This window comes from Akebia trifoliata, chromosome 5, assembly GCF_017979445.1.
Source record: "Akebia trifoliata isolate Shusen 1 chromosome 5, ASM1797944v1, whole genome shotgun sequence".
NCBI lineage: Eukaryota > Viridiplantae > Streptophyta > Magnoliopsida > Ranunculales > Lardizabalaceae > Akebia > Akebia trifoliata.
Genome location: NC_141379.1, coordinates 35,645,529 through 35,761,536, shown reverse-complemented (window position 1 = coordinate 35,761,536; position 116,008 = coordinate 35,645,529). Strand labels below are relative to the sequence as shown.

General features: G+C 35.5%; 9 protein-coding genes and 1 pseudogene across 23 annotated transcripts; 3 read left to right on the top strand and 7 right to left on the bottom strand.

The window, feature by feature from the left end:
• Positions 1-2,522: 2,522 nt before the first annotated feature.
• Positions 2,523-3,292, top strand: LOC147402644 (Heavy metal transport/detoxification superfamily protein). Its single transcript, XM_086444504.1, has 3 exons — positions 2,523-2,528; positions 2,628-2,703; positions 2,788-3,292. Exons 1-3 carry the CDS (start codon positions 2,523-2,525, stop codon positions 3,036-3,038), a joined length of 333 nt encoding a protein of 110 aa, XP_086300630.1. The 3' UTR covers positions 3,039-3,292.
• Positions 3,293-4,783: 1,491 nt separating this feature from the next.
• POL (Protein phosphatase 2C family protein) lies at positions 4,784-12,878 on the bottom strand. 3 transcript variants are annotated; one of them, XM_086444374.1, is made up of 4 exons: positions 9,698-12,877; positions 7,023-7,136; positions 5,808-6,072; positions 4,784-5,027 (listed from the first exon to the last, which is right to left on the bottom strand). In XM_086444374.1, the coding sequence occupies exons 1-4, from the start codon at positions 11,978-11,980 to the stop codon at positions 4,912-4,914; spliced, it is 2,778 nt and encodes a 925-aa protein (XP_086300500.1). In that variant the 5' UTR covers positions 11,981-12,877; the 3' UTR covers positions 4,784-4,911. The 3 variants fall into 3 exon arrangements, with proteins under 3 accessions (XP_086300500.1, XP_086300502.1, XP_086300501.1); XM_086444375.1 differs by lacking the exon at positions 4,784-5,027 and adding an exon at positions 5,062-5,311; XM_086444376.1 differs by lacking the exon at positions 5,808-6,072 and having other exon boundaries at positions 9,698-12,878.
• A 4,485-nt stretch (positions 12,879-17,363) lies between these two features.
• LOC147402642 (Haloacid dehalogenase-like hydrolase (HAD) superfamily protein) lies at positions 17,364-21,562 on the bottom strand. The gene is made up of 8 exons (XM_086444373.1): positions 21,545-21,562; positions 20,250-20,330; positions 19,960-20,025; positions 19,652-19,749; positions 19,429-19,554; positions 18,982-19,305; positions 18,826-18,891; positions 17,364-17,806 (listed from the first exon to the last, which is right to left on the bottom strand). The coding sequence occupies exons 2-8, from the start codon at positions 20,305-20,307 to the stop codon at positions 17,654-17,656; spliced, it is 891 nt and encodes a 296-aa protein (XP_086300499.1). The 5' UTR covers positions 20,308-20,330; positions 21,545-21,562; the 3' UTR covers positions 17,364-17,653.
• Positions 21,563-24,602: 3,040 nt separating this feature from the next.
• LOC147402641 (5'-3' exonuclease family protein) lies at positions 24,603-35,480 on the bottom strand. Of its 5 annotated transcripts, none has more exons than XM_086444370.1 (19): positions 35,320-35,480; positions 35,122-35,238; positions 34,922-34,980; positions 34,705-34,764; positions 34,554-34,607; positions 34,420-34,468; positions 34,259-34,306; positions 32,872-32,937; positions 32,691-32,741; positions 32,482-32,601; positions 32,313-32,397; positions 31,027-31,108; positions 30,038-30,152; positions 29,883-29,939; positions 29,729-29,775; positions 29,593-29,647; positions 25,664-25,788; positions 24,932-24,969; positions 24,603-24,808 (listed from the first exon to the last, which is right to left on the bottom strand). In XM_086444370.1, exons 1-17 carry the CDS (start codon positions 35,329-35,331, stop codon positions 25,717-25,719), a joined length of 1,149 nt encoding a protein of 382 aa, XP_086300496.1. In that variant the 5' UTR covers positions 35,332-35,480; the 3' UTR covers positions 24,603-24,808; positions 24,932-24,969; positions 25,664-25,716. The 5 variants fall into 5 exon arrangements, with proteins under 5 accessions (XP_086300496.1, XP_086300498.1, XP_086300495.1 ...); XM_086444369.1 differs by lacking the exons at positions 24,603-24,808; positions 24,932-24,969 and adding exons at positions 27,020-27,155; positions 28,490-28,677 and having other exon boundaries at positions 25,447-25,788; XM_086444372.1 differs by lacking the exons at positions 24,603-24,808; positions 24,932-24,969 and adding an exon at positions 25,012-25,440.
• Positions 35,481-37,316: 1,836 nt separating this feature from the next.
• On the top strand, positions 37,317-48,892 carry ABC1 (ABC transporter 1). Its single transcript, XM_086444365.1, has 8 exons — positions 37,317-38,059; positions 39,235-39,460; positions 40,877-41,029; positions 42,440-42,598; positions 43,893-44,052; positions 46,025-46,134; positions 47,919-48,035; positions 48,292-48,892. Exons 1-8 carry the CDS (start codon positions 37,476-37,478, stop codon positions 48,685-48,687), a joined length of 1,905 nt encoding a protein of 634 aa, XP_086300491.1. The 5' UTR covers positions 37,317-37,475; the 3' UTR covers positions 48,688-48,892.
• A 596-nt stretch (positions 48,893-49,488) lies between these two features.
• On the bottom strand, positions 49,489-51,054 carry LOC147402639 (uncharacterized). The gene is made up of 2 exons (XM_086444367.1): positions 50,201-51,054; positions 49,489-49,895 (listed from the first exon to the last, which is right to left on the bottom strand). The coding sequence occupies exons 1-2, from the start codon at positions 51,030-51,032 to the stop codon at positions 49,807-49,809; spliced, it is 921 nt and encodes a 306-aa protein (XP_086300493.1). The 5' UTR covers positions 51,033-51,054; the 3' UTR covers positions 49,489-49,806.
• Positions 51,055-66,709: 15,655 nt separating this feature from the next.
• LOC147402638 (transcription factor MYB61-like) lies at positions 66,710-69,521 on the bottom strand (annotated as a pseudogene). Its single transcript, XR_015178945.1, has 3 exons — positions 68,973-69,521; positions 68,710-68,839; positions 66,710-68,576 (listed from the first exon to the last, which is right to left on the bottom strand). The product of XR_015178945.1 is annotated as a transcription factor MYB61-like (transcript).
• An 11,807-nt stretch (positions 69,522-81,328) lies between these two features.
• On the top strand, positions 81,329-90,148 carry LOC147402637 (uncharacterized). Of its 4 annotated transcripts, none has more exons than XR_015178943.1 (8): positions 81,329-81,516; positions 84,158-84,268; positions 84,457-85,074; positions 85,155-85,220; positions 85,478-86,984; positions 88,750-89,379; positions 89,463-89,528; positions 89,773-90,148. XR_015178943.1 is itself a non-coding variant. In XM_086444364.1 (8 exons), exons 5-7 carry the CDS (start codon positions 85,530-85,532, stop codon positions 89,525-89,527), a joined length of 741 nt encoding a protein of 246 aa, XP_086300490.1. In that variant the 5' UTR covers positions 81,329-81,516; positions 84,158-84,268; positions 84,457-85,074; positions 85,155-85,220; positions 85,478-85,529; the 3' UTR covers position 89,528; positions 89,773-90,148. The 4 variants fall into 4 exon arrangements, 2 of the variants coding, with proteins under 2 accessions (XP_086300490.1, XP_086300489.1); XM_086444364.1 differs by having other exon boundaries at positions 85,478-85,575; XR_015178944.1 differs by lacking the exon at positions 81,329-81,516 and adding an exon at positions 81,569-82,585.
• Positions 90,149-95,534: 5,386 nt separating this feature from the next.
• LOC147402636 (transcription factor PIF3-like) lies at positions 95,535-100,801 on the bottom strand. Of its 2 annotated transcripts, none has more exons than XM_086444361.1 (8): positions 99,825-100,801; positions 98,463-99,738; positions 98,271-98,375; positions 98,085-98,150; positions 97,908-97,973; positions 97,331-97,822; positions 96,749-96,870; positions 95,535-96,656 (listed from the first exon to the last, which is right to left on the bottom strand). In XM_086444361.1, the coding sequence occupies exons 1-7, from the start codon at positions 99,899-99,901 to the stop codon at positions 96,760-96,762; spliced, it is 2,193 nt and encodes a 730-aa protein (XP_086300487.1). In that variant the 5' UTR covers positions 99,902-100,801; the 3' UTR covers positions 95,535-96,656; positions 96,749-96,759. The 2 variants fall into 2 exon arrangements, with proteins under 2 accessions (XP_086300487.1, XP_086300488.1); XM_086444362.1 differs by having other exon boundaries at positions 98,475-99,738; positions 99,825-100,797.
• A 2,890-nt stretch (positions 100,802-103,691) lies between these two features.
• On the bottom strand, positions 103,692-115,079 carry ASY3 (asynaptic protein). Of its 4 annotated transcripts, none has more exons than XM_086444356.1 (11): positions 114,837-115,079; positions 114,250-114,335; positions 112,328-113,908; positions 112,059-112,206; positions 108,096-108,236; positions 107,925-107,988; positions 107,650-107,799; positions 107,511-107,569; positions 107,007-107,141; positions 105,280-105,371; positions 103,692-104,516 (listed from the first exon to the last, which is right to left on the bottom strand). In XM_086444356.1, the coding sequence occupies exons 2-11, from the start codon at positions 114,280-114,282 to the stop codon at positions 104,445-104,447; spliced, it is 2,475 nt and encodes an 824-aa protein (XP_086300482.1). In that variant the 5' UTR covers positions 114,283-114,335; positions 114,837-115,079; the 3' UTR covers positions 103,692-104,444. The 4 variants fall into 4 exon arrangements, with proteins under 4 accessions (XP_086300482.1, XP_086300484.1, XP_086300483.1 ...); XM_086444358.1 differs by having other exon boundaries at positions 112,328-113,902; XM_086444357.1 differs by having other exon boundaries at positions 114,910-115,079.
• Positions 115,080-116,008: the final 929 nt, after the last annotated feature.

The window sequence follows — 116,008 nt, the reverse complement described above, 5'->3', positions numbered from 1 at the left end:
ATTATAAAACCATCTGGCCCCGGCGTTTTGTTCCCACCCATGGATGCAACCACTAATCTCACTTCCTCCTCCCCAATCTGCCTTTCCAACCACACTTTCTTCATGAGTTACCGTATTGAAATCGAGATTGTCGGGACGAGGTCTCCTATCCTCTCTTTCCCTATAGAGCTCTTTGTAATAACTCACTACACTCTCCCTAATTCCCTTTTCCCCTTCCACCATAATCCCATTGATCGTCAAACTAGCCATATGATTATTTTTTCTATGATAATTGGCTACCTTATGGAAAAACTTAGTGACGTCTCTCAAGATGAGGATAGTCTGAGGGAGTTAAGTATAGATGTCCTTCAGCGTTTTCGTCTGTGGTTCCCTCGACTCAAATTCCGGATGAGGTAACGGCCCTGAATCAGACAGAAGGGTATTTTGATGGATATTGGCCTGACAGAGGTTTAGAAGATCCAAACTCGGTTCAGATGGAGGAATTGTTAGTTCAAACAGATATGGAAACGTTTAGGTATGGTCAATCGAATGAGGTAGTGGTGGTGGCTCCTATGAAATCAATGAAGAGGTTCTCTAGGCCAAATCTGGCCAAAAAGGTGGATTAATTGTAGAGGTGTTTTGTAGTTTACGTCTGGGTTCTTGTTTAGGTTTTTATGTCGATGAAGATATTGTCTTGGAATGTGAAAGGGTTGGGGGATAGAATGAAGAGGGCGGCAGTAAAAGCGTTTATAAAGTCTAAAAGGCCTTTTTTAGTCACGCTTTAAGAGTCGAAACTGTCGGTTTGTGAGGACAAGGTGATTAAGGATCTTTGGAGAGGAAATATAGGTTGGGTTGTTCTTCTAGCTCTTGGGAGTGCAGGCGAAATGATTTTGATGTGGAATAAGGACTTTATTCAAGTGATCGACAACTTAGTTGAGGCTTTTTCCATTTCTATTCTCTGTAAGTGCGTGAATGAGGATTTTCAATGGGTTTTCTCAAGGGTTTATGGCCCCACAGCTAGTAAGGAGAGACAACAATTTTGGGAAGAGTTGGAGAATCTCGCGGGGTATTGGAACAAGCCTTGGGTCCTGGGGGGGGACTTCAATGTCATTAGATTATCTAATGAGAAGAATGGTAGGCAGAGAATCACAAAGAGGATGAGGGATTTCAATGCTTTTGTAAATAACTTTGCCTTAATGGATTTATCGTTGCTCGGTAGAATGTTTACTTGGTCTAATAATCAAGCAGATCCTAGGATGTCCAGACTAGATAGATTTTTAGTGAGTGAGAATTGGGAGGAGAAGTTTCGTAATGTGGTGCACTCGGCAGCCCCTAGTTTAGTTTCGGATCACACTTCTATCGTTATTGAGGCGGGGCATTGTCAAACTAGTCCGATCCCCTTCCGATTTGAGAATATGTAGCTTATTCACCCAAATTTTGGAGATCTAGTCAAAGATTGGTGGAGTGAATGTCCAATGGTGGGATATCCAGGAGTTGTTTTCAAGAACAAGCTCAAATACTTAAAAGAGAAATTGAAATGGTGGAATAAGGAAGAAGTGGGGAAGGTAGAATTGAGAAAGGGAGCTAGGACCATTATTTATTATTAGGAGTATTCTCTGATCTCAGCCCGTTAGTTTGATGGAGAGGAACTATACTATGGTAAATATCATTAGTTGTTAGTTAGGGAGGGAAGGTTTAAAGTATCTAAGTCAACAACTCCTCAATTGTTTTCAAATAATAGTGGGATTAAATTACATAGATTTTCCATTGCTGAATTCTTCAAACCAATGAAGTTTGTTCCTTCTCATTATTTCTTTCATCTTTTTTTATTTGTTTTTTTTATTTCATCTTACATCTAATAAAATGGTAGTCCTGTCCACCTAATATCAATGAACTATTCAACTGATTCATAATAACAGACGGGTGCACCTATACAGAAAATATCATTGCCCTTCGATTTGAGTTTTTCTTCATGGGCCTGAAACACATCCTCTGGCCTCATTCCTGAAGCCCATAATGAAATCTAGTGGCCGGCCAATGAATAATACAACATTGCATCATGAACTTGGAATCATTTTTAAAAATTAAACCAAACCAGGTTCGATTGGATTTTATAATAAAATTTGTTCTGTTAATGAACCAAGAATATAAATAAAGGTATTTTAGGGGGGGGGAGATGTATACATATTTTAATGAATGTACATGGGTCCAAACGAATTGAACCAGGAAAGATCATGGTCCGACCAATTTAACAAATGTTTGGTGTTCATCAGTCCAGTTTTTTAAATATAATGTGGATTGAGGATGTCAACGTGAACCCTTTCTGGCTCCTCCCATCATCATAAGATTTGTGTTACGAGACACACTAGATCCTTGCCAGTTTAAATAATTTGAGACAGTTGTTCTAAGTTTTCATAAATTAAAAAACTCAAAAAGTCAAATTTGTTGTTCTTATAAAACAAGAAGGTTACACTGGATTCCTTCATTGAATTTGAAGGAAAATCTGCATTGTCTTCATCTTCGTCTTCATCTCTTGCACCACCATGAAGGTAATTAAGCCAATCTTAATTAGCTAACTTGGGCGAAGCTACGCTAGCTATATATTTTGTCCATTAATTCTCTATATATGCTCATGTCTTGTGATGTAGAAAATAGTGCTTAAAGTTAACATCAACTGCAACAAGTGCAAGACATGTGTGATGAGAGCTGTTACAAAACTCACGGGTAAGGACCCCTCCTCAATAAAATCCATTTCTGTGAAATCTCTTTTAAGTACTAATTATATATAGCTGATGAGATGTTTGATAGGAATTGATCAGGTGAGTGTGGATGGTGAGAAAGGTACATTAACTGTGGTCGGGGATGTCGATCCTGTACTAGTCGTAAAGCAGATAAGGAAGATTGGAAAGGTAGCCAATATTATTAGTGTTGGACCCCCCAAGCCTGCTTCTCCCAAACCAAAACCTAACCCACACTTCCCACTTTGTTGCAAAGAATGCGATCTTGTTGCAGTGAGCTTTTCTTCCTATGATAGTGCACGTTTCTGCTCCATCCTCTAATTATTAAGGGACATCCTCCTCCATTCACGTTACTTTATCCTGCGTGGTGTGGCATTCTTCTGAAGTTCTTTTCTCATTAATTAAATTGAATGTCAGCGTTTGTAGTTGTATATGCATGCCATGCCTTGCATGGCTTTGGCTTTGGCTTTGCTTGTGAAAGAAACGACCTGCATTCCAAAATCCATCTACACCTTCTCCAAACTACTAATCCACTCGCCTACCAAGAAGAAAATATATATATATATAGGGTCAGGTTCAAGGGACATATGAGAAAACGTATGTAAAAACAATGTAACATTAATAAATTTTCAAAACATGGGTTAGAAGTTTTGGATTTAGCTGATTTTTTGTGAGGATGATCTCTATGATGGGAAGATCATCCGAAAAAAAAATCAGTCCAATTTGAAACTTCTAACCCCATTAAAAGTGATTTAGAATGTGGACCGTTGATTTTTTGTTAATTTTTGTCAATAATTTGTAAATCACTTTTGATGGATTTAGAAGTTTCAAATTGAACTGATTTTTTGTGTTGATGATCTTCTCATCATAGTGACCATCCTCGCAAAAAATCAGCTCAATCCAAAACCTCTAACCCATATTTAAAACCATATGTTTCCATATGTTTTTACATATGTCCCTTGAACCTCCCCCATATATATATATGTATATATATACATATATATATATGGGAAATGTTCAACACCCTACACTTTACCATACGCTTTACCAAACGTGTTTTGTCCTACATGGATTAGAAGTTTTGGAATGGGCTGATTTTTGGTGAGGATGATCTCTATGGTGAGGAGATCATCCTCACCAAAACCAAAAATCAGTCCATTCCAAAATTTCTAGTCCCATGTTTACAAGTTGAAAAATCGTGGACCGACCATTTTTTATAAACCATTTTTTATGGGGTTAGAAGTTTTGGAATAGACTGATTTTTAGTGAGGATGATCTCCACTAAAAATCAACCTATTCCAAAACTTCTAACCCATGTTGGACAAAACACGTTTGGTAAAGCATAGGGTGGTGAATGGGACCCTATATATAAATATAGGGAAATGTTTGGCACCAAACATTTTGCCCAACTATTTTTGTCCTCCGTGGGTTAGAAGTTTTGAATTTGACTGATTTTTTGTGAGGATGATTTCTACGGTGAGAAAATCATCATCACCAAAAATCAGCCCATTCCAAAACTTCTAACCCCATCAAAAATGATTTACAAAAAATGGACAGTCCACGATTTTTCAACTTGTAAACATGGGGCTAAAAGTTTTGGAATGGGCTGCTTTTTGGTGATGATGATCTCTTCACCGTAGAGATCATCCTCACCAAAAATCAGCCCATTTCAAAACTTCTAACTCATGTAAGACAAAAATGGTTGGGCAAAATATTTGCCAAAATATTTGGTACTGAAAGGGACCCACATATATATATATATATATATATATATATATATATATATCAACGGGCAAAGTCATTTAATCTAGTGTAAGTCAACCTTAGTTAACACAATTAAAAGAAATAGCTTCACCAATTAGAAACCTTGGACTTTTGAATAATTCCAACTTTTTTATGCCAATGATCTTAAGTACTCTCTCTCTCTCTCTCTGTGGTCCCGTTCAGCACCCAACATTTTGCCTAACATGTTGTGTCCTACATGGGTCAATGCCAAGAGACGTGGTGTTAGGTAACTAACACTATGCGCAAACCTTCAAATTCTTTTATATAAAAAAAATGAAGGCTAGATGCAGAAAAACATGGATGCTTTACTCTTGCTGGAATAAAAAAGGTTACATTTTTGTTTTTTTTTTTTTTTTTATCAAGTTAAAAAAGTTACATGTGAGGCAACATTGATAAAAATTGGAAAAAATCAGCCAGATGATCTCCAAATCCTTCCCTCAAGGGAAACCACCATAACTGAAACATCATCATGGTATTTCCGGCGATCACCATGAGGAATTTCAAGCAACTCATGAAAATCCATTCCTGCAGCAAGAAATGATGAGGCAACATTGAGAAAATGAACAACTAATTCAAGCCTTCAGTACTTCAACTGAATGGCACAGATATATACATTTACTTACACGATTAATTAAAAAAGAAAAAAACATGAACATCAGTCTGGACTAAAAATGTGAAAGGGAAAATGTCTGAAATGTGCATGAATCTTCACTAGTTCAGTCACATGAAGAAGAAAGTTGGCGTGTTGATCACAAATGTGTGTGTAAGCACCATCTCTTTCATGGTCTCACTGTTGAGTTGTTAAAAAGCTGTGGAATGAAAAAAAAAATACCAAAAACTCCACAATACATAAAAAGGTTGGAGATTCATATTCACTAGGGAAAATCTGACGTGTGGTTGTTATCGTTTATAGGAAAAGGATATCCAAGGAAGGATGGTGATGAAACCGTGCTTACTACCTGTGTGCATACTTAAGTGAGTATGAGAAAGAGAGAAAAAATCAGTGTGATCCATCATGGTCAAACTGCCTTTCAAGGCCATGCCTACTTATCATAACCACCTAAAAGAATTAACCGCATTGAACGCTTAGGATCATCTGATAAAGTCAAAGTTTGGCCTAGGAATCGCCAAGGTGGGAATGGGATGATCTAAAGATGGTCTCTGTCCCTTAGCATGAGTGACACGTCTCTCATATTGAAAAGGAGTGAGGGCTCCTCTCACCTTCTTGCCCTGACTACTGTTCGTGTTAAAGAAATCTAGTAGAAACATTCAAGAAACTTAAGAATCTAATATGGGTCAACTGACCATTTTTTTTTGCAGCCCGAAAGAGAAGCTCCGCAATCAGGTACTGCGCAGGATCACCTTCAGGGACATTTTCCATGAACCATGCTACATGGGAAACCACTTCTTCATTGCTGAAGTATTGGTAAAGCCCATCAGAAGAAAGGACCACAAAGCGGTCACTCGAGCAAAGACGGTGGTGAAGAAGGGAAGGGGCACAGCTGATATAAGCAGCAGTCCCCACGTAATCAACCTGAAACATCTCCAGCAAAGCTTCATTGCATCTCGGCTGGACCAAACAGGCAAAAACAAAAAGCCATAGTTTGATCAGTTCTGTAGGAAGGGCACAATCCAGCGAGGCATCAGCTCTAACTTGTCACATACACATGGTTTATTATAAAATAAATACTACCAAATGACACTCTATTTGTCAGAATGACCTTAAAAGAAGAAAAAATAAAAAAGGGAAAGTGATAAGACAGAAAAACCTGCATTGGGGAAACACCGGACACTTCAGAACAGAAGTAAACTTAATTTTTCTTGTTTTCAATTATGTATAACCATTTGTTAAGCCACCAATATAAATGACTACCATACAAAATTCATAATTTTGGACAATCCTAACACCCAGAGTTTCATTTGGACAATCCAGTGAAGTTTCTCATGCAGTAAACCTGTGTAGCACACAAGGCAACCTCACTGTCAATTTGAACCAACCAAGGTTATCGCTACTTAGATTGGTGCAACAAAGATTCACATTATTTAGTGAGATGCCTACTGTTGGAAAGGCTTTTTGGTCTTCCACTGTTCTATTTATATTTTTTTAATAGTGCTTCCAAAAAGTTTCATTTTTATTCAGCTCTAATGGCCAATGTGTTTTAGTCTACTACTAAGAACATAGTAGCATAACAAGAACCCCAGCTTTACATGTGTTGGTAGGAGTGTCTTCCATCTAGTTGGGGTGATCATTAATCTCAAGGAGATGGTCATGTGCTTGTTGCATTACATCCCCCACTCTAGTATATCCTAGCATTTGTATAACAGTTTATTGAACAACTAAACACACATGCAAGATGAAACAAAAGCAAATGATGGATGGACTTGTGTTCACAAATTCATGGAAGAAAACACGGTTAGGTCGGATACCTAACCACAAGCAAAAGAAAGCCAGCAAACACAACAACTTGTGTGCCATAAAAATAATTGGCTAAAATGGTGAGCACTGTACACAGGACTGACCTTCTTGAGAAATCCAGCACCAAATGCTCTTGTAACCTTCAACTGGCCCTTCACTCTATCGTTCAAGATAGCTTGGTTATCATCAGAATGTTCTGCTTTGATCCTCAAAACTTCCTATAGCATTTAACAGGGCCATTTCCAGAAGATCATTCAGCATTTAACAAAGAATGCAAGGTCAATCCAGAAGAGAATTCAATCTCTCTTTTGAGTAAAAATTATTATATCAAAATAAACTTAGAAGCAATCATTCCCGATGTGCAAAGAATGCCCGTTTACACCTATAGTCCAACCTATGTATCGGCTTGATCGAAGACAACATGCAAGGGTTAGCCTACATAAAACATCCCATTCTACAATTAAATCCTCATTTTGGTCAGCATTAGCTAAAACCACTGGCCACCCAAATGATTAGCAGCATACTCAACCATAAAAAAGGTATTTTTGTAACAAAGGTTAAGTTCTGCACTAAAAGTATGCCTGACTAAAAAATAAGCAATACTTTAATTTATTATATTTTACTTCTTCAGATGTTTATCAGGGATATAAATAGGCTAATGGTTTTAGATCTTTACCACTAAAGATGAAAGAATTAGGGGTGAAAATAAGAGATATCAAATAAAGAGGTGGATTCTAAAAGGAGAAAAAACAATGGCTTTTTGCAAATAAACTGAAGTGTGGAACTTAGAGGTAGAGACCACAGGGCACGGGCGACCCAAATGATTAGTAACATACTCAACCACAAAAAAGGGTGCATTCAAAGATTGTGTTCCTTGCCAAAAGTATATCTGAAAAAGTGAGAAACAATTCTATATTTTAATTTTTCAGATGTTTACAAGGGATAAAATAGGCTAGTGGTTTTAGATCTTTACATTAAAAGATGGAAGAAATGAGGTGAAAGTAAGAGGTGTTGAAAAATGAAGGGGTGGAATCTAAAAGGAGAAATATTGTTGGCTTTAATAAATAAATTGATAAAGAAAGAAATGTGGAACGAAGTAGCTAAATGGATAAAAGATTAGCAAAAGAATTCCTTGGGAAGTCTATGGAAAAAATCACACATAAGAAAAAATGGTGATGGAATGATGATGCCTACAAGGTCATTAGAGGAAAAAGATCCACAAAAAATTGTGACAAATAACTAGAACCAAAAAAATTAGAAAAATATAAAAATGCTAAAAAAAGACGCAAAAAAAGGTGGAGAATGAGCTCAGAATAAGGCCTATGATGATCTATATGATAGAGTAGATGCTAGAGAAGGAGTGAAAGATGTATACAAGCCGGAACGAATTAGAGAAAGAAAAATTAATGACTTAGATAATGTTACGTGCATTAAAGGCAAAGAAGAAAGTCTTGGTAAGAAAATTAACAAAATTAGAAAAGATGACATAGCATCATCAGAAATTATTAAATGGACTACATAAGAGACTTGTGACTAATTAAAGATAAAATAGGAGATCCAAGAGAATGCATACTTCAGTCAAATTAGAGTTTCATAGGTGAAAACAACATCAACAAAGAGGAAAGCATGAAGGCTTTAGACTTGGATGGCATTCCAATAAAGTATGGAATGCATGAGAAGTTTTGGATTGTCTTAACTAAGCTGTTTAATAATATTTTAAATACTAAAAAAGATGACGGATGAATGAAGAGAAAATAAAGGAGTACTTGTTTGCTATAGTTTCAAATGAAGTAATTGGTCAGATTCAAGAAAGTGTACCTTGGTGTATGTTATATGCAGATGATGTAGTATTAGTTGATGAGCCTAGAGAGGGAGCCAACACAAAACTAGAATAATGGAGAGAGACGTTGGACTCCAAGGGCATTAAAATAAGCAAACCAAGACTGAGTATCTGGAGGATAAATTTACCAGACACCCGTAAAGAGGAATGTCCAGTAAAAATTGGTGGTCTGGGAATACCTTGAAGTGACAACTTTGATATCTTGGGCCTCTAGAATCAGAGATGGATTTTGGATTTTGGTTTATTTGTTAGTAATGGTATACTTGTAATTTCTTTTAAAATTCAATATATTACATAGTTGTGACAGACAAAGCTGTGGGAATCAATGTGCACTCATCCCCCCTTCATTCTCTCACAACCACCTCTATCTTTTCTCTCCTCTTCTTTTTTTTATTATTATTTTTTTTATAAGTAAAAATTTATTTAGAAATCAAAGGAAAAAAAAAAGAATCACACGAGGAAGCAAGAATATGCTTGAAATAACACGACACAAAAACATGCCAAACGCTGTTTGTAAGCTCTAAATTCCACCATCACATGGCAGTACATGGCCTGCAATTGTGATGGGACACCAGACCAAATCAATAAGTGCTCCCTCACCTCCTGTCTGCTCAAATCAACTGAATCCGTAAGGACAACACATTGCAATACAGAGATCAAGATTAAGTATTCAGAGCCTATAAATCAAATTGCACTTCTACATACTATGTAACCTAAAAATGGAGACATGACTTTTTGGTATAAAAGATATAAGGAAAAAAGCTGACCAAAATTCCAAAACAGAGAACATGATTTAGCCTTTTATGATATATGTTTCACATTCAAATAATTGCAGAATGGTAAATGATGAAAATGAACGCAGATCCTAGATGATTGAGGAATTATGAAACAGTAACTAGATTGAACCTCTCAGAAAAAGGAAATAAAAAACTTGGATACCTCCTCAACATTTGTGCTGTGATCAGTGGAAAGCTGAACAGCCTTCATCTTTAATCTGCAAATATAGATTTCTCGGTTCTTGTTGATCGTGTTAACCCGGCTGTTCTGATTTTGCATTGGAGACTCCTCCGATATCCTGTCCAGCTCCACACGTACAAGTGACTCCCTAGACCTGTTCCTATGCCTCGCATCATCCTTAACAAGATTTGGATTGAGGTGGCAATCTTTCGGCCTCTCTTGTGCCAAGATGACACGGCTATCACCGAGGTTCATGACATAAACATCTTGATCCTTCATCAACATCACTAGAACACATGAACCCATTAAAGAAAGCTCTGGGTTTTTATCAAGGGCCTTCTCCACCATTTCCATGTAAGCGTCCTCCGTGGTTTCAAGTGCTCTAGCCATCGCTCTCAAGACTGCATCATGATCAACCACTCTTGACTTGCATCTCCTCATGGGTCCCAATGGCTCCACTATCCTCTCATCTACACGAGCCTCTTCTCTGTGCCAATCGTAACTCCAAGGGAACAGCTTTTTACGCAATGACTTCTGCTTCTTGTACATTTTGCTAATCTTCAACCCGATCAGAGACCTTTGTGTACTCTGCCTTTGCCCCGAAACAGATAAATAAGCCACTGCACCTCGTTTAGATTCCATCCCAACAGCACCTCCAACTTCTTGCACAGTTCTGGCATCATCCACCTGACAGCTAGAACTGATTCCCTTGGGGTTTGTCAAGTATGACATAAGCTGTGGTTCGGGTACAGCTTCTCTGGAATGGAAGTCATCGGAACTTGACTGCAAATCCCATGATCCCTTTCTTCGGTTTTCCACTTCTGACAATGGGGAAGAACCATGTATATCCCAGTGTTCCATCTGCAGTAGTTCATAAAGCCGCTTGCTCTTCCTTCCTTGGCCAGCCAAGTTTCCAGTTGAAGTAGAACAAGCTTCTGTGCCTGAAATGCAGGGCTTTGTGCCCAGACTTTCACTTTGTTGGTTCATTCGCAATTGAGCCTTCTCCCTCACTTCACCTTTTTCCTTGGTAATCTCATGATGAGATGCTGGAGCTGTCAGAGTTACTAGATCAAGTGGTTTTTCTAAACCACACTGAAAAACTCCTTCACTCGGTTGAGAATCTTGAAGCTCCTCTTCTCCGCATCCCAAAGATGCTCCAACATTGTTATTCTCAAGCTCGGATTTTGGCGGATCATTTACAGATTTATCCTCATAATCCCAAAGCAATCCTTCCAATTCTTTATCAATAGCCCTATAAAGATGGCTCATAAGAAAATCAGGTGCATCAGGGCCGCTGAAGCCATCATATATGCCAACAAACAACCATCCTTGTTCTTCAGACAACACGACATGAACTCTGTCTTCACCGGCCTTTCCGTGAGCCCATTGCAAGTTGTTAGTATTCCAACATTCCCCTTCGGATGGACCCACTTCAAGAAAGTTTCGGGGGGCTTCCGATTGTAACTTTGGACCTTTAGGACGCCAGACATAGTGAGTCATTGGGTGCAAGAAAAACCGCTGCATCCAACCGGGCCCCACTGAATGTTTTGAAAAGGTCCGGGTAAGAGCACTTTTCATGGGACCACTCATGCTCCTCATCAGACGCCCAAGAGTTGGTCTTCTGTGACTATAAGCAAGCGGAGCCGAGAAGTTGGTCTTATCTGTAGCATCCAGAGGACCCGACAAGAAGGAACCCTTTTCAATCGGACCAGACATAAACCCACCTCCACCCCTTTCCAAAGGACCAGAAGCAAATCCTCTCTCCAGAGGACCAGACATGAACCCATTATTTAAAGGCCCTGACCCACGAGGAAATGGCTGCAGAGGGATTGCAGCAAATGAGGAAGTACTCTCAAATGAGGCAGCAGGCTCTTGAGTGTCACTTGCAAAAAATGCACTCTGGTTTCCAGTCCGAACTGCAGAAGCATTGGCACTGACTGAAGCCCCCGAGATGGTTTTGAAGGTGGTTTCAGGAAAACTTTTGTTGGGTCTAGATAAACCCACTGACGTAAATTCAACTATCTCATGTCGAAATGAGCCGCTCATTGTTTCAGAATCAAGAGTGCTTGATTCAATGGTGAATCTTTCAGAGTTTGATGGAGTAATGGTGGGAGAGTCAAGATTCATGGGCCTAATGTAACAGAAGGAATGACCCAATCCTTCATCGAGTGGCTCTAAGAAATCCAAATCAACTCCACCACCTTTTCCATTACCATTACCGAGTGGCACAAAGCACTCAACGACACGTGAAGTGCTGTTCCCCATTACTAAATAAAATAAAAAATACACTCAGAAGATACAAGAACTCTGGAATGGAGGGTTTCTATGACTCTGTACCATGAGTAGGTACAGAAGGAAAGAATTCAATGGAAACCCAACAAATCCCTCACCCTTGCTTGTTTTCTGGTAGCTATGCATCATCAACATCTACTCTAGAAGACTATAATTATAAATAAATAAAAACATATATATAGATAGAGAGAAATTATTATCTAATCCAAGTACCCAAAACTAAAAAATAAAAGCATCCTCGTCTCAATCTCAGTGTTTATCTGTTTGTGCCAACTTTACTAGTCTATCATCTCTTAATTAACTATGATAAAACATACATACATACATACAACATAATAAATAGTAAAAGCCCTCACCTGACCTTTGGAATGATCCACAAACTTGTATGGATCTCTGAATCAGGAAAGCCAGCACAAATATCTACTCTAAGGATAATAAATGGAACATCTCAAACAAAGAAACCAAAGTAGAATTTTTGGAATCTGGAAAATACCCATATGAAGAAAAAAGAACAAGCAGAGAGTAAAGGTGGGGCATTGAAACAGGAAGAATAAACAACCCTAGATCCTAGATGAGTAAATAATGCTGCAGAGGTAGAACTACCCAACTCTACCAGCACAAAGATCTAAAGAAAAGAGAGACCCAGATGAGATCTTCTTAAGTACTGAAAAATTGAAGAGACATAGAGAGGTGAGATAAGACTTGAGAGAGAGAGAGGAGGGAAGCCAGCCCATATGAGATGATGATGAAGAAGAGAAAAGTTGGAGGTCAGGAGGAGGATTCCTTTATTGGGGTTTTCAAATGGTTTGGGAGGGTAAAAAGAAGAAACCAATTTAAGTTGAAAAGTTGAAACAGTTACATTACATGGCTTGTGTTTGCTGTCCTTTTTTTTTTTTTTTTTTTTTGAATGATTGGTGTTTCTTTTTCTTTTCTTTTCTTTTTCAAAAGAACTATTTATAGGCAGACTTTCTTTTTTTATTTTATTTTTTTTCTGATAAGGTATCGATAATACCGTCAGCGGTAGAACAGGTTTTTTCTTCTTTGTTTTCCCACTACTCTTTAACTGTAAGCAGCTAAGTTAACGTTCATGCCAAATTATCATTCTTTTTTCTTTTTTACAGAGAGCATGATATGCATGGTGTTGGTGCAGTCGGAGTTAACAAAGGAACATATCAACTGTGACGACTGACTACTTGTCAATTCAAATATATAATTACTATTTCTAAATCATAATTTTAATTTAATTGAATAATAGTAATCTAAGTAATCATAAAAGAATCAAATAAGCTAAAATGTTACAACATACATCTAACTACTTTAAATTTGTGAGGTCTATCATGACATTACTCTTTTGAGGTAAGCCTCACTCAAATGACTTTACTAATCTAATCCCCTAAATGAAATGGTAATTAAGAAATATATACATGGTTTGGAATCTTAAGATTTCTAGAAATGAATTCATCTGTTTGCACACAATCTTGATCATGTAAATGTGAAATCGGATGATTGGATTGTTTTTTCTTTTTAGAAAGTTTTATGATTTATTCTTGAGATGCGTATTTTATCCTAATAATTGGATATCACATTTAAACCATCGAAATTGTATGTGAACATGTGAATTCTTTTTGCGTGTAGGTGGAATTATCATACCAAATTGATCTTACTTATAAGAAAATTTTACTTAATAGACCTTTTTATGATACTTTTATTATCAAAACTCCAAGGAAAGGAAATTTCATTTTATTAAGTTTGTTACTCAATAAATTTTGGAGAGAGACTCGTATCATTTTTAAAAAAAAATTAAATACTCATAATACTCATGATTCTTTAAATCAAATATCTATTATATCTTCTCTCCTTTGAATATTGATTATCTTTCATTAAACCATAATCTCATTGGCAAGTCAATGTCATAACCCTCTAAAATTCTTGGTAAAACTCAAATTAAAAAAATAATAATAATAATTTGGGGATAGATCCGTGGTTTTGAGATAAAGAATTGATGTTTAAAAGAGAAAGGATATAATATGTATTTGAAATTTTTTTTTTTTTTTTCTAATTTGATAGTATTTAATCTGATGAAAATCCAAGGGATAAATCTTTTGAATAGGCCTTAGATTGGATGTGGAATTTCACATCATGCCAACGGTCAACCAACAGTCTTCATCTTTATTAAATTTGTATATTCTTAAATGTAAAGTTACATAATTATATAATCAATAGTGATACTTGCAGTTCAATTTCATTTAGATTGGTAGAAAATCATTTTGCGCATCTTTCTCATATGATATCGATAATAAACATATCATCATGACTGGAGTAATGGTTAAAATTGTATATCCCTCCCATATATGAAGCATATATGCACCCTGATGACTCCCCAACGTGCATGGCCTACTCCACAAGCACCCACCTATCGTATTTATTTTTTGATTAACAACGATGCTACCCGATCCACTAGAGAATGATGACCCAAGCAAGAGTGCCCGTATTATCTTTACAACAACACTTGTATATTTCGGAAGGGTTTTGGACATAAACAACTCCAAAAGCATTAAAAAAAAAAAAAAAATTAGTCTGATTATTACTACATTTAAAAAGTGGTTGAAGTGGGCATCTCCTTCCAAAGTCCAAGTCCACCAATTATTTTTGTTTATTTATTTAAATTTTGGACGGGCATCCAAGAGATAATAGGTTACACCCTATCCCCAAATGAAACAAAACCCAAAGTCTGGAATGGCAATAAAATAGAGAAAAACTAAAGTCCAATTAGATTCCCACATGCCCTTTAGACCAGTCACCATTTAAATAACATTTCATTATTACTATTGTATAGTAAAATCAACTCTCTTTATGGAGATCAACTTGTGGAGTGATTTTGACTTATTTTTTGTTTATAAAATCAAGGTTGTAATGGATACACATAATTTTTCATTATCTGAGACTTATCCCAGTAACAACACCCACGCAGAGGAAAGATTAGTTAAAATGATGATTAATAAATACCCAGAGTGATTAGTACTATTAGTTAAAGTGGAGGTTTTATTCTAGTATTATATATGATTAACATCTACCTAATCAAATCAAAAAAGAAAATTTGATGATATAATGGATGTTGAGATAGATGAATGCAAAATAAAGAAGAATAAAATAGAAAATGAACGCATACTAAAAAAATACATTTATACTTGTATAAGTAAAAAAAACAAAAACAAAAAAACAAAGGGAAAGTATATTGAAATTATTTGATCGTGTGCAGCAAAGACCAATTACATCTTATTACAATTATAATTTGCTCCTATGAGCGATGAATTTGAGGCGACCAATGGCAAATGATATCACTCTACATGTCAAAGGTTTAAATTTTGTTTAGCTATGTTTAAGAATGACCGGGAACTAGTGTCATCATTGCCTATGATACTGAATGCAATGGGATGATATTAAGAAGGAAAAGTTGAGGTTAAATTGTTCCCATTTTATGTGGGTGGTGAAATATCCAGTTTCCCTCTCTCTTAAATAATTTATCTCTTGAATAGCTCTTCAGGATTTTGAGAGAGAAAGACCTTCGGTTGAGTTTTAAAAAAATATATATTTTGAAATAAAGAAGTGGTTGGTTAAAGGGAGTGGATCCTCTGTAGCCCATTTTCCTGTAGCTCTGTGTAGCTCTTATTCTACAGTCAACATAATAGCAATTAAAAAAAAAAAAAAATTACAAAAAGTTGCGGTTCACTACTCGTAGGTGACATTTAGTTCATCTATATCAAGAAAAAGAGAAAAAAGATTAACCCATGAGGGTATGCCATTAATTTGAAAACATGTAGATATATCTTTTATGGCATGAGCATTCTCTCTCGGGTTAAAAGGATAAAAGAGAGAATATAGTAAAGTTGAATGGATGTTTTTGAAAGGGGGAAGAGAGGAAAATATATCGTTGAAGGAAGTGAAGAGAAAAAATAATAAAGTAGAGTATTATGGACCCCACTCCAAAATTGTAGTTGGAGTGGGATTGTTTATACCATGCAATTGTAATTGGAGTTGGAGTTGGATTCACTACTGTGTTTTATTATATATAGATTAATAAATATTTAATTCTATTCAATTAGTACTGTTTATCTATTTTCTAATTTCAATCCTCATAGGAGTCTCCTTCCTAAAATTTGAATTTTGATGAGAAGATAACGTATTGACCATGTAATTGCTTGCTTGGTTAAAATAATCAGTTGTGTGGCCACTAGCTAGGGACACATATATGAGTGATGAAACATCAAACTGGTACCTTACCCCCCAACATCAGGGAATTGTGATTTTGAGAGAGTTCAGTCACCGTGGATTGCGGAATATATGTATATATATATATATAGGTCTACAAGTGGAGTATGACCCCACTTTAATAAATATGGTCACTACTCATTTGGTGTATTATTGTGTTTCTTCTACTTTTATCAAATTCTTGAAGACTCTGCACTTCCCTTTTTCCCCTTAGATTATTGGACTTTGACCTCACCTCACAATCCATCACCCATCTTTTCAAACTTATCATACTCGTTTTTTACTTAATCCAAGACACCCCTTGCTTACACACTTGCTTTGTTTGTTTCTCTCTTTTAATGTTATCTTTTAATTCAATTCCAAACCCAATACCTTCCTCCCAACCCCAGCCCCAATCCAAGTCCCATGTATTGTTGCCGTTGGCACAAATCGTATCTCTATTTTATTATTCCAATTACTTTACTCCAAACCCCACACTCCACATCCATGTTTTACTTTTACCAAACTACTATTATTTCTCACAATCACATCCCACTATTACTATTATTATTATTTAAGTTTTTATAATGGGTCCCACCCACCATAAAGAAATTGATTGGATGACTATTGCCACTTGATCTGTGTTGGATTCTTTCTTTCCTGCTCTGTAACTAAGAATTAACATACATAAAGATTATCCACACAAGTTAAGGATTTCTATATCATTGAAGACTTTTCTTCGATTCCTCGAGAGCTTGCAAATATTCTTGTAACAAATAACTATAGTCATGAGTAATTTTAATAAAAGGGTAAGGTTCCTCCAACCCCAGCTTACCAATATTAAAAAAAAAAAAAAAAAAATCATAAAATAAATGTAACATTCCAAATGATCTTCAAGGGCAAAGACTTTATTGGTGTAGTGTAGTCATGTTCTGGCCTACGTGCATTCGCAGCAACACCCCCCCATACATAATAAATGTAAGCATTTTAATTAGAAACTGACTCAAACAAAGATCTGGTGGATACATTTGAGTATTTAACAAAGTATGTAACTAACATTGGTCCTTCATTGACTATACTTCCCCACATTCACGTAGTGTGACGCATGTTTTCCTCTCTTCATAATTATTCTATTAAATTAAAGTGTGGGTTACAGTAATTAAGCCATGGAATCATCACAGAAAGCACTGAAAAGAACAAGTAAAAGACACATTGGAATACATGACACAATTGTTATAAATGTGGAGCTCAAGTGAGTAAAGATCTCCACTTGACTTGGTTCACCATTAAGAAGAGGCACCTCCCATCTTCTACATTCATATAGCAAAACCAGAAATTTTGCATGATCGAGGAGGAGGAGTTCATATTTAGGATGATAAATATGGCATGGAAGTACTTCTAAGCAAGGACTACAGCTTCAACAGCCGTGGATTGAACAACTTGCTGCTCCAACTGATGATCACCTTCCCATATCTCAGGTAGAGCTTCTTTTATATTATGTATGCTTTCCAGAGCAAAATCTGCTCCTTCCACTACCACTGAACTCCCAACCTGCAGCCATCAATTCGACATATACCTATAATATCTATTCCAACTTCTTATGTGAATAAATAAGATGAGTACAGAAAACACGTATTTATCGATCAAAAAAGAAAACAGGTATTTTCTCTAGCACGTTCATAGTGATGTCGATGTTTGTTCTTATCTTCTTTTCTTTTAAATTCAAAGGGAATTTTTTTTATAAGCAGCTGATAAGATAAGAGTACTGATTATGTTTTATGGAGTTGAATATTGTGGAATTATGAAACAATATCTTCTACATAGATTGGGTATAGCAGATAATGATGATGTTGAGATATGGATCAGTGAAAAAATATAAAAAATGAACACATTTATAGAATAGAAATGTAAAAGTAGCCCCAATAAATGATAAACCAAGGGAATGTTGATTGAAATAATGGTTTTATTGCGGGCAACAAAGATTGATAATATTCTAGTTAAAAAGAACATGAAAGTTGAAGGTCCTAAAAAAGTGAGTGGAAGACCAAAAAAGATGTGGATTGAGGTATTGAGAGAATATATAAAGGCACTTAATTAGCACAAAGCACGGCTTCAGTCAGAATTGAATGAAGGAAGAGCATTCGTTGTCAACCCCAAAAGTTTGAAATAAGGCTTTTTATGAGGATAAAAATGATGAATTGCTATTACAACATAAAGAATCATCTCAAGACGAGCTCAATCTGCAGGTATTGAATCTTGATGAGTATGTTACCCTGAAACTTCAAATAATAAAATGGCCTCTGCAACTCAATGAGCCATGACTGCCATAGATTATGATAATCATTGAAGCATGGCAATCGTTTAGAGGCATCTCATTATATGCTAATTTAGGAATAAATTTCTCTTCCTTGGTTTTCAAAAAAAAAATATTTCTGGTAGTTTTTGTTCAAATCATGATAAAAGACTCAATCTGCACTTCTTTTTTTATTTTTTTTTATGGATAATCTGGACTTGACCTGCGACCTCAAAGTTGTATTAATTGCAGTATGAGCCAAGCATTACTAACTTACGATAACTGTATGAAGACCTGCTTCCTTCCCACTAGCAATGTTTCGAGCACTGTCATCAAAGAAAATCTGAGAGAGAAAAATCTCGAATTATCAGTTCCGTAGTGATGAAAAGATAAACACAATATTTCCCTATTGGTAAGCTAGCCCTGTTCTTACCGTTTTCGTTGGGTCAATGTTTGCGATCCTAATAGCAGCTTGAATGGCTTCCAGAGAGGGTTTACAAAGTATCTGTGATTTGGGAACTGAGACATTACCATTAGTATAATCAACAGCTTCGGTATCAGATTCACATTCTGTGAGGAATGCATCTTCATCTGGCTCAACAATGTAATTATCAGTCGATGGCATATTTTTATCATAAATTTCGGGTTCAAATGGTGGATTAAGAGTTTCAAAGCATATGATGCCTTCGAAACAATCTTCCAAACCCAACTTATTAAGCACTTGAGACACATGAGCTTTGTCAGCATTAGTGAAGATCTGCAAAATTCAATACACACCAATACCCACAGTTAGAATCACCAATTCATAGACCATGATATATTCTTGTTGTGATGATTAAGCCATTTTTTTTCAGTCAAACAAAAGTTATGATTGACATACGATTTTACGCTGTGGCATGGAAAGTAAAAGGCTTCTCAACCCTGGATCAGGCTTCAATCTGTCATATGGTAATCTTCCATGAACATAAGCATGGAATTCGTCATTGTCAAATTCATACCCTAGTGCCTTCAAAAGGAGAACACAATTCTCAGCAAATAACAATAAAAATAAAACTTAAATTGGAGAAGAGAACAGAGGAGACGTCAACATTAGCCTATTCTACCTTGAGACCAGCCATTGTAGTCCCATACTCCTTGTACAATTCCAAGCACATCCTTGGCACCTCATTTTCTTCAATTTTTAGGTGTTGCAACATGTACTCTGCAGTTAAATCAGCAATAACAACATCACATTAATTAGAGACATGAAGGTAAATTTATAGGTGCCTTGTACCAAATTATCATGATCATGCTTCTCACTTCGTAGCTGAGGTTCACATGCTTTATCATCAAAACAACAGTCATCATTGTTAAGACCTAAACTATGGTGCCATTTGTTATTCTCAATATGTCTTAATTGTAAAAATCATACCTTCGATATTCTTGCGACAAGCAAAGTTGAGACCTGAGCTCATGGGATATAATGTATCATCCATATCTGTAATATACATGTAAAAACAACCAACAACCAACAACCAACAATCAACAACTCCATACACCATATCTTTAAAATTCGGTTAGGACAACTGTTGGTTTTCTTAATTTGCATTGTTATTTTTGAAATTATGTTGAGTGCAGATTTGTTATATATTAGAAGTTAATTTGTCAGGCAAGGCAATGCAAGCTACTGGGAACAATGACAAATACAAGATTGAAACATACCAAAAAGCAGGCACTCATACTTGGCTCCATTCAATCCCCTCCCAAGCTCATTATCCATTTTCAAAAATCCTGCAAAAAATCCTGCAAAAAATCCTGTAAAATATTTATTTATTTATTTTTTGTTTAATGGATAAATTATATGAAAAGTGTTCATATGTGACAACTAAGGTGTTGACAACAAATGGAGCCATCTATTAGACCATTTCACACACTCTCCATGTCATAGGGAGAAGTTACCATGCCATGAGTGTGATATACGGGGAACAGGTTCTATATATATATATCCACATGGCCAACCTGATCGATGAATGTTCTCAAATGAACCATGTGGATTTCCCATGTCGGATTCCATGTGGAAAGAAAGCCCCATTAATATAGAGTTTGAAGTCTGTAGTGTCAGGTCTGGCTACCTTTCACAACGAAGAGTTAAGAGGATAAATACAACTTATCTCATAATTTTATCAACGAGAGAAAGCTTAGTTATTTATTTTATTAATTTTTTCTCTGAATCGATCATAAAATACTTCATTTGAAGAAAAAAAAAATGGTTGCATAAGTAGGCTTTACGTACATGTTAGACTAAAAGGAAAATATTGTTGGAAAATCACAAGCCTTTCTTAGTAGAATATAAAATGCTGAATTAAAGAAATTGTAACCAAAAAAACACCAAAATCTTTACGAGGAAAAATCATGGGACCTAATATAGTGAAAGGCTTCTACTATACAAGAATAATGGGAGGGAAAAATTACAAGATACAACATCAAAAGAAGAGCAACTTTTGGATTACTAATTATCTTCATCAAACAAGAACAAATATTCACTTACCGGAAAGTTGCTAGGATAGCAAATACTTGTAAAAGACTAATTTTTGGGATGCCAATGAATGTCTTGAACTTGTGAAATAAGTTTTCACAAGCCCAGTAACACACTTTCAAATGGGTAAGAAACGATCTTAAAAAATCCTTCAAAAGATTACTGGTTTGTGTACTTGTTCTCTCTTGTGCGTGTTGTGTGAAGAATGGAATGAGAAAACTATTTCATGCTCAAAATGTTGAGGAGTAAGAGAGGGACGGAAGGAGCAATTAATTTGATTAGGTGGGATATGGACACCTATCCACATGTGAAATCCAACTCATAATGAGGAGGGTAACTGAATAAATATTAGCAAGAAGTTCCTTAGAGCTTCAAATTTATAGAGAGCTCTACTTCTTTCGCTCGCCCAAACACAACCAATAGACTACAATTAATTATGATAGAAACAAGGGAATCCCATGGCTGAGTTGAGAAACCACACCACATAGAAAATGCTGAACTGACTTCGTTCGACACTGCACTGATGTGGCAGTTTGAACACAGTGTCAAAAGAACTCAATGAAAACAAATAATCCAAAACTTGAATGAGTCAACAAAACGCATTACCTTACCTTCCCAAAACGTAGAAAAAAAACACACAAAACTCGGATGCACGATCCAATAGTCCGCCGGGGGGATGGGGCTATTTATATGAACTCTTGAAGGAATATGAGGTGAGGTGATGAGCATATTTTGTGGGGGTGGGGGTGGGGGTGGAATTTCGAATAATTTATATCTTGTTATCGGTTACTGGTCATTTTCTGGTTTAAGAATGTGATACGGCCACAAGCATATTACCCACGCATATGCCTCTCTTTCTTTCTTCAGCTGTATATAACATGTATGATAAAGAATCCATTTGAATTTTAAAGTGGATCATATATAGATATGGTGGAGCTGTTTGGTACACAAAGGTTTATTCTTTTCTAAAGATATATGGAATATGAAGGCAAATCACGTAAGGAATACTCCAAATTAAATTGAAAATGACAATTTGGTGAGTTCCATGACTACCTGTCCGTGTGGCATGCATGATCATATTTTTTTTTTTTTTCCTTTGATAGGTCAGATGTACCATTTCACCCAACACTTATATAATTTTTGTGGAAGGACATATAAAGATTTGAAGTTATGACTTGAAAATTAAACCCAATCAATCTTATCATATCATATTCATAAAATGCTACTTAGAGAGGTAAAGTACAAAACTTGAAGATCTGCCCTTCGCTTCCCCCTTTTAAAGAAAAAATAAAAAAAAAAGAGAATTTTTTATGGTCAAATTTGAATTATAAATATGAGAAATCACTGGTTGTCCATTTCTAAAGTCTTTGATCTTAAAAAAAAAAAATTATATATATACTTCTTTGAAATCTAATTTTAGGCTATTAACTTTCAAAGGCTTATTTGTCATTTGGCGAAAGTGACATAATTTATGTGCATCTAAAAAGTCTTAGTCACGCTAGGAGCATGATTAAGTTAGTCACGCTAGCCTAACTCCTAAATTAAAGTATGGTATAAGAAAAATAATGGCAAAATGCAACAAACCGTCAAGTTGCTGATACGACGAGCCAATGGATTGGATGGACCTATTTCAAAAGAATCAAAATGTTCCCACCAATTATCTAATTTTATTTCTTTTGCTCTTTTATTCGTACATTCCTTCTAACTAACTGAAGTAATTTTGCCAGTTGTATCAATTCTCTTCATCATCGAATAGAGTCCTATATTTTCAATAAAAGAATTTGTTTTTAATTCTTATTATTATTATTATTATCTACATCTATTTTCACTAAATCTAAGAATTTGATCATTCAACATTTAGTTCGATGAAATATAATCAATTTTGTTATTATTACTATTATTTTTAATTTCATATAGCACTCAAGTAGTAATAAAGGCATCAAACCCTGATTCCATAGACAACGTACCCCTCCACCATCTATCAACCCTTACGAGTAATTTTGAACTAAACAGAAATGGAGATAATTGCTTTGAAATATTTTCTAGTTTATCAAATATTAGCAGTCTTTCCTATCTAGATTGACGAGGAAACACACTTAATAACTACAAAGTAGGACTGGAATATAATAAATTAGGGTTTGAGTTGATAATTTAAGTAATACGTGATTGAGTTGATAATTTAAAGTAAATAAAAAGGAGAGGCAATCTAGCTCGACACCCTGTACTATTATTATGCCGATAGAAAAGCATAAGATTCTTATCGTTGCTTTTTTTTTAAACCCTTTGTGAGGCACACGTATTAGATCTCACTTTTTCTTGTTCGACCTATCAAGAAATTCTTCCTTTTTGGAACTTGAAAACGTGTTAAAAGTTATACGTTTAACCCCAAAAGAGAAAAAGAGAAAAATAAATTTTATATGATGTCGCAGTTCATTCAAAATAAATTTACAAAGTGGAATCTTGAGGATGAACTTGTGTGTTACAGAAACAGAACTTGTGATGGTAAAAAGTTAAAAATAAATAAATGTTCTTAATTATTTGCATTCTCCTCTGATCACGATTACCAAAGCATTTGAATCTTTAAGATTGCATCCAATATACATTTTCCTTAATCCTCTTGTTTTTTTTTTTTTTTTTTGTTTAAAACCCAAGTGTTAATGGTATGTTTGGCAATTAAAAACATGCTATTATTAGGAATAGTTGGCACTCATTTCAGCTAAATAAAAGAATGAAAATAGCCTTAATAATAATGGCCGTTAAGCATCTTGTAAGTTGCAACAGGACACAGACAACCTCATTTAAATAACACTTCAATGACCTGAGAGCATAGAGTGGGTGCGGGTGGGCATGTTATATACACATTCAAAAGTCAATTTGATCAGATCATGTACTTGCGTCATCACATACTCTCACAAAAAGATAAAAATTGTGACGGATTGGAATGTATAATTTTTAAACATATTTTTTATTTAATAAATTGGGATTTAGACAAATACAATCATAATCCCACTGTGAGTATAGCTTATTTATATTTTATTCCGATACATACATTTTTCAGCACGACAAGTATGATTTATGTGTACTTGTACCATCCACCTTCAGCTAGTTACAACAACATAGTTTTTTATCATTACAATTATTTAGTAATTAAATATACAATATATGTTTTATCAATGCTGCTTCTACTTGGCAGTTTTATATTTTGTAATTGCAGCAAATTTTTTTAAATTTTCCATTATTATCTCATTAGTGTATTCTAATCATAATGTTCAACAATATTTCAATGCAAGATTTGTTTTCAAGGATATCAATTATCGATATATATCTGTTTATGGAAAAAAAAAATTGACTTTATATGATGGATGGACTGAAATTCTTCATGAAGAGTGGATTCCCATATTTTGGGAGCAGGATTGGAGGAGCAAAAGTGACACCAAAGCTCCATCTAGAAACTTCGTGATTAAAATCACAATGTGAAGAGATGATCATAACCATCCAATCCATTGCGCTCCTTCTAACAGTCCAGCAAAATTGGCATATGGTCCAGAAACATGCTTATATATCAGGTGCCGTCATGAACACAACTGCTAAGCTAAGAGAAAAAGAAAAGATAAGAAAATAGTACTTTACTGTCCAATGTTTGGATCCACCAATCAGTTACACGTAAAAGAGATGTAGATCAAAAACAAAGTCACGGAAGATGTACTTCACAAGAGTAAAACTGTCCCCACCTCAATCAAATTTCCTGGATTAACCAAGTGTTACAGGGTTAACCGCCCATGTTGGAGCACTCTAAAATGTGTTAGATGGCATAAAGAACCCATTACTGCAGCTTAAAACCATGGCAAGATTGCTTAAGGAGACTTACCAGGGATTCAAAGTTGTCAAAAGAAGGCAACTGCCAACCTGTTCAAGAGTACACAATTTCAAAAGACATGGCATTAGAAGTTAGAAGGGACAACCAATCATCTTTTTATTTATCAATTGGTTTGAAAGGTTACAGATTCCAATATATCTTTCACCCTTTTAGAGTAATGAGGAACCATTAAATGACTTTTGACAAGTATAACAGAAAGGCTACCATGAAAGGATAAACTACCTAAAGATAAAAGCAAAAGACAAAATCATAGAGGAAAGTCAAGATCCCTTCTCATGTTCAAAAGTAAGACAACCACAAAGTTTAACATATGGCAGTCCCGATTATATGGCTGGGTTCACCCACCTTAATACCAGCTACAGGCAAGCAAGCAAGCTGCATTTAGACCATTTAATCTCATGACCAAGAACCTTCTAAAAGTTTAGCACAAATAGCCACCCTAACATGTCTTCTTCGACTACACAATACTTTTGCTGAAAGCTTGGACAAACGTAGCCTCCCTACCAGAACTTAATAGTTTAGGTGACAGCTATTACAATGCAGCAATTTCTGGTGAAAATGGTAATATCATGATGGCAAAACATTAAACAGTTCGTGGAAGTATGCATAAATTGGATACTGCTATGGAGAACTAGCATGGCTGCAGAAATTGATGAGGACTTGGCTCTTAGGCTGTAAATCAATAACCAATAAACTAGGAGTCAATTAAAAAAACTCTCTAACCTGACCATAACATGACTCCATTAGCCTATTGCAAGGTTTGAACTCCATAAGAACTACTTCTTCCTCCCACCACTGGCCTTCGATTTCTTGTTGGTGGTTTCCTTTGTGGCCTTCTGCGGTGTGTCCTGCAATGAGAATATGGTAAAACTGAACAATAAAATGATGTAAACAGGAATACTGAATAAAAATTTGCAGCAATAAGGAAAATGCACCTAGAGTTTTACAGATCTGCATATTTGTTAAAAAATATTTAGAAAGGAACAAAGGAACTTGTGAAGAATTAAAAGAGAGAGGGTGGGGGGGACAGCAGCAATGGAAAGGAAACCAAAAGATGGGCAGGCAAAAGAAATGTTTAGTTAACAAAGGATGACATGATTTGATTACACTCAAATCCAACAGTGGATACATTAGATACAATCCTAGTCTGGTTCCAAATGAACAGAACCATATCAGAGCATAGACCAGTTCAAACTGGAAGATGAATTCCTTAGTTTTAATCTTACATGTTTTATGCTCCACGTACTGAAAATATCGTTAAAAGGAAGAGAATGAGATACCTAATTTAATCATATGAGGATATAAAATATATAAAAAATAATCTAATATAAGGAAGCTGTGGTTTTATTAACTCTTTTCCAGATCAATTGCAGTGTAAGGCACTCCATAAACATCACTAGATGCATGGGTATTGTGATAATCACCTGTAGGGACCTCTAGATATTATTGGAACTTGGGAGAATTTCTAAAATTGTCATAGCCTTTTTTTTTTTTTTGAAAAGTATAATATATTGATCAGAAAGGGGAAATAAGAAACAAAGAGGCCGAGAAAGCCTCAAATAAGAACAAAAAAGAAAAGAAAAACAACATTAGTAATTACAAAATGAGTGCCATCTAAACTCAAAATCATCAAATGTAGTCCCCGCAAACTCTATATGCTGCTTTGACCAAAGGTATAACAAACCCAAGATCTCCAAAAAACCTGCATGAGAACTGCTACTCTGATTATTGAACACTCTGTTATTTCTTTCGTTCCAGATCCCCCAAGCGATAGCTGAGGGGAGCAAAGCCCAAAGAATCCTTTTTCTGGAGTGGAAAACGTTACTAGTCCATTCTACTAACAACGAGGAGAACTTACGAGGAGGAACCCAATTCAAACCGAAGAGACCAAGGAATTTCGACCAAATATTATAAGAAAATGAGCAATGGATCAATATATGATCGACAGATTCCCCATCATTCATACAAAGAGGGCAACAATTGGGAATGATCCAACCCCGCACAATCAAATTATCCAACGTAAGGATCCTACCCAGATTGGCCAACCAAACAAAAAAAGATACTTTAGAGGGAACTAACCTGGACCAACTAATAGATCCCGCTAGGGAACTCTCTGCGTAGGAGGTAAGCCAAACATAGAAAGATCTGACAGAGAACCTTGAATCCTTAGCCCTTACCCATTCCCATTTGTCCTGTTCGCTGTCGTTGAGTTGAACTGTATGCATAAGATCAAGGAAAGATGTCACCTCAGTTAGCTCCCAATCATTAAAATTTCTTCTGAACCCCAAATTCCAAGTAGGACCAGATTCACTGCCAATCAAACATCCATTCATCATTCACATCTATAGGCAAATCAAGAGGTAACTTCCCACCTTAAGGAACGTTTTTGGAGACCAACGTGCTAATTGGGAGTTAAGACATCCTATGTTACAACTACTGTAATTTGTTTTACTTCTTACCACTCATATTTCTATTTTAAATCAAATTGATCAAAGGAAAAAAAAAATTAAAAAGGAACCTCCTTTGAGCTCCAAAATCCTCGAGAAGTAACTTATGTTTTGTTGGGTAAGCTGGAGTTGAACCAACGACCACGTAGCCTCAAAAACCAACTTTGTAAGCTTCTTTTTTTGTTTTTTTTTTAATAAGTATAAAATATATTGATAAAAGGAGGAACAAAATAGAAGGAGAGAAAGCTGAGTTAGCCTCTCAAAGAAAAGCAAAACGAACGAAAATAAATCTAAAACATCAATGATTACAGAAGGAATTCCATCTAAAAACGAAGTCATCGAAAGTAGTCTCCACAAACTCTATGTTCAATTTTGACCAAATGTATAAAAGGCCCAAGATCTCCAAGAAAACACCATGAGAGCTTCTCACCTTACCTTTGAACACCATGTTATTTCTCTCGTTCCACAACCCCTAAACAATAGCCGAGGGAAGCATAGCCCAAAGGTATCTTTTTCTTGAGGAGAAAGCATTATTGGCTCACTCTTCTAACAACAAGAAGAACTTCTAAGGTAAAACCCGGTTAATACAGAATAGTGCAAGGAAAAGGGACCAAATATCATGAGAAAAAGAGTAATGAATTAAAATATGGTCAACAGATTCCCCATCCCTCAAACAAAAGGGGCAGCAGTTGGAAGTGATTCAAACCCAGGCAATTAAATTGTCCGTCGTAAAAATCCCCCCTAAGGAAGCCAACCAAACAAAAAAGGAGATTTTAGAAGAAACTAACTTGGACCAAATGATGGACTCCGAGAAGGAGCGCTCAACAAAAGGGATAAACCACTTATGGAAAGAATGGACAGAGAATCTCAGATCCTTCCCCCTCGTCCATTCCCACCTATCATGTTCTCTTTGGATTACATTGGTTGTTTTTTTTATGCAAACATTTAGGTACATCTCAAAAGACACCTGAAAAATTATGAACTAATAAAAGTGACCAATTTTTTGTTTGTCCATGAAGGTTATTCAAATCTATAAAGCAGATCTAATTTCTAATAACGCAAATTCAGCAAAGTAGAACATCGGCTTGGGATGAAAATTCACCAGGGTTTTCAGATTCATGCGCTGAAGTAGAAACCACTGGAGAATGACCCAGAATGGTTGGAACCCAGAGCCAGAGTTGACAGGTTTGAGTTGCCAATGACCTCGGGCCTTGAGTGGATACAAACTTGTACAGAAAACATCTTAGACTTGGGGGCTGGACAGGGAACTCCAAGCATGCATTTGTTTTCCTGTCACCCAATGTACCAAATATATCATGGTAGCCAATTAAGTGTTCCCAAGAAATCTGAACAAGCTTCTACCGTAGAGCTTTCTCCTTCATCATTTTTTCAGTTGATATAACTAGAAACAGTTTATGCACCAAAAGAAACAAACAAACAAAAATGCTTCACACTTATGAAGCAGTTGTAAAGAGCTTTTTAAATTTTGACAGAACATTTATCCATAACATACTTACATAAGAAGCTTAATTAATTTTCAGTTAGAAAATATTTAAGGTCCTTCTGTATACAGTCAAGCACAAGAAAGCTTGTTACCACTTCAAGATTGCAAACACAATTAGCAGCAGAGAAACATGAGACTGTCAGCTTCACAAGAGAGAGACCTAATACTCCAAGTTACATTTAGACTGACCGTAACCAAAACACTTTTAAGGAGATTCACATAACATTTTTAACTTCAGAGGAAGTAGCAGCACTACAAGTTTCTAGAAGGACAAATAAACATTGATGAGATGCGTGGATATCCATCTAACATTCTTGAGTCCATAGGAAGTAACGTAATAACCAAATTAAAGAACTTCATTTTCTGCATCAGATAGAGAATAAACCACAGATGAAGCTTTAATTTGGTTTTAGATGAGGACTCTCAAATTTTAAGAAATTTGTTTTGCATGTTCAAGCACCAAACCAAAGACCCTTTTGTATAAGGTTCACGCAAAGCTCCAATACTAATTTGACACTTGTGGACCTCCAACTGATCCATAAGAATGTCCAAAATAAAAGCAACTTAGTTTGACTTTTCAGTGGTATAGAACTTCCTTTCTCTCACTCTACAGGATAAGAACACCATTGAAAGAACAAAATTGATTTTAATAAAAGGAAAATCTACAATAGATGCTCGGAATACTTCATGGAAATACAAACCTTCCGTTTAAGGGGAACAGATGTGCTCATCACTGGCTTAAAGAAGGACTCCAATCTGTACAAAATCAACATGGCGTCATAAACCTGTAAAAGAAGTTTGTTTGACACTCATTTTTATTTATTTAAGAACACTTACCGGCCTTGAGATGATTTGTTCTTGGCTACTTTGATCTTTTCTATAGCCTATTGACAGCACAGATGTCAATGTAAGACGGCTTTCTTTTATAGAGGTGTAAAACATAATGCAGAGCATGCTTAAGAAATTCATTAAATTTGAACGGAGGACATGCCTTCATGACTCGATCATTGTTGAATCCGTTTTCGTTTACCAGAAAGGTTATTAGCCCCTTATGGATGAACAAAAGAAGGGTAAAAATCAAATTACCAACTCAAAGATGCAAAAAAGTTAAAATTTTCAAAATAAAAACTAAAGACAACCATTCACCTCTTCATCAGGTGTAGTCCACTTCATCTCGGGTTGCATGTCATCAGAAGAGACTAAAGGTTCTTTAAAAAGACGTCTAGCTTCTTGATATGGCCAATCCTCAGGTATTTGATACCTGCAAAGGATACAACCAGTTGTTAAAAAGCAGAACAGAAATACTTCTCAAGTCCTTGGTCACTGCCATCAAAAGTATCAAGCGATTAAATCATTCTGAACTACCTGTCAATAGCCTCCATGAACTATATATAGTATGCCATAATTAAAGCTATTGTCCATTGGGACAGACAATGACAGATGACTGACAGTTAATAAGGATGGAATTAATAGTTCATTAATTTAAAAAACTTCCAAGAACAATGTGTCAGAAACTGGTGGGATTTCAAAAAGGTTATAATGAAATAGGAGTTGGAAATCTTCTACTGATATGCATGCCACTTTGGTGTGGGTTATGGCATGAAAAGGAACTAATACACTTTGGATGGTTTTTGAGAGAAATGTTGCATTGACTCAAACATCTACTCATCTCTGAGAATGGACTAGCTAATCTTCAGTAGAAAAAAGAAAAGAAAATTTAGAAGTCTTAAACTAAAATGTTTTGAAATAAATTTAGTTTATTTGAATTCAACAGGCAAAGTCTCTGAGAATAACTGTGTATGACATCCATCAGAATAATTCTAGAAGTACAGCTATCATCCAAGATAACCTTTTGGCCAAGCTTGCCAACAATTATATCAGAAACTGAAGACCAATGCTATGATCAAGTGCATGTGACATTGACAAACTAATTTGAGATGTGAACAACTCTCCAGCAACATCTTCACTTACAACCTTACCTAAAGATCCACCAACCTATCATAGCTACTATTTTCTGAAGTAACCGGGATTTTTACATAAGAGATCAATGAAAGTAGAATCATTTCAATATCTCGAAAGAAAGTAAGGAAATGCATGCACAAACATTTCAAACAATAAGTTCCAGACTCAAGAACCTCTCTTTGTTTATGTTCTCCAATATATCCTCTATATGACCATGTTGACGAATAAGCTTCAAAGCAGTCTGTCCTCCAATACCTGAAGTACACATCACAGTAAAAGATTAGCAAAAGTAATGAACTCAAATCCCGTTCGAAATCAAAGTAAACAGAGACTTCAATCAAGCAAGTTTCTACAATTGAAGGAAAAGAAAGAAGTAGCTCTATGTGAATAAAAATTATTATATAAAAAAATTGAACACAAAAATATTACACTTTCTTAATTCCAATTTTCTAAAGTATTTTACACATGATCCTCAGTCATGTAGTTATCTGCATTGGCAAACAAATTATTTTGTACGAGCCATAAGACCAGTCATAGTAAGCATTTTTAGCTTGTGGATAGTACAACAAAATAATTTAACTACTAATAAACCTCAAACCATGGGGAATTGGACTTTTAAACAGAGGATGATTTATTTATTTTGATAGGTAAAGAGAATTCATTGACGAGAAAAACAGCATATAATGGAGATTTGAGGGTAAATATTACAAATACATTTCATGGATAAAAGAGGTGAGCGGAATTGCAGAGCTCCTCTGTTTGGGTCACCTGTCTATAAACATATTCTTGGGCTAATAGGTTAGGCTCTAAAAGTTTTCATGGACCACCACCACCAATGCTTAAGGTTTCTTGTTTGTTGGTTTCATGATAAACTAAAGTAGGTAAGTAAACCTCAATCCACCCAGCTCTCATTGACTCTTCTAACAATGTTGAGGAAATCGTTTGAGTTACGTCCGGACTATGTATGCAGATACGAACGTTGATGGAGAAAGTGAAAGCAGATATGAACTCACTTTGAATAACAAAAGACATGGCTCCGGACAGTGGAATGGAGGACATGATTCGTTTGGCTGAACCCAAGTCTTTGGTATAAGGCTTTATTACGGTTGATGGCATACACTTACATAGCAGCATCTCATTCTGTTCATAAATGAGGTTGATCATACTATAGATCTTAACGCTCAGCAAACAAAAAAAAGTATAGATCTTGACAATTACAAATAACCTAGGAAGCACCAACAAACTTGTGCCTGTCTATGATTCTCCCAAAAGAATAATAAAAAAGTAAAAAATAGCAACATGATGCACTGTGAAAATACATCACAAGCTTCTGTTTTCTTCTTCTATATTTCTTTTGCTTACTCTTTAAAATAGAAAAAAACACAGTTTCTCAAAAAAGTCTTACAAGTACCAATTAAGCATACTCCAGAGAAGACAAGCATAAAGAGTCAATACTAACCTCGAATACTGTCGCAATAGTCACACCCAGAAAGAATGCACAAGTCGATGAATTGATCCATCGTGAGGTTTAGCTCCTCTAAAATCTGAAACAAAAGAAAAAGGCAATCTTGGAAAAGAGAACTAAAAAATAAGCAACCACAATTATTAGTTTCTACAGTTCTATGCACCTTTGCAATTTCAAATTCCATCACTGGGACTTTTCTTGAACTTGGATCCATTAAATGGCGAAGAAATTTAGGAGCACCAAATGTTAGCGAATCCATGTCTTCGGAAGCGACAGCATAAACCTAATGTACAAGATCCAAATTATTATATTAAAATATCATTCACTAAAAGATTAACTAAAAATAACTTGTGAAATACTCGAGCTGCATGCCTTTCCACTCTTGCAAAGTGCAGCACACTCTGCCTCTGCTTCAGAAAGAGCCTAGAAAATCAAGGAAGTCATATGAAGAAAATAAATATTTTATTGTGGTAATATACCCAAATTCGAAAGAAAACAAAACAAGAGAGCAAAAGTCAATAGACAGTAAAGTAATTGAAGCAATTTAATCTACCTCAACTACAGGCACTCCCATGAGTCTTAAAAGTTTTTTGCAATCTTCATTGTGTTGCTTCGTTACCTGCAGAAAACAAACAGGGAATACCCATGCATATCACACACAAACACACTCCTTGAACCGCCAAACCTTTCGTATTCAAGGTAAATAAAGAAGCACTAATAGAAACAAACAGAACAATACAAGCTTCCCAGGAACTACTACACCCATAAAGATATCTAAATATAACTTTAAATTAGTGATAATATCTGGATCTACCACGCAGAATTTGGGAATGGCCTCACTCAAGTGAGGGAGATACTCCTAGTTGTTGGGCATGTGCTTTTGACCAATAAAAGGTTGAGTATGATATTCACTTAGGCTATAATGTAATATATGACAAGAAAATGAGAAAAACACAAATTTAATTACGACGTGCCTCACCAAGTTAAATGCATTTGTGCATGTGGATAAAATCAGTTGTCTAATATACCATTCCTAACACAATCAGGATCAACCATTCATAATTTGGAAGTGGTCTCACTCAATCGAGGAAGACACTCGAGCTGTTGAGCATGTACTATCAACCAGCAAAAGGTTGAGTGCAGTAGTCAGTTGGGCTAGGATATTATTTCCCTCCATAATGTAATTTATAACAAGTGAGAAAAACACCCATTTGATTATAATGTGCCTTGCAAAGTTAAACCCATATGCGCATGCATATAAGATCAGTTGTCCAATATATCATTACTCTATGCAATATTACGGATTTTATTCTGTTGGATCAATCAGGGTTGTTCAGCCAGTGTTGTCATCAAATTGGATGTATTACAAAGAGACCCCAAGCTCCTTTATGTAGAGGATCCACTAAGTACAAAAGTTGCTTGTAGGCAATGTGGGACTTTTTTTTTCTTTTTTTTTTTTTGCTGAGCAAGCAAGGGATTTTATTAGGGAAAAAAAAAAGGCATACCCCTCTATATCCATGAGTCTAATCTCCTGCCCACTATTTCAATGAAGTCATCCAGTCATCCTCAAGTTCATACCTCCTTGGAAAGGGGTTAGTTATGTATCCATCTGTTTCTTTTCTTTGTTTATTACTCTTCAAAATAAGTGGTGAGGACAATGGAGGGTGCAAATATATCAGATTGAATCTCTATTTTGATTTAATGGTATCTGTTCTTGGAAGAGGTCTTGCTGAACCCCAGCTTTCCTAAAGAAAAAAAAAAGGAAAAATATACTAATTATCAGAGTATGGTAAGACAATGTATGTTGCAAATTCCAGATGTCTTTGTCTCTTTGAAACTTCAAAAAAAGAGTGGAATAACAACTAATTGTGTTATACACTGTACTGAAAATTAAGAAAAAAGTATGGGAAGAAGAAACAGTTGAAGGAAAAAAAAAACACCTTCACCGTCCGCTTACTGAATTTCTCAATGTCTTCCTTATCTCCAGTCTGAAATGTCAACAAAAATCAATCTAAACAAAAAGATATTTGCAAGAAAAGAAATGCATTATTAAAACAAAAGTTCTAATTCGCTGCTTGACAAAAATCAAAGATGTGTTTACTTCAATGGCTTCTGCCAGATCTTCCGTGGCATCTGCCCTTTTTGAGAACCTGAAGATTGAGAAGAATAAAATAATAGATAAACTAGAAAAACATTTATATTTTAAGAAACAAGGCATTGCAGTAGAGAACATGCCGTTTTGCGAGCTCCTGCTTCTTCAGATCCGGAGGCTTCCCATCAAATACATATCTAAAATAAATAAGTTAAAAAAAAAAATGGGGTGTTATTGGAAACTTATGTATGAGCTGTGGAAGAACTAAAGAAAGAGGATGAAAGGCAATCTTACACAGGTTTCAATCCAGCTTCCAGCAGCCTAATAGTGCGGGAAAACATACCTTGCAAGTGGCTATAACCAAACGATACAACACTTAATAAATCAATTTTTGAGCAAACAAAGTTATCAAATTGAAGCTAAGATACAAAGTGTAAACCAATTCTTTTCTAGTATTTATGTTAAGGAAATTCAAATAAGTAGTTAGTTACGACTCCCCCTAGGTCCTAACCTCGTTACTTCTCCAGCTTCGTTTGTGAGCATTTCAGTCCCACTTCTTCCCACCACAATCTGCAAGATATAATTTCCACAGAAGGAAAATAAAAATCATTAAAACAATTTCCGAACTCTGAAAAAGAGCAAGCGAGCTGTGAATGAGAAACCCTCAAAAAAAAAAAAAAAAAATTTAAATGAAGAGGTACAGGTACGGACGAGGAATTGATAGATGCTCATGCTGGCGTCAATGGCAATCTTACGGCCGAAATAGCTCTCAAATTTCTGCTCTTTCATGCATTTTGGTGCATTGTCCGCCAGTAGCTTCGTTAAACCCTAGCCAACCAACCACATTTTTCAGAGAGATTCATTGAATATACATAATAATCTCTTATGAAAAAAAAATAAAAAACTAACCTTGATTCCCATCGAAGAAAATGTGTTATTAGTAGTAACGGAGACGAAGATTGAACAGAGACGCTCTTTTCTTCTTAGGCCCGCTCTATAGCTTGTGTGGGACGGTACTGGTGCCCTCTCTTTTTTCCAACAAAAGATTTTCCTTTCCTGCCTTCTTTGGGAGTAAGTTATTATGGTGGATAACCTTTAAATCAAAACGGTCCACGTTCCTAGATCTCACCAATCAGGTAATTTAGGGCATCATAATAAAGTGGACGGCTATTAACTCTAAGAAAGCACCCTTTTTAATCCTAATCTGACGGCTATTACCTATCTATCTATGATGGGTATAAAATTAGAAATAACTGAAAAATCGAAGGATACGGTGAATTTTAATTTCTTGGTAGGGCTCTCAATAGATCGGATTGGAGATGGTTTGGTACCAATCCAAGAAGGATCGAATCTAGGACTGGTTCCAAAAAGTATCGGATCAAGATTTTATTGGAATTTAATATTAAGATCTAGATCCAATCTGTATGAGATTTTTCAGATCTTCCACTCTCCTTGAGATCTAAATTGATGATGATGTTTTGATCTTCAAATTACATGTTGTCTTCCCACTTTTTTCAATCTTTTTCTCGTATTGGATTTTATCTTTTCGATCGTCTCTTCCATTGGTCTTAATGTTGATAATGCACAAAAAAAGAGTAAAATACCTTGATAAATATATAATTACACTAAATATATATAAATATAATAAATTTATATTAAAAATTTATAAAAATAGTTAGTTTCAATTTAATAAATTTATAAATTTTATAATTATATTAAAATTTCGATAACATCTCCTCTTAAAAATGAACATATGATAAAAAAAATATCTGCATAATACACAATCCAACATCCACATAAAGATAAAGGATGTTTTGGTAATAAAGTAGCGATGATGAATTATTTTTGGTCTTGGCAGTAAAGAGAAAGGGTATTTTGATAAAGATGAATGGTATTTTGATAAATTTCTTTTATTTTTTAAAGTTAAGTTTGATTGAAAATTTGATTAAAGATGAAGGGTATTTTGATAATTTCGTTTTATTTTTAAGATTAAATTTAGTTGAAATTTTGATTAAAGATGAAAGGTATTTTGGTAATTGGTAAAGATGAATGATATTTTGATAAAAATGAAGGGTATTTTGATAATTAGTAAAGATGAAGGGTAATTTGATAATTCTCTTTTATTTTTTAAGGTTAAATTTGATTAAAGATAAATGGTATTTAAGTAAAAGATGAAGGATATTTTCGTAAAGATGAAGGATATTTTAGTAATCTCATTTCATTTTTTAAAGTTAAGTTGGATTGGAAATTTGATTAAAGATGAATGGTATTTTGGTCACTATACTTTAACCATTTTAAATTTTTCGCTTCCCACAAAAGCTATTTGAAGAAGTCCCTCTTGAATGACTTATTTTAGGAGCTACTTTTGAACTTCAATTGAAATCTATTGGACTCAAAAAAATCTAAAAGAATATCATTTATTTGATTTTTTTGATTTAAAAGCAAAAAAATTGGTTCTTGAAGTTAAAAAAAAAGAGTCTTCATTTCGATGTAAAGAATTGGAGAAGGGTTTTGTAAGTATTTTTAAGATGTACGTAAAGTAATTAGATTTTATTTTATGTAAATCAATCAATAATAACTATTTTGATTTGAAAATCATTTAGACAAATTACCATATCTAATTTTTAGTTGATCTTTTTATGTATTTTAATAGGAAAAAAAAAAAGAAAAAAAAAAAGAAAAAAAGAAAAATGGGTAGATTTTTCCTCGAGTTCACCAATTTTTAAGACCGAGTTCGACAATTTTATTTATTTATAGAAATTGTCGTATTGAATAAAAATGTCGAACTCCCAAAAATAAAAAGTGATCAGATCAGCTCGACAAACATTAATGAGGGACCATTAAGTAATTTTCCCTTTACTTTATGCGGTAGGAACGACAAACACGTAACTTGCAGTCTACTACCCGCCATCGCTCCAAATTTCATTCGCGATTCGCGAGCAGAGCAGTATTGTGGACTCTGGACATTCGCGGGTCATCTGATTCAATCCCGATGAGCAACGAGCGCATTTTAGCGCTCATCACTATTTCCATCTAACGCGTCTCTTTCCTTCAATTCCATTTCCATGGCGTCGTTGCAGGACCTGCGCAGGCTTGTCAATGGGGTATCTCTCATAGCCAAGGAATTTGCGAAGCGTTCTCAAGTTGTCGAGAACGCCAAAACCGGAGATTTTGAAACCCTAATTTCTTCATCGGTGAAGAAAGTCGTCCTCTCAGCTACAGATTTAGTCGGATTCACTAAGGGAAAAATTCACCAAGTTGATCACACTAGATCCAAGGAAACTGTCGTCCACTTCACAGATTCATCTAATATCTCAGACTCAAAACCAGTTCGGGAACAAAAAATCACTTCTTTGGATCAAATAGCTGAAAGTTCATCGAATTTACCATCCCTGGATATCTCAGCAGAGAAAATCGAAGGGATAGTATTTGAATCTGAGATTTCAACGGTTGCTAATACCCCAAATGTCAGCGACTCGGAAATTTCAAGAGAGGACGTTTCGGTGAAAGAATGCAATTCTGAAAATTTATCGTTGAAGCAGGATATATGCGAAGGAGGTGCAGTGGCGGTGGAAATTCCACAAGTAGTGAAGAGGAGGAAGCCTCGCGAGAGGAGAGTTCCTTCAACACCTTTCAGTAGAGCTCTTGGGTGAGTATTATTATTAGTCTCTCTCTCTCTCTCTCTCTCTCTCTATATATATATATATATATATATATCATCATCATCATCATCATAATATAATATGTAGTTGAATACTCCTGCATTTATAATGTCTTATCTTTTGTCTGGGTTTCCTTTGTTTGTTCCTACATTTAGTCTCTTTCACTCATCAAATTTTAAGTGCCAAAAAGGTTCTTTTAGTAGAACAAAGAGGGAATTCAATATCAGACAACTCTACTAACTACAAAGAACTTGGAATTTTATGACTAAAAGGTTTTCTAAGACAAGTCCACGTAGTTAATTCAATTTAGTTTTTAAGTTTAAAAGCTTTTTTGTTTTTTTTGTTGCTATATCCATGTTTTGCCCAGTGTTGATATTTAGGTGAATCTTGCTATTCCTGCTTTTTCACCGAATCTACTGAGTAAATCTTAATGAACTGGGATGGGAGATTTACAATTTACTGGTAGCCGTTATTCAATATACTGTCCTTTCTAGAGAATCTCAAACTTCTGATGCTGTACCGTGTAGTTGATGTAGTTCAAACTGGCTATTAATATGCCCAGTTTAGAAAATGTAAATTGTCCATCATTTAAAGAGGATGGTCTCCAAATTATGAATAATTCACATTTTAGTTGGGGTCTTAGGAAGGAAAGGAATGTGAGGGTTTTTTACAGTAAGGAAAAGTTTTTTCATGAAGTGATAATCAATATTGTATACTGATTAAAAAAATAAAAAAATAAAATCAATATTGCAGGTCTCTTTTTATTTATGTTTTTTTTTTAATAGTGTAAGACCTCCAAAGAATTGGGTTTGTTATTTTATTTGAGGACATCATTTATAGGTGAGATATGTTATTGAGGAGCGAAATTAGTTTAGTTGCATCTTTTTTACTTTCATACGTTCTTTCTTTGCAGCTTTTCTAGCTCTCCGGATAGTATCCTCAACCTCCTTTTTTATATGTTTCTCTTTTGTTCATATAATCTTCACTTGTTGAAAAAGAGAATAGGTTGAAGCAACACACCCTTGTTATTAAAACTACAGCATAGTAAACAGTTTGTTTTCTGGTTGGGACTAGGGGAACTGCTATTTTTGAATTTCTCTTATTTTCTTTCACGAGAAATGCTGCCACATCATCTGTAACTTATTTGGTGTACATTATGAAGGTTTGCTGGTTTGGGAGCTGGGCTTGCATGGGGAACAATCCAAGAATCTGCCAAAAGACTTGTCTATGGAACACCCAAGTCAGATGACAAACAATCCGCTCTTTCACCTTTCTTATCTGAACAAAATGCAGAGCGTTTAGCTCTTGCACTGTGTAGAATGCGTGGAGCTGCACTCAAATTGGGGCAGATGCTTAGTATACAGGACGAATCCCTTGTACCTGCTCCGGTATTGGGGTGCTCCTTTTTACGTGTCATGCTTTATCAATATCTACGAGTAGTTTGATCATTCAATATTCAACCCACCACGATTGAAAATATCATGTTAATAACTGGATAGACTCTATGGATAGATAGTCAAGATGGTTGTCTGTTAACTCTTTATTTACAGGAGTTACAGATACCACCAATTGACTTCTTTAACGTGAATAGCTGTTTTTGGTAACTTTTTTTTTTAAAAGTCTACACTCTGTTTGCTCTCTTAATCATTGATAACAGCATGATATCAAAAGAAGCTCTAACAAATAAAAATCCATTGTAAAAAAGGAAAAATAAAAAAAATGGCGCTGTCAAAGAAAACAGATTCAAGAGTCAGAAACTTTAAGCTTGATCCATCTTTCATTTTCACCAATAAAGAAGGATTTACTGGCTCAGTAGCTATGAAATTCTTTGTACATGGCATTTCTTCAGAAAGTTATTAAGCTTAATTAAAGAAAAATAGTATTTTTAACACAAGGTAATTCTTGTGCTTGTTTGGCAAGATTGGCGTACACCGGGTGTTGTGTTGGTAACTTTTATATAAGTCATCTACCCACCTAACTATCCAACATTTGAATACTACTGGTAGTGCTACTGAATGCCCATTTTCTTGAAAGAGTTCTGAACACAGTGGTAGATGAGCCTGGGAGTAAATTCTACTTGCATAAGAAAATGGACCTTGATTCCTGTAAACAATGTAAACTGCAGTATACTAAATATTAATAAAGTGAAATGTCTTCTAATATTGTTTTTTTTATAAGTGTAAAATTTTATAAATGAAGGAAAAAAGAGAGGCTGATTTCGAATGACTTCTAATATTGTTAGGGCCTTGATAATGTTTATGGGACATTTTGGCAAATTTATGATAGAACACATGTTAAATAAACATTTTACATAAACAGATAAGGCACTACCTCATGGAAATTATAACAACTTTGAGACTGCTAAAATATAATGTTGAAATGAAAAAAATGCTCTATTACATGGTAAAAACACGTGGAAGGTGCACCTCTGTGAGGTAGTAAAGTCTGTCTGGTAATACAACAGATCTATGATCAAAACCTGCCTTCTCATTTACGCTTAAATGTAAATATAAAAAGAAAAATAAAAATAAAATACGTGGTCGCAGGTGAAAAAAGGACCATGTGACAGACCTATTATTTTTTATGTCATTATTGGACAGACCTGTATCCTTTTTACAATTAGATACTGTGTTAGTGGCAGTTCTGTCACCATGGAAAGGGGGTCTGTAGGCAGCATCGATACTTGTCTAGGGATTCCGCTTCTTTGCCCTATATAATTGTGTTTTAGTTCGTTTACAAAAGGCAGAAAGTATGTGATTGCTCTATAATGCTAATGTATTTATGATACTTTTATCCGCCTGTAGATTTTGGCTGCTTTGGATATTGTCCGTCAAGGTGCAGACATTATGCCCAGGAACCAGCTCAATCAAGTTTTGGATGCTGAATTAGGTCCCAACTGGACATCAAAGCTGCAGAGTTTTGATTATGAGCCAATGGCTGCTGCAAGTATAGGCCAGGTAATGTGGCATGCTCAGTTATGCTACTCATTGCCTTATCGTGACTTCTGTGCAATGGACCACCTTATAATTTTATTAGTTTCTACTTCAACATTTAATTTCATCAATACTATGCGGGTACAGAGAATAGCTTTAAAATCACGTTTCTTTCTACTACTGTTGTAAGCACCTCATGGAGACCATCAGCACCTGTTTTATTACGATTAGCATTTTTTGCCTTTCATGTGATTATTATTGATCGTATTTTCTTTTTGATGCATATCATAGACTCGTAACCTTATAGGGATAATTGAATTATTTATTATTCAGTCATATCATTTTCATCTAATTGAAAATTTGAAATATATGTTGGATTAACATGGACTTGTTTACAAGATCATAAGGAAATCCTTCCGTATCTTATTTGCCCCGTCTTCTTCTCCTTTCATCTGTTTTTCTCTGTCTCCACCTATCAGAAGTCTTGTAATCTTATTTTCTACAGTTTCTGAAGCCAACTAGTCTTATGCTTCAAGAAATGAACTCGTATGTCCTTATGCCATGCAGGTTAAATTCCTTTGCCTATGCTAATTTATTGTTATATAACAATGACCTAAACACGAAACACATAGGCTAATGTTGGACACAAATTTGAGGTGCCTGACACGAGGCCTGTCAACAAGGTGAACCACATACATGATTGTTTAGTTATTACCTCACATGCGCATGCTATGTGAGTGTTAAGTAATAGCTTTTATATGTGGGGCCAAAATTATGGATGTCGTCGATTCCTCGAAATCTTCCCACATCAAGCAATTTTTATCCTTTGATGCACACACACACACACACACACACACAAACTATTATATCATTATTTTCTTACATAGCAGCCCCATGGCCATTTTTCTCTGTTCCACCTGCAATCTGTTTTTCCTCCTCTTTTTACATAGTAGCACTTCGTTTAAATAGATAAAAAGCAATTATCACAAACCAATTGACTGATTAAAAGTTATTTCATTTTGAAAATGCAAGAAAAAACAAAACTACTTTGTAAGAGAGATGTAGGAGAGACATGGATATATTTGGCTGGTTGCAATAAAGTAGCTTGGCAGCTTGTAAATTTAAGCAAATGAAGAGATATTTATAAAAGGGCCTTCTATTCTTGCTCAATCTGATGGCATTGCTATTGGATACAAGATATCAAAATCCACCAGCATGCATATTTGAGGTCCACTGTTTTGATGTTTTTTTTTTTTTTTTTACTTATGCTTATTTTTTTCTTCTTCTTTCCATTGCTATGTTGCTGTAAATATCTCTACAAGGTTGTTATACCTAATCCCATATTGGCTTTTCAGCTTTTGTAGTTTTAAAATTGCATGGTCTGTTATTTATTTCTTATATTTCTTGGCGTAACCATTCTTAAACAATTTTTAGGTTCATCGAGCTGTTGCAAAGGATGGTATGCAGGTTGCAATGAAGATCCAGTACCCTGGTGTGGCAGATAGCATTGGAAGTGATATCGAGAACGTGAAGCTGCTTTTGGATTATACAAATCTTATACCAGAAGGGCTCTATCTTGATAGAGCCATGAAGGTACATTCTGGTGCATAATTGGAACTATAAAATAGTTTTTACTTACCTATCATTGTAATGACTGTTATGAACAGTAAAATTCCCCAATATTGGAATGCCATAATTTCCAAAAATGGAATAAATTCTGGTCATGAATGTTATTATAGCCATTATTTACCATCATGCAAAAGTTCTTTCAACCGTGCTTCAAATATATAGTATGGAAACACAGATTCAGCTTTTCTTTCCATCCCTTTTATCCGAGTTTCATGTTACTGAACATTGATAAATTTAATAATGGTCACTCCTTGCCCATAAACCTGAACCTATTTCTCCCTTCCACGAACTTAACTAGCAATGTGGTGTATTATTCGGGTCCAAAATCTGAATGTTTTTTCAAAAAAGCGTATAAACAACCTCTTTTTTTAATATATATATATATATATATATATATATATATATATTTAATGGTCTTTTCATATCATTAAAATAATTGATTTTTTAATGCAAAAACTACCAGGTACTTTATACTCTGTACTTTTCCTGTATGTATTTTTATCAGATGTTGAATTGCTAATTAGGCTTTGGAAAAGGCCCTACTTTTTCAGAGTTAATATGGGTGGAAAAAAATTGAATTTGATCTAAACCGGACACATGTTGCCTCGAGATAAATGCAGGCCAACTTCTAAGACTTTATAATGTTTATTGAGACTATGGGATAAGGGATCAATCCCTGATTCTTCAGTGAGCACAAATCCCTAAAGATATGTGCAGCTGACTTTAAACACGAGAAGTTGGGAAGACTGGAAGTTGGATTTCTTGGCCAAGGCACATCAAAAGTTGTCTTGGAGAAGTCCGCCGAGTTGCATGTCAAACAAGCATCAAATGGCTGTTGTGCGGCATCTTCCAACGGATACCACCATGATACAATAGGATAAGGAAATAATTTGAGATATATGAAGAGTTTGTTTTGGAGTGGTAATCTATCAAATCCCGTAATTTAAGAGCTTGATCATTTCCTTAATTAGCTTTGTAGTTTTTATATCTAAAGATCCCAATCCCATTGGGAGAGGGAGCAAATCTCATGTAACTACGAAGATAAGGAATTTGGCTCAGAGAGCCTGGGAACGTAACTGAAATTCTGGTGAATTTCGTAAAAATCTACTGTCCTTTTCTCTCTCTCCTATTTTATATGATTGGGTTGCAATGTGTATCTTGATGCAATGCAATTTTTTGTTGTTGTTGCAGTAATTGGTATTTCTCTTAATCATAACAAACAATTGATCACTGTCTATCCTGTATGATTCCTTTTCAGGTGGCAAAGGAGGAACTATCTCGTGAATGTGACTATGAATTGGAGGCAATAAATCAAAAGCGATTCCGTGATTTGTTATCTAACACTGAAGGAGTCTATGTACCCATGGTCATTGATGATATTTCAAGTAAAAGGGTCATAACGACAGAACTTGTCTCTGGTAATCCTATTTATCTTATAAGTAACTTTTACCCTTATATTGTGTACTAGTTTTATTTTTGGGTTCAAAGATACCGTTAAGGCTATTTCCAAGCACTTGAAAATCCAAAGTATAGGGAATGAGCTCCATAGACTTGTACTAGAAGGAAAAAAATTCTTTGATGCGAGACCAAGAAAAGTTGTTGATTTAACTGGTAATGCATGATTGACTCTTATTTTAAAAAAGGCTCATTTCTGACATCCCCTTTTTATTGAGCAGTAGTTTTGGTGAGTTAAAATTCCTTGTTTGGTTAAGTGCAAAAGTAGATAGAGCAAAGTGAATTAGACCCAAATTGTTGTCAAAGAAAGACCACCTTTCTATGAAGTTGGTGGCACCAAAAGTTTGATGTTGTTTTGGGGCCTTACATGATGGAGTATTAAGCTTAAACAATTGAATGTAGGAACAAGATTCATTTTTTTTTTTTTGATAAGTATAATATATTAAAGGAGAAAGGGGAAACAAAGTACAAGGAGGCTGAGAGAGCCTCTCAAACAGCAGCTAAATAAAAGAAACTAGAACATTAGTGGTTACATAAAGAATTCCATCTAAAAAGAAAGTCATCAAAGGTAATCCCCGCAAACTCTATATTTTGCTTTGACCAAAGGTACAGAAGGCCCAAGATCTCCAAGAAACCGCCATGAGAGCTTCTCCTCTTACTATTGAACACCCTGTTATTTCTCTCGTTCCACACCCCCCAAGCAATAGCCGAGGGAATCATAGCCCAAAGAAACATTTTTCTGAATGAGAAAGCATTATTGGCCCACTCTACTAACAACGAGGAGAACTTACAAGGAAGGACCCATTGGATCCCGAAAAGACCAAGGAAAGTTGTCCAAAGATTATAAGAAAAAGAGCAATGAATTAAGATATGATCAACAGATTCCCCGTCCTCCATACAAAGTGGACAACAGTTTGGAGTAGTCCAACCCTGAGCAATCAAATTATCCATTGTTAGAATCCTCCCAAGGGAGGCCAACCAAACAAAGAAGGAGATTTTAGAAGGAATTGACTTAGACCAAATAATGGACCCCACGATAGATTGTTCGGCAAAAGGGATGAGCCACTTATGAAAAGAACTTACAGAGAATCTCAAATCCTTAGCCCTTGTCCATTCCCACCTGTCCTGTTCACTTTCGTTAAGATACGACAAATGCAAGAGATCAAGGAAAGATGTCATCTCTGTTAGCTCCCAATCGTTGAAGTTTCTCCTAAATCCCAAATCCCAATTAGAGGTAGACTCGTCGCGAATCAAACATTGCTGGATCGAACAATTCTTTTTCAAAGAACAGGCATATAAGGATGGAAATTGAACTGCCAGAGGAATTGGCATATAAGGAAGGAACAAGATTCATTCTGCTAGCACTATTTTTTTTTGGAAAGGTCTTCGATTATGTGACAGCATCAGAAGTGTGCAAAACACACACCAATCATGCCTTCCATTGTTACTGTAGAAAAATAGGTGCTACAAATGAAGAAGACAATCAAAAAAATAAAACGCAAATCAAAGAGAATTACACAAAATTTACCTTGTTATGCAAGATTGCCTTCATCCATTGGTAATGATGAAATCCTTTCATTATATCCATGAAAACCAGGTTTACAATCTCTCTTCCTCTCCGAAAGGTTGAAAAGAAAGGAAGGGAAAAAATTGATTGAAATTCTGAAACAATTTGGCTATGAATTTGTAGTCTTTACAAAGATGAAATTTCCCCTAGGGAAAAAGTAACCCCCTCCTTGGTATACACGCTTTACAGTCCCTTATGCCAATAAAAGCTACCTCCAATAGAAGACGGGGTACAAACATAAATCGAATTTAGCATCATTTGTTTGTTTGACACTTACTTATTAATATCTCCTTTCTTCATCAATGTATTTGAGTACCCAACTCACTTTTTTACTCTAACATGACTATCAATTTTTCATCCTGAGACAGGAGTTCCTATTGATAGGGTAGCAGTACTAAATCAGGAGACTCGTGATTATGTTGGGAAGGAATTGCTCAAGCTGACTTTGATGGAATTATTTGTCTTTCGTTTCATGCAGGCAGGTTTTCTTTGTTGTTTCTACATTTGGTTATGTGTTTGTGCTTTCCTGTCTTCTAATTTGCCTCCATTTTTGCGTAGCTTAAGGCAAGTTTGTCCCAATATTTGAAAATTGTTTGTAGGTCGTTCAAAGCCAGGGTTTTCATACCAACAACCCATTTGCAAACCACCTCATCCAACTCAGGTTCTTTTAGGCAGATCCATTAGAGGGTGCAAAATGAGATAGGTTGAAAATAGTGTCAAAAGGAAAAGTATAACTTTCTTGCCACATTGGCTGTTTTGATGTCCTTTTGAGGGATGGTCACAAATTATAAGGCTCAAAAATCATTTTCCGTACAATGGTAGCAAAGATGAAGACTGAAAGGACTTTAGAACCATATAGTTGCGATAGAATGTATATTGTTTGAAACTAACTTTTTGAGATGTCATATTTATAGAAATGGCATTGAGCAAATGATAACCAAACCCTTGTTTTTTTACCCCCTCTTTTTTGGTTGTTGTTGCACTACAAGACAAAATATAATTAATTTTTTAGAGGTATTTATACATAGAGCAAAGGAACCATACAATGATGTAACAAAGCTTTTTTTTTTATAACCGGGTGTCCCTGTAGACAGCAGACCGGGCCCGTATTTGGGCTTTCCCTGTCCATAGAGCATGGTCTTGTCCAAGGACTAGTCCTGGGGCACGTGCAATGCCCGCACATCACATGCACCATGTAAGTGAGGGTGTGTCCTCGTGGGTAGCCCTTGAGGAATTAACACTCATACTAGGTATCGAACTCACGACCTATGGGCATTAATCGCTTAGGGTAAGTAAAACCATGAGAGAGTATGTAAAATGCGACTATGGTAATGACATCCTTAGAGAGGAAGGATAAATAAAATTAGATGGCCAAGAAATACATAAAAGCGACATTTTTTGTTACCTTGGTTCCATACGGATGAAGAGATTGAGAAGGAGGTTCCCTGTATAATTAAAGCTCGATGGTTAAAGTGGAAGTGTGTTATGTGACCAATGCATCCCAATCAAACTAAAGTATAAATTTCTAAGATGGCAGCAAGATCAATTATGCTTATGGAGTTGAATCTTGGGCTATAGAAATAACCAAAACCAAAAAAAAGAAGAAAAACAACTTTTTTGTAGATTGAGCATAGTAGAGATGGGGATGCTAAGCAAGGATGAACGAAAACAAACAAAAATAAGAAAGATGAAGTTAGAAATGAACTCATTCATGAAAATGTACGAGTAATCCTAGTATGTGATAAACTAAGGGGAAGTCAATTTTGATAGATTGATAATGTGCAATGAAGGCCTATTGCAGCTCTAGTAAGAAGGAATATGCAAGTTGAAGATTATGAAAGAGTGAGAGGAAGAACGATAAGAATGTATATTTAGGTAGTGCAAGTAGTTTTGAACAACTTAATTAAATAAGAGATTGCTTTAGGCAGAATTAAATGGAGGAACAAGATTCGTTCAAGCAATCCTAAATATTTTGGACAAGACTTTGATGATGATGATAGTGGTGAAATACGGAGGTACCAAAATGCATCTGATTCATTTTTTTACAATTTATTTAATAGAACAACCATCTTGAAGCATGACTAAAGTTTACTTTTACACCAAGGTTTCACACCATAGTTTACCCAACCTGAACAGGATGGATTAGTCTGAAACAGTAAATGCACCAGTGCAACTAAGCTTTTTCTATGCATTTTTTTGCGTTTTCATCTTTCAATTTTGCCAGTCTAATGTGGTGTGCTTGTATGTCTTAATCCAAAACAGACTGATCCTAATTGGAGCAATTTCCTGTATGATGAGGCCACAAACACAATCAATCTCATTGACTTTGGTGCTGCTCGAGAATTCACAAAGAGTTTTGTTGATGACTACCTGAGAATGGTTGGTTCTTTTTTGCTTTAACAAAATATCTTCCAGAAAATTGAATGGGCAATAACATACTTGAATGACCTTATCATTATTTTTTATTAAGGAAAAAAAAAGCACATCCTTTCCTGTTGTGTGGTGGTACTAGTAAAGTTTAATGTAACTGAGACATTGAAATCTCTTTTTTTGTAGCAAATACAAGCTTGCTTCTTGTTTTCTTTATTATTTTTGTTTTATAGGATTTGAGAATTTTTTCCATCCATATGATCAGGTTCTTGCATGTGCAAATTGCAACAGAGATGCAGTAATTGAAATGTCAAGGAGACTTGGTTTCCTCACGGGAATGGAATCTGAAGTAATGCTAGAGGCCCATGTTCAGGCTGGTTTCATTGTGGGATTGCCATTCTCCAAACCAGGTGGATACGACTTCCACTCCACCAACATAACTCAAAGCATTTCTAACCTTGGGGCAACAATGCTGAAGCACAGGCTGACCCCGCCACCCGATGAGGCCTACAGTCTTCACCGGAAGCTATCAGGTGCCTTCTTGGCTTGCATGAAGCTTGGGGCCGTTGTACCATGCAGGGAACTGTTGCTTGAAGTGTACGAGCAGTATCAGTTTGGTGATGAATGTGGTGAGGTCCTTCCAAGCAGTTCCATGGTATGATATGTATTACGTTATATTATATATTAATTGATTTATTTATTTATTTCAATAAACCTAGGCTGCAATTGTCCGTCCCAATTCCTTTGGAATTATAAAATTTCTTTTTGTTCAATTCCAAAAAAAGAGATGAGAAATATTAGGTGCAGTTTTGCCGAACTGAGAGCGAGAATTTCATAATGGAAGTTTTCATGTGTTCCTGTAATAACTGTTCTATGAACTCATAACTTTGAATGATGAATGTTGCGATGTCTGCTTGATTGGGTTTTGGTGTACTATCCCTTTGAAAGGGTTAATGCCCATGTGGCAGTTTTGGATATGAGATCATCAAATACTCAATGATATCCAGGCGTATCCCAGTTAAGATTTTCTTTGTGAATGAGTAAAACCCAAATCAAGGAGGGAACGGCCAATCTAGTATCCTCCAGTCTGACTGTACTAGATGCTCCCGAGTTGCTCATAGGATTGATTTCCTAGTTACTTGGGTTTTTGATAGACTGTCAATAATTGGAATGATTTTCTTGTGGGTTTTCCAATAATGAAGATACCTTCATTTCTTAATTTTCGAAATATTACTACCAAATACGAGATTATGTTAATAGTGCAACACTACGACCTACTAGGAGACCTGAGAATCATGGTTTGTAGATGATTGTTCCCTTCTTGATCAGAACAAGATAATCCAGAAGGAATTTAGGGTTTTAACTTGTTCAACACAGTTCATAATCTGGTATTTATGTTAATTCGTCCCCACATAGGAAAAGAAAAAGGAAATCTGAGGTCACTTTCAACTCGAACACCAAGTAAGCAACCAACAAACTTACTAAATCATTGTTATAATAAACAAACCTCTATAAAACCCATGACCATGTGATCACTGGAGACCCCAAACCAATAACAAAACAATGTAAAAGACCACAACATGTGGCAATTCAAACTAATAAAATAAAAACCCTCTCTCTCTTTATAGCCTATTGTCTCAATAATCCATGCTACTGGTATTTACAAAGGATTAGCTGATACTACACTAGTAAATCACAATCACTCGGTATGTGATCCGAAAGAACGAACACTCTTTTACTCGTCTGTATAAATGTAAACATAGTTAGTTAAGTCAGTGAGTCAGCTCGAGTGGCCAGAGGCAGAAGAGGCTAGCACCACCGCCTGTGCCCATACCTTGAGCCGAGCCTTAACGTCTCTTGGGTCATCACCTGAATCCCATCAATTAAACAACAACAACAACATTACTTCATCAGTTATGAGTTCTACTCCTATTCATTTAGAAGTCAGAAAGGCCAAAATACCATATTTTGATTAGGTCATTTGTCACATAACATTTTATGATCTTAGTCACACACACACAACCCATTTCTTGGATGAAAATTTGTAGTTTTTAATTCGACAATCCTCTTATAAGCTTTTGATTACACATGTATTTTTGAGCTCTTGTTTCATTCATCAGCTAAACTAAAGAAAGAAAGAAAGAAAGAAAGAGAGATTAAATTAGGGGACTCACCAGGACTGGAGATTCTCCAAGTAGAAATAGGGGAATTCCCACCACTACTAGGACTTTCGATGGTGGAATTACCGGACATGGAAATACGACTAGGCATCCTCTCAAATCCAAGATCTCTACAGGCTTTTACTTCCTCCATGTCCACACAACTCAAGGACCTCCTCCTTCCATTTCCATTTCCATCTCCATCTCCATCTCCATCTCCATCTCCATCTCCATCTCCATCATTAGACCCTCTCCTTTGATGAGTAGCACTGATGAGCTGGTAGTTGTCATCCATGGCTCTCCAGTACTTCTTCTTCTCCTCCCAAGCTCTATCTAGCCATTTCTCTCTCGCAGCTCTTCTCCTCCTCGTTTTGTTTTCAACTTCGTTCTCACTACCATACTCTTTCTTCTGTACCACCATGCCTTGTTCATCATCTTCATTTTCACACCCACCACCACCACCTCCCCTCCTCCGTCTTGCTGGTGTCGACGGCACAGACAACCAACCCTTTACCTTATCGGAATCTGACGACTCATCTGATACTTCCTTACCCTCTTTGTCATCGGATAAGTCTTCGTCCGCGTCACCATCTGAGCCCTCGACCGATAAAAATGACATGAACATGCTCATGTCATCATCATCATCATCATCATCATTGTCACTGTTAGTGATAGTACATATGGAGAGCCTAGACAAGTTGAGGGTTTGATGTTTATGATGATGATGATCATCATCATCACATTCATGCATAGATGATGAGTGGATGGTCATGTTGTCATCAGAACTCATATCAGTTGAGAGTTGAGAGTTGAGAGTAGAGAGTTGAGACTTGAGAATGGGTATCATGTTTTGGATAACAAGAAGAGATTTTTGCAAATATGATCTATATTAATAGTGCTTTAGCAAGGGTAAAATTCCAAACATGCCCCTCCACTTATATCTCAAACGTCGTTGGAGGAAGGTAATCCCTAGTTCCTTACAAATATCTTTTCTTCTCAAACGTCGTTGGAGGATAGTATCTCTTTTCCAAAAGCAAAATACGCATTTTTTTTTAACTTCTTTAAAAAGTGTCACACTTGTCCTCGTGATCCATTTAATAAGATTAAAAGGTTTTAATTAGTCCATTTTGGTTTCCACCTCACTCAATCTAATTTATGAGAGGAAAGATCTTTTCCTCACAAATTGTGGTTAGATGAGGTGCGTCAAATCAGGGGTTGTCGATGGATCAGGTTCGAATCAGATTGATACTAAATATGTGCCGATCCAATAAGAATTTAATTAGATCTAAGCTTCATTTATTTGGACCGGATTGGATCACTTACATTAAGTCATGGTTACATAAAAATATGATATATTTTATCACATTAATTTTATCCCAATTCTAATTTATGAAGCAATAACTCTGATCCCAATCCAAAGTAATCATATATCCTAATGAATTAGATTTCAAATTTTATATGCTAAATAGATAACGTTGTTGAACTTCAATATAAGAGGAATAAAAGCAAAAAAAAAAAAAAAATTCACAAACTAGTCGTAGGCACATCAATCTTTGTAGTTAATATTTTTACAAGTAAAACATCAACATCAACTGCCAAATATTTTCAATTAGTATCTCTAAACACATTTTGCTTTACAAATTAGTAGATGCATTTTGGGAATTTCTATTGCCACGCTAATTTTTTTTATTTGTTATAGTACATTGATTAATATAATTACACATAACATACTTTACTTTTTTTATTATTTTTTTTTCTAAGATTGAGTTGTTATCCTCGATTCTCTACTGTCCCTTATTTTTCGCACACATTTACAACCCTATTTTTTCGGATCCCTTATAGTGGTCCACTTCGTCTCAACACGTTTCTTATAGTTAAGAAACGTGACCCACTTCAGATCTGGTTTGTGGCAACAAACCAAAACGTGGTCGAGTGCTTGATGGAAGCCTCGACCAAGTTTGGTTATAAAAGGAACCGTTTGGTCCCCAAAACTACTCACTCTCTCAATCTCCTTCATTTTTACACCATCTAAGGAGTGAATCAAAGTTTTGGAAGTACCAAATCGAGATCGACGGATCTTCAGCGTAAGAGGGTGAAATCAATGGCGGGAGGTATTTATACAAATTTTGGGCATTTTCAGTTTTGATTCTCTTGATTTATTTCCGCATTTATTTGAGAATCAATATGTTAGATTTGGATTTTAATCTAACATTTGGTATCAGAGCATCCATAATCTCTGCCTTGATATTTATTTATTATTTTATTTTATTGCATTCCGAAATTCATGATTCTCGGATTTTGGATAAAATTTTTATTTTAATGCTTATTAATGTTAGAAATCATAAGGATAATGGATTTCTAAAATTTCTGTATTTTTAAACTATATTAAAATGTTGATTTGAAGACCGATTTTGGCTACTGAGTTGTATCGGATAGAAATCGGATACAAATCAAATAAAATTCGGATAGAAATCAGTTGAGAAATTAGATTTCTAATTTCTATATAATTTTTTTAAACAATCTTTTGGAGTTTTATCTGATGAATTGTATTAGATTCAAATCTGATAGATATCGGATAAAAATCGGATAGATATCAGATAGAAATCGGATCCATATCGGATAGATATCGGATCTAAATCAGATACAAATCGGATAGATTTCGGATAGACTGAAAATTGAAGAAGATAAAATGTATAAATAAAATAAATAAATAAAATAATTTCTATAATTGTTTAGGCATTTATTTAGTAACGTGCCTATCTTTTATTTATTTATTTATTTATTTTTGCATATGATCTTCAGTTTGTTTAATTGTATGCAATTTATTCAGATTTATATGTGTTATGTGTTTGCATGAATTAATTATTCTGCTTAAATTAATTATGCAAAATTTTGGATGAAAATTTATGCTTAAAATTATAGGATTGATTATGCATAATAATGACATGTTATTTTCAGTTATTTTTTTTTTATGCAAAATAATTTTTAAGCATAAATGAATAATGTCTAAGTGATCCATATAATTTTAGTTAATTAGAGAATAGCCACAGCATCTTTAATTAAACAAAACTATAATTAATTAGGATCACATAAAGTTTATTTAGACATTAATTGTAATTAATTATACTTAATATAATAAATTTTATCCCACAGAAAATTTTATTATATTTATATAATTAATTAGGATAAAATATCAAATTATTCATAACTTACCCACAGGAATTATGAATTAATAATTTGGTAGTTTTATCATAAAATTTAATCTAAGATAGAATATATATCTTGTATAATTACGAATTAAGTAAATAATTTGATTTATTCTATCATAAAGAATGATTGAATCTTTTGAATTAAAATTTAGCCCACAGGTAATTTTTAATCATTAGACTCAATTTTTTAAGCATGATTTACATTGGTAAAACATGAAATAATTTAGGTCTCAATTTTAACATAAACATGTAATTTTTAATTTATGCAGCTTCACAAACTGCGAATTTTTCTGATATCCGATGTGATATTCCCGAATTAAAAGGTGATAACTATAAAGTATGGAAAGAGAGAATTCTCCTTCATTTAGGATGGATGGACATTGATTATGCTATTAGGAAAGACGAACCACCTGCAATTTCCGATACCAGCTCTACAGCGGACATTACGCTTTATGAAAAATGGGAGCGATCTAATCGCCTCAGCGTAATGTTCATTAAGACAAAAATCTCTGCTGGTATTCGTGGTTCTGTAGATCAGCATGATAATGTTCGGGACTTGCTGAAAGCCATTGATGATCAATTCGTCACTTCAGAAAAGGCTCTCGCAAGTACCCTAATCATGAAGTTCTCATCCCTAAGGCTCACAAATGTCAAAGGTGTGCGTGAGCACATCATGCATATGAGGGATATTGCGGCTCAATTAAAGAATCTCGAGGTTGAAATGTCGGAGTCCTTTCTGGTGCACTACATTTTGAATACCCTTCCGCATCAATACGGGCCCTTCAAAATCTCTTACAACACACATAAAGACAAATGGTCAATTAATGAACTCATGACCATATGTGTTCAAGAGGAAGGAAGGAAGGCTAATGATGGAACTGGGTGAGAGTGCAATGCTGGCTACGCGAGGAAAGGGCAAATTTCAGGTTAATCAGAAAGGGAAAGGTAAAATACCTCCCCAAGCTGATATCAAGAAAAATTCCAAGTGTTTCTTCTGTAAAAAGACGGGACACGTGAAGAAGGAATGCGCCAAATTTAAGAAATGGCTTGAGGATAAAGGTAATTCAATCTCATTTGTTTGTTATGAATCTAATATGGCTAATGTAAATATTAACACATGGTGGATTGATTCTGGATCAACAATCCACATTTCGAATTCCTTGCAGGGTTTACAAAACCTAAGGAAGCCAGTGGGAAGTGAGCAAAGCATCTTATCCGGAAACAAGATGGGCTCACATGTGGAGGCTGCAGGGACATGCTGTTTAACTTTAAGTAGTGGTTTTGTTTTAGAATTAAAAAAGACCTTTTATGTTCCAAGTTTTTCTAGAAACTTGATTTCAGTTTCAAGACTTGTACCTTTTGGATATTCCTTTCACTTTTCAGAAATATCATTTGATTTATTTTATAAATCTGATTGTGTTGGGAATGGTATTTTGTCTGATGGTCTTTACTGCATTAATTTACAAAACAATACCACTTATAATGCTATGCATGTTCAAACTGGCACTAAAAGATGTGTTGTTAATGAGGATTCCTCTACATTATGGCACCGGAGATTAGGTCATATCTCTATAGAGAGGATTAAAAGATTAGTAAATGATGGGGTACTTAGTACTCTAGATTTTACTGATTTTGAGACTTGTGTGAACTGCATAAAGGGAAAGCAGACCAACAAGTCAAAGAAAGGTGCTAATAGGAGTTCGGCCATATTAGAAATCATACATACTGATATATGTAGTCCAGACATGGATTCACATGGTCAGAAATACTTCATCTCCTTCATAGATGATTATTCACGATATATGTATCTCTACATGCTTCATAACAAGAACGAAGCATTAGATGCCTTTAAAATCTTTAAGGCTGAAGTAGAGAAACAATGCGGCAAACAAATTAAGATCGTGAGATCAGATAGAGGTGGAGAATATTATGGTAGATACACAGAGAATGGACAAGCACCTGGGCCATTTGCAAAGTTTCTTCAAGAGCATGGGATTGTTGCCCAATACACCATGCCTGGTTCACCGGATCAGAATGGTGTAGCAGAAAGAAGAAATCGAACATTATTGGACATGGTGCGGAGTATGCTAAGCAACTCTAATCTTTCTAATTCCTTGTGGGCTGAAGCACTTAAGACGGCAGTGTATATATTAAACCGAGTTCCAACCAAGGCTGTTTCTAAAACACCATTTGAATTATGGAAAGGTTGGAAACCAAGTTTGCGACATATGCGCGTTTGGGGATGTCCGTCTGAAGTAAGAATTTATAATCCACAAGAAAAGAAATTGGACCCAAGGACCATTAGTGGGTATTTCATTGGATATGCTAAAAGGTCTAAAGGTTACAGATTTTTTTGTCCATCTTACAGTACTGGGATTGTGGAATCAAGAAATGCAAAGTTTCTTGAAAATGACTTGATCAGTGGGAGCGATCAAATCAGGACTATTGGTTCTGAGAATGATCATTCAGAGTCTCAACCTTCCACTTCAGGTGATAGATTGGTTATTGTTCACAACGCCCCTCAAGTACAAACTGGTGTTGAACAATCAATCATTGAAGTTCCACAAGCTGTTGACAACATTCCGGTAGATCAGGTTGTTCAAGAGTTGCTTGAAACTTCTGAACAACGAGTTGAACCTCATACTTCCGAGGAAGATGATGGTGCGACATTAAGAAGATCTGCTAGAACTAAGAAGTCAGCAATTTCTGGTGATTATGTTGTGTATCTGCAAGAATCTGACTACAACATTGGAGCCGAAAATGATCCTGAATCTTTTTCGCAAGCCATGAGTTGTAAAGAATCAGAATTATGGTACAATGCCATGGAGGAAGAGATGAATTCTATGAAGAGTAACGGAGTTTGGAACCTTGTTGAGTTGCCTAATAGTGCAAAAGTCATTGGTTGTAAATGGGTCTTTAAGACAAAGAAAGACTCATTAGGCAACATTGAGAGATACAAGGCAAGACTCGTTGCTAAGGGATTCACTCAGAAGGAAGGAATCGATTATACGGAGACTTTTTCTCCTGTATCTAAGAAAGATTCCTTGCGTGCTATTTTGGCATTAGTAGCCCATTTTGACTTAGAATTGCAACAAATGGATGTGAAAACGACATTTCTTAATGGAGATCTAGAGGAGGAGGTTTACATGAAACAACCTGAAGGATTCCCCTCTAGTGATGGTGAGCAATTGGTTTGCAAGCTTAAGAAATCCATATACGGTTTAAAACAAGCATCCCGTCAATGGTATTTAAAATTCCATAATGTAATTTCTTCATTTGGTTTTGTAGAAAATATTATGGATCAATGTATATACCAGAAGGTCAGTGGGAGTAAAATTTGTTTTCTTGTTTTATATGTGGATGATATTTTGCTAGCAACCAATGATAAGGGTTTGCTGCATGAGGTGAAACAATTCCTCTCTAAAAACTTTGATATGAAGGATATGGGTGAGGCGTCTTATGTCATTGGCATTAAGATCCATAGAGACAGATTTCGAGGTATCTTGGGTCTGTCGCAGGAAACCTATATCAATAAGGTTTTAGAGAGATTTCGGATGAAGGATTGTTCACCAAGTGTTGCTCCCATTGTGAAGGGTGATAAGTTCAATTTGAACCAATGCCCGAAGAACGATCTTGAGAGGGAACAAATGAAAAACATTCCATATGCTTCTGCTGTCGGAAGCCTAATGTATGCTCAGGTCTGCACAAGACCTGACATTGCATTTGTTGTGGGGATGTTGGGACGATATCAGAGTAATCCAGGTTTAGACCACTGGAGAGCTGCAAAGAAAGTGATGAGGTATCTTCAAGGAACTAAGGATTACATGCTTATGTATAGACGGACGGACAATCTGGAAGTTATTGGTTACTCAGATTCGGACTTTGCTGGTTGTGTTGATTCACGTAAATCAACATCAGGTTACATTTTTATGATGGCTGGTGGAGCTGTATCATGGAGAAGTGCCAAGCAGACCTTGACTGCCACTTCCACTGTGGAAGCCGAGTTCGTTTCTTGTTTTGAGGCTACTTCGCATGGTGTATGGCTTAAGAGTTTCATATGTGGGCTTAGAATTATGGATTCTATCTCTAGGCCATTAAGAATGTATTGCGACAATTCAGCTGCTGTTTTCATGGCTAAAAACAACAAAAGTGGAAGTCGAAGTAAACATATCGACATTAAGTATTTAGTTGTAAGGGAACGTGTCAAAGAAAAGAAAGTGGTCATTGAGCACGTTAGCACTGAATTGATGATCGCTGATCCTTTGACTAAAGGCATGCCACCATTGAAATTCAAGGATCATGTAGTGAATATGGGACTTAGTTCCATTATGTAGTTTTTCATTGTATAAACAATGTTATTTAATGAAACTCTTCTAATTGTAATGTTTCTCATATTTATGTGCACCTTAATTTATTTTGAGAAACTTCATTTGTGTAGGACCAGAATAAACATAGGGTTTATTCATTAAGAAATGTTACCACATAAAGTATAATATTAAGAAATAAATACATTGTAATACATGGAAGGTAATACTCGTCTTTAGATGACTTATCGCTATGATTCGTGTATTTATTACTTAATACAGATCATCGATGGGTAAGATGAGACATTTGTATTGTGGACCAAGTGGGAGAATGTTATCCCCGATTCTCTACTGTCCCTTATTTTTCGCACACATTTACAACCCTATTTTTTCGGATCCCTTATAGTGGTCCACTTCGTCTCAACACGTTTCTTATAGTTAAGAAACGTGACCCACTTCAGATCTGGTTTGTGGCAACAAACCAAAACGTGGTCGAGTGCTTGATGGAAGCCTCGACCAAGTTTGGTTATAAAAGGAATCGTTTGGTCCCCAAAACTACTCACTCTCTCAATCTCCTTCATTTTTACACCATCTAAGGAGTGAATCAGAGTTTTGGAAGTACCAAATCGAGATCGACGGATCTTCAGCGTAAGAGGGTGAAATCAATGGCGGGAGGTATTTATACAAATTTTGGGCATTTTCAGTTTTGATTCTCTTGATTTATTTCCGCATTTATTTGAGAATCAATATGTTAGATTTGGATTTTAATCTAACATGAGTCCCCTTGAGTAGCCAGGTAAGTCGATGAATGTGAATGGCTCAATGAAGCTACTCATCCATCGAAGATTATACTTACGTCAAGAATGAGATACAATTCTCTTCCTATTCTACTTTGTCTTGTTTGGACGATCAATTGTGGTATTATGATTAGTAATTCTTAGAATAATTCATGAATTATATTGGAATTTTTTAAATTATACAAAAAATGATTAAAACTTATGTCCAATTCAACTCTTACTAAAAATTCGTGACTTTTTGAACCTTTTCGAATCATTCATGATTTTTTTTTTTAAATTAAATAATTTTAATATTGCATGATAATATATATTTCAATTCAGCCCCTATAATTCAATTAAATTAGATAATATATATTTTGCATTATGAAGATTTGTATGAATAGCATGATTAATCATAAAAAAAAAACTCACCTTTGGGTTGTTTAAGTGGTAAGGACGAACACGTGAAGTGTGGGTTAGGCGCACGTCACGGGTTTGATTTTCCTCTTAAATTTTTTTATAATTTAATTGAGGGATCATGGCGGTGAGTTGCTGTGATAGTCCTCCCATGATTAGTTGTGATGCGCGTAGATTAATCCGATTAAAAAAAAAAAAAAAATTTATGAGAAGAAAAAAAAATTACAGTGTAAGTGTAAAGTAAGTTGTTTAGTAAAGGTTTTTCTCGTTACATAAAGTACACACGTGATTTTACTCACCTGAGGCACATGCGTGTGCAGTTTTTGGGACACACTGACAAGTGCGTCCGTCCGTGGCGCCAGACGTCCACGTCATCACGCGGAAATGACGAACAACACGACAAAAGGAAAAAGCAACAGCTCATGATACGTAGGTTCCACCACCTCCTTTCTCTTTCTTTGTTGGTAACGTACGTGGCGATCAAAGATGATAGCCACGATTATCCACAATGCCTGAATTGGGCTCCGCACAAACTTTTATCTTTCAACTTTTACATATTTTTTATTCATTAAAAAAAGATACTATTTCATCCGTTTGTTAGCACCTTAATTAAAAGGTTAGTAAATCCATCACCCACCCACCGACCTTCTATCTGTTGACTAGTCTCTAATCTATCATCTTTATTAATTAATGATTAAAAAAAATATGGGACGACAGTTACAGATGATACGTGTTCATTGACTCAATGTCACGTAGATTACAAAGATGGTTGAAAAAATCAAGATAATTGATGAGTGTAGAAAATGACCCAGAGATTGGATCGTGGGAAGTTTTTTTTATTTTTGTATACATGATCTTGTGTATGTTCGTATAAAATATACATTAATCACGATGTTCATTGTTGTAGATGATGGCTTTTCAGATGAAGATCTAAGTACATAGTAGACTTACTCACATATAAACATGAGATCTCGATCACTAAAACTTCTAGCATAATGATTTTGTTACTCAATCTATCAAGGGTAACTTGAAAACTCAATCGACTTATACCAGCAAGAATTGTAGATTATTCTCCTCATGATATATAATTCTAAATCCTCATAAGATATATATATATATATAGTTACGTATCTCGAGGGAAAATATGTACGATTCTTAAATCTATCATGCCAATGAATTTTAGAGTTACCCTGTCATATTGAGATACAAAATCAGCACTCAAACTTATAAGAAATGATTTCCTGACGCCCCCCCCCCCCCCCCCTCTTACATACACCCTTTGACATGGCATATGCTAAATTAATAGATCTTTTTTCTCAGAATATACAACTGCACATATTTATGGGAATGTGTAGTTGTGTATCCTGAGGAAACATATGAGGTTTTAACCCATGCCACGTCAAAGAACAACGTATTGAGGCATATGTTACAGGGAGTGCCACAACAAAGAACAACGTATTGAGGCATATGTTACAGGGAGTGTCTGAAAATCATGACTCAACTTATAACCTAATACTCAAGATGCATTTTAAAGATAAAGGATATGTATTTTATTCAAATGGTTGTATTTCATGTTTTAACGGTTAGGATTATATATTTAATATATGAATGAATATGGATGATCCACGGATTCCAACTCTATATTAGATGTTAACGAAGATTAAAAAAGTGACTTGCGTACCCACAACAACAAATGGAGCATTAAACACAATAAGAAAGAAAGAAACAGGTTAGTTTAATGATCTTTTAGATTTTGTTTTCTTCAAGAAGAAGTACATAAAATGTTTGGGTATATAATAATGTACATATTAAATTAACACATGGGCTTTGAAGTTGTAACCGCTGAATGGATACCTGACATGACACGGGGAGGATCTAAAATATAATTTTTTTTAAAAGAAAAAAAAAAATGGGCAAGATGGGCAAAATTGGGTCTTATTTTCCCCATCGATTATGATTATTATTATTATTATTATTAATAACATATCCTATATATATTTTTAACAGGTCAATGGGTTTGAAAATAGAAACGCGGTGTGGCTTTTATGTTTAAAAAATGGTAGGCGAGCAGTGGGTAATTTGGTTGAATGTGGAGGAGAAAGAAAGTGGAGTCCTCATTTGGATTTAATTAATTTGGTTGCTGCATCCAAGTCAAGTGTACGTTGGAGCGTTTCAAATAGAATAAGCAAAGGTCAGGTGGGTGGGGAATGTGAATCGGCTTCTTGAACTTGCAAGGTGTCAACTTTGAAGCGCAATTCTTAAGAAGTAAGAAGACGATTGATTAAATTATTTCATTTTAATACGTAAGAAATCCGCGGCAGGTAATGCTGGTTGATTTCGGATCAGTATGGTATCCCACTCCTATAATAATTGTAAGGTGTCTGCATGGCACGTTTTTGTTGGAGTTTAAAAACGCGGTGTGGCTTTTGAACCCAGGAATGGATCATGATTGTCTGTAGCCTCATTTTCCTGTAATGCTTCTTTTACAGCTCCCAAAACATCATTTAAAAATAAAAATAAATAACAGATCAGATATATTCATACGCCTGTTTTAGATAAGATTTGATAATATATATATATATTATATATATATATATATATATATATATATATATATATATAGATATATATATATATATATATGTATGGGTCACGTTATTACGACCCCCTTTTGGACCCCCTTTGCGACACACCTTTTTGTCTTATATGGGCAAAAATGTTTGGAATGGGCTGATTTTTTGTGAGGATGATCTCTATGGTGAGGGGATCATCCTGGCAAAAAATCATCCCATTCCAAAACTTCTAGACCGTTCGATTTTTGTTGAAAAATTATAGACCGTCCAATTTTTGTAAATCAATTTTGATGGGGTTAGAAGTTTTGGAATGGGATGATTTTTTGCCAAGATGATCCCCTCATCACAGAGATCATCCTCACAAAAAATCAGCCCATTCCAAACATTTGTTCCCATATAAGACAAAAAGGTGTGTCGCAAAGGGGGTCCAAAAGGGGGTCGTAATAACGTGACCCTATATATATATATATATAGGGTCCTGTTCAGCAACAAACATTTTGGCAAAACATTTTTCAAAACATGGGTTAGAGGTTTTGGAATGGGCTGATTTTTAGTGAGGATGATCTCTACGGTGGAGATCATCCTCACCAAAAATCAGCCCATTCCAAAACTTCTAACCCATGTTTACAAGTTGAAAAATCGTGGACTGTCCATTTTTTGTAAACCATTTTTGATGGGATTAGAAATTTTGGAATGGGCTGATTTTTGGTGATGATGATCTCCTCATCGTAGAGATCATCCTCACCAAAAATCAGCCCATTCCAAAACCTCTAACCCATGTTTTGAAAAATGTTTTGCCAAAATGTTTGTTGCTGAACATTTCCCATATATATATATATATTTTACGTGATCCATGATGTTGAGAATGGATGGTCATTGAACCTCCAATTTTCAAAGACTTTTCAACGGTGTAACATGAAGGTGGGGTTCATGTGGGACTCTGTTAACCATGTAAGAGCGTTACAAGAAATTAGAGCTACAAAAGATCCACTTCGGGATTGGTAGCAGATCTTCTGTAGCACATGGTTCCTATAACACACTTTCAACGGTTGAAAGAGTGCCACATCAATGATAAAATTAGATCTTATATTTAAAAGATGGGGAGTTCAACAACCATGCACTTTTAAAGATATAGATCTCCATAAATATAAAACACTTGTTTCTTTTTTATCAAATCTAAATCATGATCACAAGAGGCTGAGATGCCGAGATGTTAATTTAAAAAAAAAATACCTCTCTCTCATCCTTTGAAAGAGTGCTACAAAAGATCAGCTTCCTTCTGGATCGCGACTAGTTTGATGATACAAATTCAAACTATTACACGTACGAACATACTAGGGTTGGAGTTGGAGTGCACCATTCTAGGTTCTAACTGTGGAATTTGTTTTTGCTCAAAGAGCTTCGACAGAATGACCAGTAAATTTTGGACTTTTGGGGAGGTTGATTACAAATGATGACCTCCCTCCTCAATGTGACCAACCCAACCATGTCTGGACAAAACGGTCCAAACCTGATAGTTGTGGATTCTGAGTGGGCTTGGGCTTGAAAATTGACTCAATCAAAACTCTGCTTGGGCTAGACCAGGGACTCAAGATTACTTAACTTAATCCAAGCCCAAAGAAATAATATTATTTTTACTCCCAAAATGTGCTTTGACTCAAGGATGGAAATGAACTGGAGTTCTTTTAGCTCTACCCTTAATACTCATTATTTCTACCGGGCTTAACTTTCCACACCATTAATGTTTCATAACAAATGGTATCAAAGTAAACACCACATCTTGGATTCGAGTCTCGGATGGCTGGCTACTTGGTTAGTGGTGCTGATGAGAAGGGTATGTAGAATGGGCCACTATAAACTTTTATTGCGAAGCACGGTGTTGTGTTACGAGAACCAAAAGAGAGAGTTAATTTTTTTTACAGTTGCATGATTTTGGTGTTTTGCTTAAGTTCTTATCACGAAACGAGAGAGATTAGGAATTTTAGATATAATATTCAAGTTGAAGGTTCTAAACGAGTTGAAAGAAAAAAAAAACGTGCATGAATGAAGACGACGAAAGCAGATATGAACTCTCACTCTGGATAAAAAGAGACTTGGTTTTGGATAGAGTGGAATGAAGGATTCATTTAACTAACTACATTTCCTTGGGATAAGGCATTGTTGTTGTTAGTTTTATTTTTTCCTAGAACTGTAATTTCAGATATGATGGATGTAATTGTTTCCTCAACATTTAGGGGTGTTTAATGGACTGAGACCATGAATTTTATAGGGTTGTTGGAGCCTTTTTCAGTTGATTGGAAGCCACTATGATCATAGTCAGCACTAGCTTTTTCTCTTTAGTCTTTTTGAGGATGGATCTCTAGCTCTTCCTTCTCTCCTCTCTCAATATCCCTTTCTTTCTATTTTCTCTAATCTATCTATACCCTCTCTCAAACCCAATGCAAGGCTAGTGAATCAGAGCTTTCAGGCTTGAACTTGGGTTGACTTGTTTGAAAGTCCGGCTGGGAAAGGTTTGGCCCAAGTTGCAAAACTAAAAATAATTGAAATCATGATGAGTCCAAATTTCAGTACAATTCAAATTTGATGTCTCTACTATATTTGCCGACATCCCAAACTACTTTAGCATCATGGGCCTGAACCTGGCCTGTGATGGAAGTTAACTAATGAAGAGAGCCCTGTTCTCATTTACAATTACAGGTCGCTTATGTTATATGGGCATGGCATGGAGCCTGAAGAATTTATTAATGAGTCATGATGATTTATATTTGAGCTGCTTATAAAGAATTGGATCTGATACATTAGTTAGACTTGGTGTTTCGGACGCAACAAGTTGTTGTTAAATAGGATTTCACCTATTTTATTCTTTTAAGCAAAACAAACTATTCTTGCTATGCTATGTTCTTGGTTTTATGTGTGTGTAGGCAGCCAGTCAAACAAGCATTTGGTTCATTCTTCTCTTATTGTCGATGTTTGGCGCACAGGGTCTTCAAGTTGTAGAGGGATAGTTGACAAATGACAATCAATAATAGCAGAGAATCATTAGTTTTATTGCAGATTTGCTATTTTTAGGGGTTGGTTGGTTGGTTGATCAAGTCTGTTCTGGGATTCAGTACTAATTCAAGAGTAACCAAAAAGTCAGGTGAGGAGAACAACGAGAACATTATGGTCTATCTACATGTTCAAGTCGAAATTAATAGCTTTTGATCCCCATAATAGTAGTTCTAGTTGATGTCCAGTTGAATCCTTCAATCATCTCGAACCTACAAATATGGAAATACTGATACCACCAAGACCCCTTGTGTGATTGTTGTTACATAACTAGTTGTTGGCTCCTATATATATGACCTCACCTGCACCACAAAATCACTTGGAATCTGAATAAAAAAATACTCTCCCTCATGTCCTATCTTTTTTGAGACTTTTGACTTTGAGATTAGATAAGAATTACATTTCACTGGATTTTCTTTGATGTCTCCTAAATAAGTTTATGATTTCTCAATTGCGTCATGTATATGCAATGTCACGAAAACAATGCCTCAAGCTTGACAGACTGAACTACCTTAAAAGAATTTTCATTTATAAATAAGATACCTGTGATAGTGTCCTTGTCACAAAAGGCATGGAGCAGCCTCAACCTACGTTGAGATGCTCATACGGTATCACCTAAGAATGCCGGTCCATTCCATCAGTTTGTACAAGTCAAAGACCAATAGGCTGTTAAAGTCAACCCTCTAGTCTAATCAATGTAATTCATGCTGTTGTTTTCTTCTCCAACAGAATTCTCATGAACATTGAGAGGATAGGGACTAAAAAAGATATAAAACAAGCATGGCTCACATAAATAAATAAATCAATAAATCGATTATATATCTTCTTTGATCACCCATTAATTTGATCATTTGTGAGACATATATATATATGTAACAAGAACATTGTTGACACCCCCCCCTCCCCCCCCTATATATATATATATATATATCTGATATATGTATGTAACAAGAACATTGTCGACCCCCCCCCAATCGCACAATGTCAATGAAATTGTTGTGATGTTATAGGCTTACATGTACTTTATTACAAAGCAAAAGACCAAGAAACCATGTTTGGACTTTAGTCTGACTACTCTTTAACTGTAAGATGCTCCTCTAGAATGAACTCTCCTCCTCTGTCCAATTAGTCACTTTCATATCTTTGTTCTCAAACCATATTTTCTCTTAGTCTGGAACCTATTCACAACGGGACCAGGCTTGAAACCCCACTCCCAGTCTCCCACAACTCAAAAGTTGCCACCTAGATTTCTCAATTAATCATTTAATTAATAAAGAGATTTCTTTTTCTAAAACATACACCAAAATTATTCTTTGAGTTGTTCTTTAGTGACTTCCCTTGATGATGCTCGACACAGCACCGATGTGGCAGTGTTGAGAGTAACATAGATTTTTTCCTCGAGATACAATAGAAATAATCTATGGTTCTCTCAACGCTGCCACGTATTGAAAGAAGTCAGTCCAACATTTTCCTTATTCTTTTTTACAAAGAAAAATGCTAAAGTGATTTCCTGCGTATTCAAGGTGTGCTCAGAACCATAAATGCTTTTTCCTCGAGATACAAGTAAAAAGTATCTATGGTTCCGTTTATACCACGATGTCAGCTCAGTGTCGAACACATTGTCTTGCACAGTCATTATAGGGTTGTTATTTTACAAAGAGAAATGCTAACCTTGGCCTTTTTTTTTTTTCTTTTTTTCCTAATGGACATATTACCCTTTAACCTATATCTAGGATGATATTTTCCTCCCTAACTAAGAACATGTGATCATTCCAGACTCTGTAAGAAAACATCAATATTTGATTTTCTTTACAAGAAAGAAAGAAAGATACCATCCATGTCAAGCATTTTTTTTTCTTCTATCGTCAGCATAAATATCAGTATCAAGAGGTGCCTACTAAAGGTTAATACATATTCCACCTTAAAGTAGAAATTAAGATTATAGGCCCAATGTATGGCATGAATTTGCTTAGCAACCCACCTTCCCTATTCACCATGCAAATAACATTCTCTCTCTCTTATGTTGGAAGTTTTCCTTGCTTTAGAAAGTATCTTTTGAAGAAAGAAACGTTACCAGATGGAGTGTCACTATCTTTTACAGTAAAAAACTACAAGCTACAAACTAGTAGGTGAATGGATAGACCTCCTCTAGTCTATTTCTTCAATAGGAAGTGGCGTACTTGCTTGGGAAGAGAGAGACTATCAACCCATTCCCTCCCATAATATCCTTCCAAATCAAGAAAACAAGGGGGTGTTGGAGATGAAACAGATACCCACCACTATAATTCATGTGTGCAAAACGACTTAATCATGAGGAGGGGTAACACCCTCAACAATTTCAAAATCATCTCTATCTCTAGGTAACACTTAGAGATAGCCATTTACACACCAATTTCTTTGAATCTTGTATTAGAAAACAATTCATGAATCTTTATTTGGGAAATAAAAAATCTAGAGGTGGTAAGATAAGAAATAAAGGAGATGGAGGAAAACCCAGTTACTCAAAAAATAAGGTTCAGATTATTTATAGACGGGGTTACAATATTAATGGAATTTTTAATGGATAAAGACACAAAAGATGGGTGAGGATATAAAGAAACTACAAATTCTTATTGTTTAAAGGTAGAATTACAAACCTGTGTATCCAAAACAAATGAAGGAAAGAGTAAAACAGAAACTGGGACAAGTTTATCCTGCAATTCTATTCCCCAAGAGGAAAGGATGAGTTAGAGCTTGTCTACTTCACAAATATTCAAATATTTTTTATTTATTTTTATCAGAGACCTATTTACAAGATAAAAATCTCTATTGCACACACCTGTAAACTGTAATTGAAAGACACCCCTTGTTCAATCTTTTCCAAAATTTGAAAATTCTGTAGTTCTTCCCTGTTTCGATTCCCCCACAACATCCACCCTCTGCTTATCAGAGGCTCCACATGTTAAATACAAGCTAAATTTGTCCAAAGGCAGCTGTAAGCCTTTGAAAATCTTTAGAATATATCCGAAGCCGGTGTCTGTTGCTGGTTCTGATACCAAGTAGCAGTACATGACCCTTGAGAGTTGAACTGGGTTTCTGATTTGATCTCATTGAATATAGGTTGATGGGGTTGATTAGCCATTAGAAATGGAGTATGGAGATATTCAGGCCATTTCATGTTTTGGGGTTCGCCTTCAATGGAATGAATTTGAGCTTCTTTTTCTGATGTGCTGCTATCTGCCAATCCCCATGAAAAGACACTGTTTTCAAAGAAAGAGCTATTGCTTTGAAGCTCAATGCTGCTACTGCTTCCACTGTTGCTGCTACTACTGTTATTGTTACTGGAAGACCCTGCTTCCCAGTACTGGACTCCTCCATTCATATTAAAATGAGGATTATTGGCATTAAAATTAATGGAGGGTCTATAACATGTTGAAGTTGGGACAATCGATACGGATGGCAGAACAGTAGACATCAAATTGGAATTGGGAGTGGGATTAGGATTGGGATTGGAATTGGAATTTGAATTGAATTCAGAATTTAACTCAAACGGCCCAAAATTCTGGTTGAACCAAGTAGGCGTGTTGGGATTCATGGAGAGCGCAGCATTGGACCCATAATTCAATTGTTGAAGAGGGAAATACCCAAAATTATCTGAAAGCTTGCAACTGTTAGCAGAGCTATCTTGTGCGTTTAAGAACCTATCCAAGAAAAAATTCTTGGTGGATGTGGGTGTAATCCAATTGTTACTGTTACTGTTGGCCTTAAAGCTGGATGGGCCTTCAACTGAGAAACCGTCCTGAGCCATTAAAGGCGGATTCGTCTCCTGTACTGACACCACCCCTGGCTTTGAATTTCCTGCTTTAAGAAGATTGAGTTCATTGGGTTCCTCCGAGGATTTCTCAGTGTCATTGTTGCTGGTGCTGGTGAGAAATTTTTCCTCAGCATTCACAACTTCCAAGAGTGGTTTGTGGGTATTGGGATCAATGCCCTTCTGCTTGAGTTTCTTCTTAATGCAAGAGTTCCATAGATTCTTGATTTCGTTATCGGTTCTCCCTGGTAACTGTGCTGCAATCTGAGACCACCTGATGGAAGTTGTAGAAAATCCTTGTAAATTAAACATAATAATTTGTAACACAATAAGAGTAGAAAGATAGAGATTTAAGAAGTGTTTTTGGGGTGTTGAGATAATTAATTATGAGAAGAGAGGATACATACCTGTTGCCTAGAACTTCATGGAGTTCAATTATGAGGTTTTCTTCCTGCTGTGAGAAAGCACCTCTCTTTAAACCAGGCCTTAAGTAGTTTATCCATCTCAATCTGCAGCTCTTTCCACACCTTTGCAGACCTGTTATCAATAAAAAAAAATAATAATAATAATGAAAAACCATGAAAGACCACTAAAGACCAAATCCATAATTTCTATTTCTTCTGCATTACAGCAGCATATATATATGGATCATGAAGGCAAGTGTGTGTACCTGCTAGTTTAGAGACAGAACTCCAACACCCATGACCATACTTAGTTATATGCCTCAAAAGCTTCTCATCTTCCTCAGGAGACCAAAGGCCTTTCCTCAGCTTCTGCTTGTAACAGCAGGAGTGCCTCCCCATTTTGAGTACAATTCACTAGTAAACAACTTCACAAAATGGGAAAAGTTGGTTCAATACAGAGGTGACTTGTCAACAAGAGCTGCAGCAGAGATTTGAATGGATTTTAAGAGGTGGAAAAATATGGTGGGTGAGAGAGATAGGATGATGGGGAAGTTGAGAAAATGAATTAGCAGCTTAGAAAGGGAGTTGAATTAATAGAAGAGGAAGCGTTAGAAAAAGAAGTCACAGTCAAGACTCAAGAGGGTGATTGAAGTTTGAGGCTTTTTTAGTTTTTACTATTTTGAAAGGTAAGAGAGGATGGTTTAATAATCTAAGTTGCGCTGGTGTCTTGTCAAGGTCTGAGAATTAACATCTCTTGCAGGATTGGTGGGGGCATTTTCACTGATATTTTATGGGAGAGAACAGTACTTGTAACCCATTGTTACAAAGTCCACACGAATAAAACTCAAGGATTCCTTTTACAAAGGGATGGATATATCATTCATTATTATATGAGAAGTTTGTTTTGGGTTTCAAACAAAGCACTTTTTTTTAACCTCCAAATTTGCAAAGAAAAAGCACCCAAAAATGAAATAAAGAAAAACAAATAGTATTGGAGACAAGAAATACCCATTCTTGGGTTGAGGTTGCCAATTACTGCAGTAGAAGATAACAAAAGCTTTCCATATTCTCCTTTGGCTATCCCCCTCATACTTTTTGTGTTAGCACTTAGAACACCTCCAAGAAAAAAAAAGAGGACCCCCCGCCCCCCACCCCCACCCCCACTCCCACTCTCTTCTTTTGACTTTATGGCTAGTTTTCAAAATCATCATCACATTGAAAAGTTTCATCATTGATGTAAAGAACAAAATACTTAGGGGAGACCTTTGGAAATAAAAGACAATTTCCTTTTAAAAAAAAAATGTTGAATGTTGAAACTCCTTCAATCCCCCATTTTTTTTTTTTTTTTTTCATTTAAAAAAAATACTCAGTTCTGTTTGGATAAGAAGCAGATGGTGTTTGGTGCACCTTATGCAACCAAATATAACGGAAAGTGTTTTAATCACACAAATATTTAACTATGAAGGTGACGGCTTAAGTCTATCTTTCTTCTTCACTTTAGTTGGGAAACAATTTTCTTAAGAAAATATTGTCCTTTGTCTTGGTGAAAAATCTTTTTTTTGTTGGATTAACTATTAAGGATCTAAGGAGGAGAAGACTGATATTTCTCTAATTCCCTGTACATCAGTAGTCGCCCAATTGTTGGTTGATCATTGTCTCATGGAGAAATCAAGTTGTAGAGAGTTTTGGGCTCAATTAAATGTTTGGCTTTCTTTTATAAATAGGGGGTATGGATAAATCTATAGCTTCCTACAATATTTGATTCTAGTTTTTTGGTGTATGCATATAATATAAGTGAAGGCTAAGTATCTCATATGTTTGGAGACAACTTCAATCCAATGGAGACCGAATGAACAGGGTTTGGTTCTATCGGGGGGACTAACTCTAGTGGTGAACCATTTAGGATTTTGTGGTTCTCCTCTGATCGCCATTTTTTCTCTCAATTTCTCTGTTGCGCTATAATAATGGGTATTCAAGCCATTTGATTTAGATTGAGGCGGTGCATCTCCACTATTGTAATTAATCAATCTTCAATTGTGGAAATATATTTATATGATTGATTGTATCTCGCGCAAATTACAATAACAGAAACATAAATTATATATTCATATTTTTCTTCTTTTATGACTTACCAATTGCCATCAATTCATGATTACCTTATTCTATAGTGTGCCAAGACTGGCAAATGAACCATATCTTTGAAATACCATATCTTTTTTTTTCTTTCTTCAATAAAATTTATCTTAAAAATACAAAATTTTAAGTTTTTATTTCTTTGAAAATGAAATGAATTCAAGCAATTGGCCATCGTTGTATTATAATCATTAATGTATATCATTGGAAATCATGACTTGAGAAAAAAAAAAAAAATCGGAAATCCATAGAACCGTATCTTTGGAATTAATTTTATTTAGCTCAATGATTAGGAAGTGTATGTTTATATAAAGAGTTAAAATGATTCTCTGGAATCAAATGATCATCTGTTACTCTGAGATCAAATTATAATATAAACAACTGAAAACGAGTATAACAAATATATAGAATATTATAAGAGATCCTGATCATGTTTTCTTTTGATTGATTTGTTATCTTCCTAGACCCCTTGAAATTCTCATGTTTCATCCGTCAACTCTTTGTAATCCTTGCTGTTTCCAGCTTGTCTTAGAAAAAAATAATTAGTTTTATTAATTATAATATTCAAGCCAAAAATAAAAATAAAGGATGTATTCATTTGATTAAATTATTCCGAAACAAGAGCTGTCTTGCTGTCCCCGTCTTGAATTATGAAATCCTCTCTTTTCTTTTCTGTGTATATAAATATTAGAGAAAAGAGAATCTGAATTATAAAATAAAAATAAATTTAGAATGAATAGTTTAGTCTTTTAGATAAACATAATGAATTTATATTTATTTGAAATAAATAGATCATCATATGACTAATATACCCCCGAAACAATAACCAAATGACAAATAGGTAATGATGAAACATAGAAACACCAAATTCATAAGTATCGTAGTAAGGCGCATCTTTCAAGTGTTATACATAAAGGGCTTATTTGTAATTTGAATATTAAATAAATGATTACATAATAAAAAGTATATTTTTGAAAATTAATCCAACATGATTTTAAGGATGTGGTATTGTAATTTTCTTGGTTCTTAACTAAAATGACCCTGATTTTATTAAAGTTTAAATGTTAAGGTAAGGCCATTTTGAAATTCAAATTTTGAGGTCAAACCACTTCTATTCCGCCTTTTCTCATTATAATAATAAAGATGTTTTAATCATTAAATTCTACTGATATTATGTTTGTAATTAATTAGATCCACTCTCTCATACTTTATTATTGACTAGAATCATCAATTTTGCCATTACATAGATCTCACATGGAATGGATCCTTTATAGCCCAATTTTCCTGTAGCTCTTGTTCTAATTTAGATCATTATGTTGAATAAAAATGCCAACTCATTCCTCCTTTATTCATAATTTAGATCAGATTTGAAAGAAAAAAGAAAATAAAAACTTTTTTTAACCTAATCAAGTGTTTTAAAATGGACAGTTAGTCAACAGTTAAAATTTAAACGATTGGATGCTACCGTGTTAATGATGTGGCACACCCTCACCCATTGATAATAGTTACAAAAAAATCGGGCTACAGAAGATCTACTCCTGATGTCACAATCTCCAACTAGTAGAGTCATAGAACTAGCCTTTAAGAACATCATATCTTACCCAAACTCCCTGATTACATGCAATACCCTACAAAACACACATAATAGGTAAAATAGAGATTTGTTGTTTTGAAAATTATGTGCTAAGCTGATGAACCAATGGCACGACACCATAAAATAAATTATCAACAACTTCGAAGTCATTATAGAATAATAATAGATGAAATAAAGTCATGATAATAGGAATATGTAACCTTTTGAGAAAAATAAAAGATAATGAGAAACGAATAGGGATCAAAGTCATTTACAGTGGGCCCTCAAGAAAGTCATGATATTATGTTGCATTTCTCCACCGACAGAGAAGGAAGGGGCGAAGGTCTCACACAGACGCCTTTTCCAGCTGAAGGACAACTGCTTTCGTAATTTGTAGTTTGTACCATAAAATAGAGTGCAACAAGGCCCACCGCTCAACGGTCCTACTTGGGAGACTTGGTCAAACTAGAGAATGGCATCTTATTGTTACAGTAGATTTGGATCTTTTTGAATTTTATCTTTTAAATTAATTATAATACTTTTGGGATAGTAAAAATGTGAGGGAGATACGCCATAAAAGTAATTAAGTGCCTCCTCATCTTTTGTTAGTTATGGGTGGTATAACGACCCAATTGTTGATGATATTGTAAAATTTTAACTACTTAAAGAGATAGTTACCATGGTACATCTAATATATTATAAGATAATTAGTCACAAGTATCAGGGTATTTTTATAATAATAATAATAATAAAAAGCTGCAAAGGACCCTTTCAATATAAACAATATTAGAGAGACTTTTCTATTTTAATATAAAGTCAAGGGTGACTTTATAGTTCCACAAGAAAGAAGCTAGCTAATATTATTTTCTGATTTCTATTAAAAAGAGGAGTTTTATGATAAATCAACTTTGATTCTCTTTCAACCAATAACATGAGACCTCTAAACATGGTTCAAGTTAAATTATTTGAAGTCCAAGTGTAACGTTGATTTTATTTCTACCACTATGTTAATTAGTTACTATACAAATGGTTTCACATTTGACTAATTCAAATTTATATCCAATATTCTACACTTAACAACAATTGAGAGAGAGAGACAGATTGGAACCATTTATTTACTAAAAAAATAATTAAGCATCCTATCCTTGTTATTAATAGTTAACGGGCTCCATGTATATAACATAGTATGAGCATTGTATAGCTGGCTAGAAAAGGTCATCTTCATATTTTATTTTTCTCTCCTTTTTGTTTCATAGTCGTATGTATTATGAAGCATCTCTGACCTTAATTATCCAACCATGACCCATGGTTGTCTATAGCTCAATTCATATATAATCGCAATCTTTTCATATAGAGGAGTTCGGTACTGAAATCATCTTTAATTACTGCACTTTAGGAATTGAATAGTGCTCCAGTCCCAAAGGAAGGTCATGGCCTCTCCATCCATCAGTTCATGGCATAATAATGTATTTAGTTCAAATTAATTATGACTTTGTCTGAGAGTACTCTTAATTAGGTGTAAGCTTGATGGAAGCACCGACATTTAAAAGCACTACATATCACATATAGCAAGAAGAAGAGGATGAATTTACAGTTAACTATATCTAATCTAAATCTTAATTATGTATGGGCTTCCATGTCATAATAATTAAAAGATGTGGTTTCGATAATTAAGTAGGTGAGCTGGGTCTGGGTGTGAGGATTGAGTCTTCTCAAAGACTAATTGGATCTAGCTATAAGTCTTTCTTGAATTTTATTTAGTCCTGATCAATCATTTTAACTAGTGATCATTTCCAGTTGGTGATTGATCACCAAGAAAGTCGTTGTCAGTCATCAAAATCACCATCATTTTATGTCTCTTAATCATCACATAATTTCTATTAATGTAAATAATACCAGCCTAAATTCGATATATCTTTGGGGTATTTTAGATGTATGGTGTATAATAATAAATATTATAATAATGCTGAAGTAACTTCAAGTAGGAATTTCATATCGCACTCATTGACATGAAAGTGTTTGAGAACCATAGATGCTTTGTTCAGTTTGAGATTTTTTTTTTCTTAATTATAAGACTCAATTCCAATCATATAATTAATAAATGTGGAGTAATAGATAGAATAGTAGAGATCGCTCATGGGATGGATATACACTTAAATTATCTTTGAGACAACCAATTGCTGCCTTTAAAAATCTGAATTAGATCACATTTTGGTGCTATGCATCCAGTCTAGATGAAGGATTATCGTATACCCCACAGCCAAAGCATTTTAGCCTTCATTTTAGATCAATCTTAGAATTGTAGACATTCACATTCATAGATTTGGGTTTTGCTTTTCTTTCCTTTATTATGTCATAGTATTGGGCCCTTTGATATATAGAGAGACAGATATGACATCTCACATGTTGATTCGTACGGAAAAATTAATTATATATATATGCTCTCGTGGTAATAATAATAATGTATTAGTTTTGAGATAAACCTATGAGTAGGTCCAGTCTAAAATGAGGTCTCTTTTTTCTCTCCCTGATGGAGTGTGGATTCTCTCTGAAAAAAGTGAAAAACATTCGATTTCATGTGAGACCCACATTAGAAAATCGATGGAAGTATGATAAGCTAGGGTTTGTTATTATGGTTAGGTCATTCGAAGCGTGAGAAAAGTTAATAATGAAGATTCACAAACAGTAATTGTCGGCAGCTATTTTAAAATTTTATACCAGGCTGGTAAATAAGCAATTTATGTATAGCAGTAATGACGATATTTGCAAATAGAAAAAAAGTTGATATTAAATCCCTCACCCATTTACTATGTTGTAAAATTTTAGACTATCTTCTTATAAGTTATGACACCAAGTAAATAAAAGTTGTTGAATGAATGGTAAGAATCAAAAGATTCTAGAACCCTAACCATGGTTTTAAAACGCATTTTGATGTTGCCGAATAAATCAAACTAAGTATCAAAGATGATTCATTTTTGAAGAAAAATAAAATAATTTATCAATTAAGTGCAACTTCTTACTTTAAAGATTGAAGTGGTCAATGACATTGGTATTTTGGGGAAAAATTAAGGATTTTTTTTATGGTACTTTCCTAAAATATTCACTATAACCTAGAGAGGAAGAGGTATATCCATAGTGACAAAATTATCCGATTTTTTAGAATTCACGCTTCTTTCATCAGCAATTTGATCCCGACTTACTCACAAAACTTTGAAAAATGTATTTTTATACTATATTTTAATAAGAAATTTTGTAATTTTGTTTAATATTTTATAAAGTATCAACATATTTTTATTTTATTCCCAATTTTTTTTCGATTTTTCCCCTGCTGCAGTTTTCCTAACCCTAACTGTCACTATGGGTTAATCTATAAAGAAGTTCCATTGCCACACCAATATTTTGTTAGGGCACATTGGTTATATTTCACTCCAACACACATAGAACACATGTCCTCTCTCTCTCAAGTCTAATCATAAAAAATTAGATGATGATGGAGCCTAGAGTGTTCTTAGGGAAATTTACCAACTGAGACCAAGTACGATTTAGGTTTTCATACAATTTCTAAGGATGATGAAGACTCATATGTGGTGCTTCGAGGAGAGATCAACAAAGATTAAGTCTTGGACACATCTTAGATTATCATCACCTTGGAAAATGACTCAAAGATATCTACTTCCTTTCACTATTGATTGATTTACATACATTTTTGTCAATCTTTAAGAGGAAGCCCTAGACAAACAAGTGATGAAAATGTGATTCAAATTGAACCTTATGTTATCCTCTAATTCACTCTTCCTCTTCCTTGAACAAATATGCCATTTGAAAAAATTTATTGGTACAACCACCAAAATTTGCATTGACAACTTATAAAACTTATCCAAATATTACAAATTTTGAAATGTTTGTAGGATGGGTACATGATGCAAACATTTTCAAAATAAGCCTTGTCAATTTAGAAGTGGTGGAAGTGAATCTATGTCAATGTTCAGAGTATCATGTATGTATCCTAGATCTAAGGAATCCGTCCAACTTGGGAATGTCAAGGGGCAAGCATGTACCTTATATGTATACTAGAGTTTGTCCATGCCGTTGGAGTTAAAGAGATAAAATAGGAAAAATAGTAAAGATAGGGATATTATTAAAAAAAAAAGAGGAGGGGGGGGAGAAAGATAATAAAGTTGAAGGTGTAGAATTATATTTGGAGGGAACGTTTATACCCATAATCATAGTTGGCGTGGGATCTACAATTGTGTTTTATTATTTATATATGTGTATGTACTTTTGTATTGGCTAGGTTTGGATTACTTTTAAGATTAATATGATTGAATAAAAAACAATTATGTTTTCTTTTGAAAATTGGTGAAATCCCTTTAAAAAATTGAGTAAAAAAATGAAGACGAGTGCCAAGACAAACCTATAGATAAGCATGTGCTTGGTACTTGAGCCACTAAGTGTTGTCTAACAAAAAAGATGAGAGCTAAATATTTAGTTAGTTGCTTATTATATACAAACTCACTGATCTTAAAAAAAAAAAGAAAAAAAAAATCCTTTACAAGTTTGTAAAGTAAATGCAAGCAATAAAAATACTTTAAGACTTAGATGAAATTATTTATTTTTATTTTAGCAGATTGCACATATCATCCCACCTTTGCATATGTACAATAGTTAAATAGTCACTTTTTTTTATGGATATGCATATAGAGATTTGAAGTTATGACTTAGGGAAAAAATTTAATAAGGCTTATATGTGGTTGTGTTAATTTCTATCAACACCTTGAGTAGAGTAGCGCATGATATTTAGAGCACTAATGCTGGGATTAGGGGCAGAGTTGGTGGGGGCAATTGCCCTCATAAAACTTTGAGACACCCCTATATTTTCAACTAATTACATACGCCATTTGTCTCCTCTCCCTCACCTCTCTCCTCATTTGCCTCCTCACCCTCACTTCCCTCTAATTCCCCCCCTCTCCTTCAATTTTTTGGTCGATGACATTGTCTCTTAACAGGCCTTCTCATATACTAATTGGAAATTACCTAAGTATCATTTTCTTTAATTTTTAACTAAAAAACATTCATCTTCAAGTTATTCAATTATACAATTAACAATAATTTACCCCCGCTACAAGAAAATCCTGGCTCCGGCCCTGGCCTGGGGTGACGTTGGAATTACGATGAACACAGTTAACCATGAGTCCATGACAACTTAGCATTCCTTCCTTGACTGCACGCCACAAATTTTTGCTGAGACAATTACTTTCTTTTACGTCAGATAGATACCCAACAGTACGCAGCGTAGTCGTAGATCTCTCGTCACATCTTCATTCCATCTACGACTCACGTACGATCCAATTACTGCTGTCCTTTCATAATTGGGTACATTGAAGAGGGTCCCACTTGAGAATTCTCCCACCGAGATTAGTCCACGTGCTTACACAGGACGATAAGACTGCATGCCTTTTATGTCTACCAGAATATCGCTTGATCATTAATAAGAAGAAAAAATAAATTTGTATACAATTCTCATTCACCTTGGCCCATCATAATTTTCCTCCTCAATCTTACTCACATCATCAATGAACTACTTTTGAATATTTTTACAAAACTCTGTTGCTTGTAAATTTAAATTTCTAAATATTTGTTATTGATATATATATTTTAAAAAAAAAAATGAGATTATGTAATTATAACATCAATCCACTTTTAATATATATATGAATTCCAGATGATTATTTGGAATCATCGATATGTCCTTAAACAAGTAGGGCTACCTCTCATCTCATTATCCTTAACTATCTTTTTTCCTAAGCTTCTAATGAAACTTATGATCCTAAAGACGCCAAGTAATTGACAAGAAAGATCATAGCAACTTTAATTCAAGATAAAAGGATCAGATATCATGTTTAACTCCTTATTAGAACCGTTCAATGTTCATCCTCAAGGGCGTAATAAGAAGCTAATATTAACCTCCAAATCAATGGGACACCATGTCTTTCTATATGTAAACACATCACGTTTACTCTCCTGAACCTTGAAAGCTCTTCTTAGGGTTGAAGGGGGGGTGTCTAGAAAAGTGGAGGTGACCCTTTAAAAAAAAAAAAAAAAATCCCATTAACATTATTGGGAACATTAGCACATGGATCGATCTTAACAGCTTTTCTTAAAATAATCATGTCTAAAGTACCCCTATAGCGTCGTCATTGTTAGTTACTCTAATGGGTTGGGTTATAATTAGAGTAGATTAGTAGGCAGCTACTTCGGAAAAATAAAGGGATTTAGCTTTTGGTTCCATGTAAAAGTTGAGGAGAGAAGGCAATTGGCTTTAATGAGAAGGAACACAACATTATGTGAAGGTTTAAAGCCCTTTAACCCATCAATTATCAAAGCTTTGTCTGGTTGAAATTCTGCTTTTGTCTCCCCAAACTTGAATAATTACAACCTCCTTTTTGCTACAAGTGGGAAATTATCCCCACCTTTCATCAAATATTACATCATAGACTCCAACTTGGGAGAGGCCTTAGGTCCTAATAAACCATTTATTTTTATACTTTGAGATTTCAATTGGCCTCTTTAGTCTTCTTAATCAATGATTTTAACCCACTTTGCTGTCTTTGGAGGTTGCTTAATAGATTTTAATTGAATGAGTCTAATCAAATAAATAAAGTTGAAAGGAAAAGTGAAGGACACCTTCCTACACCAAATTCATCGCTTGGGTTAATTTGATATTTATTCAGTTAAAACGTCGGAAAATAACCACATATCCATAATTACATTCTCTCCACATCTCAACCACCCTACATAATTTTTAAATTCCACAAAATGCCCTTGATTTAGTCTTGATTGATGATGCCATTGTCCACGGATTCATAATTTATATATGGTCAAACCTGTGGTTCACAATTCAAACAACTCTTGATTCACCTTGAGAGAAAAGTAGCTCACTTTTTTTAAATTAGTTTGTGATTTTTCCAAATTTGCCCAAGCTTGTAATAATGTGCCATATTACTTATTTATGTAAGATGAGGATGTTAAGTGTATGACTGAAAAAGACTAAATGAATACAATCAAGAAAGAAAAAAAAAAAAAATCAACTAAGAAAAAATCAATTGAGTTGGTTTGGACATGCTCAAGCGAAGCCTAACTCCAATAGAAGCAAAAGATTCTCCAATAACAAGAAGGGATTCAAAAGGATGTAAATTGAGATAGTAAATGCAAATATGAACATACTTTCAATCATAGAATATGTGACTCTTAACATAATTAAATGGAGGGACATGATTCATTTGTTTGACAAACCCCAAGTATTTGGGATATAAGAATTTGATGATAACGATTACTTTATTTATGTGAATTGTTGTTTATGTATCTTTTTTTTTTTATTATCAGCCGTTTGATTAGGTTTTAATCCAACATCAGGATAAATTTCTCTTTTGTTAACCTAAAACTACATGTAGGGATGTTTTTATTTATTTATTTATAGGATATATTCTTTCTTGGTTTCAAGAGTGACGAAGACGGCTATAAAAAGATTTAGGGGCTTGGGTTTGAGATTAAAATTGAAGTGTTCCTTCTTGTAATATTATTCTTTGATCACATCGTGAAGAAGATTATGTACCTGTGGATCTTCTTTTTTCCTTTTGGGGTTCCGATCGTACTGTGACACTCTGTTTGTTTCCCTTGAATAGATTAATCGATGAAGTTGAATCATAGTTCAAATATGTTTGCTTCAACATATACTTTATAACAGTGAAAGATGAAGGTAGGATTCAAGTAAATAGAAGTAATTCATTTTTTTAATTTTTGTTTGAAGTGGTGAAAAGGGATTGGGCCACTCTTAATTAATTAAGTTGAAATTAATGGATCATAAAATCACCATGTAAAGGATATGAAACCAGTCTAGCGATGGCAAAGGTCAAGAGTCAACCTAGCTAATTCCGTGACAGCCCATCAAGTTTAGTTATGGCCATTTTATATCTTAAGTTTTCCTTTTTATATGGTTCTGTTTGAGCTGTTGATGAGGAAATATTAATTGATGAGTATGTGTTTTTGTTAGGATGTTAATAAATAGATAACAATGAGCCCATGGTCCGGCCCAGTTTGAGACTGAAGTAAGCCTTACCCAACCAAAACCCATACCCACACTTGATGAAATACGCTAGTGCATGATAACGGTAATATTTTGTTAATGAAAATAATTTCATGATCATGTTTGAACTTTAAAATAAACCAGCTAGTTTATCTCTTATGTTGCATGTGAATTGCCTTCTTCTTTCTCTAATGATCATTGATCCAACTGAAGCGCCTGTTGTTACAAATTGGGGGAAGCATGTATCTTCGGCTTCGAAAGAGCACCTCAATGAAATTTTAGTAATAATTCATGGACAAAACCAATTATTCATTGGAATAATGTAAAATACATTACGTTTTATTCAAATAGGATGAATTACGGAATGGAGATCTCCTGAGTGGGCCTTATGGACTGGTGGGTCCACCATCACCATCACCATCACCATCAAATCATGGGGTGAACTCCAGCCAATCATATCAAGCCCTTGAGAAACTAGATTTCGGAAATCTTAATATGAACAAGTTAACCCTTCTAAATCTTGACATGAGCTATTTGAACATTTGTATAATGGAAAAAACTTATCGGAACATTTTTTTTTTTTTTTTTAAATTTTCCTTTTGTGTAACTTGGAAGACTGCAGATGGTTAATGGTATTTTGTGGTTTTCTTTTCTTAAGTTAAATATATTAGTCCTGGCCCAAGAGCCCTCATTACGACAGAGACTTGGATTTAAGAAATTTACTTCGGGCCAACTCAATCGAGGTCCAACCCAAAGAAAGCCTAGCTCGGCCCAATTTACACGTCTTGATATCATGATCTGTCTGATGATCAGCTTTAGCAACATATCCTCTAAAATCATGAAGTCCTAGTACCGAAAGCATGCTAGTAGCGGGAGTACTGTCACTGTGTCGTCCTCCTCCTTTTGTGCTTCTTGTTCAAGAGCAGTTTTGGAGTCTCCTTCCTTTCAAAAATAAGTCCTGCTGCTTCACTTTCTCTCCGTATCAGAAGAAGAAGAAGAAACAATAAAAGGAGGGCTAGAGGTCTGTGTGTGGAGTGTGGGGTATATTTTATCAATTTAGTTTCTGTTTTTTTGACTTACTGAAGCTCATTTATGCTAAAGGAATGTGATTTCTCCGTGGAAAATGTTTGGTTTGTTTTCTGTGATTCTTTGTTCTTTCTTCCCTCAAATGTTTAGTGAATCTGACTACTGTGATTAGCTGCTTTGGGTGTTTTTATTTATTTGTTTATAAGCAAATGATATTGCATTTATTATTCTTTTGATTAAATAAAAATAAAGGGTTAAAGGGTGAGATTGAGAAGAGGAAAAGTTCATTATTCATAGTTCATCCTCTTTATTTAGGTGTTTGGGACTTTGGGTTAAAGACCACTACTCAGTAAAATAGAAAAAACCAACATGAGATGTCCATTCTTATTAAATCCCACGACCTAACATGAAGTCCAACATTTAAAAATTACCTCTCAGAATATGTAATCAAAATTATATCCACATTTCAGCATATCAGGTTTGTGAGGATTAGTATACCCAACACTTCATTTCAGTGTTGAAAACTTAAATGCATTTTTATGACTCATTTTACGTAGCTAGTGGCCCATTAGACCCTTGGTTTTTTTAATGATCTGATTGGGGTGGTATAGCGGTGAGGCTAGAGATTCGTATGGGTGTAGTATCTGGAGAGGGGTTCTTAAAGTGAGCGAGGATTTCGAGAGAGGGATTAGGTTTAGAGCAGGTTTGGGGGACAAAATTAGATTTTGGGAAGACAATTGGTGTGGTACTTCGACTCTGGCTATTAAATTCCCGTCATTGTTTGCTTGTTCTCTAAAGAAGAATTGCTGTATTCAGCAATGTTTGGTTAGCAACGTCTCTAGTGCTACTTGGGATCTAGGATTCAGGAGAAATTTTAATGATTGGGAGCTAACTGAGGCGATATCTTTCCTTGATCTCCTGCATACGTTTCAGCTTAACGAAAGCGAACAGGATACATGGGAATGGACAAGGGCTAAGGACTCGAGATTCTCTGTCAGGTCTTTCTACAAGTCGCTCGATCCTTCTGTTGAGCGACCCATGTCGGGATCCATTATTTGGACCAGGTCAGTTCCGTCTAAAATCTCCTTTTTCATTTGGTTGGCTTCCCTGGGTAGGATTCTAACGTTGGATAATTTAATTGCCCGTGGTTGGATTACTCCTAATTGTTGTCCTCTTTGTTTAAGGGATGGGGAATCCGTGGATCATATTTTAATTTACTGTTCATTCTCTTATAATATGTGGTCTACTTTCCTTGGGTTGTTTTGCATCAATTGGGTCTTTCCTTGCAAGTTTTCATCGTTATTAGAAGGGTGGACCAGTAATGTCTTCCATACCAGAAAACGGATACTGTGGACTATGCTTCCTTCGGCTATTGCGTGGGGGATATGGAACGAGAGAAATAACAGGGTGTTCAATAGCAAGATTAGTAGTTTTCATGCTTGTTTCTTGGAGATCTTGGGCTTTCTATACCTTTGGTCAAAGCAGCACACTGAGTTCGTTGGGACTACCTTCGATGACTTTGTTTTCCGATGGAACTCGTTATGTAATCACTAATGCTGTTATTTTGCTTTTTTCTTATTCTCGTTATTATTTGTGAGGCCTCCTCGGCCTCCTTGTACTTTTCCCTCTCTTCAATATATTATACTTTTCAAAAAAAAAAAAAAATGATCTGATTGGGAATTATTACTTATTTGAATTTTTTTTTTTTTTAACTCATAGACATTCTGCTAGACACTTAATTTTTATTTTCTTCAGTGATGGTTCAGGAAACCTAATTGAATCTTCTCCAGATATGTTGTTTTATTTGATTTAAACAAATCATGGATATTGCTGGTAAAGATATTACCATCTGGGTCTCTCCTTTTATCTATCCATTCCACATCACTTCTATTTCTACCATTCGATTGAGTCCTTCTTTCCTCAGTTTTTTGAATGAAAGAACATGGCTATCTTCCTTCATCCTTAGCCATTAGATGCAAGATTTTTGACGATCTCTCTTATCCCCCATGGCCCTGTTTGATGGTTCTTTCTGTTGTACTTCAAATGATTCTATAATCACCTCTATTAATGATAGTGGACATGAACTAATGGTCCCTATTCAACCATGGTAGTGGTAGTTTAATATGTAACAATCCACTCCTTCCCGACTATCTTTGAATCTCTCATCTTTAAGCCATCCTGTTGAACATTGAAATGGTATCTTAAATTCTAATCTTTCCTCCGCACTATTTACAAAATCAAGGTGATATTTGAACCAAAAGCTAAAATATTTCAAAACTAGCATTAGGGAATGGAAGGGTCCATTCAATGTTACCTAATATCTAATCAAGGTTTCCTTTCATTCGAGCCATGCTTTTTCGCATATTAGACAATGTGAAAATAGGTCCATTGTGTAGAAGAAATGATTTATTGAGAATTCTTGGATGAACATTACATGAATCCTAATAGGACATTTATAGAGATTACCTCAACCAAGATATGGAAACTAGCCTAATACAAATATTCTACTTTATTTGTACTTCCTAGTGTAGAATATCCTAATTATATAATATTCTCTATCACCACCTTCCTTTTGTGATGAGATATATTGATAATGATTCAATGTATCTCATGTATCATAATACGGTTGCATGCAGTTTTCTAACACATTGGACCCCGTGTCAATAATGTTGTTGGCATTCTATACATTAAAGAGGAGATAAAGTTTGACGGGGGAGGTGTGAAGAGAATGGACACTAGTCCACAAGGTGATATATGTATTTGTGAACTGATTTCTTTGAGTTCCCAGAAAGCAATTACTTGTGACGGCTGAATGAAGAATCAGGCACAATAGCACTACATGGGGTGCTACATAAACTGGCCGTTTCTAGTAATGACTTGTGAGTATAAAATTTTTATACCTGCATATTTATAGAGTTATACTTTGTTATTTCAGGTACTATGGAAAATTTAACCAGGCCTGTGCAACGACTTTCTCAGGAAGAATTTGAACATATAAAATTTCTCAAGCACATGAAATCCAAAAATCTGGAGCATGGGAAGGAGCTTCAAAAGAGTGCGAATGGAGCCATTATTGGATTATTAAGAAATATGTGTCTTTTCTTTGGTTTTCTTATGGTACACTATTTGAGGAATTCAGGCTGTAATGCACTGTTTTACTTCACTGCGTTGGGACTATTGGGGGTATTAACATTTTGTGTTCCAATATGTATTATGATTGAATCGATGAGTAAACAGGTTGATTGGTTGGTTAATAATGACAAGATACTTAGGATGCATGTAGATCTGTTAGCTAGTAATATCCGGGACAATATTGAGATTGTTCAGGTAGGAACAGATCTTTCTACCCTAGTTGCTCATGTTAGACTTTTTCCCCGGGTTTTAGATCATGGGAAAAGTATTTCACTTTTAGCATCCTTGAAGAAATTGGTTATTGAACCCTCAGCACCAACCAATTTTAAGATCTGTTACATGATGTTAGTTGCTATACTTTTCTTACTTGGAATTTCATTCTCACTTGGCATGGCTGCAATTTCGTATGGTCCTATGTGTGGTAAGTTTGTATAAAAATCTCCTTTGGTTTTCCGTCCTTGATTGCATTTGAATACCTAACATTTACTCTTCATTGTTCAGGACATGAAAACTCAGGTAAAAATAATATTGGCAATCTAGATTTCAAGCTGCTGCAACCAACATGAGGTAAAATTGTTTGTTGATTATTTTGTTATATGCTCATGCATTGTGTGTTTATTCCCCAACTTTTTCAATATCTATACTGCAAAAACTTGGCTAAATATCCATTTGATGCCATACATGCCTTGTGTTGTGCATCTGCCGCAATGGGTGTTGAGTATATTCTTCAATAATTAGAATACTACATAGTCTAGAAAAATCTATGTACCTGATGATTAGGTCATCAAATCTGACTGATTTCTAATATTCAATATTTTTTCTAGATTACTTTTGGGATAGTTTGGAGTTCAGACCTCCCCATTGGAGAATTTACAGATGAATCTGCTGGACAGTGCAGTGGCGATTTTCGCATTTAGTCAAAGTGAGCACACATCAAAATGAAGCATCCTCCCTTTTGGTTTCTATTCCTTCCTGGCTATGTATTGTGGTAGCATAAGACTGCAATATTCTTAGGCTTCATGGGAGCTATCTTTTGTTTAGCTTTATAATACTCAAATGTCCCCTCCCATTATTTTGCACAGAAAAGAGAGGGAGAAGGGACATAAAAGATATGGCTTCTTTGGATCCAATTATTTATGGAACAATATTTTAATCAAAGAGGATGGATTATGTTAATCACCTATGGAGATCACCTGAGTGGGTCTTATGGACTGGTGGGTCCACCATCACCATCAAAACGTGGGTTGGACTCAGCCCATCATATCAAGCCCTTGAGAAACAAGATTTCAGAACAAAACCTTCTAAATATAGACATGAGCTAATTTTTTTATAATCTTCTGTGGGACGTAAGATGTAGTGGCAATGTATGTAGATGGTTAATGCTATTTTGTGGGTCCTACTTGTTTCTTCAATTTAAATATTTAGGGTCTGGCCCGAAAGCCCGCATTATGACAGGGACTTGGGTTTAGGAAATTTACACCGGGCCAACTCAATCCAGGTCCGAACCAAAGAAAGCTTAGTTCCGCCCAATTTACAAACCAAGTTTTGGAGACCCGCAGTCATCATCTTTCTGATTGATGTGGTAAGTGCACAGAGTCGTAGACTTTTTTTCTTGTGTCTCAAAAAAAAAAAAAAAAAAAAAAAAAAAAATTCGGGTCTTGTTAAAAACAAACTGAAATCTGAGGGCATTTCGGTACAAAATCCAATTTTCAAGGTGCATTTATTGCACTTTAACGTGTGCGTTTAGGGCACATGTTAACAAAATCCTTAGAAAAAATGAAAAATGGTGATGTTACCATCTGTCCTAAGGGCTCACGTTAAGATGTATTAGATATAGGCCTTCAAAATCTATTTTTTTCTATATAGAAAAAAATCCCTTAAAAGAAATCCTCTACCACGAACACACTCAAACGCTTATTGCCAAGGTGTATTTAATCCATCTTAAGATGTGACCTTAGGGCACATGTTAACAAACCCTTAATAACTAAAAAAAAAGAAAAAGAAAATGTCCACCAAAATCTTGAACTCAGTAATCTGATCCGTTTAAAATAACACGATTGATTGGATGATTAACAGCAACTTAACACAATTTTCAAAATCACCAATAATAAAAAAGTTTTTTTTAATTTTTTTTTCGGTTGTTGTCGTTGTTGTTGTTAACGTGTGTATTAAGGGCTCACGTTAAAAGTCCATTTAATAGGGCCTTGAATAAGCATTTGGGGGTATTTTTACTACCGAAAGTATGCTAGTAGCGGGAGTACTGTGTGCCACTCCTCTTTCCTTCAAAATAGGTACTGCAAGAAGAAGCAAGAAAAAAGAAGAGGGTTTGAGGTCTGTGTGTGTGTTATTTTATCCATTTAGTTTCTGGATTTTGACTTACTTTAGCTCATTTATGTTAAACGAATGTTATTTCTCCGTGAAAAATGTTGGGTTTATTTTATGTGATTCTTGTTCTTGCTTCCTTCAAATGTTTAGTGAATCTAAGTAGTTTGATTAGCTTCTTTGCTTTTTTGTTTAAAAAAAAAAAAAAAAAAAAACAAATGATGAATTGGTTGATTGCATTTTTATACTCTTTTGATTAACTGAAAATAAAGGGTAAAAGGGTGAGATTAACATTATTTTCTTACTGACTGATTTTATCCATATTCATAGTTAATCGTCTTCGAAATTAACATTATTTTCTTGATTTAGTTGTTTGGGTTAAAGATCACCACTCAGTAACATAAAATAACAACTTGATATTTTACATGCGCAGCCTGTGTAAGTGTAACAATGAAATTACATTTGATAAGGATTCAATGTGTTTGATGTCAAACACTTGCTTTGGTGATCCATTTCTTTAGATGTTTTATTTTATCTGTTATTTACGTATTGTTTACATTATTTAAATTTTAATATGTACAGCTAATCTTTTTTTTTTTTTTTCTTTCTGAGGTCTGTGGTATTACCACACAGACTTCACCACCTCACCTAGATGACACCTTCATATTGCAAACCTAACATGAACTCAAATATTTAAAAATTACCTCTCAGCATATGTAATCAAAATCATCATATCAGGTTTGTGGGGTTACACTTCATTCATTTCAGTGTTGAAAAACTGAAATACATGTTTATGCCCCTTTTTACGTTGCTAGAGACCCATTAGACCCTGAATTTTTTTAATGGTCCGTCTGATTAGGAATATCACTTATTTGAATTTTTCTTTTACTCAGAACATTCTGCTTGCAACTTAAGTTTTTTCTTCAGCAAACCTTGTTGAATCTTCTCCAAATATGTTGTTTTATTTGATGCAAACAAATATCATGGAAATCACCAGTAATGATATTACCATCTAGGTCTCTCCTTTGATCTATTCATTCCACATCACTTCTGTTTTAATCTTTTGATCGAGTCCTTCTTTGCTCAATTTTTTGAATGAAAGAACATGGCTATCTCCCTTCCTCCTCAACCATGAGATGCAAGATTATTCAATATCTCTCTTCTTTCCCCCATCCCCCGGCTCTGTTCGATGGTTCTTTCTATTGCATTCTATAATCACCTCTATATATGATAATTTACATGAACTAATGGTCCCTATTCAACCTTTGGAGCGTTAGTTTAATTGATTTAAATCCTTCACAAAAATTAATAGGATTATGTAGCTTCTCCACTATCTCTGTATCTCTCATGTTTAAGTCACCCTGTTGGACATTGAAATGGAGACTTAAACTCTAATACTTCCTCTCCTCCACACTATTTACAAAATCAAGTTGATATTCAAACCAAAAGCCAGTATAGCATTAGGGAATATTAGACCATGTGAAAATAGGTCCATTGGACCCCCATGTCAATAATTCCATTGGCATTCATTACATTTTGAAAACTGCCATAGAGTTAAAGTAGGGTTTCGTGAAGAGAATGTAGATTGGTGGAAAATAGGATGGACACTAGTCCACAAGGTTATATCTGTATCTGTGAAGTGATTTCTTTGAGTTCCCAGAAAGCAAGTACTTGTGACACGATAGCACTATAAAGGGTGCAACCTAAACTGACTGTTTGTGAGTTAAAAAGTCTTATATATGCACGTTAATAGAGTTATGCTTTGTTATTTCAGGTACTATGGAGAATTTAACTAGGCCTGTGCAACGACTTTCTCAGCTAGAATTTGAACATATAAAAATTCTCAAGCAAAGGAAATACGAAAACCTGAAGCATGGGATGAAGCTTCAAAAGAATGCGAATAGTGACATTATGGGATTTTCAAGAAATCTGTGTATTTTCTTTGGTGTTCATATGGTACAATATTTTGAGAGTTCAGACTGTAATACACTGTTCTACTTCACAGGGTTGGGCCTATTGGGAGTATTAACATTTTGTCTTCCAACATATAGTATGATTGAGTCGATGAGCAAACAAGTTGATTGGTTGGTTGATAATGACAGAATACTTAGGATGCGTGTAGATCTACTAGCTAATAATATCCGAGACAATATTGAGATTGTTCAGGTAGCTACAGATCTTGGAGGAGGTCCTCCTACTCTAGTTGCTAATGTTAGACTTTTTTCCCAGGTTTTTTATCGTGGGAAAAGTATTTCACTTTTAGAATCCTTGAAGGAATTTGTCAGTGAACCTTCAGTGCCAACAAATTTTAAGTTCCATTACATGATGGTAGTTGCTATACTCTACTTATTTGGGATTTTGTACTTTTTTGGCGTGGCTGCTACTTTGTATGGTACGATGTGCGGTAAGTTTATATAAATTCCTGTTCTGTTGATTTTCCATACTTGGTTGCATTTGAAGAACTAATATTTACTTTTCATTGTTCAGGACATGAAAACTCGGGTAAAAACAATATTGGCAATCTAGATTTCAAGCTGCTGCAACCAACATGAGGTAAACTTGTTTGTTGATTATTGTGTTACATGCTTATGCTTTTAGTTTTAATTCCCCCACTTTTTCTATATCTATACTGTAAAAACTTGGCTAAATATCCATTTGATGCCATATATGCCCTGTGTTGTGCATCTGTATCAATGGGTCAATAATAAGAATACTACATAGTCTATAAAAAATCTATGTTCATGATGGTTTGGTCATCAGATCTGACTGATATATAAGATACAAGTTTTTTTTCTAGATTACTAGTGGGATAGATCAGACCTCCCTGCTGGAGAATGGTACAGCTAATGCAGCAGGACAGTGCATTTTACTTGTTCAGGGGACGGTGCTCGCATTTAGGCAAAGTGTGCACACATCAAAATGAAGCATCTTCTATTTGGTTTCTATTCCCTCTTGGCTATGTAACGTGGTAACATAAGACTGGAATACTCATAGGAGCAATCTTTTGTTTTGCTTAATAGTGCTCATGTGTACCACTTTGGTCATTTTTTGCCTGGGAAACAATTAGAGCACAACAATATAGTGTCTGCCTGAGGGGGAGTGGGTGTCAATGTGGCAAACAGTGAATTCCTAATCCAAAGAACAATTGCTCCTCGACGGTCAATTTTGCTGTTTGTGCATTCTTGCCATTTAGTAATGATGATCTCTTTGCAAAGTTGGATGGTCTAAATAGTTCTGTATTGGCACAGAATGGGGAGTAAAAACATGAGATGGATTGGGTTCCATTTATTCAGAAATAACTCAATGAGATATGGATGAGTTCCTTACCATTGGGATCGTCCGTGTATTGTTTCTAAATATCGGTTGCTTGCAATTTTTTTAAGAAAAATAAATATTAAAAAATGATATATTTTTTTCACTTGGATTTGGATTTTAAACCTGGGGTATTGTACTTGTCTATTTTAAAAACCTTTGATCAGACAATTTTTTTTTTTTTTGAATTTTTTCTTAAACCTCTTTAGGACTGAGGTTTCTTGGGTTAAAGTGGCAGTTAATGTGGTCCTAATGAGGACTTCAGTCAGGCTTTGCATGGCCCTTGAGTTCATGTATATATAAAAAATTGGGGATGAATGATTCATCCTCCACACATGACACGTGGTTTCAAATTTCTAAGAAACTGGTTGCTTCCAATCTGTAGTCATTATGCACTTGTCGGGCCAAAACTCCTAACAAAAAAAAAATAGCTAACACTGTTCGTCATTTCTTGATTTAACTTAAGAAGTAGGCAGCAAGTGTCTATGGTGGAAATGACAACCAAGGTTATTATTTTCTTTTTCATATAAACAAATGTTGCATCACCATTATTGGAAAAATAAATAAATAAATCATGGGTTGGGTTATTTTGAACTAATCATGAACCCTGAACCCACCACCAACCCTTTAGTTTAAGATAGAAATTATACTTCTTTCCTAGGCATTATTAATAGGGAAATCAAATTGGTCTTATGTTTATTTGATTTATTTTTCCACGAAATGAGAAAATTAACATACTTTTCTTCAACAGAAAAAGCAATCAGTAAGGGATAATCAGCCAACTTGGTTCAAAACGAATGTCATACTGGCTGGCTAGCTTTTTTTTTTCCAGAAAATATAGATCAAAGATTTAAGAAGGAAAAATAAATGTAAGAAACATAAACATATTTATGACTTTATGAGTCTGATTCAAGGCTTGATCATTAGTTTTCCTATATTATCATAATTAAGAGGGATAGATACCCCACCGCTAAAAAAACTATGGAAGTATGCATATTATAACTGAAAAGTGCATTTACACAATGAAAAGGGCAAACAAGCTTAAAATTTTTCAGCTAACACCACCATTAACTTTAAGCCCACGTCCTTAATTCTCTGGACCAGTTCTGATTGTATACGTGGAAGGAACCCTAAAAAACATAAAAAACTTTGATGTTTTGATCACGAAGTATATAGGGCTCAAAAGTCAAATCCAATGGTCAGGAATTATCACCTATTAAAATGGCCATACTTATAATATCCAGCAGCAGCAAGTGGGCCAATCATTAATGGGTAGATGGTGGTGCAGAGCAGTATATTTTGGGTACTAGATATACTTGTGATCACCTCACTCATCCTTCCAAGTTGAATTATCCTAATTCATTCTTAATTTCTCCTTTTGTGTTTCTTTTTCTACAAAAAGCTTCCTCTTCTCTTGCTCTTGAATACATCCATAGCTCATGAGACTGTTGGACCAGATCAAATCACTGATGAGGTAAGCTCTACCGTTTTTTTATTTCCTTCTTCAGGTACAAGTAACACCATCTGGTTTTAGTTGTCTTAAAGATTTTTATGAGTTCTAAGGTTGTTAAGTGTGGGAAAGTTTCCAACTTTATGTGTTTTATACCAATGGATAAGGATTTTGGGCAAAACCTACTTAAGATTTGGGTTTTAGTATTCACAAGTAGAATTCTTGGGCTGTTTGGTCCTGGTAGGAAATATGTTTCTCAAAGTGTCATAAGGAATTTGAGTTTGGATTTGACTTTAATCTCATGCAAGTGTAAAAGTTTAAACTTCTTGCTATTATATTTTATCTCCCAAGAACAAATCCCACTTTATATTATATTTCGTTTTACAGTTGGGTCTCTAGAATCTGTTTTTATCAATGTTGTGTTGAGAAGGATTCATGAGCTTAACATTAGAGAATTCTCGGGAACTTTTTTGACATTTTTTTGGCCATTCTGAAAGACTGGAAATTTCAGAGTTCAGACAACCAATTTGGCATTTGTTCTGCTTACCCAGTAAAAGTGTCTGGTTTCAACAGTCATCAGAAGAATTCATGCACTCCACATAGTACGATCATAGAGGAGTTCATATTTCTTTCTGGGCCAAAAATTTTCATAAATGAGGATTTGGAACAATACCCAGTTGAGATTTGGCTATCAAACTCCCAGGAGGAATGGTACTTCTAGCCCAGGAGTTTCTCCTGAAAAAATATGGACAAGAATGAAAGATTACATAATTAATGGAGCGGATGTACAAGAGAAGCCCAAAAAGCTGAAAAATCAGCCAAGTCCTAAAGCTCCAGTAACAGAACTAGAAAAAAAGGAACAAACAAAAAGGCAGACAGTTGAAGTGGATGAGAAGCCACAAGAAAAATCTAAGGTTATTGAAGAAGCTGAAAAAAAACAAAAAAATCTGAGACTCTTAAACCTAAGGAAAGTGTTTAGTTGAAATTGTAAAAGTTGAAGGGACTTTGGCTGATAAGGTCAAAGAGATTGCATAGTTCTTGAAGGAAGAACAAACCAGGGGGGCCTTCTGCATCTGAAATTTCAGATGGTTAAGTTGAGGAATCAATACAACCAAAATCAAGGATGTGAGGGAAGGAAGGCTTTTAAAGAAGTTATTGCTGAAGAGAAGAAAGAGGAATTTGGCACCAATAAAGACATATGACCCTCTGTTGATATATGAGATGGGTCTGGTCAATGCCACTGCTAATGAACCTGTTGGAGAACCCAATGAGTTAATATTGGAAGTGAAGCCGGGAGAAACTGTAGAAAGTGGTAAAGATAAGTTGGATGAGGAAGCAGAAGTGGTTGAAGATATAGCAAAGTTATAGACTTCAAATCTCTGAGTCCCCTAAAGATGGCAATGACTCAAAAACAGACAGGGACCGGTCTAAACAAGAAGTTCCATCCAAAAGCAATCAAATAACATCATATCAAAATGAAGAAAGCAATTGTCTGTAGATCTTCAAGCTCGAAAACCCTCTCTTCCAAAGCCAATGGTGATATAAAGAGAGATAATATAATGATATTGGCAGAAAAACTTTTCATTCAGATTGAATTCCCAAACATGATTTGTTCGGGTAATTTTGTATCATATGATCATGTGCTGTAAATGTTAGTGTCACAGCATATGGGTGTACATAAAAGGTATGGTCCATGCGCTTTTCTCTAGACATGTGAGAATTTTGAACGTTTTCTTGTACTCAATTCATTATAGTTACAAGTGTTGTTGGTGTTTGCGCTTTGCACTGCTCAGTAATTATCAATTTTGGGATATTTGATAAGGTAATATGTTGCTTTATGTCACAGTTATGGCTCTTTGGCAGTAATGTGATTTCCCCTCTGAGAATTCAAATTTAGTTTGAGAGATTCTATTGTCACACCAACTTTTGCTAATGCCACCCCAATTCATATGTAATCACCAAAGATGTGTGCACACATCTTGGGCTGGGTTAGTAAAAGTTGGTGTGGCAATTGAAGCTCTCTTTACTTTTGACTTTCTGTTTTGCTATTAGGATTTCTACCTTTCACTGCCCAGAAGAATGCAATAGACTTTCATCAAATCGTGTTAAATTTTTCTTGTAAGAGATCTCCTAGATGAATCCCATCAAATGGTGGGTACAAAATGTATTCTTTCCTACCTATTGTTACAGTACCTTTAAGATATACTTGTTGGGCACACTAGATTTTTTCTTTTCGGTCTCGAGCTCTTGAATTAATGATAAAATGATGAGCAATCCAGCTAGTTAAATGTAAATTGTTGTTGAAGGATGTTTGTGGATCTTGGTTACCTTCTGCACTTGATGATCATTCAAGTACCAAAGCAGTTCATGACCGCTCTCCAGATGACCTCTTCCTATGCCAGCTCATGATCATGTGTTATTGTCACCATAGTTTTCATATGCAATTTAGTGGCTTTGGGTCACTATGCCATCACATACAAAAGTTTGTGGTTACATACTGTAATATGCAACAATATGTGATAGCTTATTGTTCCAATGGTCAAATTAAGTTTCTTTTAACCTATCTTATCCGATAAATCCCCCCCTCCCCTTCTTTTCCTCCTCCCTCTCTGTTCTTTTTTTTTGTTTAGTATACAATTTTATAAGTATTAAAAAGAGATTACAAAGGAGGCCGAGGTAGTCCCCAAACAAGAAAGCGAACATAAAAAATGAAAGAAAATGCAAGAAATACCCCAAAAAACTACAAGTTACAAATTACAAAGCCAGTCCCAGCTAAACACAAAGTCCTCAAAGGAGACACCGAAGAACTCCTTGTTAAGCTTCGCCCAAATAAACAATAACCCAAGAACTTATATAAACACTGTATGCTCATTACCCTCCTTGCCATGGAATATCCTATTATTCCTCCCTCTCTATTCTTTTTTTTTTTTGAAAAGTATAATGTATTGAGGAAAAGAAGGAGAACTACAAAGAGAGAGGCCGAGAGAGCCTCAAGAACAAACAACAAGCAAAAAGCAGCAAATCAAAGAAAAAACAAAAAACAAAAACAACATCACTGATTACATAAAGAGTCCCATCTAAAAACAAAATCGTCGAAGGTAGTCCCCGCGAACTCTATATTCTGCTTCGACCAAATGTATAACAGACCCAAAATTTCCAAGAATCTTGCACGAGTGGTACTACTCTTGTTGTTGAACACTCTGTTGTTTCTCTCGTTCCAGACTCCCCAAGCAATAGCCGAGGGAAGCATAGCCCATAGGATCCTTTTTCTGATGTGGAAAGCGTCCCTCTCTATTCTTACTTCACTCTAAGCTATTTCTTACATTTTTCACTACTCTTCTTTAAATTTTTGAGTTTATTCATTTTTTAGATACTTGTAAACATGAAAATATAATGAAGTATAATAAAATAGGTAATATAACACTAAAAAACTATATTTTTCATAAGTTATTGTAACATTGTAAGTTTTTATTTTTCTGATTTTTTCTATTAAAAACAGGTTATGCTATGTGACAGCATATGCTATTTTGCAATCGCATATGCGCACAACGTAGCATATGCTATTTGACAACATTGATTGTCACTAGTCACCTAAACCAGTTTTCCCTTCATAACTGATAGCTATGTATGATGTAGGTTACTCAAACATCATCATACAGCTTGTCAATGACTTGAATGGCTGGAAGCTTACGAGTTCTAGACACTTCCTGCCATAACATAGCTTTAGTTCTACTTACTGTTTTCTGTTTCCAGGGTGTTTGGCAGTTTCTGTCCAAAATGGTGTGGACTAAATGAGGTTTAACAAAGCTCAATAGTATCATCTTGTTTGAGTTTCCACCCAAAAAAAAAAGGGAGAATTTATTGGAGTGACTGGGTCCAATGGGGTTGTTCTAGTGCCAACAACATTTCAAAGTTAATAAACAGGATACAACATGTGCCATGGGCCTTACCCGGAAGCTGACTTGGTCCAACCAGCTTGCCTTTACATGTCTTCAGAGTCCTTTCTGATCATCATAATTAGCAGACAATATAGCCTCAGGGTTTCCTGAAGAACCATAAGCACCTAGCTTCAAGCCAACTTGAAGTCCCTCACAACTCACAGATGTAGAAAGCAATATCGAACCAAACCATCCATTAGATCGCCATTGTGACACTTGTGGGTTCTCCAAGTCAAGTCACCCTCTTAGCTCCAAAAACCAAGTTTCTATAATAGCTGCTTCTAAGTTCACCCACCAATCAATTATCTATTACCCTTCCAGGTTGAATGATTGACTTACGAATCAGCAGAAAATGTTTTAAACCAACCAGGTGGTTAGGCTCATGGGGTATATCTTTGGGCCAGGTGAACTTCAAGGATGGACCTCTTGACTGATGGTTGCTGCACCCTTTAAATGTGTCGTGCATATTAATCCAATGCAGATGAATGATATGCTCAGTCTACTCAAAACTGTCGATCATCACTGTTACAATGATTGTGGAGAGACGAAACTGCAAAACTTTCGAGGGGTAAAAAAGATCTCTCTATCCACTGATCAAAGGAAATGCTTAAAGAGCTGTAAGCACACCTTCAAGTACATTCTTTTCCAAGTTTAACCTTTTAAACAATGGATCCTGCAAGTGAATGTGCAAATGCAGACAACAACATCCACTCTCTTCAACTCAAAATTTTGCAGTTAGTAGTAGTACTGTCCAGATGTAAGAATGCAGGTGGTCTGTAGTAGAACTGTCCCAGACATTAGAATGCAGGTCACTGAGAGGGTATATCACCTCAAGCCGTCTCTAAAGAAACTTTTCCTGACAATTGAATTAATTTTCCCATGCTTAAAAAAATCAATTAAGGAGCAGCTCCAATCTCAATACACCACCACCTAATTCTTCTCCAATTACAAGATATAATAGAACTGGTTGTCAATTTTAGCCTGTATATACAAGAGCAGGTTAAATTTATCATAACCAACCATTAAAAATTGGAAAATTAATAAAACAAACAGGGTTGCTCGAATCCACTAACCAGTTTCCATACTAGTTAGTCTCATTCCCATTGGCAGAATTGATGTCTCCATTGGTACTAATATGTGGGGTTTGATCATTTCTTGCCACCACGGCAGACTGTTCAAAACCTTCAATTGTTGCCTGGCACGGTAGTAAGAACAGACGATCAAGGGACTGGTATAATGTGCAACTTCCATGAATGAAATGCTTTAGAATTTAGTGACTAATAGTTTAAGGTCAAAGATCCTTCAAACACATAGCAAGCTCCAATGGGAAGATGGAGGTTCTCCTAAATAAAATGTAAATTTTTTGTCACTAGTCAATGGATCTCCTTGTGAGGGAAGGCAACCTATCTTACTGAGATCAAGTGAGCATCATGAGATAGACTGAGGGAAAAAGTTTTAGATGGGTAGCAGTATTTAGTAATAATTTTTATTTTTGTGTTAAGTCAGTATCTAGTAAGTTTGTGTTTAGCATATTCTTCAGAGGGATTGCAAGACATTAAGAGAAGCTACTAATATAGTTTCTTCTTTTATTGATAACAAATTTTACTTCCCAAAAATGGGAAGAGGGTCTAGCTTTGGGAAAAAAATGCACAAACCTGACTAGGCATCTGATTCTGTGAGTATTCATCACTTGTATTGGTCATCATTTGTAAGTTTGTGTTCGTAATTGAATCCTTTGAACTTGAAGGGGGAACTGAATCTGGAACTTCCACAAGAGCTTCAGATCTAGAGACATCTGGTACAGAGACTGACCTTATAGAAGGTCCTTCCGATAAAGGAACATAGGGTGGTGCACAAGGCATCGACATGGGAATCCCTTGACCAGGGAACCCTAACATCTGAGGGCTACACCCTGCCATCATAGGCAAACTACTGGAAATGGGTGGGCAATGGAACTGCATCCCGTGCATTGGGGGGACCTGAATCAAAGGACGACCGCCACTGATGTCATACATTCCCATCCCCAAACCAACACCCATGCCCATTCCCATCCCCATTCCAACACCCATGTGTAAGAAAGGAGGTGCATGCATTCCAGTTGGTAACATCAGCGGAGGCATATACATCCCAGCTCCCATTGACATAATCTGTATTATGGAATTTATGCCCATGAGAAAGAATACATGTAATTACTATAGTAATCCACACCTTGAAAGGACAGATAAACTTTACCTGTACTTGAAACTGAAGAGTCTTTAGATACTCAATGGCCTCGTCAAGCATTGATGCTTTGTCCACCTTACAATAGCACAATTCAGGAGTTAGCAGGAAGAAAAAGTCAATCAACTATTAGTGGCAGCAAATGTTATTAAGCAGAAGTAGCACGAATTGGAAATACAGAAGGGTAACCTTATTGCAGTTAGGTATGAGCTCTTGTAATGCTCGCATCTTCTCATTGATCCTATCCCTTCGCCTCTGTTTGTATATGTTCAAAGTAAGTACTAAGAGTATAACTCAGTGATTAAACATGCAAATAAGTTTATTGTTCGGAAGTGTTTGTTCTTTTTTCCTTTAGATAGAGTTTGTCCTTCTCACCCTTTCAGATAAATTATGCACTTCCGCAGCTCGGGTTCTCCTGGCACCAGTGCCACCTCGATTAGTAGCTGGTTTCCTCACACCCACAGATTCTTCTTCAACATCCTGAAAGAAAATTAAACTTCTTCAAAAACATGGAAGAACATAAGAAGGGAGGAGATAAGAAACTTAGAAGAAATGAGGTGGGTTTACACTTGCTCTTACTTCGCTATGATCCTCGGAGTCCTCGACATCCCGAGATTTCCTCTTCAAAGTGAGTTTGGGATCATTTGAAGCTCCCCCAGCATTGTTTCCTGAGCATACAGAAGAAGAGGCAACCGCTGGCTCAACATCCTTTACACTATCTGGCCTTCCAATTGTTGTATTTCCTGTAAAACTGGAGGTTTGACCCAAAGCTTGATCTTGCAATCCAGTATTCCTAAAGGAATTTTCTATGCAAATTGCTTCAGACTTCTCAGCAGAGAGTGACTTTTTGGGAGGCTTAACCATAGATGGTTTTAAATCCACCTTGCCTGGCATCAGAACCGGTTGGCTTCGAAAACCTGCAACACTTGTGGAACCACTAGGTGACTCGATCAGCATGGATTCGACGGGGTTACTACTAATAGCAGCAGACACCTTATCAATACTTCGCATCCTATCAATGCCCGATAAACATGGATTGGCAGCAAAACTGTTGCTCTGAAGATTGCTTTTAAAAAGAGCAGTGGGCCTTGAGAAATGGGAGAAGTTGGTCGAACCCATGTTTTTACTAGGTTGCAAAGGTGGCTTCGTGGCTCCCAGACCTTGCTTCTGCAGCTTCATGTTGGGTTGACCACCTGTCAAAGCTGGGTCTTGACACGAAGATTTGTGGGCTTTGTTGGTGTTAGAGGCAATAAAATCTGAATCTCTTGATCTGAAAGATGGAAAGGAAGCTTGGCATTGCTGTAATGGCGACGAACATAACAGACTACCCCTAGGCCTAGAAGGCTCAGGACCTACTCCCATAACTCTAGATGTATTCCTTTGTTCTGGATTTGCACCACCATGCACCGAAACCGAATGGGTATCTCTAACTAGCTGACTATAACTACTGTTCTTATCGATGGTTACCATATTATTTTGCAATGAGAGAGAATCCAGACTAGCACCAGTTAATTCAGGGAAGAATTCTGAAGAGTAATCATGTTGCAGAGTATCATCATCAAGAGGATAACTCAACCACGGGACCATATCGTAATCTTCACACAATCCCACATGACCTGAAGGCCCTGACAACGAGGAGATATCATTATTATTCAAGGCAGAATCCAGAGTCCCAAACTTTTCAAATTTAGGAGCAACAGCGTCTCCACTGTCTTTCTCTTGAGCCTTGGAAGTGAGAGATGAAAAACCAGTAGGTGAGGGGCTTTTTCGAGTTCTACTGGACTGACCTTGCATCATAATCTGACCATTTTCCCATACTAACTCCACTAATTCATTATCAGGCCTACATAAAAAATACATATATATAAAAAAAAATTGAAGAAAAACTGATATGGAAGTACAGAAGGGTAAAGAGAAGTAGAAACTCACGTAAAAGCTAGATCAGCTGAAAAATTAGTCATCTTCGTTCCATTCGTGGTCGTTCGATGAAGTTCAGAGTAAGGCATGATTTGATTTGTTGGGTTAAAATTGGAACTCTGTTTGTTAGTCAGGCCTCAAATTTAACAAGATGCCATTTTTTATGCTTTTCAGACTGACACGCTTAATTTTAGAAACCCCTACCACCTAACGAAACATCACTGTGAACTCTGAAATCCCAATTTCTATTTCAAGACAATCAGATTAGTAAAGAAACCCACTTTCTTTCATTTGGGTATTTTTATTAGAACAAATTCACAGCTTTATTCCGGAATTTCAGAATAAAAGTGTCCACATTTGAGCTCCTTCAAATACAAAAATATCCCATCTTTTCTGGCTTTTTACTCATTAAAAGAAAACTTATTCAGACCCATTTCAAATTTGCTCAAATTAAAAAATTATATCAGACGAATACCGGTCTTCCATTAAAATTACAAGTAAACAAAGAAAACCATCTTCAAGAACCAAACAACTCGGCATTAAGCTCATTTTACTCAGAAAAATAGAAAATTAAAGAAAGAAATAAACCCGACTCCTTCAACAGCAAATATCGTAAAGATTTTTCATGTAGAAATCAACAAATATTAATTGAACCAGCCAAAAAAACTTGATCGAAAGATTGATAAAAATTCGAAAATTCCCACTGAAGGGTCGTCTTAGATTGAAGTATACGTATCTGTTCTTGAAGGTTGGAAGTTGAACAACTGAAGTTCTCTGAGAGCTTTAGATCCAACTGCTCGTAGAAGGCGGCGAAAGGCATGGAGGAGGCCAATAAAGGCAGATATAACTTAACCCAAGTTCAATTTCCATGGTTAACTAGCTTAACCATCCCTGGTTTAGATATTTTTTCCCCTCATTTTACCATTTCAGACCTCGACATGCTTCTTATCCAATGGTTAGGATACACTGCTTGCGTCTACAAGTTCCAAGTAATATATAAATAATACTAAAAATAAAAAAGATAAAAAAAGGTGAGACTGTTGTGGTGCCAGTGCAAGCATTGTAAAATTGCTAAAAGTCTCTTAACGATGGCCCAATAGACAGACTTGGGTTTCAAAATCTTCGCTTGCATATAAATAAAATATTAAAAATTAAATGTCTTCATTATAAGTATTTAAAATATTATCGAATGGTTCAAAAACTTGGGGATTGTGGGTCCAAAATATTGTAAGATGTAATAGGAGTATTGGGTTAGGATTTGAAAATTGGATTTAAAAGGATTAAAAAAGTGATTGACTTGTTAATATATGGGTTCTTACTTATTGCCCTTTATTGTTGGAGAGGATCTAATATGTTAATTATCATGAGTGATATCAGATATTTGATTTATATTTAATAATTTATTTTACTTGATGGGAGTGGGGTCCTATTTAATTAGTATGAATTAAAGAGAGTTAGCGAAGCAATTAAGATATGTGGTTTCCAATCCACTAGATTAGATTTGAAACGAGAAGGTATAGTATACAGTGGTCGGTCTTGTCTGTTGTTGGTGATTAATAAAGGAACACTTGATTTGATAAGGAAACGAGTGAAAGGAGTCTTCTCCTTCTTTAAGATGTTGAGTGGTACAATTACAAAGTCCTCTTAAAAATTGACACGTAGTGTGAAGTCGTTATCTCCGACTTAGAAAAATGGCATTTTCCACATGAACCCTACCCATCAGGTTATTGGTATTTCCACGTGGACCCTGTGTTCCCAGTGTACTCAAATCATGCTTGTTCCCTATGATGTTACTGTTATTGGAGATGGTGATCAATGTAGAGAAAGAGAGAGAGAGTGCGCCTTCACGTGTTAATGTGTGTTTGCATCTGTGTGATTCATGTCTACTTTGTAAGAAAGTTGACGATGTGGGTCCAGGTGGCAAATGTATTGGGTTTAATGGTTGAGGTTGTTGGTCTACCTCTATCTTTCACTTTGGATAATATTTGCTCAAGCATTAAACGATATCGCAAGAAGGAATCTTACGAGGATAACGCACGATAATAGCCAACGAAGACTGTGTCACTGTCACCCCTGCTTTGCATTTGCCTCGAGCATAAATTTCCACATGGACGTTTGTCATGTCTCACGTTCAGTTGGACAATTTTGTGACCGTCAACAAATGCGATTGTAACATGTGCCAAGAAAAATCCAAATTATTAATGAAGTCATTTTCTCTTATTTTAAAAGAAAAATATTGGAATGACACAAACGGAGACACAAAGGTGACAAAAATGATATGGTGGTGCGCATAAAACCGTAAATTCTTTTTTACTCGTATCTCATAAAAAAGTATTTACAGTAATATGCATGACACCACACGTTTTTGTCATCCCAACATGACTCTTTAATAAAAAAATAGAGAAAAAGAGGAAAGAACTGAGATTCTCAGATTTTGGGATACTCTGGCACAAATTCATTGGTGGAAGAATTATTTTGCATGGTTAAAAATGTAGTACTAAAAGAATGTCTTGGTCAAGGTTTTAAAAAAAAAAAAACATATCATCTGTTGCATTTGTGAAGAGTCATGATAAATTGGCTTAAAAGAAAAATAAAATCCTAACAATATGACTTGCCAGGTGGTATACTTAATTGATTCTCTAACGTGGATAAATTCAGGAATTGTAGATATATACACCTCGAGATACACAATTCTCTCGGGATATACATTTTATGGGGAGGTGAAATCGTATATCCCGAGACGTACAAATCTACAATTCTCAAATTTATCCATGTCAGGGAGTCAATTGAGTATGCCACTTGGCAAGTCATATTATCACGTATAAATAAAAAAAGTTCAAATATACTTAACTGACATGTATGTGCACAAAATCATAAATTTTTTTCCTTAAGATACATGAGAAAAACATCTATGATTCTGTTCACGTTACACACAATTTTAGTTTTTTTTTTTTTTTTTGAGTCAATTTGTCACGACTATTCTTGAAACATTCAAATTTTGGGGTTAATGTTTCTTATTGGTCTAGGTCGGATACATATCACATTCCAATATTTTTAGCCATATTCTCTTAGTGTATTACGTTAGTAGACCCTATAAATTATCCAACCCTGCTTGCCACCCCTAAAAATCAGTAACTTGGGCGAGAAAATGCGGTGCCATCTCCCATACAGCTTCTACATGATCACTTAGTAAACATTTTAAATCTTATTAAAAATTGTTTTGCTCAAATGGATTACCACATCAGCAATCCAATACAATAGCCTTCCAAGTTTCATTGAAAAACTTTGAAAAAACAAATTCATAAAACAATTTATTTTGAGCTTGCTCCAAGGTTTGGAAAATGGATGGCTACCAAACTTCCCCTGTAACTCCAAAATTTAAAATTGAAATTAAATGGTGAAAAAAAAATTAAATTTGTTTTTTCAAAATTCATAGAATTGTGTCCCTACAACTCTAAAGAATCTGATCATGTTTTTGGATTCGGCAAGGTGAGTCCAAAGAACCTTAATAAGGGTGAAATCCTTACCAACTTAGTAAGGTTAGTCGAACTCTAAGTTTTAAGGTAAATGAGATTAATTGCCTTTTTCTTTGTGTCAGGAAAGGAAAACGTATAAGACTGGCAAGGTACAACTCCAATGCAAATACGTTGGAAACTTATGAGTGTCTGGCATTAGCTGCTTCTGTTAAGTAAGCTGGGAGTGTACTCACGACCCCACAATTGGGATAAAAATCAAATGGAGCTATACAGTACAGCCTCATACTCGGTATGTGTTTTTTTCATGCTGGGGGGACACAAAGGCGACATAATGATGTGGTGGCATGGACATAACCGTAAGTGCTTTTTAACAAGATATAAGTAAAAAGCATCTATGGTTATGCAAGCACCACCACATTTGTGTCATTCCAGCATTTTCCCTTCTTTTTTTTTTTTCTGAAGGCAAGCAAGGTCATTAGTGGTCAACGTTAAGATGGGTCCAACAAGACCTAGGTCATGAGATCAACACTCCTTTACCATCTTTAGCTAAGTTAGCAGCAGTTAACACTCTCCCTCACTCCACTAAAGTTAAGCCACCGAAACGGAATTACAGTAATATGACACGATCCCAGCAATTCTGACCCACTGCATGTGGAATCATTATGGATAATCCAAATCAAACATGGCACAAACACAAAAAGACACATCAAGAAAATCTGTTTACTGTTTATCATGTGGTCACTTGGTATGGTTAATCCCCCTTTGTGCCATATCTTGATCAAAATCCACCATATCCTTGTCACCTTCCAATATAAATTTCATTTGTGGAAAGTTTTGGTAGTTCTATGTTTTCGACTCAAACTGAGGATCAGAAAATGGGAGGGCAACATAAAGTTCCTCCCTTCCCTTATGCACAGCGGTGGATCTCTCTGGAAAACACCTGTTATCCATATCTTAAAGGATGCAATTAAACAAAATGAAAGAGTAAGAGATATGGAATAACAATAAATCCAAAGTAAATCTATGAAAAGATGGTGGTGGTATTCAAAAAATGTTGGAGTCGACTCCGTAGTAATCACACTACAACCTTCTTGGCTTGTTTTTCTTGGTTCCAGCAGAACTCCCCATCTCATGTCGTGTGAACCATAAAAACATTTCAACTAAAAACACCTTCTTTTAAGAATTCTGCCATCACATGTTTCAATTGGATCATCTTGTCCCTGGCCACCTGCAAATGAAATTAAAACAAAATTGTTTGCATGCTCCCAGCTAACAACTTTTTTGCTGTAGTAATAATATATGCTAACCCCTCCCCCCAAAAAATAGAAATAAAAAATAAATAAGACCTACATAGATTTATGGTCCGTACCCATACATTTTCAGATCAGGTGGAAAGATGTTTCCCTCCCTTTGTGGAAGGTTGTGGGTTCAAATCTACCCTAGCATAGTTGTGCCTAGATGAGAGGTTTTTTCTCCGTAAGCTCCCCCAACACCCCACTATAAGAAAAATATAGTTTGCATTGTATGCCAAATGACAGTCCAAGAACACAATATCAGGACACAGTGCCTAAATGCAAGGGGCCAGGAGCCACCAATCAAATTCCTAGGTCAAAACATTATGTGACCTAATGATCACAGCAGTTGGATCAACAACATTCTTTTGAAGGCATGGCAAAAGTTGGTGAATGACTGAGGGATAAAAAAGACTGATCGTATTAGGTTGGTTTTGACCTAGGATTTTCCAAGGAAGGACCCATTGAATGGTAGGTTCCAATCCCCTAAGTATGTAAATATACTGATACCATGCTTCTAAACAGACATCATACTAAACTAGGGGAATCATCCTAACAGATGGTAACAGATCCTTTTAAGGTCCCTACCACCAAAACACGGCCTCGTAAATGGAAGATCACATGATATTCACATCACATACTGCCATATATTGGTGAATTATCTACTAAATTGCCATTTAGAAAGCACAGTTGACTTGCCTTGTGGACGGCCATGATTCTTCTGTCAGCATCATTGAGCTGAATCGCAATCGCTTCTTCAACTTGCAAGAGAAGCTTCTGGTGCAATGCCTCTGATCATAAAGAGGAATCAACAAATTATATTAGAACTGCATGCAATAATCATGATATATATCAAAAGACTTCCATTTGCTTGTAAATATACCAAGGAAGCTTGGGACTCACAAAAAAGGAAATTGCAAGAACTGCAGCTTCGTCAATGGTCAATGAGGAGAAAAAGGAAGGGTTTGCTAGTCAGAAGCAGTGGCCAGAAGCCAGAGGCCAGAGGCCAAGGGGAAGTAAAAGGCCCAAAACTAATGTGGGCTGTGGGATGGAAAGACACACCAGGTGCGTGGGTTGATGTAAGCTGTGTTCTGTTATATCAGGCCTCAAATTTGGTTAAAATTCTTTTCTTGCTTGGTGATTTTCAATCTCATGATGGCTGATTAGATCTTTGCAGCCATGATGCGACTGAACCCACGTATGGTGACAATGTTTGGATTTTGACAAGAGTTTACAAAATGCCATGTCTCACAATCTTAGGGCCAACTAACCTTATGGTGGACCACCTCTGGGTGGACTTAATAAAAAGCGGACTGATTGGTGATTTATGGACACTGATTTGAGTATCCCCAAAAAATGGTAAAATACAGAGGCTAAAAATCATTGGTCAGAACTCAGAAGTGCTTGAATCCAGCAGCTAAAAGTTGTCAGTGATACTGATTTTCATGTGTAGGTCCACGAAGAGGTGGCCCAAATTCAAAAATTCATAAGCTTAGTGAGCACAAAGAATGTTGTGTGGCATATTGGGAGGCTTTTATCAAAATTTTGATAAAAATATCCTTCATAAAAAATTTCTGTGGTAATAATAACTTTTGGAAAAACTTTTTTAAGATCAAGAGGGTGACTAGCAAGCTAAGGAATCGCCAACTCCACATGGGAGGTGAGGCACACATGACATGTCAGGAGAATATTCCCCCAAAATTCTATGGACCTGCCTTCCCATGTATAGATTTCAAGACACCCTTTTGATGCCATACTGGGACAGTAGAACTTTATCGCTCCCATATACTGAGGCACACCATACCTCACTTGGCATACTTCAGGCTGGATAATCTGATCCCTCGTTCTTACGTTCGTATTTAATTTTCCCAAAACTTGACAAACCAGACAAACTCAAACACTGAATGCTCTTTCAGGACCGTTAAAGGGTCATCCTAGAAAAAGTCCATTTATCAAGTCACATTTGTATTTTTTATGCGGAAACTTGACAAACCAGATGAAGTAAACTACTGATAGATTTTTCAGGGCCGTTAATGGGATATCCTAGAAAAAGTTCATTTATCTAGTGGCTAGGATGATAACCATCTGATCAGGTTGGTCAGATGGGTAATGGGAAAATTAAGAGAATGCCCATCAATGGATGGTCCGGACCATTCTGCATGTAAGCCATGTGGAACTAGTATGAACTAGGGTACCATAGTACAGTTTTGAGATATCGTGCCACCTGACGCATGTTCATACATACACAAAGGTCCGAGGATAAGCAGGTGCTAGCTACCTTAGTTGGTTAAGTCTTTGGGTGATGATACCATAGACCTAATTCGATTCCCGCCAGCACCAAGTTACTGATCTCATTAAAAACAGGCTTTACCGATATAAAAAAAGAAGGGTCTGAGGATAATTACAATAAAGGAAAATAATCGTACTTTGCCTGTCTGCAGTTCCTTTTAATTCTCTCTGGTAGACTTCCAGCTCTTCAAGAGTAGTCTCGCAGTCCTGGAGATGCTGACTAACCTCTTCTTTGAAATTCTCAAATATGAGTTTTAGTTGTTCTTGTTGCTCTGCATCAAAATTCACCCAGTCAAGTACCAGAAATAGAGCACAATCTTCTCTGAATTGACCAGAACAGCTCTGAATAATGACTGTAACAGCCTCAATGAAAAGAGTTAATGCACCTCCTCTGTGTGCTGAGGCTCTCAGACAAACATAACAACCGCTATTGTGTAGATAGAGGTCATCATACCATAAAGGATACAGACCAAATCAGTGGTTTCTTAGCAACCCCTATCTCATTTCCAAAAAGAAGGTTGATCATTCCAAAGGGCATTGTGGTCAGGTCAACATGGGGAGATATGGAATACTGATCGGTCATCAGATATGGACTCAGTCTATTTCAGTCAACTCGTCCATGTAAGATTAAATTTTGTTACCTTGGAATCTTGTTTCCAGGCGTTTTCTCTTAGATTTACCAAGGCTTGTAAACTTTCCTCTGCAAAACAAAGCAAAAGAAAAGAATCATCCTCATTTACCCATTCCTTGAATTGGAAACAATGAGGTTGGGAGGCCTACACATCCGTTTGAATATGAGACTCGATGTTCTTTAGCTGCAACTGTATTCCCTCAGCAACAAATGACAGGATCTCAGAGCATTTCTTGCTTGTCTGTGACTTCATTTTGGCTTTAAACCTTTCCAAGGCCAAAGAAAATAGTGCAACAGCCCTGGGACATTGTAAAGGGAAAAAGAAAATTAACAACCCAAAACAGCATATCAAAACATTTTGTATCCCACGTGAGTCGATTATTGCTTTATGACAGATGAGACTATTTATTAAGAAAGAAAAAACCTTGCCAAGCCATCTTTCGGGTTTTGGTCTGAAAGTCCCAGTAACTCATTACTCTCTTCAGTACCTGAAATTTAGGGTATGGAAAAAAAAAAGATATTACACTAGAAAAGGGAATAAAATTGATACAGAGATGGGGGAGCAGAGGAAATTGATAAAATAGTGGACGTGTGCCTTTCTGGGATGGTGATGTGGGACTAAGTTCATTAATTTCAATGCCTTCTTGGCTGCAGAGCCTTTTGCTTGGACGAAGCATGAATGGTGGTTTCTCAGTGCTATCGGTTTCTGGAGTCCATGTCGCTGTTTTCCTGCAACCTGCACGAGACCACTATATCCTTAATAAGGAATCGAAGACCTTCAGTCTTCATTTTCCTTACTAGTAAATCTTATACTTTTCCAAAATGAAAAAAAGGAATCAAAGACACTGATTTTTCTCCTTTTCATGCCCTTTTAACTGACAAACTATTTAAGGAAACATATGTGGCATGCACCATACACAGCCCAGCCTGCATATCAACTAATCAATCCAGGCCATTCACTGGGTCCATAGCCCACATATCATATAGATCAGACAATCTTGACCATACAAATAGAAGCTAAAGTTCCTACAGCTACAAAAACAAAGTGGCTAAAGGATTGGGAAATTTTTCCATGCAGTGGATAGTTTGGGTGGAATGCAAGTACGGCCAAAGGTATCTGAAACCATAGTTCCTATGAAAACATCTTTCATTATCAGAAAGGCGCTGTTTAATACATATTACAAGATAAGCTGTTTTCCTACATTCTATGTTGTACTAGTGGCCACATAAAGAAGCAATGTTTATGGTATCTAGAAAATGGTTGTAAGTAATTCCACTTTTTGACCCCTAGGTTTTAACTTTGAACCTCTGCACCACATCAATCTATCAATAACAAGCCCATACGTAGTCTTTTCAAAATCCTTGGATTCTTGATCCATACATTTTGAAACATAGATCATTCCCCTCACCAAAAAATACTGTGACATTTTTTTTTAGAATCTTACGCTTTCGGCTAAGATTCATAATTTGAACCTTATGGTTTTCTCAGTTCTTCCGGTCTGATTTGAGAAATAAAACATATTTTTGGATGAAAACAACATCTCTTACTTTTGTGCTTTTGGTTTTCCCTCGACATTAAGTACCAAGTATATCAGTATCTCTTCTTTGTAATTAAACAAATTTATAACATGATTCCTACTATGTGTTTTCTACACAAGCAAAATATCATCCTAATATGGTTTAACATTCAACCAAAGTCATTATTTAGTTTTTCTACTTTTTCCATCATCCTTGTCAAAGCCTTATCCAAAAATTAGGGGTGGTCTGATTTATCCTGCTCCTCCATTCAATTCAGTCTTTTTTTTTTTTTTGATAAGTATAAACTTTTATTAATGAAACAAAGAGAAGAAGGCTGAGGTAGCCCCCAACAACACAACAAGCGAAACAACAAAAGATCAAAAGAAATTAACTACACAGGTGTAAGCTAATCACAAATGTTCTCCCAATTAAATAAGAAATCACGGTAGCACACATCCTCAAAATCTTTGCTCATCTTGGACTACAAGAACAGAAGCCCAATAATCTCTAAAATCACTGTGTGGGACGAGCTCTCCTTACTATGAAAAACCCTGTTGTTGCGCTCTTTCCAAAGACCCCAAGCAATAGCTGAAGGAAGGATAGCCCAAAGATGCCTCTTTCTAGAAGAGAATATATTGAAACTCCACCCCTCCAAAAGATCAAAAAAAGATAAAGGAACGACCCAATCCACCTGGAAACGGGATAAAAAGAACATCCAAATAACCCTAGAGAAGGAACAATGAATAAGAATATGATTAACCGACTCCCCATCTCTCGAACAGAGAAAACAAAAATTCGGAGTGACCCACCCCCGTCTGATCAAGCTATCCAAAGTGAGAATTCTACCCAAACAGGCAAACCAAACAAAGAAAGACACCTTCGAAGGAATAAAAGCGGACCAAATTATAGATGGAGAAAAAGAAATCTTGCTAGGCGGAAGCAAACATTTATAGAAAGATTTGACAGAAAACTTCTTATCCTTAGCCTTGAACCATTCTCTCCTGTCCTGCTCATTCTCTCTGAGTCGAATCAAATAAAGGAGACCTAAAAGAGATGTAACCTCCGTCAATTCCCAATCATTGAAGTTTCTCCTAAATCCCAGGTCCCAAGAATCTGTGTTCCCGTCCTGAATCAAACACTGCCTAACCAGATTATTTTTTTTCAACGAGCAAGAGTACAAGGATGGAAATTGAGTAGACAAAGGTGAAGTACCACACCACCAATCCTCCCAAAATCTCACATTGTCCCCCGAGCCAACCTTAAATCTAATCTCCCTATCAAACTCATGAACACCCTTCATAATACCTTTCCACACACTGCACCCATAGGTTCCTCTGGCCTCGTCACTATACCAACCATAAGTCTTTTCTCCATATTTAGCCTGAACCACTCTCCTCCACAAGTTGTCTCTTTCTTCACCAAATCTCCAAAGCCACTTGCCTAGGAGAGCTTTATTCGTTACCCTGATCCCTCTAATCCCCAAACTCCCATTCTTTTTTGGAGTGCAAACCACCTTCCATTTCACCAAATGATATTTTTTACCACCATTCTTATCATTCCACAAAAATTTCATGTCTTTGTTACATGTTCCTACATTTTCTACTTTTTTTATATGATATAAGTTACAGATGCCTTCAAGTATTTAAAAGAAGTTAATAAGGCACCCAACAAGAAAAGTTGAATTGTCAGTCTTATGGAAATGAAATTGATGGAATCTTTCTTAAAAAACATGCTACGGATAAAGGCACCATCTCTAGTCTATTTTCTCTATTTTGAGGCATTTGGTTTCTTTTAAAAATGGAAATATAAAATTTCTATTTTCTTCTAGTTTTTTTATTTATTTATGATATAGAGTGTCCCCAACCCCTTCCAATATAGTTTTATTGGAAAAAATGTTCATGGCATTTTTTTTTCTTATCACAAATCAACTAGCATGGATGGGAAAGAATTCATGTTCAGGCTCACAATTTGAAAGACTGTCAGTTAATACTTCATTACCAAACTAATGGGACCATACCAAATTGCATGCAAGATTTTTGCATCATTCCTCACTGTTTTAATGAGTGGAAAATATCCGTAGAACATGCAAGCAAAACAGATGAAAAAAGAAATAATAATACATTTCAGCAAAAACAACAAATTAAATCTACAAGAATGACAAACATTTTGGGCATTCACTTTATATTCTTCTCTTATTAAGGATGTATTCCCTCTCTATTTTAGATCAAACCTACTTAGAAGTTTGCTTGATTTGGGGGGTAAAGGAAAAAAAAAGGAGAGAAACTATCACTTGAAATGGAAATGATTTGAAAGTCATAACATAACACCCACATTAGATCATAATCTTGCATTTTAAATTTCCATACTGAATTGAAATCAATATTTGGTGGTGTGGACTGTTACAGAAGTATGTTTCTATGTGATGAATATGGAGGATATGGTCATGTTATGAATATTTTAGCTTTCCTGAATGCTATCTGTTTTTTTCCCCCAAGTTAGTTATTAGGAAATCTTTACAAATCACGCAATCCAAAAAGATGAATCATGATTAGAATCAAATCCCACTCCTTACAATTTTTACTATTCGACGACATTACCAATATATATCTAGTATTTCAGATTGGAAACAAGAATGACAGTGAGTGAAGAATGCACTAATAAGGAGAGATGGTATAATGTTCTGCGTTGAGGAATATGTGAATGCTAGAACATTCTGGCAAACTATTATTAGTTAGGGGTTATGGTCAGTTGATATCAACTAAATACGTATGTCAAAGCAACATATTTCCCAGTATTTTTTTTGCCTTTGATGAAGTTAAAGATTATTTTATATGCAAGTACATGTGTGTATATTTGTTTGATGATTGATGTATACATATTTTTTAACAGTATGACCTCTAATAAATACATTTGTCAAAGCAACTTATTTCATAGTAATTTTTTTTTCCTTCGATGAAGTTGAACATTATTTTATATGCAAGTACATATGTATGCATATTTGTCTGATTATTGATGTATCCATATTTTTTAACAGTATAACCTTTCTTGATGGGTGGATCTTCTTCTGAGCTCTCAGCATCCTGATCTGATGGTGATGATGATTGAGATGGCCTAGCTTCCGATCCTTTCTCTTCCATAACAGGCAATGATTCCCTGATGGGTGACTCATTAAGCTCTCTTGTATCATCCTAGAAGATTAATAAGGAATGACAGAAGACTAAAAGCAAAAAACTATGCAGCAGCTTCTAAACCAGCAGAAGTATCCGAAAAATTTAACAGTAGGAAAAATCAATGAAGAGAAAAGGATACAGAGAAATCTGTTTGAGTGTCCAACCCAAAACAACCACGTTTTGAAGTCGTGGAAGTCCTCAAGCCACAGAAACCTTCTTCCATTGATTTTTTATCGGTCGGTGAAGGACTTTGAACACCTTGCTCTATTGATTTACCTTTTGCAGGTGGCGGGCTAGGAGAACAGTTTTTGATGGGTGTTACCATGCCAAATGTTGGACTGTTGACATCATAGTGGGGATCTGCGTTCTTCTTTGAGGACGAGCTACGAAAATCTTCTTGAGATTCTGTTCCGTGTGGTAATTTTCGACTGTTTAAATCTTCTTGTTGATCTTTCTTCTTCCTTGCTGGGGTGTCGAGTTCTTCTTCTACAACTCCATTCTTTGGCTGGAGATACTCCCTGTTATTTTGAGATGGACGACTGTAAAAAATTTTATTGCTATCTGATGCCGTTTTCATAGCTGGTGGTGATTTTTTTCCCCTTTCAGAACCTTGCTGGCTCCTTTCTGGATTACCCTTACCAGAAAAGCAAATTTTCTGTGGCTCAACTCTACTCTTTCTCTCACTCATCTTACGCATAAATGCAGAGGAACTGCCATTGACGGTACCACGCACACTCCTTGACCATCCTTCTACTTCATCAAAGGAGAATATATTCTTCTCTTGTTGTCCACATCTATTTCTTGGAGAAGGTGGCAAATTTCCCTGACTGCCGATCTTGTAGTTGAACTTTGATCCCGCTGCAGTTGGAGCTTTCTTTCGAGTTAAAGAACGAGTTACTGGTCTCCGAATGGTTTGATTTGGACTTTCAGAATCAGTCTCTATTGTGTCCGAGTTCTGTCTAAGCTTTGCAGCATTGCCACCCTTTTGATCAAACTGACCCTCTGGCCTCAAATCATTTGCTACCACCTCATGAGTCTGAGAGCCCAAATTCTGCTCATTCTGTGATGGAGCAGTTCCTAATATCTCCCAAAGCTTACTCCTCAAAGCTTCATTGCTTTTTTGGGCTGCATTTTTTTCTTCTTCTGCTCCTTTATCCAACAAGTGAACTTCCCGCGCACTTGCAAACGCAAATTCTTCCATCCTTTTCTTGCTTCCACCCATCTTTCTTGTACACCCATATGTGATACTGCCAAATTTTTTCTGCACACCATCTTCTGAGTGTAAAATAGAAGTCCGGTTTGCATAAAACTGAACTGTCTTTGTTCTAGGTGTTTCTGTTACGATATTGGATTTCTTCTGCACACCATTGGCTGATTGTTGAATTGAAGTTCCGTTTTCATAAAACTCAACTGTCTTTGTCATTGGAGTTTCTTGGTGTAAAGATCTAGTAGAAATCCATGGGGAAGTATCCTTCCTTGGAGCTTCTGATTGTTTTCCTTTCAAGGAAACTATTGATTCTGAACCTTTGCAGTTTTCTTTCATCAACGACCTTTCGGAATGAGCTACTTTTTCTGTATTAGACAATGCAGGTCCATCTTCCTCTCTAGCTCCAGATGCAGTTTTTGCTGGTGCTTCTGCCATAATTCCAATGGAGATTTTCCGTGACTGGCAACAAGGAAGGTGACTGCTGCCGAAACTCCTATAGTCACTTGTCTGATCCTAAAAGATTTTTTTTTTTTTCATCAGATCAACTATCTAATAGATAACATTGCTCGATAATGAAGGAGAAAGTACATTCTAAAGTAACCATATGTTCGTAAAAGGGAAAGCATAAGAAATTTTACAGAAACCAAAGCATTGTAATTTTTTTCAGCCAAACACAGCTCTATCTTTCTAAATTCAGTAAAATATAATTATCAAAACCAAATCAGTAAAATATATTTTATACTAGCAAGAAATACAGAGAGAGAAAAGTATAGAAGAAAATTAACTTAGATAAGGTCAGATTTGGATCGAAGCTCATCTCGTCTAGAATGATCTTTGGGAAAGTCAATACTTACATCTTGTAAATTGCTCTGTTGAGTGACCTCCATTTTGTAATCTAAGTTTCTATCAATAGAAGATCAACACCATAAGCACCAAGAACCTGAAAAAGCAACCATATAACATACATCTTATATTGAGAAATACAAATCACAATTCACAAGAGAATTAAATGATTCATCCGCAGAAACAGCATCTGGTATCAAAGTAGATCCCTCAGTACTTCTGTAACAAGTCCTCAATTACATTTTTCTTTATAAGTAGTTCAATTACATCAAACATAGAAAAAACAAATACCAGTAAAGATCTACATCTCCAAATATTTTCTTAAGGAGCTCGATTTTTCTTATATGCATTTAACACACATTGGTTTTTCAGATCATTTCATATGATTTTAAAATATTAGGGTTTTTTCAAGGCTAAGTTGTCCATGAGCTGAAATCTGACCAAAAAGCAACGAAAACAACTAAATCAACCAGAACAAGCTTGAATTATGGTGAATTTGATATAATCAAAGTAAACTAAACTGAATTACTTCCAGATCAAGAAAATAAGGCATAACTAAACAAGTTTGGAGCAAAAAACGAGTAGAGATTGGAGGAACCTCCTATAACATGTTCTTCATCGCTGATCAACGAGTTTCATTAATACAATTATGCAGAAATCTCAGGCTAAACCTTCGAGCAATGTCTCGGAATCAATAGTTCTTCGTTGAGAGAAGTTAGGGATTCTGAAAAATGCATAGACGAAGGAACTGACAGAGAGAGAGAGGCTGCGCGCGGTTGGAAAGACGTACAAACAGAAGACGAAGCGGGAAAATGAAGTACGTTGAGTGTAACGATTGAAGTTACTGCTTATAAGTCTGAATTTGATGCGAAGCTTCGTATCAAGCTGGATATGACAAGATGGAACAAAGCAACACATATCCACACTGTGTAGTAAGCACGTGTTACGATTGATAAAGTGCATTTCACCCAGTGGCTTCGATGGTACATTTACGGAAATGGCCTTACGGTATATTTTGTCAAAACCCCAATTCAAACTTCTTCAACCCTAGTTAAATTTTTTTTTTTTTTTTTTTTGGTGGGGGGATTTAGTTTTAATTTTGTCAATTATAGGTTCATTTTTTTGCAATATTATTGAAATGGGTGTCCCACGCATGGTATTACATCTCGTTCAAGATGGATTGACAAGTCGTCTTAAACTTTATGTGTTATTCAAAAATCAATTTATTGTGTCATTGTTGAACGGGATGATACGGTCTGATTCATGAATGAGATTTGACTTTGAAATGAGTTTTAAAACCATGGCCTCATGGAGCATTTGGTTTTGGTTTCATTGATTTAAGATAAAACTTAATGTTATTTTCTTATGATGATCAATCTTATTTGGAGTCAATCATCTATTTAGATTTACTTAATTGTAATGAAAATTCATATTTATTAAATGTAATTTTGATGGTACATTCAATTTAACTTTTATGGAGAGATGAAGTTTGATTATTGACAAACCCAAACCATGGAACTTGAAAAGGAAGTAAATGTTTGGCTTCATTTAAAGACAAAGAATGGTACTGAGGTTGTATGAGGGGGGAGTGTCAGATATATGATTTGAAAAAAATCACTTTGGTACATTATTTATTTATGAGTTTATTATCATTATTATTAATAAATTATTGTATATGTTATAAGGAACATGTTGCATGGCAACCTTGGCTCAAATGGCACCTCAACCCCTTTAATCTGCGATTTAGAATGGATTTGAAATTTTTTGTTT

Coding starts and splice junctions, on each gene's coding strand:
- LOC147402642 (XM_086444373.1), bottom strand. CDS start 20,307: ATGGATAATGAGCTTGGGAGGGGATTGAATGGAGCCAAGTATGAGTGC. Junction 20,026..20,249: donor GTATGAGTGCCTGCTTTTTG/GTATGTTTCAAT, acceptor TGTATATTACAG/ATATGGATGATACATTATAT. Junction 17,807..18,825: donor CAGGTCTTCATACAGTTATC/GTAAGTTAGTAA, acceptor TGATGGCTGCAG/GTTGGGAGTTCAGTGGTAGT.
- LOC147402639 (XM_086444367.1), bottom strand. CDS start 51,032: ATGATACCCATTCTCAAGTCTCAACTCTCTACTCTCAACTCTCAACTC. Junction 49,896..50,200: donor TTGGAGAATCTCCAGTCCTG/GTGAGTCCCCTA, acceptor GATGGGATTCAG/GTGATGACCCAAGAGACGTT.
- LOC147402637 (XM_086444363.1), top strand. CDS start 86,896: ATGCTAGTAGCGGGAGTACTGTGTGCCACTCCTCTTTCCTTCAAAATA. Junction 86,945..88,749: donor TCCTCTTTCCTTCAAAATAG/GTACTGCAAGAA, acceptor TTGTTATTTCAG/GTACTATGGAGAATTTAACT. Junction 89,380..89,462: donor TTTGTATGGTACGATGTGCG/GTAAGTTTATAT, acceptor TTCATTGTTCAG/GACATGAAAACTCGGGTAAA.
- POL (XM_086444374.1), bottom strand. CDS start 11,980: ATGGGGAACAGCACTTCACGTGTCGTTGAGTGCTTTGTGCCACTCGGT. Junction 6,073..7,022: donor GTGCTGGATTTCTCAAGAAG/GTCAGTCCTGTG, acceptor TGTTTGGTCCAG/CCGAGATGCAATGAAGCTTT. Junction 5,028..5,807: donor TCGGGCTGCAAAAAAAAATG/GTCAGTTGACCC, acceptor TTCTTGCTGCAG/GAATGGATTTTCATGAGTTG.
- LOC147402641 (XM_086444369.1), bottom strand. Junction 32,602..32,690: donor CACTTTGCAAGAGTGGAAAG/GCATGCAGCTCG, acceptor CTTGTACATTAG/GTTTATGCTGTCGCTTCCGA. Junction 29,940..30,037: donor GGACTACACCTGATGAAGAG/GTGAATGGTTGT, acceptor TTCATCCATAAG/GGGCTAATAACCTTTCTGGT.
- LOC147402636 (XM_086444361.1), bottom strand. CDS start 99,901: ATGCCTTACTCTGAACTTCATCGAACGACCACGAATGGAACGAAGATG. Junction 99,739..99,824: donor TCAGCTGATCTAGCTTTTAC/GTGAGTTTCTAC, acceptor TTTTTTATGTAG/GCCTGATAATGAATTAGTGG. Junction 97,823..97,907: donor CTCTTCAGTTTCAAGTACAG/GTAAAGTTTATC, acceptor TCCATAATACAG/ATTATGTCAATGGGAGCTGG.
- ABC1 (XM_086444365.1), top strand. CDS start 37,476: ATGGCGTCGTTGCAGGACCTGCGCAGGCTTGTCAATGGGGTATCTCTC. Junction 41,030..42,439: donor CTGCTGCAAGTATAGGCCAG/GTAATGTGGCAT, acceptor AACAATTTTTAG/GTTCATCGAGCTGTTGCAAA. Junction 44,053..46,024: donor AACGACAGAACTTGTCTCTG/GTAATCCTATTT, acceptor ATCCTGAGACAG/GAGTTCCTATTGATAGGGTA.
- LOC147402644 (XM_086444504.1), top strand. Junction 2,704..2,787: donor AGCTGTTACAAAACTCACGG/GTAAGGACCCCT, acceptor GATGTTTGATAG/GAATTGATCAGGTGAGTGTG.
- ASY3 (XM_086444356.1), bottom strand. CDS start 114,282: ATGGAGGTCACTCAACAGAGCAATTTACAAGAT. Junction 113,909..114,249: donor AACAGAGCAATTTACAAGAT/GTAAGTATTGAC, acceptor AAAATCTTTTAG/GATCAGACAAGTGACTATAG. Junction 107,989..108,095: donor CACATCACCATCCCAGAAAG/GCACACGTCCAC, acceptor CCTAAATTTCAG/GTACTGAAGAGAGTAATGAG.